The 121,747-nt window shown below is 34.0% G+C and overlaps 14 protein-coding genes and 6 non-coding genes across 33 annotated transcripts; 4 read left to right on the forward strand and 16 right to left on the reverse strand.

Annotated features, from left to right (window-relative positions):
* Positions 1-1,087: 1,087 nt before the first annotated feature.
* LOC148213310 (putative glutathione S-transferase) lies at positions 1,088-2,237 on the reverse strand. The gene is made up of 2 exons (XM_088121188.1): positions 1,923-2,237; positions 1,088-1,594 (listed from the first exon to the last, which is right to left on the reverse strand). The coding sequence occupies exons 1-2, from the start codon at positions 2,235-2,237 to the stop codon at positions 1,256-1,258; spliced, it is 654 nt and encodes a 217-aa protein (XP_087977314.1). The 3' UTR covers positions 1,088-1,255.
* Positions 2,117-3,805, reverse strand: LOC111019458 (putative glutathione S-transferase). Its single transcript, XM_088121197.1, is given in 4 exon segments — positions 2,117-2,256; positions 3,088-3,369; positions 3,466-3,668; positions 3,671-3,805. Coding segments are annotated over 4 exon segments (600 nt in total). The 5' UTR covers positions 3,777-3,805; the 3' UTR covers positions 2,117-2,247.
* Positions 3,806-4,573: 768 nt separating this feature from the next.
* Positions 4,574-5,662, reverse strand: LOC111019459 (putative glutathione S-transferase). The gene is made up of 2 exons (XM_022295853.2): positions 5,188-5,662; positions 4,574-5,112 (listed from the first exon to the last, which is right to left on the reverse strand). The coding sequence occupies exons 1-2, from the start codon at positions 5,497-5,499 to the stop codon at positions 4,771-4,773; spliced, it is 654 nt and encodes a 217-aa protein (XP_022151545.2). The 5' UTR covers positions 5,500-5,662; the 3' UTR covers positions 4,574-4,770.
* A 7,509-nt stretch (positions 5,663-13,171) lies between these two features.
* Positions 13,172-14,163, reverse strand: LOC148213311 (putative glutathione S-transferase). The gene is made up of 2 exons (XM_088122788.1): positions 13,789-14,163; positions 13,172-13,713 (listed from the first exon to the last, which is right to left on the reverse strand). Exons 1-2 carry the CDS (start codon positions 14,098-14,100, stop codon positions 13,372-13,374), a joined length of 654 nt encoding a protein of 217 aa, XP_087978914.1. The 5' UTR covers positions 14,101-14,163; the 3' UTR covers positions 13,172-13,371.
* A 952-nt stretch (positions 14,164-15,115) lies between these two features.
* LOC111019471 (glutathione S-transferase U8) lies at positions 15,116-16,356 on the reverse strand. The gene is given in 2 exon segments (XM_088126494.1): positions 15,116-15,642; positions 15,828-16,356. Coding segments are annotated over 2 exon segments (675 nt in total). The 5' UTR covers positions 16,140-16,356; the 3' UTR covers positions 15,116-15,279.
* An 85-nt stretch (positions 16,357-16,441) lies between these two features.
* On the reverse strand, positions 16,442-18,267 carry LOC111019456 (putative glutathione S-transferase). Its single transcript, XM_022295849.2, has 2 exons — positions 17,933-18,267; positions 16,442-16,996 (listed from the first exon to the last, which is right to left on the reverse strand). The coding sequence occupies exons 1-2, from the start codon at positions 18,245-18,247 to the stop codon at positions 16,637-16,639; spliced, it is 675 nt and encodes a 224-aa protein (XP_022151541.1). The 5' UTR covers positions 18,248-18,267; the 3' UTR covers positions 16,442-16,636.
* A 4,521-nt stretch (positions 18,268-22,788) lies between these two features.
* Positions 22,789-26,412, forward strand: LOC111019452 (rop guanine nucleotide exchange factor 7). The gene is made up of 7 exons (XM_022295846.2): positions 22,789-23,749; positions 23,828-23,944; positions 24,054-24,208; positions 24,646-24,720; positions 24,804-25,094; positions 25,171-25,527; positions 25,627-26,412. Exons 1-7 carry the CDS (start codon positions 23,446-23,448, stop codon positions 26,107-26,109), a joined length of 1,782 nt encoding a protein of 593 aa, XP_022151538.1. The 5' UTR covers positions 22,789-23,445; the 3' UTR covers positions 26,110-26,412.
* Positions 26,413-29,934: 3,522 nt separating this feature from the next.
* On the reverse strand, positions 29,935-32,646 carry SIS (E3 ubiquitin-protein ligase RLIM-like protein). The gene is made up of 6 exons (XM_022295875.2): positions 32,221-32,646; positions 31,743-31,833; positions 31,010-31,185; positions 30,659-30,719; positions 30,504-30,557; positions 29,935-30,211 (listed from the first exon to the last, which is right to left on the reverse strand). The coding sequence occupies exons 1-5, from the start codon at positions 32,341-32,343 to the stop codon at positions 30,541-30,543; spliced, it is 468 nt and encodes a 155-aa protein (XP_022151567.1). The 5' UTR covers positions 32,344-32,646; the 3' UTR covers positions 29,935-30,211; positions 30,504-30,540.
* Positions 32,647-49,709: 17,063 nt separating this feature from the next.
* TRNAS-AGA (transfer RNA serine (anticodon AGA)) lies at positions 49,710-49,791 on the reverse strand. The gene has a single exon. It is a non-coding gene; the product is annotated as a tRNA-Ser (tRNA).
* An 87-nt stretch (positions 49,792-49,878) lies between these two features.
* Positions 49,879-49,951, reverse strand: TRNAA-AGC (transfer RNA alanine (anticodon AGC)). Its single transcript has one exon. It is a non-coding gene; the product is annotated as a tRNA-Ala (tRNA).
* Positions 49,952-52,138: 2,187 nt separating this feature from the next.
* On the reverse strand, positions 52,139-52,220 carry TRNAS-AGA (transfer RNA serine (anticodon AGA)). Its single transcript has one exon. It is a non-coding gene; the product is annotated as a tRNA-Ser (tRNA).
* An 86-nt stretch (positions 52,221-52,306) lies between these two features.
* TRNAA-AGC (transfer RNA alanine (anticodon AGC)) lies at positions 52,307-52,379 on the reverse strand. Its single transcript has one exon. It is a non-coding gene; the product is annotated as a tRNA-Ala (tRNA).
* Positions 52,380-62,044: 9,665 nt separating this feature from the next.
* On the reverse strand, positions 62,045-62,126 carry TRNAS-AGA (transfer RNA serine (anticodon AGA)). The gene has a single exon. It is a non-coding gene; the product is annotated as a tRNA-Ser (tRNA).
* An 86-nt stretch (positions 62,127-62,212) lies between these two features.
* On the reverse strand, positions 62,213-62,285 carry TRNAA-AGC (transfer RNA alanine (anticodon AGC)). Its single transcript has one exon. It is a non-coding gene; the product is annotated as a tRNA-Ala (tRNA).
* Positions 62,286-62,751: 466 nt separating this feature from the next.
* Positions 62,752-66,437, reverse strand: LOC111019476 (proteasome inhibitor-like protein). The gene is made up of 9 exons (XM_022295871.2): positions 66,139-66,437; positions 65,884-66,061; positions 65,648-65,791; positions 65,084-65,215; positions 63,769-63,846; positions 63,639-63,673; positions 63,504-63,564; positions 63,349-63,426; positions 62,752-63,104 (listed from the first exon to the last, which is right to left on the reverse strand). The coding sequence occupies exons 1-9, from the start codon at positions 66,311-66,313 to the stop codon at positions 63,029-63,031; spliced, it is 957 nt and encodes a 318-aa protein (XP_022151563.2). The 5' UTR covers positions 66,314-66,437; the 3' UTR covers positions 62,752-63,028.
* Positions 66,438-71,612: 5,175 nt separating this feature from the next.
* LOC148213316 (uncharacterized) lies at positions 71,613-74,118 on the reverse strand. The gene is made up of 6 exons (XM_088125914.1): positions 73,511-74,118; positions 73,145-73,444; positions 72,900-73,067; positions 72,549-72,827; positions 72,382-72,477; positions 71,613-72,297 (listed from the first exon to the last, which is right to left on the reverse strand). Exons 1-4 carry the CDS (start codon positions 73,727-73,729, stop codon positions 72,792-72,794), a joined length of 723 nt encoding a protein of 240 aa, XP_087982040.1. The 5' UTR covers positions 73,730-74,118; the 3' UTR covers positions 71,613-72,297; positions 72,382-72,477; positions 72,549-72,791.
* A 187-nt stretch (positions 74,119-74,305) lies between these two features.
* On the reverse strand, positions 74,306-74,944 carry LOC148213317 (uncharacterized). Its single transcript, XM_088123945.1, has one exon. It carries the CDS (start codon positions 74,942-74,944, stop codon positions 74,306-74,308), a length of 639 nt encoding a protein of 212 aa, XP_087980071.1.
* A 5,925-nt stretch (positions 74,945-80,869) lies between these two features.
* Positions 80,870-90,459, forward strand: EMB1513 (copper ion transmembrane transporter). 14 transcript variants are annotated; one of them, XM_088120422.1, is made up of 5 exons: positions 80,870-82,231; positions 85,495-85,594; positions 87,622-87,718; positions 89,561-89,647; positions 89,730-90,459. In XM_088120422.1, the coding sequence occupies exon 1, from the start codon at positions 81,021-81,023 to the stop codon at positions 82,023-82,025; it is 1,005 nt and encodes a 334-aa protein (XP_087976548.1). In that variant the 5' UTR covers positions 80,870-81,020; the 3' UTR covers positions 82,026-82,231; positions 85,495-85,594; positions 87,622-87,718; positions 89,561-89,647; positions 89,730-90,459. The 14 variants fall into 14 exon arrangements, with proteins under 14 accessions (XP_087976548.1, XP_087976543.1, XP_087976535.1 ...); XM_088120417.1 differs by having other exon boundaries at positions 87,622-89,647; XM_088120409.1 differs by having other exon boundaries at positions 89,561-90,459.
* Positions 90,460-100,422: 9,963 nt separating this feature from the next.
* On the forward strand, positions 100,423-106,470 carry LOC111019416 (Major facilitator superfamily protein). The gene is made up of 5 exons (XM_022295793.2): positions 100,423-100,682; positions 101,738-101,955; positions 102,435-102,985; positions 103,953-104,382; positions 105,825-106,470. Exons 1-5 carry the CDS (start codon positions 100,520-100,522, stop codon positions 106,275-106,277), a joined length of 1,815 nt encoding a protein of 604 aa, XP_022151485.1. The 5' UTR covers positions 100,423-100,519; the 3' UTR covers positions 106,278-106,470.
* A 6,965-nt stretch (positions 106,471-113,435) lies between these two features.
* Positions 113,436-118,026, forward strand: LOC111019436 (BEL1-like homeodomain protein 9). The gene is made up of 4 exons (XM_022295819.2): positions 113,436-114,490; positions 116,207-116,535; positions 116,719-116,779; positions 117,342-118,026. Exons 1-4 carry the CDS (start codon positions 113,855-113,857, stop codon positions 117,786-117,788), a joined length of 1,473 nt encoding a protein of 490 aa, XP_022151511.2. The 5' UTR covers positions 113,436-113,854; the 3' UTR covers positions 117,789-118,026.
* The last annotated feature ends 3,721 nt before the right edge of the window (positions 118,027-121,747 follow it).

Below are 121,747 nucleotides of genomic sequence, written 5' to 3' on the forward strand. Positions count from 1 at the left end.
GGGAACATTATCACAATTGTATATAAATTTTGGAAATAACAAAAACAAGTTTTTCCTTCGTAGTTTTTATTTCCAATTAAACAAGTTTATATAAACATAAAGAAACACAAGTAATATTACCAAATGGGCCATAAATTCTCGCCCATTATTTCAAATGCAACCACTTGATCTTACGTAAAACTACCAATTGTTGTGTAGTGGTTTATTGAGTCGTAAAATACTTTATGTTGAGACTACCTCATGAGGACACATTAGATGACCTTCCCATTTTAGAGCATGTGGGCAGAACATGCAGGAATAGTGCTGAGCGCATTGAAAAAGAAAGATTAAATACACCATAAGGATGCCTCCAACACAGTTAGAGATATCGATAAACTCGTCCATCTTTCGGTGTACTATATGAACACTCCCAACACAGTTAAAGGTTTCTACAAACTCACCCAACAGACATCTGGCATAGTGTCAGGAGCGTACCTCTAGACGCCCGCTGCACCACTCTATGATAGCAGAAAAAAGCACAAAAATGTCTGAGCGAGTTCCCAAACCCCCATTAGCAATCTATCTTGCTTCACCAGCTCATTCATCTGTTCTTCATATATAAGGAAAAGATCAACTCTAACTAAGGTAAGTCGAACTTCCCTTACACAACTCCTTGTGAGAATTAGGTACACACTCAACTAGACTCATCCTCGAGATTACTGTCATTTCTACTCTATTTTACTCTATACTATTTGCTTCCAACTTAAGTTCTAACTTAAGCATCAGGGCCATTCGGTAAAGCACCACATCGCTATATTTTTGTGTACAAGTAGTCAAGAGCAATCAAGCGCCCAGAGACGAAGGTATTTGTGGCACCTACGTGAAACTTAGGTCAAACTTGTCCAAAAATCGACATCGACGCTATAATTTTATAAGTTTAATAAAAATACTGTCGGAAAGGTTTACCTGCCGACAACTTAAGTATACTTCTTCCCTTTCTTTGTGTGTCATATATCTTTGTAATATGAGTGAAGGTTACTGGTGTCTTAAGTCAAACGGTGAGCAAGCAGTTGTAGATCAAATATTAGTCTAATGATAGGATATAATGTGTCCGCGAATTCATAATACTTTTGGATAGAATAAGAAACTATTAGACATGAAATAAAAAATTTAACAGTCCATTAGAACACTTACCGAACATGACACAAAAATTGAAAGTTTAAGTACCTATTAAATTGTAAAGAAGCTATTAGACAGAAGAAGGCATGAACCTGTTCTAATTTGACCAAGCTGATTCCATGAAGGCAACAATTTCATGTTGTGGGGGCAGAACCTGCTTCACCAGGCTGTGGTTTGCAAGTTCTTCACTCCATTTGGTTAGATTTGGAAAGTTGTGAGCTTTGAGGACCTCAAACCCAAAACTTTGTTCAATGGCTGGAACCCAGTGGGCTACGATGGTGCCAACAATGTCCACAAACCCAATATTGTGTCCTCCAAAGAATTTCTTGCTTTTAAGCTCTTTCTCAAGTTCTTCCAACGCCTCCCTCGCTTCCTCTACTGCCTTCTCTCTCTCCTCTCCTTTGCTTACAGCAGCTTTCACCACCGCACCCACAACCTAAAAATTAATGATACAAACAAAAATGGAATCATTATCAAATGGGATATCAGACTTTTCAACTTTCTTTCCATTGTCCCTACACTTGGCATTCCTAATAGAATGATATCCATGTTTGTTGTTTTTGTTGCATGATCCTAACATCTATGAATTCAAGTATGATCAGAAAACAAATTGGAAATAGAAAAAAAAAAGAAAAAAAAACTTGTTTTTATTCTTTCCAAAACTTACGTACAATTTGAAAAGGTTTAGATTGCGTAGTAAATTTAAAAACAAGAAATGGAAACAATATCCAACGGAATCTTAAAAGACTCGTTCCTAGCGTTACCTTGTCATCGATGTACTTAGCCCAGAACCTGGCGAGAGCTCGTTGATGGGGGTGTTGAGGCAACATGGGGTTGGCCTTCCAAGTATCTTCGATGTATTGGAGGATGACAAGAGACTCTGCGATGGGTTTTCCATGGTGGAGGAGAACAGGGACTTTCTTGTAAATTGGGTTGTATCTGAGAAGCAAATCGCTCTTGTTGTGTGGCAAATCTTCCTCAATGTATTGGTACTCCACGGCTTTGAGTTTGAGAGCCAACTCCACTCTGCGACTGTACGCACTTTCCCAGAAACCAAACACCTGCACTTCTTCACCCATTTCTTTCAAATTAATTTCTCTGCAAAGAAGAAGAAAAAAAAAAAAAGCTTGGGACTTGGGAGTATTGGGCTGCTGGCTCCTTATGAGAGGAGAAAGGATTAGTATAATAATGCTTGAAATGTTCAATTTCTTGGAGTGGAGGTTATGGTTGTCGTAAGCCTCTGTGTAAGTGGTCAAACCTTTTTAATTAAAAGTTATTTAATCTGGCCATCATGTTTGACTACTCCATCCTCTAAACTTTTTTATAATTAAACTTCTCTCGACTAGGAGAGAATTATACTACCACGTGAAGAATAAAGGAACGAGTGGATTAGCAAAGTCCACCTTGGATAGGTCTAACGTTACATTCTTAATCACAGAGTGCAATGAAAAGGTATTCTGTTGGCACGATCTTTGACTAACTCCAAGCCATGACACCTGACATGTCCGACCTACGAACCACCGGAAATGACCTTCGGTCGGTTTTTCAACTAGAGAGCCTCACTTCAACATTAGTTATCGAACTCTCTATGAAGTTCAAACTTATAGACTTGTCTATCTTATGTAGGTCATTTCTTACTAAGTTACTCATCTATTTCACCTATCATACTTTAATCAGGTTTGACTCTATCTAGTTCTATGTATAAACAATATCTTTAACTATACATCGAAAAACGTTCTTTCTTAATTCAGTTCTCAATCCAAAGTACAAACTTAAAATTTTATACCTACACAAATTAGGAGGGAGAGAATTATTTGCTCTCCTCTTTCAAGCTCATCTTATTTCTAAGATATGAAAAGAAAACAATATCTAGTTGGGTGGGTGAACAGCTTGCATATAGGCAATTAGTTGAAGTTTTGGAGGCAGAACCTCCTTCACGAGGCTGTGGTTCACAAGCTCTTGAACCCATTTGCTTAGTTTTGGAAATTTGTCACTTCTTAGCAGCTCAATCCCAAAACTTTCTTCAATAGCAGGAACCCAGTAGCCTACAAAAATGCCCACAATGTCCACAAACCCAATTCTGTCTCCTCCAAAAAACCTCTTCCCATCAATCTCCTTCTCCAGTGGCTCCAAAGTCTCCCACACTTGTTCTACAGCCTTCTCCTTTCCCTCTCCTTTACTAAAAGCAGCTTTCAGTACTGCCGGCACAACCTGAAATTTGAAAAACGATGCAGCAAATCAACTACTTTTTCTAACTTTTGTACACTCTGAATGAGAAAAAGGAAGCCCAGAAAAGAGAAAACTTACCTTGTCATCTATGTACTTAGCCCAGAACCTGGCAAGAGCTGTTCCATGGGGATGTTGGGGGAACATGGGGTTGGATTTCCAGGTATCTTCGATGTATTCGAGGATTACAAGAGACTCTGCGATGGGTTTTCCATGGTGGAGGAGCACAGGCACTTTCTTGTAAATTGGGTTGTATTTTACAAGCAAATCGCTCTTGTTCCTTAATCTTCTTCAACATATTCATATTCCAAGGCTTTGAGCTTGAGAGCCAGCTCCACTCTGCGACTAAAAGGACTGGTCCAGAAACCAAACACTTGCAGTTCTTCAGCCATTTTTCATTTCTTACTCTGCTAAATGTTGAATTGATTGTGAGTTTTTCAATTTATGGCTCTGGTGGGTCCTTCTAATTTAATTTATATTGCGAATTCTAGTGTTGAAATTTCTGATGGCGTCGTAAGCGATGGCGACGGTCCACGAATACAATTCAATATTGGAAACCCAAATTATTCGAAAAACACCACAGTTTCTAAGTCAACTTCCAGCTAAAGACTTTGATTTTTTTTCTTCAAGATTTATAGCTTTTATAGATTGAAAAAAAAAAAAAAGCGAAATAGCTACTGTTGATAAATTCATAATTCGAAAAAATCAACCCAAACAATGAAACAACCAACTCAAACTCAAAGTCTAACGGTTGGCCGGTTGGGTCCATGTTTGCATAACCAAATTTTTTGTTTGATCTGAGTTTTGAAAAAATTGGGGTATGAATCAACTGTAATATGATAATAAAAATACCTTTTTATTAATATTAATAACGGTACAAAACCATCCATGCGCCAATTTAAAAATAATTTAATCGGTTAAAAGTATAAAGTAACAACAAATTACCGCGAACTTACTCACCATTTGCATTTCTGTGCACTATACCCTCAAATCATTTGGGATAGGAGTATCAACTAACTCCTACTCTTGAATTGATCCATAAATTACCGAATTATCCAAACCCATGTCTAATCCTAGCCACTATGATGTGGAAATTTTATATAATAAAAATTGAATTAGAGAATACCTAGAGGAGAAATCAAAGAATAAATCTTGAAAAAAAAAAAAAACAATGATGCATCTATCATACTGTAAAGAAATGCTAAAACTTTATTCCAGAGGACTTCCACTTTATTGAATCTACACATAATTAAAGTACATGGAAAAGAAAAAAAAAACTTCCAATAAAGTTAAACAATAAATCCAAACATGATAGATTAATAGCTAGTTTCAATAATCCAAGGGAAAAAGAAAAAGTAGAGAAAAACAAAAAACAAAACCATCTTTCTAGTTGGCTCCAAAAACAGCTTGCAAATAGGCAACAAGCTCTGCTCTTGGAGGCAAAGTCTCCTTCACCACGCTGTGGTTCAACAGCTCTTCACTCCATTTGGTTATGTTTGGAAACTTGTGGCTTGTCAGCAACTCAAACCCTACACCTTCTTCAATGGCAGGAACCCAGTAGGCTACCACAATGCCAACAATGTCCACCAACCCAATCCTGTCTCCTCCAAACAACTTCTTGCTTTCAAGCTCTTTCTCTAGGGCTTCACATGCCTCGCTCGCTTCCTCCACGGCCTTCTCTCTTTCTTCTACTTTGCTTCTAGCAACTTTTAGTATAGCAGGCACAATCTGTTACAAGTATTGATGAAAGATTAAATTTACCCTACTTATAAGTATAGATTAAATTGGACGGTAGGGTGTTACCTTGTCATCAATATACTTAGCCCAGAACCTGGCGAGAGCTCTTTGATGGGGATGGTGGGGGAAGATGGGGTTGGCCTTCCAATTTTCTTCAATGTATTCGAGGATCACAAGAGACTCTGCGATGGGCTTTCCATGGTGGACGAGCACAGGCACCTTCTTGTAAATTGGGTTGTATTTTACAAGCAAATCGCTCTTGTTCCATAAATCTTCCTCAACATATTCATATTCCAAGGCTTTGAGTTTGAGAGCCAGCTCCACTCTGCGACTAAAAGGACTTGTCCAGAAACCAAACACTTGCAGTTCTTCCGCCATTTATTATTTCTAATTTTCTCTGCAAATTTGTGAGTGTATTGTGTTTGTATGTGAATAATGGATTGGTGGTGATGTGTGGCGGTTATATAGGGAGCACAGTTATGTGTCATTTGTGAAGGAAAGGTCAAAACTTGAAGTGTTTTTTTTTTCTCCAATTTTTTTCCTAAGTTTCTTGAGGTGGAGGTGTTGGTGTCGTGAGCCCTCCCATAAATGAAATCAGATTTATGATTCCTTCTACGAATCCAAACCTTTTTTTGTGATCCCACCTATCCTTATTTTTTATCCCTTGAATTTCTTAATATTGTGAAAAGATGAATTTGTCCTCGTGGTAATAAATAAACCTTTTATGGTATAATAAATCTTTACCTAACTATTCATCCAACTCTAAATTTCAAACGGTTGCCAAGCGAGTATAACTTAGTGGTAATTGACATATGCATCCAACCAAGAAGTTGTGAGTTTGAATCCCCTCCTTAACATGTTGTACTAAGAAAAAGAAAAATTTCAAACCGTCAATTACTCATGTTTTAAAACTCCAAAACAGTACAGTTGATATTTTATTTTCAAACCGTCAATTATTCATGTTTTACATATGTTTTGCAACTCCAAAACATAGTTGATGTTTTTTATTTTCTCTCAACATGACACACTTGTACTATCTCACGTCGACATTCACACCATTCCATTTCTGTTTTTAATTTGTGCACTACAACATGACGCTCTAAACAACAGTTTCGAAATTTCAATCTAGACTCGACCCCCAACACTAGTAGAAACATGGGCTTCTATGATAGTTGTGAACAGTAAAAAAGTTGGGAGGAAAAAAAAACCTGTCATAAATGATTGAGGCGCATTTTTGGCCGGAAAAAATGGAACTTTTCAGATTTTTCAAGTTTTATGACAGTGAAAAAATGTCACGAAAAGATAAAGGCGTGTATTTGGTGGGAAACAATGGCTACTTACGAAAATTTTCTTTCTTCATGACATTTTATAATTGTCATGAAAAATAAAAAAAATTCAAGTATTCCATGACAATTACCTAGACAATCTTGAGAATCTATGACATACAAAAAGTGTCACAAATGATTTTGAGCGCGTTTCATTTCTGTCGGAAAAATTACCGCTTTGTTAATGATATTAATTATTTCGGGATTGTTTGGTCGCATCGAGTATATGTTTATGCTTAATGGTTTTCCCGAATACTCCATCAAACAAGTAGAAAATGTGTTTTTGGTATAGTGGTAAGCTTATCCTTCGTAATTGTGCCCTTCCTCTCTTCGGTCGAGTTTGAGCCCGATGGATTTAAATTATTTTATCAAACCTGTATTATTATATCTTTACAAAATTTTACCCTTTACCACCATTAATTAATTTAATTATAATTTCAATTTAAAATAAATAATATATATTTATTTCTTATCAACCCTCCCTTGCATAAATTTAAATTATAACTTGGATTTTTTTTATTGGAATGAAAGTCAACTTAATAGAATGCTTAGGAATTAATTTAGATTTAAATTGAAACTAGTTAAGTTCATAATCCTTTAAATTTTTTAATAACATAAAATCTTGAATTTTAGATAGAAATCTATTAATTAAATCTTAGTTTTGAATTTTTTTTTTCAGTAAATTCTTGCCTAAGTTTTCTGTAATATGTTAGCTACATTTTGTAGTTTGACCTTTCACGTTTACACGGTATGAATTCTAACAACATATAATAGTAATATGTTAGCTACATTTGTTGTAGTTTTGACCTTTCGCAGATACTATTGTGAAATATTTGAGGTTTTTTTCCATTACTTAGGTCCATTACTTAGGTCTTCCAAGAAGAGCCTGGAGAACTATGACGGGTAGGTACTTGGAATATTTAAAAAATGACTGTTGAGCCATGTATATATAAAACCTTTGTCGATGTATATATAATTTACTATATGTATACACTTTATATTTGCAAGTGGGTTGGTGTACTAATTTACTATATATATACACTTTATAGGTTTTGTGACGAAAAAAAAAACATTCAACTGTTTTGTGACAATTAAAAAATGTGATTGAAGGCCTTATATTGACATTTCTAAAACACGAAAGTTGACATTATTAAGTATATCATGATAGTTTTAAATTGTCGTGGTAAACTTTTCGTGACATATAATGAATGTCATTATTTAATGTTGCATGACATTTTTAAGTTGTCATTATAAAATTTTTTGTGATAGTTAAAATTGACAATATTGACTGTTAAAACTATCTATCACTATAAATAGTTGTTGTTAAGTTTTTCTTGACGTTTGTAATCAGTCGTTAAAAAAAATTCATGTCAATCTTGAACTGTCGTTAAATACTAGTTCATGACAATTATAAAACAGTCATCACAAAATAATTTGAGACATTTATAAATTGTCGTCTTTAGGTCTTTATTGACAGGAGAATAAAAATATTTGATTGTTTTAATGACACTTATAAATTGTAATTAAATGATTTTCCGTGACATTTATTAATTGTGATGGAAAATCTATTCATGACAAAGTATAACTGTAGTTGTAAATGCATTGATGATAATTTTTCACATTTGTCATCTCCTCATCTTTCTTGATGCCTTAATAGATGACAATTAGATAATTGTCATGAATTATGTTAATAACAGATTTTAACTGTCATTGAAGATCGACTTTCTACTAGTGACATCCCTCCATCAAAATTCACCACTCGAAGCCTCCCCTTGCCACTCCTCTACCGCCACTCCCGTCATTGGCGCCTGCCGTAAGTAGATGTTGCGGTTGACCTCTTCTAGGAGAGTGCTTATGTCGTCAGTTGGGCCATCCATTCATGAAATTTTGAATTTTTTATAATTAAATCTGGGTATTTATATCGAATTCGATTTTACGTATTAAACGATTAAATATTTAATATTCCAATTTTTTAATAGATTTTTCCCTTTTTCTTTCAATTTGTAATTGATTTTTAAATTTTAAAAGTTAGATTTTTTAGATTCATAATCGATTATTTAAATTAAAAAGTTTTTTTTTTCATATTACATTCAAATTTAAGAGAGGGTGAGGTTTAAGGTGAGAGATTGGTGGAGGGAATTGAGGAGGAGAGTAAAAAATCCCAATTTCCTCTTATTTTAATCCCTTTAATTTTTTAACATTGTGAAAAGACGAATTTGTCCTCGTAGTTAATAAATAAACATTTATGATATAATAAATTTTCACCTAACTATTCACCTAACTCTATGAACCCTCAATTACCCATGTTTTACATATGTTTTGCAACTCCAAAACACCATTGAAGTTTTTTAATTCCTCCCCAACAAATATTGTTCTCTATGTGTTTGATCATTGTCTCCACATTTTCACTTGTGAAAAGTTAGGTATGTGTTACAACTTACAACATTTTACTTTAAAATTGCTAAATTTATTTGAAACATTTCACATTTTTGACGTATTTGCATTTATTCCTATCTATCTTATATCAGAATGACCGTATTTATTTAAAAAAGAAACAATGTTCATTCATTGTTCTAGATCTATACAGGGTCCGGGATTGCATGAAAATTGCACCGAGATTGAACGTTCTTCAATCCCAGTGCAATTTTCATGCAATCCCGGACCCTGTTCTTCAATCCCAGTGCAATTTTGGTTTGGGACATGTCTCAGACTAATCCAGAACTAAGATTTGTCCAGGACATGTCCCGGACTAATCCCAAACCAAAATTGGTCCGAGTTTGTTAGAGATTTTTTTTAAACTTTTTTTTTAGTTTTATCCTTTTTTTTCTTTTTCTTTCTTCAATGTTCAAGGTTTCCAAACACCTCTCGTATTTTTTTTATTTGCTCTTATCTCACATAGTTTTATCATTATTCTATTTGCATGCATAGTGTTTTTATAACATTCGGTGGAGAATGAAATGATAGTGAAAAGGATTATGTCGGTGGTCGTACGAGATGATTGATAGTGGATACTACAACCACATACGAAGAATTTCTAGGTCACGTGTATAGATTGAGTAATATAAACCCTCTACGGTTTGATATTATAATTAAACGTGTATATCATTTTAAAACCAAAGTTTGTGTAATGGAGATAACTGATGACAATGACCTGAGTTTTTTTAAAACTGGTGAATATGTATCTGAGTCGTCGGTATACATATTTACCGTGCCAAAGTAGGTACATGGGAATAGAATGTACATGCGTTATTTTCCATATTATATATGCCAACACGGATCCTCTATTCCTGTGCCCACGACTTGTATTTCCCCATTTCAAAGACCCTCAGTTCCGAGACCCACATTTCCTATACCCTCATTTCCTTCCCATCATTGAACCCTTCTTCTTCCCAACCCCCACACCCCTCCTACAGGTATATAGGTCATGATATAACAATGCCAACACCATTAAGTTAAGATGTTGTTCCATGTAATCTGAGAGATGACAAAGTATCTGATTGGGATGCAGTGGGAGAATGGAATGATAACGAAAAGGTGGATGATGAAAGTGATGAATCATGTGATCCGTTGAGAGAGTTAGAAAGAAATAGACGATGAAGTAGAATATGGGAACGATGACGATGCCCTTGATGAAGAACCTGATATGTAACAAGTAAACACTGAGATTAGTAGAGATGAAGAAGCGGTGCGGCAAACGATATGTAATAGTCTCATCGGACAGCTTGAGGTTGAGAAATTGCGAGTCATTGTATGACCTTCTAGGACTAACGATGTTAAGGAGGACGAAATATTTGATACGGAGAAGAAGTTGATTTTGAAAATGCATTTACTTGCAATGCAGATGAATTTTTAGTTTTGAGTAAATGTATACTTCCTCTCTAAGTTTGAGTAAAAAAGTCGACGTCGAAACTATATATATTGTGGTGCATTGATATACTAGTTGCACGTGGAGACTTTGAGCTACAAAGTTGAAGGAATGCAATCTGTTCAAGATTAAAAAAATACTCTGTTGTCCATAAGTGCAATTGTGGAGTTTTGAAACAGGATCATAGATATGCCAAGAGTTGGGTAGTCAGACATCTTGTCCAATCAAAGTTCACATATGTTTTTCACATATATAGACCGAATGACATCATACAAGACACGCGGAAGGATTATGGTGTCAGTTTGAGTTATGACAAAGCATAGCGATTAATAAGCCTGGATTAAAGGCCAAAAAGTATATATGTTGGCATGCTTATTTGAGGGGTATTTAGGATGAAAAGTGTATGATCATGCATATAACTTAGCGGAAATGTGCGTATTTTGTGATTAAAGACTTGGGCACTTAGATATAGGCGTATGCAAGTTAATTGATGTAAATATGTTTGTTTTGTAGGAAAAATCGAATATTAGTGACCAAAATGTCGCCAGACGCATAACAACTCCCAAATTCCTAGTTTATTGTCAAAATGCGCCAGCCATATTTTTGTTGAAAGATCTTGCTCCAAAGTGTGCAAGACGCATACCTTGCCCAGATTGTCAAACGGTGCATAATAACTTATTTTGACCAAGCAATTGATCCAAAATTTGGTGTAACATTCTAAGATCTCTCCAACAAAATTAATTACCAACTTCCCATAAATTCCTGAACAAATGGTATCCCCGAGCCTATAAATTGAAGCCTCCAAGAGAGTTTAAGACACTTTCATCTTTTTTATTCTTCCTCTCTAAGTTTTTATCAACCTTTTGTTTTCTCTACAACATTGAATTTTTGTTTACTTTTTAAAGTATTTTTGTAATTGTTATTTGTTTATTTTAATGCAATTCAATTTGTTCTAATTTTGTATTTCTTTTCAAATTTTAATGAAAATGCATCCTTTTGTTAATTTTTCTTGTACTGTCATTTTTTTTTTTTTTACATGAGTAGCTAGATTACTTTTTCAACCCTCCTACGAATGATTTAGTTCATCTCGTTTTAAATTACGTCTATCAATAAGCACAACGTATTACGCTCTTTTTGCTTATCTTGATTGATATAATTTATCAAGTTGATTTTTCTGTTGGTCACTTGTTAAATCACATTAGTTTGAATTTAATTCTGAAAAGGTTTGAGTCAAACGGATTTCGTCAAAGTAAAACAAGAAGTTACTTAGAAATAATAATTAAAATAAGATCCTAGATATGACCTCTCTTACCCTTAAATGTAAGTTGGAGTTTGTTTAATTTATGATTCTAGTATTTCATAGACATATGTAAATACTAGCCTAAACTTCTAAACAAACCAAAAGCAGTATGGAATATGAGTTGAACCAGTTTGCATAAAATGAGTGATAATGCGACTGTTACATTTAGTAGATGTAATTCATCTTTTTAGAACTAAACAGTGGTAAGGGGGTTGGTTTTCTAAATTCAATTTTCCTTGTGTTTTTAAATCGTGTTCCCAACAATTTCACCTATTTTTATCCCAAACTTGATTGCTCATTGAGCGATCAAGTGAAGAAGTACTTCGAATTATAAGAGGGGACCCAACATCATCGTATGGGCTATTACTAGCTTATGGGGAAGCCTTGAAAATCATGAACCTATGTACTATTTTTTAATTGGAGCTGGAAGATGCAAAATATTTTAAATTTGTTTTTATGGCCTTTGGCCAATCGATTAGAGGTTTTCTGGGTTGCATTCGGCCAATGTTGGTCGTTGACGGGGCCACTGATGGGGAAGTTCAAAGGGGTATTATTACTTGCTGCTGCAGTGGATGCAAATAACTAGATTTACCCGGTTGCAATTGTGATTGTCGGCAGTGAGACTATAGCATCATGGATATGATTAATGACTCAAATAGGAAGTGGTCTCGACGAAGTCAATAATTTGGTTTTCGTTTCTTATCCACATGCAACCATTTGTAAGGCAGTTGAAAAGGTATTTCCTCTTTTTCATTGCTTCTGTACACATCATATTAATATGAACATGATGACAAAATTTAAAAACGAAGCGATTGAGCCACTATTTTATAAGGCCACGAAGGCATGTGGGGAGTCTTATTTCAACATCATATGGGCCGAACTTGGTGCATATATCCAGGTGTGAGGGAATATCTGGACGACATTGGCAAGGAACATTGGACTCGTTGTTTCCAAATTGACTTGAGATACACACAGATGACTACTAATATCGCTAAGTCCATGAGTGTCCTATTCAAGCACGCGCGTAAGTTGTCAATGACTGCTTTACTTGATCATATCATAGGTGTGTTACAGGAACGGTTCTACGAATGGTGGACGCTTTCCTGTTCGTGATCAACCATATTGTCTAACTATGCATAGGAGATTATTGCTGAATATTCGGATATTCAGCAAATTATTCGAAAATACCACAGCTACTGTCAGTAACTTCATAATTCGAAAAAATTAACCCAAACAATCAAACAACCCAACTCAAACTCAGTCTAGCGGTTGGGTTGGGTTCATGTTTGAACCAAATTTTTGGTTTGCTCCAAGGTTGGGGCTTAATAACTGTGATAGGATAATAAAAATACTTCTTTTTTATTAATATTAATAACTATACAAAACTATCAATGTGCCAATTTAAGAATAATTTAATTCGTTAAAGTATAAAGTAACATTCTTTCACGTCTCATTGTTGGCATGCATCTTATACTCAACTCTAGATCTTGCTCACCATTTGTATTTGTCCCCACTATACCCTCATATTATTCTCCTGAAAAAACAATGATGCATCTATCATATAGTAAAGAAATGCTAAAACTTTATTCCAGAGGACTTCCACTTTATTGAATCTACACATAATTAAAGTACATGGAAAAGAAAAAAAAAACTTCCAATAAAGTTAAACAATAAATCCAAACATGATAGATTAATAGCTAGTTTCAATAATCCAAGGGAAAAAGAAAAAGTAGAGAAAAACAAAAAACAAAACCATCTTTCTAGTTGGCTCCAAAAACAGCTTGCAAATAGGCAACAAGCTCTGCTCTTGGAGGCAAAGTCTCCTTCACCACGCTGTGGTTCAACAGCTCTTCACTCCATTTGGTTATGTTTGGAAACTTGTGGCTTGTCAGCAACTCAAACCCTACACCTTCTTCAATGGCAGGAACCCAGTAGGCTACCACAATGCCAACAATGTCCACCAACCCAATCCTGTCTCCTCCAAACAACTTCTTGCTTTCAAGCTCTTTCTCTAGGGCTTCACATGCCTCGCTCGCTTCCTCCACGGCCTTCTCTCTTTCTTCTACTTTGCTTCGAGCAACTTTTAGTATAGCAGGCACAATCTGTTACAAGTATTGATGAAAGATTAAATTTACCCTACTTATAAGTATAGATTAAATTGGACGGTAGGGTGTTACCTTGTCATCAATATACTTAGCCCAGAACCTGGCGAGAGCTCTTTGATGGGGATGGTGGGGGAAGATGGGGTTGGCCTTCCAATTTTCTTCAATGTATTCGAGGATGACAAGAGACTCTGCGATGGGCTTTCCATGGTGGACGAGCACAGGCACCTTCTTGTAAATTGGGTTGTATTTTACAAGCAAATCGCTCTTGTTCCATATATCTTCTTCAACATATTCATATTCCAAGGCTTTGAGTTTGAGAGCCAGCTCCACTCTGCGACTAAAAGGACTTGTCCAGAAACCAAACACTTGCAGTTCTTCCGCCATTTATTATTTCTAATTTTGCTCTGCAAATTTGTGAGTGTGTGTTTGTATGTGAATGGAATGGTGTGATGTGTGGTGGTAATTATATAGGGAGCAGAATTATGTGTGATTTGTGAAGGAAAGGTCAAAACTTGGAGTTTTTTTTTTTTTTTCCAAGTTTCTTGAGGTGGAGGTTTTGGTGTCGTAAGCCGATATGTAAGCCGTGGGCATTGTCAAATTGGCCGTCGTGAATATTTTTTTAAAGACCAATATTTCTAGCAGTACATGTGGTGTTCCAATAGGAAATTGACATCATGGGCTTGGTTAGTAATACTACTTTTAGACTTTTTAAGATTTTCTTTTGAGAAAATATATTAGATGTCAATTTTTTATCGAACTAGGCCCATGAGTTTGAAATATACCCCCAAATCACACCTAGTTTTCGCTTGGAAATGAATAGACAGTCCATCCATCCCGATTATTTTGCAGTGCAATAAATATGGACGAGAAATTCACCAAGAAATAAAATATTTTTAAGGTTCAATTTCATATCGATAGTCACTTGATTTCGAATAAAAACTTTTTAATAGAAACTTTAATGAGTTGATATTGCTGACTTGACTTATATATCTTCTATCATCGATCACACTATAGATATATTTATGATTAATTTCCAAGACTTTATAACTTTCTTTTCCTTCAATTTTTTGTTTTTGTTTTCATTGATAAGCTACAACTAAGTCTAGAGATTAAGGTAACATTTCTTTTTTCATATTTCCACGATAAAATGATACTATTGTCCACCTAAGGCATAAATCTATCAATAACGGAAAGTTTATGATTATAATAGGCCTTTGCCATGATTTCGTTGGTTTATTGCTTACACCACCAAAATGTCTATAAACTTGGTGGAAATCATCCCACGATATTGTTGGAGTTGCAATAATGAATGAAAATAAGACACACATTAGGCAAAGAAGGAAAATGATTCATGATATTTTGGTGAAATCAAAAATAAAGTCATTGAGAGTTGATTGGAAAAGTCTAATAATAAATAAATAACCGATAATTTTTAAAATTATAAACACCAAATAAACTTACTCTTGCAAGTTGAAAAGTTTATTAAAATCTTTTTAAATCAGAAGGGACAACATATACAAGATTTCATATCCATAGATCTGTTTCACAACCATGTAACCATCTTCATTTGGAAGCAACATTGGTTCCAAACTGAGATGAGAAGAAGGCAAGGAGGTCAGGTTTGGGAGGCAGAGTCTGTTTGACAAGGCTGTGTTCCACAAACTCGTGGCACCATCGGCGTAGATTTGGAAGCTTCTGCAGCTCACTGGTTAACACATCAAAACCCAAAGCTTCTTCCATGGCTGGACTCCAATACGCTATGAAGTTTGCAACAATGTCCACAAATCCCAGCCTCTCTCCCCCAAAGAACCTCTTCCCTTTCAGCTCATCATCAAGCGCTTTTAAGGCCTCGCGTGCCTCTGCTTCCACCTCTTCTCTCGCCTTCCCCTCGCTTCTCCGGCCTCTTACCAATGCAGCGAAAACTTTTTGAGTGTGTTTGAGAGTGACAATAGAATGAATGATTTAAAAAAAAAGATTTAAGTATGATTAATTTTTCAAAATCACCAATACTGTAAAAATCAATTTAAAGTGATTTTAACTCCCCACGTGAAAAAAGTAAACCTAAAATGCGAAATTAACGGAGTGATAGAATATATATATATATATACCTTGTCATCTATGAACTTGGCCCAGAAGAGCGCGAGAGCTTTATGATAAGGATGGTGAGGCAGAAGGGGGTTTTGGGTCCAAGTCTCTTCAATGTACTAAAGAATAACAATGGACTCTGCAATGGATTTTCCGCCATGGACGAAGGCAGGGACCTTCTTGTAAACAGGGTTGAATTTGAGGATCAGATCGCTCTTCTTCTTGTATATATCTTCTTCAACGTAATCATATTGAATGCCCTTCAGTTTCAGAGCCAATTCCACTCGGCTGCTGAAAGGGCTGAACCATGCACCAAAAACTACCACTTTTTCACCCATTCCACAGCTCTCTCAGTCTCTGCCGATCTGGGTCTTGCTTGTTCATTCTTTTTATAGCAGAAGGATTAATTATTTTATATATAATTTGTAACTTTTGTGGAGCTGATCTGTGTCGTAAGCCAATACGACATCAAATTACTAGTGTAATAATTTAAAATGTGCTCGTCTTTGGAAGCCATTGACTATTTTATGTGGAAAATTGTCTTTCAGGTGGGGTTATATATAAAGAATTTCTTCCATTCATATATACTCAATCATTTGGGATTTGGACATCACATATTAGAGATGGTAAAACTTATACATCAATACAAATACATCTTTATTAAATTCGAATTTCCCTTCGCCAGAAATGTCTTGCGAAACAGCTTTTACTTTTAAACATTTCTAATTACTGAAATATGACAGTTCCAATTAAATTTATTCCTTATCCAAGCATAATAGACCCAAACAAGTTTGATTGAGAAAGCATACATATTTACCATATTTACCTTAATTACTCACAGCTTGGAAGCCAGATTATTGGTTCCAAAACGAGTTTGGAGATAAGCAGCAAGCTGATGTTTTGGAGGCAGAATCTGCTTCACCACACTGTGATTGGTAAGCTCTTCAGTCCATTTGATCAGTTTTGGAAACTTTTGGGTGCTCAGAATCTGAAACCCAAGTCCTTGTTCAAAGGCAGGAAGCCAGCAAGCTACATAGATGCCAGCAATGTCCACCAACCCAATTTTGTGTCCTCCGAAGAACCTCTTGCTTTTGAGCTCCTTCTCCAGTGCTCCCAAAGCCTCCTGCACTGTTTCTACAGCCTTCTCTCTCTCTTCTCCTCCACTCCGAGCAGCTCTCACTGACGCAACACCAACCTGAAAATCTAAAATATTCAGTTGCTTTTGGATAGGTGAATTGAATGTCGTGGAAATTGTTTATGATGAGCTTATAATTTTATGTCACTCCGCGAGTTGGTAAAAATTTAGAGAAAAAATTAGACTATTTTTATGGAAGAATTATTCTTCCTTCAAATTTGGACAAAAATTTTGACCTTTTGTTTTTCTTTTTCCATTTGCAGTGGTCTAGTAACTTTTGTTTTTCATTTATCCAATTTGAACTATTGGTGGGGTCAAAAACCTCAATTTCCCCTAGTTTTTCCTACTAGTACAACGTCTATTGAAAGAGGTATAAAAATTAATGTTTTCTTGACACTACAAAATGTCGAAAAAACCTTAAAAATAGTCCGGAGTGATCTTTCCCGACTCCATCAAGAAAAATTGACTTTTCACGACATTTTTCATAACAATCGAGAAGGTCGAGGAAAATATGCTTTATTTTTCCCGACTATTTAGAAAAAGACGGGAAAACTCCGTTGGTATGATAAGATTTTTTGAGTAAAATCACAGACGATTTATACCCAAAATAGACAATATCATACCAAAATATGTATACCATCAGCCTATTTAGCCTATTTTAACATTTATCAACAAGGTATCATTCACAAAATTGAAGGCTGAGTAACCTATTATTTGGAAACTTTTTAAAATTTAACACAAGATTTAAGGTGTATTCGAGGGTGATTTTGACATGTCATTTTTTTTAGATATCACTTGTATGGTTATTTTTGAAAACTAAATTATACTTAAATCTCTTTTCTAGAATCGCTAATTCTACCGTGACCCCAAAGACACCCTTATAATTTAACTTGAGAATTATCTTTCTAATTTGTGTATCAAATTCAATAATCAAAAGCGAAAGTGATTGTATGTACATAACAAGCAAATGGTTTTAAAAATTTAAGATTGTGTTACCTTGTGATCGATATACTTAACCCAGAACCTGGCAAGAGCTCTTTCATGGCGATCTTTGGGGAAGATGGGATAATTGGGTTTCCAGTTTTCTTCAATGTATTCGAGAATGACAAGAGAATCTGCGATGGGCTTTCCATGGTGGACGAGCACAGGTACCTTCTTCTGAAGTGGGTTGTATTTCAGTAGCAAATCACTCTTTTTGGTTAAATCTTCCTCAATGTATTGGTATTCCACCGCTTTGAGTTTCAGAGCCAGCTCCACTCTGCGACTGAACGGACTAGCCCATGCGCCAAACACCTGTATTTCTTCCGCCATTTCTCTCTCACCAAAATTTCTTTTCTGGTTTTTTTTTGGAGTAACGGTGAGGTGAGTTGTTTATATAGGAAATAATTCTATACAATTATCCGAGTGAACTCAAAACTTCTTGATTAGAGGTATATGTCAATTATTGTTGAGCTATATTAACTACTCGTCGAGAGACATGCTTAATTAGAATCTCACATTTTTCAACGATTTGATCTTCATCTCTACATTTGTCAAATTAAAAAAAAAAAAACAGTGTGGTACCATCAATAACTTTTTTTTTTGACATAAACCATCAATAACCTAATTAATACAATTTTTAACAACTAATTAGAACTACAATAAATTCTTACCCATTATCAAAGTATTAAAAGAATGTCTTACTCAATGATTATTCTAGAGATTAATATGCAAAAAAATATGTTTACCAACCAAATTCATAACAATTAATTAAAATAATTAATGTGGGATAGGAGCATAAATTAAGACTAATGCATCAGTAGAAATTCGGTCTTCAATGACGGTTAAAAATTGTCATTAACATAATTGATACAGTTATCTAATTGTCATCTATTAAGACATCAAGAAAGAGGAGAACATGACAATTTTAAAAAATTGTGATTAATGTATTTACAACTACAGTTATAATTTGTACCAATCTTCAAGAATAAAAAATATTCGACAAACTTGCAAAACAGAAAGGTTACACACCGGTGTGGTGTTAGTTACACACTTCGATGCTTAAGTTAGAAAAATCGAGGTTTTATGTGAATTTAAGCTTAGCAATAGGTAGGGTTTTTGTCGAGTACCTTGATTTTGAGGTTTCTTTCTCTATTTGTAAATGTCGGAACCCTAGGGTTGACAGGATATCTTCTCTTTTCAAATAGATTGAGCCTGGGTGACAGCACAATCACGGGTTGGATGATACAAAGAAAATAGGAGTTGGGTCATCATTCGGCTTATCGGTGGAGCACAAAAATCAAGCACGGGCACGGGCTGGATGGTACAAGAGAATAGGAGTTGTCCCATCATTGGGCTTATCAATGCAGTACAAAAATCAGGCACGAGTGCTAGCCTGCCGACCTCCAATACTCAATCGGTCGGGATCTGGTTGGGCCTTGGACTTGCGATGTTGTTTGCCTATCGGGTCTAGCTTCGTCTTCCCATAATAGTAGGCCACACTCTCAAAATAGAATATAACAAGCTTAGATAAAATGCTAGACTTCTATATTGGGAGTACTTATTGTTTGGTTTTCGAAGACTCGATTGTTCATGAGCCGTTCATTTTTATGGAGCATCCCTAGCTAGATTTGATATCATTTGCTTTTAATCAAGTCTCTTAGTATCCACTAACCAGATAATTTTATACTCTTTGGTTTCATATTGGAAGCATGTCTGTTTGCTTTCAATTTTAACTGGTTGGGCTTGCTCGCTTGCTTTTTCAGTACCTTTGGATTTTGACCTATTTGGGCTCATTTGCCATTGGTTATCCATACCACTAGTTTCACTGTCTGATTTAGCTTGTTTACCTACTTTCAATTTTATACTCTTTCGAGTTTCTTAATTAATTTTATCGTTAATTAATCTTGTCGATTTGTCGAATAGTTTCCTCTTACTTAGCGACCACTTGAGGAGTTTTTTTTTTATTAATAAAAAGATAACTGCTAAACTATTGTAGAAACGAGTACTCAATTATCAAAAGTTGAAATCTAACCTAACTAGAAACGAGATAAAAAACGGCAATACCGAACCAGTGTATGTAGTAAAAGCACCACAGGGAACATTCTATATGTGCTTGGAAGTAGAGATGTAACGGCCTTCGGGGTGAGGTGATAAGTGCTAGTGCCAATTTCTCAACTTGTGGGTATCTGGTCTCTGCATCTACCACGTCCGTTGCTTGTGAACTTAATAGGAGATTGATGGTCGTTCTCTTTGTTCACTAATTCTAAACTCACGGTAGTTTCAAACATAGCAAGCTAATTAAGGTAGAGATAGTGTTTGTTGCCAAGGACAAGCTTTGAGAGAAGTGGCGTTGAACTGAGGTTATTCTTTAGTTGTTTGAAGGCGAGTTTACACTCTTCGATCCATTCAAATTTTCTCTTCTTTCTCAAGGTTTTAAAAAAAGGGAGACATTTATCAGTCGCACGACTTACAAATCTGTCAAGTGTAGTTATTCTTCCTTTGTAGTTGTTTTAAGTTTTTAGGCAAATCCATCTCTACACGACTCGAATTTTTATTATAGGATTCGCTTTGATCCTCGTTGATGCACCATGAATCTAAGAAACTTTATTGAGGTGGCCCAAACGGACACTTGCTTTAATTTAGCTTGATTTTGTATTTTCTTTAAAACTTTGACAGTTCGACCAATACTACCTCATGTTGATTGGTTTGTCGACTCTTGACCAGTATGTCGTCTACGTAAACTTCTATATTTCGATTAGTCAGTGTTGCGAACATTTCGATTGATTTTCATTTTGATTCTTTTTCATTCTGATTCCTTTAAGTAAAGGAGATTTTATTTTATTATCCCGTCTCATTTATGGCTATTTTGATACAAAGTGTTGGGCTATGAAAAATGATATTTAATGAAAACTATCTGATAACTGATTATTATTTAAACTGGGGAATGAAAAAATACTTATTATTATTTGAAAAACTATCTTAAATATACAGCAAAATAAATCAACACTGTCGTCTCAAAAAAAAAAATAATAATAAATCAACACTGTATACAGCAAAATATATTTGTCTCAGAAAAAAAAAAGAAAAAAAAATCAACACTCTATAGTCTATACATAGAAATGGTGCATTTTAAGATTATAATTGCTTAATAGCAGTTGTTTTTATTTTTATAAATATATACATTTTAATGATTGCTGAATCTCATACAATTAAATATTAAGTTACAAAAAATAAAATATGACACCAAAAGTATCTTATTTTGTTGGTGTAGTTATAAATTACTAATTAAATAATTAAATCTATGAGATATGATAATAATTAGACAAACTTAATCATTTACTTTGTATTGAAAGCATGCTATTGAACAGAATTTAATAATTATTAATTGCTATAAAATTTTTGTTCTTAAAATCAATAATGTGCAATATCACTCTAAATAGACCAATAAACTCACAAACTTTTTAATAGAAATTATGAATGACCTAATTCAAAATTTTTTAAGGATTTTTTACATCGACTAATCTTTGTGAGTTGAATTGTCCCAACAGAACGTTGTACTGCACATATGAATTTCGAATTTGATGAAGGATGGAGAGAAGAACATAATGAAGAAATCAAAAGCAAAGAATTAATAAAAGCAAAAGCAAGTAGGAAGTTTGAAGAGAGCATATTAAATAAAGAGGGGAAGTAGCTTGAGGAAGAAGATAAGGCATTGTTTGGTTTTTCCCTCTTGTGGAGCTTTGAATTTGGAGTAAAAAATCAACCAAACAAAACAACACAAAAACAAGTGATAGCCGTTGGAGAAGAAAAGGCTGTGAAAGTTACGCCTTTCAGTTGGAACAACCGGCAAAATGATCCAAATGAGAGATTGAAATCAAATCTGGTTATGGGGACTTCATTTTTTTTCTAGCCAAACAAGCCTTCCAAGGAAAGTTACCACCAAAAATAAATAAATAAATAAATAACAAGTGTACCAAACTAATGTTAGAAGGAAAAAAAAGTTTGAAAACTTATTTTGGTTTTCGTTTTGACTTTGTCCATTTTAGTTCTGATACTTTCAAAGCATTCAATTTTTGTTCACTTAGTTTTTCTATTTTTAAAACGTCTGTTTTTATCTATGTATAATGTACTTTTAAAAATGGACTAATTCAGTTGTTATTTACCATGACTACATTTCAATTAATTTAGTGAGTGAGATGTGGCTCTAAAATTATAATTGAAATAAATGAGATGAAAATGAAAATGAAAGAATTAAAATGAACAAAATTTGAAAATAGTCCCTCCTTTGTTTTTAAAATAACTAGGCTTCAATATTCCAACTCCAACAACAACAGCAACAACCTTTTTTTATTTCCATTTCTTTTCTCTTTTTGGGTTTTGCTTGATATCTAGAACACTCACCAAATGATTGTGTTGCTTTGTATTTAAGATTTTAACTTAATTCTTTTCTTGATTTTCAGGCTTTTTTTTCTTTATTTTTTTTTTTTTGTAATATGGTTATGGTTTTCAAACTTTATCTGTCTTTAATTTTTAAAATTTTAAAATTTTAAACTTGTTGATGTTATCAAGTTTTTTTTTTATTTAGAAATAATTGATGTTATCAAGTTTAATGTAACACTAACCATGTTTAATATTCATATGTTAGGCCTAGATTATTATTTTATTAGAAAGACTCCAATCTTGAAAGAAAAAATATATATATATATAATTTTGAAATACTACACATCAAACATAAATTTTCAGATGATCTGTAAGTAAAATTTTCCCTTTTAAAATCAATAATTAAAAAAATAATAATAAAAATAAAAATACCTTAAAGAGGATCCAAAGCTCATGTTTTTTTGCAGTGATAAAATGGTATCTCCTTCCCTCCTCTTTCACGATTTCCATGGCACTTATTTTATTATAATTTTCAAACCCCAAAAGTTTTTTTAATCACTGCATTACATCTATCGTTCAAGAACCCTCGTTTAAGGAAAGCAAAGCCACAGTGTTAAGAGACACACACAGCGTCACCGCCATCTTAGTGTCTGCTTAAAGTTTGGGGACCATGGATGCTGTGGCGAGCTCTCATAAATATTAATGGCGGAGAGCGCCTCTCCTTGTCTCTCTCCCTTCATGCGTTTCATCGAGTCAGTAATCATGACCACCACCTCCATTTAAATTCATCCACTTCTTTATTTCTTTCTTTCTTTCTTTCTTTCTTTCATTTAACCGTTTATTCATACCCTTTTCACTATTACGCATGGTTGATTTTAGATGAAACTTTTTGGATAAAGCGTTTATGTTACGAGGAGAAAGAGAAGCCACCCCAGTTCGATTCGAAATCGACCCTTCAGAGAGTGGCTCCAAATCATTTCGACCCCGCATTTTCTCCGTTTTAGCTTTCTGGGTGTTGGAATCTCCTTTGGAATTTGTGTTTTGAGCTTAATTTGCAGAGGGGTTTCGCTTGAGAAGGCTTCTTGTGGGTGGAATCGAAGTGGGTTTGCTTTGATTTGTGCTATGGTTGTGATTGAGGAGGGGAAATTATGATGGAGGAGAGTGTGGCTGATAAGAGCGAGGGCATTGGCCACATTGTGCCTGAGAATGAGACGCTTGGCCATTTGATTGAGGAACATGGGCGTGAGAGCAGCTCGAGCTCTGATTTTCTTACATCAGAAACCACAGGGCTTGAGGAGCACAGCCACAGTGGCTCTGATGACTCATCTTCCCCATCTTCAATGAGTTGGCCCACTCGAAAACCTGAGGTACCCAATTCCAATGGTGCTGATAAAGGAGGAAAAAACCATGTTGACAATAGGAAGCTGGAGAAGAAAGTATCCTCATCATCAGGTAATTCAGACCCTCTTTCCTTTTGTGGGGATTCTCCCTAAAAACTGTATTAATTTGTTTGCAATGTCTGGGGTATAGAGATTGAGATGATGAAGGAAAGGTTTTCCAAACTGCTGCTTGGAGAAGATATGTCAGGCTGTGGAAATGGGGTTTGTACAGCATTGGCTATATCTAATGCCATTACAAATCTTTGTGGTATGATGCTTTGTCTCTTTTTCATTCATTATTTGAATTCTATCTAGGATTGGCTTTGCTTCCGCTTTAATTGTCTAATATTTATTCCTTTCCCATTGTTTTGGTATAGCCACTCTGTTTGGGCAGCTGTGGAGATTAGAACCCCTTCCACGAGAGAAGAAAGTAATGTGGCGAAGGGAGATGGATTGGCTTCTTTGTGTTAGTGATCAGATCGTCGAGCTGACGCCTACTTGGCAAACGTTTCCTGATGGAAGCAAGCTCGAGGTACCGAATGAATTTTGAACTTGCACTCTATGGCGTTTGTTCTGTACATATGCAGCTTGTGCCTGCCTACCTGGTTTGAATTACCTGTTTCCTTGATCTTGGCTTTCATCATCTTTTGTCGTAGGATGAAGTTTGGATACTGTGAAGAATATTATGTAAATATATACATATATAGACATTTTAGTGTTGTATAGTGTATATATGTGTGCGTGTAAGTAACAATTGAAACTTTAATTTGTTTGATATTGTGAGCAAAATCTGTATAGACACGGCCCAAAAGCTTCAGTAATCAATCCTCTCTTTGGTCTCTGTTAGAGTTGGATTTTTGCTTCTCTTGTAGGAAGAGACCTTCATCCAGAATGTGAAATGGGAGAATTTTTATGGTTATGCATTTGTAAAAGCATCAATTTTCTGATGGGGTTTCTATGATCTTTCAGGTTATGACGTGCAGACCGCGCTCTGATCTTTATGTAAATCTTCCCGCCCTACGTAAACTGGACAACATGCTTCTTGTATGAATCACCAACATTCATTTTCTCTGTGTTACAACAGCTTTTAGATGTGTTCTGAATTTGGTCAAATTAACTTTTTGCAGGAAATATTAGATAGTTTTGAAGATTGTGAGTTCTGGTATGTTGATCAAGGGATACTGGCCCATGAGACTGATGGGTCTTCCTCCTTCCGTGGAGCACTACAACGGCAAGAAGAAAAATGGTGGCTTCCCGTGCCTCGAGTTCCTCCTGGTGGTCTCCATGAAGATTCAAGAAGGCAATTGCAACACAAGCGCGAGAGCACAAACCAAATACTGAAAGCTGCAATGGCAATTAACAATACTACTCTGGCTGATCTGGATATTCCCGAACCATATCTCGAAGCCTTACCAAAGGTACAAGACACATAAATTGTTGTGATTCTGATATCTAAAGCAATGTGATTTTCTTATCTCTGATCCTGCGTGTCAGAATGGAAGAGCCTGTTTGGGAGATCTTATATATCGATATATTTCCTCGGATCAGTTTTCTCCTGAATGTCTACTTGACTGCCTTGAAATGTCCTCTGAACATCAAGCTACAGAGATCGTTAACCGGGTCGAGGCTTCAATCTACGTATGGCAGAAAAGAATAAACTCAAAACCTGCCACTAACTCCACCAAACACAGTTCAAAATCATCGTGGGAAATGGTCAAGGAGCTGATGGTCGACTCGGAGAAAAGGGAGTTGCTTGCAGAGAGAGCAGAGACTCTATTACTTTGCTTAAAGCAACGATTTCCTGGTCTTCCACAGACAACCCTTGACATGAGCAAAATCCAATATAATAAGGTTCGCCCCTACTCAAGAACTCTTTCAGCCATTAGAATTTCCACTCAATTAACCAACAATAACTCAAGTAGATAACATAACACTTGTTTTCTGGTTTAGGACGTTGGAAAATCCATCTTAGAGAGCTACTCCCGAGTTCTGGAGAGTCTAGCATTCAATGTCGTGGCACGTATCGATGATCTGCTTTACGTGGATGATCTCACAAAGCATTCTGATCAACTCTCGTCAATTTCCAAACTTGGTGTGATTTCTCACAAGAACAGCCCATTGCATTTCTCAGTGCCCATCTCTGGCACTCCTTATAAAACACCCTTTGCCACTCCAAGCTTTTCACCTGGAGCCAGCCCGGCCAAGGGAGAAAGGTCACCATTCTTTTCCGGCACCAAGATTCCCCAACGCGGATTCGGTGTCAAAAAGGTTTTGACTGACTATCTCAGCGTTGAAACAAGAGGAGGAAAAGAATTCAGCAACAAAACTGAGAAACCCGAACCAGTCACAAACCCAAACTTTGAGAAGCAAGGCGCTCGGTACAGGGAAGGATCAGCGAGCGCGCCCAAACAAGGATTGGTCGTGGAAGAGTGAAATCCAAGCTTGGTTTTGGGGAAGTTGGGACTCATGGCTGTATGTATGGTTTTCCACTTGAATTGTCACTTTTCTGCATTTCTTTTTGTAGGCATAGGATGTATATTTGAAATTGGGGAAAGTTGTCATTAGATGTGCTTGTACTTGTATTGATGAGGTGTGAATTGACAGTCAATATGAGGAATCAAATGCTTCCATGTCTTTCCTGACTAACCCATGTGTTGACTCTGAATGTGTAAAGAAACTATATTGGAATTTATAAATTAGAAATCGAAATCTTCAGCTGAGCTCAGTTATCAGCTATTTTCTGATGTTTTATTAAATTTTCGATGAATCCATGGATGATTGAGTCGAGATTTTTTTTTCTTTCGGTAATTATTCTCTTCCTTTTTAAGGGAGAAAGATCATTGTTTTTGTAGTGCGGAAAAAAAAAACAGTAAAGGGAAATAAATTATAGGAAGAGTGCATTTTGGTGACGGCACTATCGACCCAACAGTAGGTGGTTTTCTCACCTGATTTGCAAACATCTGTTTCTCCGAACGTGACATGCAAGTTTATAGCCTATAGGCAATAATGCATGGAGTCAAGAGAAAGCTCTCGTCGAAACTTCGCCTTTATTGATCTTCGAGTTCATTGATAAATATTTGAAATTCATTTATAACCTATTCCTCACGAACTAAAAGTTTTCATAAGATCGAAAGATTCAACCTCCACCCATTACGGATGGAGACCAGCTTTGCATGGAGGTTAGAAAAGATCATTATTGTTAAACCAACCAAAATTTACTAGTTGACTTGTCACTAATGAATCAATCTTCATTGATAATTTAATAGTTTGGCACACCTAATTATGGTACATAGCTACATCTATGTAATAATAAATTAAGAGGACCACGTTTTCTTAATTACACTAATAAATGTAAACTTTTAAAACTATTTTTTTAGTATAACAAATGTGAGATGGGTGGGAGATTAAATTTTTCTCAACCTCAAAAAAAGTAGCAAGATGTTTTATCTGTTGAGTTAAACTTATGTTTGCAAATTTTTATAACTATGTTTAGTCATTTCTACCAAATTTTCATTTATAATTTTTAATAAAAAGGACCCAAATTTGTGGAGTAGCGATGTAATCATCCACCTTTTACATCACAATATGTGTTTATCCGCTATACTAAAATTCGCTTCTCAAATACTACACAGTTATTTTCATTAGATATATAAACAAGATACATGTCACATCCATTTTTAAAATTATAGAACATTTAATAATAATAACTGCGTTAGATTAAAAAATACATTCCGTCCATATAAATAACGATTTAGTCCAATATAATTTAGTCTAGATAATTTAAAGTTTATAACAATTAAGTTCAGGAGAATTTTAGTATATAAGATTAGTGTTTAAAATTTGTAACAATTTAGTTTGTACCACAAATTTTTTTATCAAAGTGTAATAATATTAAATAAAAATTAAAAGTTTAGATCGAGAAGGATTTTTCACGATAAAAATAAATGGTTGATCCGTTGCACGCCAACCAACCTTAGGACTGGTTACTATATATTTAAAGCCTTCATTCTGAAGTTGAAGTATAAAGTTTTTAGAGAATTGCAAATTTAGGGAGAGAAAAAAATGAAAGGTGGGATTGGGATGAAGGTGAAGGTGGTGATGGTGGTGGGGCTTCTGTTGGCCACAGACATTTCAATTTCAAGGCTGAAAGTGGCGGCGGGGTCGAGTCCATGTGGGAAATCCGATCCAGATAGCGTCGCCGTGAAGCTTTTTCCCTGCATCACCGCCGCGCGAAACGCCGGAGCCAATGTCCCCAGAAATTGCTGCCGGCGGTTGGCCCAAATTGGGCGACGACCAGCCTGCCTCTGCGCCGCCTTTCTTTCTCCGACCGCCAGAAGCGCCGGCGTCGACCCCAGAATTGCCGTCACCATCCCCACACGCTGCAACATTGCTCGCCGCCCCGTCGGCTTCAAGTGTGGCCGTGAGTTGTTCTTAAACACAATATCAGTTCCATTGCCATTAGTCATATTTCTCAAATTAAACAAATTGATTTTAAAATTAATTTTTAAGGTATTATTTGGGTGCGTTGATTTTAGAAAATTAATTATTCTTGAACCTTTTTTTTTTTCAAAATCACTCTTTCTACCTTATACTTTGATTCAACATCTTAATCTTTTTGTTGGGTTATATATATTATTGAGTTTACTGCTTTAAATACGTGACCAACTTTAAAATGTGTCTAATTGATTTATAAAAATAGGTCCTATGAGTCTATGACTATCTCATTGATTATTAAGTTATTGTTTAATAATCACTTCGTTTTAATTCTCCTTGTTTTTCTCACAATTTTCTTAATACGTTTTTGTCTTTCTTAAAAATATATTTGAAGGCCAAAATCCAAAACAAAAAAACAAGTTTTTTAAAACTACCCGTTTTATTTTTCAAATTTTGGCTTGTGTTGAGAAAATGAAAGTGTTAAAAATAATGAGAAATCAACTTCAAATTAAAGTGATTCGAAATTGTGAATAAACAAATGAAATAGTACAAATGTTGGTGATACAAGAAATGTGGTACAAAATGTGTTAGTACCAAATATGTGTTACAAATCTCAACAGCTTAGATTTTGAAAACGTCTTCAAAAGGTAGGTAGCTATACAAAGAAATACACGGATGAAAATAGTGTTTATAAGTTTAATTTTAAAAGTATAGAACCAAAAACAAAATAGTTATCAAGTGGACCTAAATTTTTCTCCATTTAATAAATTCCTAAATCAATAAATTTTAAAAAATATATGATAGATTAAGCCCAATGACTCATTAGACACGACCCTACGAATTCAAGAATTTGAAATTAAATTATAAGTTCAGTTCAACTTTTAGAGTTATGTCTATCTAATCCAACTAATCATCAGTTTCCAGAGTTACGTCTATTTAATCTTAATTAATTATCAGTTTAACTTATTAGATACAAAATACATCAACTAAAATAGACACGATTTTGAAAGTCGTAAAAGTTGTAAGTGCAAGTTATTGGGTTGTTTTTCTGTAATTGCAGCTTACAGACTGCCTTGAGGAAATGAAGTAGTGGTGAAATTTACAACGAGCCCGCCGGTGGGTTTGGCAATATGTCAAAGTTGCTTCTGGAACAATAAAAGGCCACCAAATATTTCCCTTCCCATTTAAATATATTTATGCATATTAAATAAATTTGATGAAACCTTATTTTAAAGAGAAAATTAACAAACACAAGTTTAATATTTGAATTGAAACCAACAAAACAAAAACAAAAAAAACTTGATCAAATAATGTGTTTATCAATAATTAATAAAAGATCCATTTTCGACTGACGTTGTGGATGGACAAGATAGAGCAGAATCAAAAGTAACATAAAAAAAAATATAATAATAAATAAAAAGAGAAAGGGTTAAAATCAGATCAAACGTTGCCAAGAATTGTGGCTGCAGAATCTGTGTCCTCATCCCACTGTCTTTTCAAACTTTATTTCTTTTTCAACGGCCAAACTTAACGACCATGGAAAAGCAAGAACATAACCAAACCATAAAGCCTTTCACAGAAAATGACTGGTTTGGCAAATGCCACCGTGTCAACATATCCTTAAACTCGGATAAGGAACAAGGACATGGGAAAATGACACTTCCAGCATTGACTTTTCACAAAACTTGGGCCTTGTTTGGCTTTCCAAGGAAACCATGGCAGGTGGCATGGTGAAAAATGGGAGATTTTAATGACTACCAAACAGAAACATGTATTAATCACGATTTTGATTCAGGTTCTAATGTGAGAACTGAGATACCATAATGCAAAGCAAACACAAACCAATATTTTCTTTATGCTAAGGACACCAAGGTTTAAACAGCAGCAGCAGCAAGCAGTAGAAGGAAGCATTCTTTACAGTAAAATTGAGAAAGATGCTTATAAGTATTAATTAACTTAAAACAGATTCGGTTGTGTTGGCTGGAAAATGTATCCACCAGCTTTTCCCACAACGATCTCGCTGTTGACTATCGTCTAGCTTCGTACATTAAGAGGTGAAGTAGTATTAGTAGTAGTACTGCAGCTCTATGATACTATGTACCTGCACGTTAAATGGTCGCAGTATAAGTGCAACTGAATCTCGGCATCTTTGGCAATAGTTGACATCAAGAAAAATAATGGAACTCTGAAATTTTAAGGAAAGCTCGTGGAGTTTGGTGGTGATCAGGATCTACAGTTTTTAACTCTATAGAAAGATAAAAGGTAGGGAGTTTCTGGGTTATAAATGCATTGAAGGGAAGCAACTGATCGTCTACAACTGGTCGGGAGATTTCGAAATGTAGAAGCAAGAATAATCAGCCAAATGCTTCAAACAAATTATGGCAGATGAGTACCTTAATAAGTATATAAACCTTGGCAGGTGATTTAGTACTAATAATAGAGAGACCCTGCAAATAACAAAGATTTAGTAATACAATATGAGTAATTGAAATTGAAAGAAGGACAATTTTCAATATTTTTTCTCATAAGCAGCACATCCCTTTTATACCTTGCCACCAATTTCCTCTTGAAGCACTCCCAGAATCATCTTCTCCCCCATCCTTCTTGAACTGAGAGATATCACCAAAACAAGTCAAAGCAGATCATTAGGGGGCGATAAAGAATCTCAATTATATTTCAATGTCTATTCTTTTACATGTTACCATTGTTTGAACAGATGCAAGAGTTCCAATTACTTCTCAAATAGAATAGTACTACCATGTTTAGTGCTTTAAACCGTGAACTTACCCTAAGAAAATGATGTGATGAATAAAAAGGAAAAGAAAAAAGAAATGAAATCGGTTGAATCTGCAATTAGACAAAGATATAAAACTATAAATGATGTGTTGAATATACGTACCACCGAGTTCACCCCGGAATTATGGGAATTCTGAGACTGAGAATAAACATCTTGGCCACCATAATAGATTGATGAGCTAAGATGACATGGTTGTGCTCTTTGTTCCTGATAAATGGAACTCAGATCTTTATTCTTCATCTCCTGACTCTCCTTTTGTCTATGATTAGCAGCATCATCTGCAGAGATAGAAAGATATCAATAAGGACGATTTCGTACAACAGTATTTAGATCTCAAGGTCTTGCTTAATGAGATGGATATTTTTAGAAGAGAACATGTTCGAGAAATTTTTAGAACAAAGCTCATGTGTAAGCGATTGTAAACGAGTTCACCGTCACCGGATATTGCAAGCATCAAGCCTTGGTTGTGGATTGTATCCTGAAATTGTTCTTTAAGATGATTTCACTGAAAACCTATTTATATATTTTCTTTGAAGTGCGAGGTAACAAAAAACACTTTCCAAAATTCTCAAGATTTTTTGTTACAAATCCAAATTTTTGAATAAAAAAACACTTGAAACATATTATACAATAGAATTAACTTCAAAACCATAACCCTTCAGTGTTCTCGGCTGTTTTTTCTTCCTTTAAGAAATCAAACCATTGTCTGAGTTCATGTTCAACACATCAGTTTCAACACCTTATGAAATCAAGAGTTAGAACATCCAATTTTCAGGTGGGAACCTCAAAGTGGAGATGATCAAAACTATCAAAGGAACTAAAATGATATGCAAACCTTTAGCTTCAGTGTTGGGGATCCATGGCTCATTTACAGAATCCCTCTCTCCCTCTTTGATCTGAGAGAGCAGAGACTCTCCCCCTAACACCTGAAAAAGTATCACAGATATAAATTCCAGAGATTCATAATAATTAATTCAATGAACACAAAATCTGACGTGTTCTATTGCTTCAACTTTTCACTTAATGGGGCAGATGGAGAAGCAATGCATTTCAGCAGGACTCAATACACGATCCCAATTGAGAAACATCACCGATTTGCTTCAATCCATAAGTTATTTATTACTAAATCGCAACCCATTTAAAGAAAAGAGTAAAAGAACAAGAAGAATCGCAATCCATGGAGGGGCACCGAAACAGAAAAACGAACAATAACAATACAAACGAAACAAAAGGTGAAAGAATCAACGATCAAAGTGAAGTGAAGAAATCAGATAGCAATCGACAATGAATACGGCAATAATATACATACATACCTTGGAAGAAGGTGCAAATATAGAGCCGAAAATTCCAGTGGTTGAGGAGTAGGAAGTTTCTTTGGAGCCAAACAGGTCAATGGTGAGAGAAGAAGAGGAACCCAGTTGCTTTTTTCCTTCCATTTTGATCCTAATCAGTGAAAGAACACAGATTGCCCTCTAATGGCGGAAATTGGATGTGGGTTTCTCCGGAAACAAAGAGAAAAACAAAAAACAGGGGAACAGAAAAAGAGGTAGAGAGGAAGAACACGTGAATGGTGAGATGCAGAGTTGAAATGATGATGAAACTGCCACTCCCCACCAAATTTATAAGGCAGAGAAGAAAGGTGGGAAGGGAAGAACCACACTAAAACTGAAACCTCTTTCGAAATCTATTTGAATTTCTCCATCTTTTTTTTTTCTTTTTTTTTTCCTCTCTCTCTCTCTTTTTTTTTTTTTGAAAAAATTTGTTCTTTAAATTTCCATTTCTTTCAACCTGTCAAGCGAATTGATTGGCTCAATGACACGTGGAGTAGTGAGTTCTTTAGGTGGGACATACACTGACAACCAATCATTTCCTGCCACGATTTATCCTAGAGTGGATAACGACAATTTTTAGCTTCCTTCCAAATGAATTGTTTTTTACACTTTTTTTTTTTTCATTTAAGCCATTTTTTGACTTCCCCACAACATGCTTTTGCCTTCTTTTTTTTATTATTTTTCTTTTCCCACCCCTTTGTTTTTTTTCCTTTTCTTTTAAATTACATTTACAAAATAGAATTATAATAATAGTGGTTGAAAATGAAAAAGGTGTTGTTAGGTGTGTGTTTTCTTTTTGAAACAAGTCTTCACTAGTATTTTATTCAACTATAATTGAAATCTAATTTCTACCCAAAAAATCAAGTCATGGGTCAAGGCTCTCTATTTTGAAAAAAGTCAAAAGAGCTTTTTTTTTTTTTAATTTTTTTACCATCTTGAAACCAACCCATTTAAATGGAAATTTCTTGATCTTGTTTAACAACAATTTATTCTCTATCTCTATCTTCCTTCTCAACCTAAAAATAACCTAGAGAGAATTGTTCTCTTATCTTCAACCCTAACCACATTTTCCTGAACTTTTAAGATAGATTTAATTAGGTTAATGTAAAATTTATTCTCTTTCTCTATATATTTATTCTCATCCCTTCAACAGAATAAGGAGAAATGTTTTCTACCATCCTCAACTTAGAACCCTACAAATTTATTATCCTAACAAAAATTTTACAATAATAGTTTTACGTTCTTAATTCATGAATCCTTTGTTGTTGTATAATTTTTTCTTTCACTCGAATAAATTAAATGTGTTTTTTTAAGTAAAAGTTAAGGCAGACAGAGAAAATTATAGTGAAAACTAGAATTTAACTTATGCTTTCGTCATTATCTACAAGCTTTTTAAGTTCTACAGCATCATTAACAGAAAAAAAAAAGACATAATTAATAGAGTTTTTTTTTAATTGAAAAGACATGATTAATGTATTGGTTTTTAATGACTCATCAAAATTGTAGTTATCTCATTGTTGAAACATGTAATTCTAATCACATATCATTTATGACAATTTATTATGTTACTTGTAAAGTTGATATTTTATTTCGACCACAATTAATGTCGAAATTTAACAATTTCCATTTATGTTTTAATAATTTTTATAGTTCTTTTGGTTGTCTTTTGAGATTTTTTTCCTCCAAACTATCTTGTATGTTTTTGTTCCATTTTTTTTCAGTAAAACAAGTTGGGGCGGGAATTCGAACTCAATTACGTTGAGCTATGCTTGCTTTGGCTATGTTTTGCTCCATTATTATATTATTACCTTTTTTTATATAATTATCTTTTATTTAAGATTTTACTTGTCACACATGTCCAATGAATCCTTGACCTTATGAGCAAACTTTACTATGTCTTTTTTTAATAAAACTTTTAATTGGCTGGCATCGTTTTAAATAACACCTATAAATATGTATTTTTATAAAAATAATTACAAACATAGTTTAAGAAAAAGTTTTTAATTATTTATGTCTTCACTTTACGTGTAATAGCTTTTATTTACTAAATTTATTTTAAATAAAAAAAAAGATAAAGAATGAATGATGATCACAATCACCATGAAGATTTATATTTGTATGTATGGTTAAAATCAACACAAAATATCCCAGAAAGATCTTTATTTTGTGTTTTGCAACTTTTAAAAAATCGAGGTTTACTAAAATTTCAAGCAAATTCTATTCACACACAAAAAAGAAAAAAAAAAGTTTCTCATTCACTTACCAATTCCTTTTCACAAAATGACAAAATAAATAAATACGTAAATAAATAAATAAATATATATATTATATCCTTTTTTTCATTTTACCACTGTTATCTCTTTTTTTTTTTTCAAATTGATTCTCATCTACTTTTGTATATTTTGTGTTGGAATAACGTATTGAGTATACCATTGAAATAAATAAAATCCCATGCACAAATTTTATACTTCTCTGTATTATTAAGCTCTCTTCTTTTTTTTTTCATGTTATCAAAGCCTACATGAAAATGAGATTAAAAAAATGATTACTAAAAATAAAACTATTTTAAAAATATATTAGATACCCAAACTAATTTTTAAAAAATAACGTTTTTTTTTAAATTCACGTTCATCTCTTGAAGAGACAAACATACATCACTCGAGTGATAGGTGGGCCAGTCTTTTTTCTTAATATGTAGCCCTAAGAGACCATCTGTGTTAGTTTTACTTAGATCCAATGCATTGATGACATGTGGTAGAGGATTTCCAACCCAATTTATATTAATTATATGGACGAATTTGAGATATGCACTATGGAGGGTGTGGACTTGCAGGAAACAATAGCAACCTCCTTTTTCTAAAACAAATTTATCGGAACCATAGATTTGAGGGAGGATTTACAATAAATCTACAAATTATTTAAATATAATTATTTTTAAAATACATTTATTAATTATCTAAGTCAATATAATGAACTATTATTCTAGATTAAATAATAAATTTATTTCACATGCACTTTAAATGTCGTATTTAATAATTTCTTAAATTTTAAAAAGTATATTCAAATAGGTTTTTAAAATATAAATCTATCCAATAAATTTTTACTTTTATTTTGTGTCGCTTTCAATTTCCAATACTATTTAACGAGATTGAATTTCTATTAAAAAAAGAAATTGAAAGTTCATCAATGTAACACTTCTTTTAAATCTTTTTAGGACACAAATAAAAATAAAAATAAAAATCTACAAGAAAAAAGAATTAAATTACAATTGTGTATAAGTGGAATCATTAATAACCATGAGAACTCTCCCTGGTAAGTTACTTTTATCTCTTCTAGTACTTCTTTTAAGTCAAAACCTCTCGACACATCAAAATTAGTTGTCAACTCCATCGTTGCATGGGCTAATTGATTATTCGATCTTCTATACCAATTGAAGGAACATCTCTCAAAGTTGAATCTAAGGTGTTTAATCTCCTCTTCAACCTAAGTCTTCGACTCATCACATTTGTTTGAAGTTATCATATTATAAACTAGCGGAATCAGTTTCTACATAATATAATTGAAATTCAAATTTGTTGTCGCAACAACATTGTTTATGCAAGGAAATGCACAAGACCAAACTTTGGTCGAACTCCAACTTCAAGCTTGAAGAGAACACTTGCACAAGAGGGTAAAATCTCTTACGTTCAAGTCAGTAAGTAGCTCAGACTCAATATTAAGTTCGAGAAGCAATTCGATACTTGGGGTAAGAATGAGGCCCTCTATTTATATGTGTAGACTCCGATAGGCCTTGCGACAGGCAATTACCTTGGTTGGAGTTGAGGTCGAACCTGTCGGGTCTTCCAGATCGAACCCGGATGGCTTGACTAAGATATTGCCTATTTAATGAAGGAAATAACGGCTAAGTCTCCCACCTCGGAAGGTTTGAGGTAGAACTACCTGAAAGTTTGTGTATAATATATCTTGACCAATCACGTCCTACACGTGGCACTCCAATTTCCTTCCCCAAACAAATACTTTCTTAGATTACCTTTTTTTTTTAATTTAAAGATTTATTAAACTCGTTATTGAAAACTTATAGACTTATTAGACAATTTTAAAGTTTTAAAATCCATTACATCTAAGATTGGGATAAAACTTATAATTTAACTTAAATAAATTTAAGAGGGTAAAAAAAAAAAAAGGAATAGTAAACTCATCAAAATTGTGATTTCTATATTATACTAGTTGCATCTCACATATTTGATTCCTATTTCAATTCTTAATAAACAATATCAATGAAACCCTTCATTTCGATTCTGAAAAATTTATATTAAACAACATCCATTAAAAATATAACATTTTTATTGGAAATGATTTCTATTTCAATTGATCTGGCCAAGTAAACCAATCCCACTAATTCACGAGTGATTGGCTTATCTTTTTCATCTTGTCGGGCCCATAAAAGTTAGTCATTTTCACCCTCTTGTCCAGCCCCCCCATCAATGATCAATGAAACTTCTCTCTCTCTCTCTCTCTCTCTCTCTCTCTCTCTCTCTCTCTCTCATGTGAGAGGCAGTAAAGTTGCAGTTGCAGTTGCAGAGACTACAAGTTAAAGATTTTCAAGAGTTCTAATCGGAAACGCCACTTTTAATATTTCTGCCAAACCCATTCACCAAAATTTTATGTTTTTGACCATTTCCAATGCATCCAAATTCTAAAATCCTCCAGTTACATAAAACCTTTTTTCCATTTTTTTTTATAATTTGTTTAATACCCAAGTGTTCGGGTCAAAAATGATGTTGAGAATGGAGCCAAATTAAAAGAAAGAATGAAGGTGGCTTAATGAGCTTAAATATAAAAAAAAAAAGGCCCATTACATTATTTCTTCTTCTTTTAAGTTGGCAATTTTTTTTTGGTTAAAAAGTAAGTGTCTGCCGCCCACGATTTCAACCCCTAGAGAGAGAGAATCAAGTGAGAGAAATTTACAGAGAGAGGGTTTGGCGAGAGTTTCTTCGTGAGGCTTCACAGAAAAGAAAAACGTGAGCTCTGTAAGTTTTTGTTTCCATTGAAGAATTTTTAGAAGCTTATAAGAGTGATTCGTGAGCATTTTTCTTTGAGAGAAAAGTGAGAGAAATCATTATAGAGCGTTGTAAACTCTTGAAGATTCTCCTGACATTTAGTGGAACCTGCAACGGTAGCAGAGAACTGGACGTAGCCCACATTGGGTGAACCAGTATAAATCCGGTGTCGATTTCTCTTCCCTATATTTTATTGTTCTTGTTGCTTGAAGTTTAGGTTGATTTATCTACTGTTTGAACATAGTTCTGATTTGATTTATTTCCGTTATAATTGGAACCGGAACCTGATCTGGGATTAGTTAGCATATATTGTCTGGAATTGTGATCGAGATAATATTTGTTAGTTTGTTTTATTCCTATCAAATGACTTCTTCTTCGTCCAGCTAGATCATGGCCGGAATATTATTGGGTTCTTCTCAATGTAGCATTTTTTTTTCAACAGTGTATAGACATTATCAACAAAATATACCATTTTTTAACTTGTCCATATGTTTTGAATTAAAGCTAGTTAATTATACAATTTTGTATAGTGAAGCTTTAATTAGAAACAAAATATATTATATATGTTTGGTCCTATTTTTATTTCAAGTCGATTGTTCAAGAAGGGCCTGGTAGCAAAAAGAAGAAAAAAAAAACAATTTTTTTAAAAATTATAATGCTGTGGATAAGAAGCTCTAAAAGGGAGCAAATGGATTCAACCCATGTGAGTTTGATGAAATCTTGGTGAGAGATGGACAATACGATAAATAAGACCAAACATATCTTCAGCGTATGTCCTTTAATTTCTTTTTAGATGGTATAAATAACTACTCAGACTCCGGTAAATATAATGACTAAATTTTTTATATTAATTTTTTTACCATTTTAGAGTAGATGATGACTTAATTGAGTCATGGATGTTTGAAATTGTATTAAGATACTTTATCCATTTGAGTTATGTTCAAATTTAAATCTTATTATGAAGTAATCTAAACGTTAAATCGATCCAAAAAAATGAAATGGATATAAATTATTCATTATCCATTCAATCACAAACTCATTCCTACAGTTTTAACAAATACAAATTTTGAAGTACATTTATGAAAGACGATGTATAGTTGAAATCTTAAACTTCCAAGTTTATTTTATTTTATTTTGTTGCTTTCAAAAGGTCTACTTTTAATTTATTTGAAGGTATAGATATCGGCATGTATCAAACCTACCTGGTTGAGGTGAATATTGAATGGGTAAAAAATTGACCTAAACATAACAAAAAATGTTGTTGTCTTTTTTTTTTTAACTTCAAGAACTAAAATCAACATTTAGAAAAAGAAAACAAAATAAATCTAAACGAATGAAATAAAATGTAAACTAATGCACAGACTTTTTTTAGTAAAAAAAAAAAAAATATATATATATATATATATAGATGGGGATTAACTTTCGACCTAAAAAGAAGTAATTAGTATCTCATATATAGACTGCCATTGACAAAACCGTACGAAAAGGAAAAGGAAAGGAGGGAGGAAAAAGAGTGAAGGCATAATTAGATTAAAGTGGATGAGAAAATCAAAATGAAAAGGTTAATTAGAAATGAAGGATATTCATATCACTTTGTGTGAAGGAGATTAAAAGAAGATAAGATAAAGTTAAAAGAGTATTAAAATGAGAGGAGAAGAAACGTAGGAACGAATTCATTTTTAGCTTCCTCTTTTTAAAATTATACTCGTTTAATCATATTTTTTATTTGAATTATTAGTCAAATTTTGAAAATAAGAACGAGGTTTCTGAAACCTTTCAAAATTTGACTTCAATTTTAAAAACGCATTTAGAAAATTGATAATAAAATAATATGATTATCAAACAGACTAATAACTAATAGATAATGAAATGCGGCGGCCGTCTCGAATGGCTTACCGACAGGTGAGATGTGGGGCGCGTGGGCGTTGGCTTAGCCACTGAGGATCGCCGCATGGCTTTGTGTGTGAACCATATTGAGCCACATCCCTCGCCGCCTTTCCACATAAATAAATTCTCATCAACCCACTTCCACTTCAAAACTACCTTTTCCACATCTCTACTCAATCAAATCATTGATTAATTAAATTTGTGTTACAAAACACATTATCAGACATTAAATCATTTGTAATCCAAAAAATTCTTACTATATGTTATAATGAGATTTTTTTGTATCAAATCATTATAGGTCAAAGATTGATACTTCACCTTCTCAAAAAATACCTATCCCAATGATTAAACTGTCACAAAATTTAGACTATAATCACTACAAACTTTAAAAATGTAGAGACTAGATTATTGCATGTTCAAGTTTAGGGACAAAATAATTTATTTATAAATGGACGATATTTTTTATTTATTTTAAATATGCAAATCTCAGGTTGGGAATTTTCAATGTCCATCTTTCAAAATCTAGTTATATATATTTATTTGATTTTGGTCCAAGATTTTTTTATTTTGGTTCATAAACTTTCATAATGTCTATTTTTGTTTTGAGAGAGGTATGAATTAAGAGACTAAAACATATCTTTAAGAAAGTTAGAGACAAAAATCTAATCGAAACCTACGCTTTACAAATGTATAAACATACAAATTTTCAACTTTAGGCTGCACACAATCAAAACAATGTGCTAAAGATTCTCTTTCTTCTTGTTCCAACTTTCTTTCGTTATCCAAATTATCAAGGTAACTTGTAAAGGTGGGACTCTTGGCTTTCTTCCAAATTTTCCTGTCATATATTTGATATCACAATTCACAGTCATAAATAATATGTAATTATCAGATTTTATTGAAAGCTAATTAAGTGACAAAGACATTATAAGATTATAGAAATAGATTTGAATCCACTTGACATGACTTTGGAAGAGAATTGGCAAATTTCTCATTAGGAGAAAAAAAACGATCATGAGTTAATTTGTAATAAATGTTATACTTTTTGCCTTTATAATTAAACTATTTATAAACATCTAAGAAGAGTTATAGTAAATAAATCATAAAACTTTCCAATTAATATTTAATTGTACATATAAAATAATTATATAAGGCTGCAAAATAATAATAATTAACGGCATCTTATTAAATGCGAGAATAATCTAAATATAAAAGTGATAAAAGGTTTGGTCCTAAATGTATGACTTTTAGTGCTAAGAGTCTAAATAAGTCGATCATAAGTATGTAAGTTTGTTAATTTCTAAGGTGAATTTTGGAATACACCTCTCAAATTATATATATAAATATATTTGTTAAAATCACAAATCTACATATATAAGGGACTAAGTTACATACAAATTTAGCTCTTTCTTACTCATTTTTTCTCTTACCAGATATAAATTTTGGCTTTCTAAAGTTTTTAAGGCTACAATTTAGAAAGAGTGAGCTTAAAAGATCCCTTCCTTTTTCTTCCTTCTTGCCTATCCAATTTAACTTGTAAATGTGGGATTCTTTATTATTTATTAATTTTTTTTCAGTCAATCATCCACTTTGTAATGATAAATAGGTGTTTTTTCTACGCGTAGAATTCTTTACTTTCTTTTCAACTTTTCCTTACCTTCTTAATTTGATATTACAACATATTCCTAAACAAATAATCATTCTCAATATTTTTTTTTTTTATTGAAGAGTCCTTATAAAATTAATGTCAAAGTGCTTTTAGTATGAATTTGTGTTGTCTTTTATCCTGTAATCTTTATTTTGATCTTAAATTCATGTGAAAATCTCCTGTCAAAAGAGCCTATGCTCAAAATTTCTTTTTTCACTTCTAACCAATATAGACACTGTATTTGATTCGACTTATTTTTAATTTTAATTTATATTATTGAATGTTACTTTATTAAGTTTTATTTTAATTAAAAATAACATAAGTTTACTTTATAATTAGTTTTAATATAAAGTTTAAATTAACTTAAATTATAATAGTTAGATTTATTTAAATGTTTAATTTTATTAATAAGAAAATAAAAAATGGTTTTGTTTAGATTTTTTTTATTATTAAAATAAAAAATAGATAAATAAAAATGATTTGTTTTTAAGTAAATAATTTTATTTTAGAAAGATTTTGTTTTAATTAAATAAATATTTTATTTTAACAAAATGTTTGATTTTTAATAATAGTTTTTTCCTCTTGTATTTTTTCCACGTCAAAGTCATGTAACGTGACATCTTCTCCTTCTTTTTCTTTCCCTCCTTTCTCTAACCATCTAATAAAACTCCAAATAGAGAGTTATTTGAGTATAACGTTGATATAAATTAGCTAAAGTTAGCCTCACTTGCACCCTTATTCACTGGTTTTGTGCTTAAAAGACTATAAACACTAGCCTTCTACATTTTAGTATTGTCAATCTGCAACGAAACTAATTTTGGTGCATTTTGCTACAGCTTTGACGATGTTGCAGCATCAAGATCCAGATTCAGAGAGCAGCAGAAAACGACAAGCTGATAGTAAAAGAACTGCACAACGAAATTACCACAGTAATTGGAGGTTTTACCCAAAAGTAAGAGCTGAGTCCCTCAAGGTCCGAGTTATTGCCCTAATATCTGAAAGGGGTATAAATACAACCAAGAGGAGAAGTCTCCAAAGACACACCTCAAGAAACATTCCCCTTCACTCACTTTTGGAAGAAGTCCACCCTCACTCGAAGGAACCCTTTCGTAGAACCGCAGAGCAAGCAAGGAGTAGAAGAAGACTCTTCAGTGGCAGTTTGGAGCTGATCTTCAGCTCCTTTTTCTTCATTTTCTCATCTTTGTTCTATTTTCATTCTCACATTTTGCTTAACTCTCCTTATGGCTTTGCATAGCTAACAACTTGTGTAAGGGGGAGATGTTCTAGACTTGTTTTCTGGGCTGTAAACGTGCTGTTTGTTTTAATGGAAGTGTGCTTTGAGTTGAAGTTGTTTATCATTCTAGTTTCAATGTGCTTGATCACTATGTTGGAATACCTTCTTGTTAGCTTTTGGAAAATCGTAATAGGAAGCTAAGTACTTCATCTCGAGCTAGAATCTACTTAAGTTTAGCGTGTGGTGACTTAGGGATAAGCATCACCTAACTTGGTCATAAAAACTGCATATATATGCTACTGATGTTTGTCGATGAATGTTAGTAGTAGAAAATCTGGGGTGTTTGTAAAAGCATCTTGTCTGTTTGACCACTGCACTTACTTCATTAATGCTACAACATCGTTAGGGTGGCCCAGAAGAGTCGACTCACTCTCCCCCTTGTGCCTTTATTTTACAAGATATTACTGAGTGATTGTAGATGTTTGGTACTTTTAACGAACTTATACCGTGTGTTTGCATTAAGATACTTATTTTGAAGTTTTCATCTCATCACTGTTTAGTATTAAGTGGAAGAAAACCTCATTGCTTGTTATAATATTTTCTTGAGTGAATATCGAGTGTTTAAGCATTTAGTCTATGTGGATTCGAACTTTCAACCACTTGCAATAGAAGAATTGGTAGCACAATTAGTAGACAACACCATCCCATTATTATCGTCGGAGCACGGCACACACACAGAGACAGTACATACAGTGCAGAGAGTTAGAAATTCACACCCTCACCTTTTCTTCTTCTCTCCGTCTATAAAACTCGTCTTTTTCCTCCATAACCACCACTCCATCTCTTCTTCTTTCTTATCCCACCACCACCACCTTTTCTTCTTCATACCCACGACCTCCGACGACACAAGCGAATGACAGGACCTCCAATCACCAACTCCAACGACCTCTGGCGACGTACGTACCCCGGTGACCTCCCTCCCGATAATACGCTTTGAGTGAGTAAATAGGTTGGAAAGAACCTTTTTTTTTAATAAGAAACCCAATTTTATTTTTAAAGTTAAACGAAATTTTAAATAAATTTTGAAAAGAAAATAAAGATTTTGATATTTAAAAAATAAAAAGGTTTTTCTTTCTCTAATTTTGTTTAAATAAGAGATTTTATTTTAAAATTTTAGTTAAATAAGTTGAAATAGTTTTTATGAAATAAACCTTGTTTGAAAAATAAATAAAGGAAAACTTTTTTTTGTTAGCTTTGTTTTATTTATTTTTTATATTAAAAAATAAGAGTCTTCTCGGGAGTTTTTTTTATTTTTTTTTTCCTTTTAAATTTTGTTTTTTAAAGAGTCTTTTTAATTTTTTTTAAGTGAGTTTTGTTTTTGTTTTTTTTTTTTTTTTTTTTATTTTTATATATGGAAGATTAATTTTTTTTGTCAGATCTGTAGGTTTTTTTAAAAAAACTGATTTTTAAAAAGAGAGCATTTAAAGAAAATCTTTTGGAAAGTTGTTTTAGAATATATTTTTTTTAATTTCTTTTAAACCGTCATTGTTTGGAAAGAATCTTAACAAAAAAGCAGTTTTCTAGCAAATAAATTTTGTTTAAAGTAAATTTTACTTTATTTTTAAATAAAAGTTTTTTCTTTTAAATAATCTCGTTAATGTTGAAATAAATAAAAAAGTTATTTATTTTTTTGTTTTAATTTAACAAAATTCGTAGGTTTTTTTTTAGTTTAAAAAAAATAAATTAAAACTTTTATTTGTGTAAAAGAATTCAATGTTTACATCTTAGGTGTTGGGATAATCGAGCCAAAACAGATATCCGTGTCCTACAAGGAAAATGATTTTCAAACCCTACTACCAATTCCTACAAGGAGTAGGATATTATTGTCTTATAAGGATTACAATATTGTTATTGGGATATTTGACCTCTTATAAATAGAACCCTTTTGTTAAGGTTTCATTTGTACAGAATTGAAATAAGGGAGACTTGAGTGATTGTGAGCAGTGTGTGAAAAAAGGATTTTGTATCCCGTGGGTTTTAGTGAGGGTATTTTCAAGTGTGTAATCCTAGGTAGTCGTTGTTAGGCTACTTAGAAGCAAGATAATAATATCTTGAGTGAGATCTCCATTGTAATATTCCCAACTATAGTTGAACTTGTTTTTTTTGCAGAAGACTAGACGTAGTCTCAAGATAGGGGCGAACCAGTATAATCTCTGTGGTGTTAAGCTTTTCTATCCCTATCTCTTATTCCTTTGTTATTGTTACTTACTCATCTGTTGTTAGCCTGTGGAAGGGGAAAATCAAATAGTTCATGTTTGAAGAACTTACAGGAGGATCGATTGATCTATATTATTTTTTCCCAACATTAGGATGTTGGTATAGTAGTAAGATTTTTGGTTTTTAATGTACATGACTCAAGTTCGAGTCTTTACATGCCTAATTTTATTGTTTTTACTAAATAATTATTTTAAATCTCATTTGATTTTAAAAAATGATTTTAAAGCAAAGTAAAAGAAAAATTAGTTAAAAATTTATTGCAATTTTTATTTCTTGCTTCCAAGAATGTACTGTTCGTAGAACCCTCAACCAACATATGCTATTAAACAAATGATTTAAGTGAACAATAATGTGTTTTATGAGAAATTTGATAAACTCTTTTTTTTTCTGTTCTTTTTTTAACATTTGGTATAGTTTTACATAATTCTTCATGTATAATAGTTTTCAAACACCTAATATCTCATCAATTTTTTCCTTTGGGTTGAATAAAGGATGAGGATTTAATCTCAATTGGCTTCGATAGAGTAAAGATGTTTTAACCACTTAATTGTATTTATGTTGACAAACATCTCTCATCATGCTACTATAAATATTATCGAATCAAATAATAATAATGTCCACAAGCTAAGTAAAAAAAAAAAAATGCTGGACAGTGGACCTAAATATATCTTGATGGGAAGAATATTCTTGAATTTGATATATTAAAAAGATAATCAATTTGGAAGGTCCAAAACCTCGCTCAACCCAATCAATTTTTTATGACAATTTTCTTTATTCTATTTTATCTTTTTTAACTGTCAATTTTCATGTCTTGAAATTAGATATGAATAATTTAGCCCAAGCACAACAACGGCGTAATTATTAGGGACGCACCGTAAAAGATATTTAGGCTCATGGTACTTTTATAAGTCTTAAGACTCCAATCTTTTCTTTAACCAGAAGAAAAAATAGATGAATGAAAACATTTATTAGTTAGTTATAAACGATCACATAATAATAATTATGAATAGAACAAAACAATAATAATGGCAACTCAATAAATTTGACATAATAATGTTCATTTTGACATAATATTCTTTAGGATAAAGTTTGGCCCCAAGTGTAAAAGGATGTGTTTTGGGTCACTAACCTTATCAAGTCATGCTTATCAAAATCAACAAATTTATGAATTTCCTAAAAATCTTAGAATATTGGGGTAAAATTTATTGAGAAAACCAAAATTATACATTTTTAGTCACTGAATTAATGGCTATTAATAACTCCAATGTCTTTTTTAATTATAAAAAATAATAATAATAACCCTCCAATGTCTTTGATTTGTCTAAAATATGCTTTCCATAAAAGAAAAGGGGAAAGGGATCCCATTTCTTATTTTGGCCTAAAACAGATGGGATGCCCTCTCTAATATTGGGGATGCCAAAAGGGTCACAAATTAAAGAACATAACATCCGATATCTTATCTTCAACTTATATATAGGAATATAAGATAAAGTTTATTTTTAGCCTATTCTTTTCTTCTCTAATTTTTGTCTCAATCCTAGTAAAGTTAATTAGTATTTTGAAACTATTATGGGAATTAGGGAAATATTAAATTGTATTATTTGTCTCTATATTTTAAATTGTCTCTATATCAGTAAACTATTGTTGATAGGGTGCTAATGATCTAATGGAGTATTCTAGTCAACATTTTTTTTTAGTTAAATTAGCTGTCAATTTTTTTGAAGTATGAATTATTGGAATTAAGAAAGTACAAAACTGAAACTACATATAAGTATGGTTGGAGGCGAATTTGGACCCGTCACGTGTCTGAATTGACGTGTAGATGAAATTAAAATTTTTCCTAAGATTGTTTAGGTCGGCGGTCACTGATCGAGCTGAAAGGACGAGCCGACCTTCAACGGAGTGCGTAAACGTGTTTCTTCCGAACCCGACAACACGCCGTATTTTTAGGGTGTGTAGAGTTCCTGTCGGGCCTAGTTTCTATAAATAGAAACCTTAGCCTTAAATGCAAGGTACGTAATCTTAGATAGACTCGGCAAGTTAGCTCGGACTAGAACTGACTTGATCGTCGGAGTGCTAATTTTGTTTTGCAGGTCTCGAGAGTGTTCTGGGAAGGTATTGGACCATTGACCGTAGTTCATCATTCCGTTCTACGTTACATCCGAACTCGGCAATTTCGAGCTCCAACACACATAAACTTGATACAAAAGTTGACCAATAAAATATTGCAACCAAATTTTATTTTTTATAATAATAATGGGCATTTGATTAATTATCTAAAACCACATGCCAAGATTAAGTGGAAAATGCAATTCTCATCAAATAGAAAAATGGAAAATAAATATTTCATCCATGTTACTGACTGTGTTCATGGGTTCAATTTTATCTTTTATTTGTCGGGAACTTGATGGGTTCTTTTATTGTGAATTTCTCATTTTACATGGGTAGGATAAATATAGCAAAATAAAGAATGGAAGAAAATTTATACAAATCTACCATTTGAATTAGTTCACACTATATGACTATGCTCAGGTTAGCATTTCAAAATGAAATTAAAAATATGATGGTATAAAATATTCGTTGCGGCCAACCTTTTTATAATGGTAATATGGAAATGTCACCATATTGACATTTCTCATCAACATGTTCATAGGTTCGATATCAACAAGAGAGATAAATTGACATTTCCATATAGTATCACAAAAAATTGGCAAAATATATATATAAAAAATCATTAATATGGACTTGATAATGATGTTAATAATTTTTAGGTTAAAAAACATATTTGGTCCATGTACTTCTGCTAAAATAACGATTTAATCTCTAAACTTTAATTTTTAACGATTTTAGTCCTTGTACTTATAAATTGATAACAATTTAGTCCATAAACTTTAGTATGTAACAATTTAGTACCTGTAGTTTAAAATTAGTAACAATTTAGCTCCCTATTGTAAAAAATCTCGTCAGAATTAAATGTCAATTTTTATCATATAAAAATTTAGTCTCTATAATTTATAAACACATTTGATCTCTCATTTGATTATCAATCTACAAATACAATAAACTTAACAACAACAAAAAATCACCAATAGGACTAAATTGTTACGTACTAAAGTACATGAACAAATTATTACCAATTTGAAAGTATAGGGACTAAATTGTCATAAACTAAAGTTCAGGGACTAAATTAAGTATATAGACCAAAATATTTTTTTAACCCTAGTTTTTAATTTATTTCAAAATAGTGAAGGGTTTATTTGTTAATTTAAATATTTGTTATGAATTTTTTTTTTCAAAAATATCCAATGTCATCGATATATTATAACGATATTTTTGTCAATTTTGAGATTCAAAATTTCCATTATTTTTATAAATCCCCAACTTGTTGCATTGGGTTTGAATCACTAAGGCCCATATCCACTTTCCAGCCCAAATCTCGTGTTACTTGGGCAAAAATAATAATAATAAATATATACAATTTTTAATGTATGAATTACCCTTACATATTTGGATCAAAAGTCAATTATCAACGATAATGGATTATTGTTCTATCTACAACTAAATTTGACTAATTATGTATCAAATTATTATCAATCATCAATGTATATCTTTAATATTTGACTATTTTAACTCTTTTATTTGTTGAATGTAAATCAATAATCAAAGACAGCCATTTTAATATATTAAAATCTCGAAATCTTAAAAAAAAATATTTTTACAAAAACAAAATGCATTTTAATCTACAAGAAATTTAGACGCGAGCATTTTGCATATATATTAAACTTCACGATTTAGTGATTAATTTAGTGAAAGTTTTCATCCAAGTATAGGACATATAGAAAAGAAGGAAAATGATTGAATCTATTATCAAATCTATAGTAATAGATTTTTAGTTCTTAATAGTAGTAAAGTTGTATATAAAATTTATGTCAATTTCATCCATTTATCACATAACACTTTTCATCAAAATTTCAATATAATAATTTATCCTAGTTTGCCACTTCATCAATCTAAATATCAAAAAAAATTGTGTATATATCATTCTATTTTATCCTTAAACACTCTCTCTAATTATATATATATGCTATACGTCACCAAAATAGCACATTCATTATGAACGAGAAAATTATAAACTCATAAATAAAATTATGTCGAATATGACACAAAATAGAAACAACTTTTAAACTACTTATTATTAAATAAACATAAAATTAAAAGTCTAGAAATTTAAGTAGACAATTTTCAAGTTGAAGAATCTAATGAGAGGCACCAAAGCTTGGAGATCCATTAAACCACATTATACATAGCTTAGTAAAATTATAATCAATTAAAACGAAAACCCCAAAACAAAAATAGCACAAAATTAGAAGTACCCTACTCAGGCAAAGATTAAGAAACTGAAAACTATTGCTCTAATGGATAGTCATGGCCCATTTGATTTCCCATTAGTTATATGTTCCCAATCTCGTTCTATATATATATATATATATATATATATATATTATTACAACCCAATTGACATATATTTAAAGAACAAGTGCCATTTTATATATAGAGAGAGAGAGTGACTTTAATATTGTTTCCAAGGAGAACAATGGAGATTAGAGCAAGAAGAAGTGAACTCAGTAGAGCATTTACCTCCAATCCCATCACAACACTTGCATTCAATTCCCAAGCTACTCAAAATCTTTGCGTTCAATCCCTCAAAATTACCTTTCATAAAGAAAAACCCCATAATCAAATGAAGAATAAGATTTATAGAAGTAATAAAAACAATAATAATACCTTGTTCTTGTTCATGTTGCAGATGGGAGATCGGAAACGGCCTCGTAGCTTCAGAAACAGTCACTAGAAGTAGTAGAAGAAGCAAACCCAGAAACAAACATTTCTTCATCGAATGAATGAATTAATGATGAGGAATAAAGGATTCAGAAATTAAAGCTGGGCTTTTTGTTCTCTTTTCTTCACACGAATGGTAGGAGGTGGGAATATGCAACACGTTTCTTTCTTTACAACGTTTAAGTTTTTCATTGGCTTTTCGAGGGGAAATGGTGTGGGAATTTCCTCTCTTGTCTTTTTTTTTTTTTTCTTTTTTGTTTTGTGTGGAAAATTTAGAGACGGAACCAAAATAATTTGATTGGGAATGTTTTTCTCGAAGACTTTATTATGTGGGTCGTCTCTGTTGGTTTCGTCATTTTTTAATGCTTTCACTTTGATTTTCGTTTCTTTGTTTTTGTCCTGTTTCCCGATTGTAATTTTGATTAAGTATGACTCGTAGGCTTCGAACCATTAATCGGTTTGTTCATTATATTTTGGAACTTTGTAAACTATTATTATACTGTAATAATAATTTCAAAAAAAAAAACGTGAGCGGCAGGATTCGAACCTGCGCGGGCAGAGCCCACATGATTTCTAGTCATGCCCGATAACCACTCCGGCACGCCCACTTGATTGGCCAAAGTTGGGTTTTTAACGGATATAACAAATATAGTTGTACTTTTTGATTAAAGAAATATAAAATAAACAGAAGATTTTGGAGATGCGGGGTATCGATCCCCGTACCTCTCGCATGCTAAGCGAGCGCTCTACCATCTGAGCTACATCCCCACTGATGAATAATATTTAATTTAATTTATATTTTAAAACAAAAACTAATAGAGCCAAAACATAGTTTTCTTATTTATATCTATAATTCTTTTTGTTGGACTACAATCATCTGTACTTGTTGAAAAGTAATAATGAGTTGAAGAAATTATCGAATTAAATGTGTTTATCCAATAATTAAAGGTCATGAGAATAAGATTTAGCCATGGGGAGAGAATTCTCTCTTGCCTTTTCTTTTTGTCTTTTTTTTTTTTTTTTTTTCTCTTTTGTGTGTATTATTGAATATTACTATGGTGCTTTTAAATTCAATTGAAATTCTCAAAATTTTAAGAGTTTTCAGAGTACCAAATAATCATCTAACAGAATAGTCACATGGCTAATACTAAAAGATCCCAAATTAACAAATCCACAGTTTTACCAACAAGTCTGTTAAAGAAATAATCTAGAAGATGGCTGAGGTGTTTCCTTTCTTCAAAATCTTTATTTTTAATATTTTTGGAAAGCTCAAAACGGTAAACTTTCATCTATTGCTTTTTTTTCCTAAGAGTACAACATATGTGGAGATATATGTCAATTACCGTTAAGCTATATTTGCTTAACACATGAACGGTTGATTTAATGTATTTGTCATTTAACAATAGTTGGTAATCATCCTTTTATAAAGAGGATGAAGCGGGCATCTCGACTATAATTAAAAATATGGGGTTGGGTGGATCAACTTAATTTGTTAGTTTCGAGTTGTTACAACTAATTAACAGCAAGCATTTTGTCTCAAATAGGTATTATTCAATTGATTAATTGTCCATTACATTACAAGTAATGTATTAGTGAAACAAGTGATTTTGCCCATTAAAGTTTCAAAGCAATATATCCATGTTTAGTGGTCATAAGTAATTAATAAAGAGAGATTCTTCATGGTATTTGGTACAAGTAGAATAATGATTTCTTTAACAAGACAAATTGAGGCTCATATATAGTTATGCAAAGAAATTTGTAAATACAAATTCATGGTTGAAGTGGACTTGCTACAAACTCCGATCCAATTTCTGAAGGGAGTGTAGAGAGAAGTAGAACATATGTGTTTATGAACCTAACTTAGATTCAAGTGATTGGCAATATAAAATTAGATATCTTCTTAAGAGATAGACGCAACAAAATACACAGCAACGAGTAAAAGAGTTTGAATTTGAAATTTTCACTTAAATTTTTTTTAGTTCAATATATGAGAGTGAGGTTCGAACTCACAACTTTTTGGTTGGAGATACATGTCAATTATCACTGACTCATGGCAAATTTTCACTTGAATGGATGACCAAAAGATGGGTAAAAAATAATTATGAAAGAGGAAGAAATCGTTCCTAAACTTAACTTCGTGCTAGAGAAAATACACGTAGCCTTGTCCTCAAAGGTATTTGTATTTTTATGTTGTTCATATTAACAAATTTAGTAATTGTAATGTTCCCCTAATTTGAACTCATTTGAACTAATTGAACCGGTAAGGCCGCAATTTTTTACTATAAAGTTGTGACTCCTTTTATTTCATGGGTTTCCATGATTAATTAGTTATTAAAAAAAACTTCATTAGTACAAAGAGGTCGAGGTAAATCTTAAAAAATTTAGAGAGATTGAGTTAAATCATGGTGGATGATATATTGTACTAGTTTTCTTGACTATCAAATTTAGGGGAGGTTACAAGTTATATTCTCTATTTTAAAAATAGTTCAAATATATATTCACGTCAAATATAGAAGTCATACCTTTAAAAAAATTACTTATATCTTTTACCAATTGATACTTATATCTTTCATAAGATTGAAATTTTGATCATTTACCTCACATTTTGTTGAATTGGAAATAAATACTTTTTTTTGGTAATTCCTAAAACGAAACCCAAATTGTCGAACTATATAATTACTTGATTGATTTAATGTCTCATTGGCCAATACAAATTAGACAAACAATAATTGCAATTTGCATTGTACTAATAAAAATTACAATTTGCAGTTAATAAATAGAATAATAGAATAATCAGAGAAGGGAAAAAAAAATCAGAAGCAATAAAAATATAAAATAAAAAACCCGGGAGCGACAGGACATTGCAATTTGCATTGTACTAATAGATTAATAGAATATCAGAAGGAAAAAAAAAAAAGAATAATTCAGAAGCAATAAAATATAAATTAAAACACTCGTGAGCGGCAGGATTCGAACCTGCGCGGGCAGAGCCCACATGATTTCTAGTCATGCCCGATAACCACTCCGGCACGCCCACCTTATTGGCCAAAGGCGGCTTTTTAAATAAATAATTACTATAATTTTACTTTTTTATCAAAGAAATATAAAATGAACAGAAATTTTTGGAGATGCGGGGTATCGATCCCCGTACCTCTCGCATGCTAAGCGAGCGCTCTACCATCTGAGCTACATCCCCTTTTGGATAAATAGCTGTGCTTTAATACAATTAATACAATTAATGTAATGTATAACTTTTCTTTCTCATGGAGTAAACTCCTCTCTGAATCTGGGGGTGGAAGGGAAGATGGATCTAACATCGCTCTAAGGTTGTCTTTCTTTTCTTTTGATTCTTAACCTATCTACTAAATAAATCTGATTTGGGTATCTCTCTTGTTCGATCTCTTGATAAAATCTAACTATCCATTCTCAGGAATCATGATAAAGGCGTGGTTAACCTTCATGATTGAGAATTTATAGTTAGGAGATATGAAGATGATTGAATATAGATCGATTGATCGAAGAATTCGATTTAATTAAAAGATAGATTATTATCAAAATAAAAAGATTGAGCCTAGAAAGATCTTATTTCCATCTCCTAGATATCTCCAGATTCCCTTTTTCTCCTATGATATCTAAACTCCTCTCAAAAATCTCTCCCCATTCTCAACCCATCGTCGACACAGCTTCCTCTTCCTCTTCTTCTTCTTCAAGCAAGCAAAAATCAGAAAATGATTTTTCAAAGATTTTAGCCGAACACAATTCAGCTGAAGCCCATCTAGCTAAGGTTGAAGATCGACTAAAAAATTGGTCTATCCCCAAGATAGATCCAAACCAGGTATACAAAATAAATACCTTCAATTTCTCCCAGCAAGACGTCATCGTCATCACCGAGGAGAACGTGGCTATGAAGGATGAATTCACGGAGATCACTCTTCTCCCTGAAGAAACCCTCTTCAAAGTCAGGAACAAATTCAAATACCTCCATATTGGATGTGTTCAAGTAGTCTTGAAACCTCTCTTTAGAGAAGGCTTAGATGTCCCAGTTTATCTCGCTCTTCGAGATAAAAGACATCTCAACTTCACTCCCTCTCTTGTAGGGATCGTAGAATCAAATCTGGTTCAAGGACCAGTTTACTTCAACTGCAAACCAGGACTTACCGTCTCCCTTCAAGACAAGAACATTATGGACGTGCTATGTCTAGATGTTCATTCCGAAGGCCTTGAGCTAAAAGACGGATCTCTTCCGTTTGCTGTTTCATATCGCATCTATTACAAATTGATGCATACCAACCTTTCTCCAAAAGCACTCGGTGTTTCTCCAAAAGGGTACACCATGCTAATGGAAGTCAATCTCGAAAAATCTTCAATGACTATTCCGAAGACACTTCGTTGGGATGAAATCTCTAGAAACACCATCTGGAGACTTCAAGGAGTTTCAGCCCCCGCCAGAAGAATTAACACGGAGGCATCAATTACCGAATTTCCAGACGGAAATGTCGAAGTACAATTCAATACTGAAGCAAAATACCCCAGAATTAGAGAGGTTATGAGCAGCCGCCGAAGCGTATCTTCAGATGCAAGATCGGTGAGCACTATTAATAGATCTTTTAAAAGATCTGAATCCATGCGAGCATCAGTAGATTTCACTCATCAAATCCCTGACGTTCACTACGAAGAAGGATCACTCTCTCCAACCCAATCCGATATGGAAAGGAGAACTGAATATGCCTTCAATCAAATAAACGTTATCTCAAAAACAGAGGAACGTTATAAAGAATTATACAGCAAGTACATCGACATGTGGATTGCTGCTCCCAAAGAAACTAGAAAACCCGTCATGACCCTTGGCGATTTCACCTCAAAGATACAAAACCAAGAGCTAGTAAAGAACGAAGCTCTAGTCAAAAGACTCCAAGCTGATGGACAGGTAGCGGTCATCAGAAATGGCACTGTTTGGGTAACTGCCAGAGGCAAAGAAATAGCTTCTACCTTCCCCCCAGAAGAAGAAGCGACCTTCTCTCATCCGGTGATACCTGCCATAAAGATGGTGTCTTCACCCTATAAAACAATAGATGAAGACAAAGTCCAGAAAGTTGGTGTTCGAGAAATCAAAAATATCCAGCATCAACTCAACTACTCAAAAAAGATCCTCTCTGAGGTATCTAAAGTTGTAGAAAGAATTGAGAATCCAGTTCTTCCTACCGTCTCAAAGATTCCAGGGATCCCTCCAGTAGACCCCTGCCAGCCAATCTTTCAACCAAATAGTTTTAAGATTGGACCTCTCAAAGAAGACCCCTCAGATCTTTTTGCTGAGATCAACAGAAGATTTTCTTCTTTGTCCCTTAATAAAGGAGAATCTCCTCAAAAACCCGAGGCAGCCAAAAGTATAAATGTAGTGACCACCATGCCCACTACTTCACATGCTACATCCTCAACGATACTTCCGGTTACCATGCACACGGAAGTAAAAAATCATTATCCAAGACCATCTCCTCCAGATATGGGATGGGACGATCTCCGCCATGACCAACGAACTTATGACGGATCTTCAATAATTACTTGGAATATTGATGGGTATTCTGAAGCTCAAATGATGAATACTTTTCAAGAAATGATGATGGCAGCCACTGCCTTCAGCACCAAGAAGTCGGTTTTACAGACAACCCACATCCTTATCTCTGGCCTTTCTGGAAACCTAAGAAGCTGGTGGCAAACCAGCTAACCGACGAAGATAGAACGAAAATCCTGACGGCGACTAAATCGGTAGTCAAGCAGGAAGGTTCTAATGCTATGCAGATTGATGAGCCAGACATGGTAAATCAATTAATCTATGCTATGACCAAGAATTTTATTGGTAGCACTCAAGTATACTCAGATCTCAACGCCAAAGCTCTTTTAAGCCTTCGATGCCGAAATATGAGTAACTACAAATGGTATAAAGACACCTTCCTGGCGCGTCTTTACTCCATCACGACATGCGGAGCAGATATCTGGAAGCAAAAGTTCGTTGAAGGACTTCCATATTATATTGCTCAAAAATACTACCAGACTGCGGTAGTAAACTCTGGAACTAATCGTATCGATTGGGCGGAGTTAACATTCGGAGACATTAACGCCACGATTCAACAGATATGTGTTAATCTCTGTCTCGAGAATAGGCATACAACTAAAGTCATCAAAGATCCTGACTACCGAAAGGAATTGAGAACTTTTTGCAAACAATATGGTATTGATAATAGACCTGAAGAAGAACGGAAGAAGAAGAAGAAATCTTCCAACAAGCGACTCTTCAACAAGAGCAAATCAAAAGATTCCGAATTACCAAGGCGTAAACGGAAATATTACAACAGGAACAAAGGAAAGAAGGACTATTCTAAGAATCGTCCTTATAAGTCCTCTGTTGTCTGCTACAAATGCAACCGCAAAGGACACTACTCCAGTAAGTGCCCTTTGAAGGACAAAATCAACTCTCTGACTATAGATGAAGAAACAAGACAATCTCTTCTCTATGCCATCAGAAGCGAAGAAGAAAGCTCTTTGAGTTCCGAATCTTCTACCGATAATGATGAGATCAACCTCATAAACGAAAAAGGTTCTAAGGAAGAGACGTTCTATTCTCAAAGTGATTCCTCTGAAGAAGATGAAATTATTCCTTGCACTGGCCATTGCGCTGGAAGAAGCCATGGCCATATCAACGTCATCAGTAGAGATCAAGAGGCTCTCTTTGATCTAATTGATAGACTACCCGATGAAGAATCCAAGAGAATGTGCCTTGTGAAACTTCGGGAAAGCCTTGAAGCAGAAGCTCTTCAAAGGAAACCTGATTATAACCTAATAGAATACTCTTTTCAAGATATTCTAAAAAGGGTCAAAGGAGAAGCCAAGAAGCCGATCCAAATTGAAGATCTCCACACTGAAGTGAAGAATCTCAAAAGAGAAGTTGCTAGTAACAAGCAACGACTTTCTACTCTTTGAATTCGCCTTTGGAAAATTCCAAGAGTCAGAATCAACAGAAGGAGAAACCTCCTCTTCAAGACCTGAACAGACCTTACAGATTGGTTCACCAAGCGGGATCAATTACATCAGTAAAGTTCAGAATCAGAAGTGGATGTCCAAGATTATGTTCAAAATCCGAGACTTCCAACTAGAGACGTTCGCACTTATCGACTCTGGAGCCGATCAGAACGTTATTCAAGAGGGATTGGTCCCTTCAAAATACTTTGAAAAAACCAAAGAAAGTCTCAGCGGAGCCGGTGGAAATCCGTTGAATATCAAATACAAATTATCAAAGGTCCACATCTGCAAAGACAACGTGTGCCTTATCAATACCTTCATCCTGGTCAAAAACCTCAATGAAGGAGTAATTCTAGGTACCCCTTTCTTGACTCAATTATATCCTTTTTCAGTCACTGATAAGGGAATTGTCTCAAAGAAGTTCAACAAAGAAATTATCTTCGAATTCAGTAAGCCAATAATTCCAAGGTATATTTCGTCCATTGAAGAAGATAATGAATGATATCTTCAACAAATACCAAGAATTCACAATAGTATACATTGATGACATTCTGGTATTCTCAAACACTGTAGATCAGCACTTCAAGCATCTCCAGTTGTTTCTCAATATCATCCGAGCAAATGGTCCTGTGGTATCCCAACCAAAGATTAAATTGTTCCAAACGAAGATTAGGTTCCTCGGTTATGATATTAATCAAGGGATCATCAAACCCATCCAAAGGTCTCTGGAATTTGTGGATAAATTTCCAGACGTTATACAAGACAAAACACAACTACAGCGGTTTTTGGGTTGTGTGAATTATATTGGAGACTTTATCAAAAATCTTCGTACAATCTGTCGGCCACTCTATGACAGATTGAAAAAGAATCCAAAGCCTTGGACTGTAGAACATACACGCGCAGTCCAATCAATCAAATCACTGGCGAAAAGCATCAAATGCTTATCCTTAGTGGATGAACAGGCGCACCTGATTATTGACACCGACGCCTCAGAAATCGGTTACGGCGGTGTTCTCAAACAGGAAGTTAACGGAAGAATCTCCATAATCCATTATCATTCAGGAATATGGAATAGTGCCCAGAAAAACTATTCCACAGTAAAGAAAGAAGTATTAGCAATAGTACTTTGCGTTCAAAAGTTCCAGGGAGATCTTATCAACAAGGATTTCACTGTACGAACAGACTCAAAAGCAAGCAAATACATCTTCGAAAAAGATGTAAAAAATCTTGTCTCAAAGCAAATCTTCGCAAGATGGCAGGCAATATTATCTTGCTTTGATTTCAAAATCGAGCCTATAAAAGGAAGTGAAAACTCCCTTGCTGATTACCTCTCAAGAGAACATCTCTTGAAGACACCAAAATCAGCTCTGACCTCCCTTCCTCAAGATGGAACCTCCTCCCGGTCGGAGACGGCCAAACTCCCAGCGGCCTCCGCCGCAAAACAATTAGCGACCCCTGTCGCCGAGAAATGAATCAAGCATTTCTCCTCAAGCAGCAGCATCCTCTTCTAGGGCTGCCACCTCAAAGGGCAAAAGGCCCGTCACTCAAACATCTGTACCATCTCCAATGAGTGCAGAAAATTATGCTATGGATATCCAGTTTGAAACGGTATCCAGGCGTCAGCAAGGTTCTTCCCAAAGAGCCTTGACTATTCAAACAGGCCCTCCAAGCCTTCCAACCCCTTCAAGTACGTTGTTACGCCCTCGCGGCAATACAACGAGGAATAGGCGCCCTGCTACGGCAGCCGTCACTTCCAGACCAACGATTCCGAGGAACCCTTCCTCGTTTTCTCAAATAGTTAGGCCGAAGGTTTTTCAGCCAAGGCCTCCAATCACTGGGTATTTCACCAAAACTACCCTAGTAGATTCAATTATTGAACCAGAGTTCGACGGACCTTCAGTCCAAGAAGTCTGCAAGCAAATATTTCCTCAAGGCTTCAACTACCTGCCAGAGGATCTTCAAAAAACCCGAACTTATTATGAGTTTATTCTAGTAGATTCAAAGTTTGCAGAAATAACTCATGTTCCAGACAGAAATGATCCTTCTAGGACCATTTACTCAAAGCTCAGGATCTTCCGCATCCTTACCCCTTCCTCTTGGAAACAGGGCATGTTTGTAGGGAAGAGACTGTCAGTAACCTTCCAACCGCAAACTTACAATTACCGCGACTACATGAAAGCGTGGTATATTGTCTTCTGGTTGCAAGGCTATAACCATTCCTGGTTTGTGACATTCTGTAAGCAAGCTTACAAGTCTCACTTTCCAATTTGGTTTCAAACATGGTGGACTTACTTTGGACTCTCCGAAGAGATCTTTCCGGTAGAAGTTCAGAAATCTTACCACCTATTTCAACAAAGTATCTATTCGTCTCCTCTCTCCAAGACGTTTAGATTCGCTTTGTATTTTCAAATACCATGGATCCTTTGCTGGAATTTCCAGCTAGGACCCAGTGGAAATTTTAAAGCGTTGAGCAAAGCTCTCCGCGTCAAATGGTGGGAAAAATTCGATTATTCCTACCTAGAATCAGACAAGATGAAGGATTGGTTGAAAACCAATGTTCATCTCCAAGACGTCACAAGGCAAGAAGATGAAAGCTTCCTTCTGGCGAAAAATACCATCATGAGTTCACTTGCTGGAGCCGGATCTCAAGCCGACTTCAACTCGGTCCTCAATACCGTCGCAGTTCAGATTTCTGATCCCGACGATGTCCAGACGGATGTTGACTCATCCGCCTCTGTCAACGATGATGCCGTAGACGACGAAGAAGACTTCGATCCCTTCGATAGATACGACATCAACGACCCATATCTAGATTCACAGCCCAGCTGAGACTAGATATTTCAATTGTTTAATTTTAATTTCTTATTATGTAAATTAATTTGTTTAAATTTCATTTTGAATTTTCGATAAGATCATTGTATTCCGATCTTATCATCACTATCCCAGTTTGTTTTTGTGAAGGACTTGCAGAAGAAATCACGATGCAGTAGATGGCATGCTTCTGATGTAGAATAACCAACCACAAGGCAACGCAGGTAGCGTACATGATTGACTCAGATGAGAGGATTCCATATCTCACAAGGCAACTCTAGTCGAAAATCTATGGTGTTCCTTGGGCAGTGAAAGGCGGGAAGCCGAGAGTAAGACCCTGGATGGAACGGCCTAATTGGAAACCAGAGGAGCCTTTACGATTGATATACAGAATCCGCAATCCTCGCTAAATCAGAAGAAGCCGGGTGACTTCATCAGATTTCTAAAGCAAGGCATCCAGTCCAAAAACAGTCATATCAGCCTTTATTTTCTTATTTTGTCAAGTTGTAATTATTTCCGCTTACTTTATTTCTTTTCCTGCTTTTTCAAAGATAAGATGCCTCTTGTCGGCCACGCTTATCTTTACTTTTTAAAAGTAGATTCCAAAGAGATAAGATGCCAGTCAAGGACGTGTCTTGTCGGCCATACTCTATCTCTTTAGGTTGTATCAAATTATGTTGAGACAAGTGTCAAGACAATAGTAAGAAATCAATAATTGTACCCTGGTGCAATTATCGGTTCTCTTCTATATATAGCACTTGGCCTCGACCCTCAATGAAAATAAAGCAACAAAATGCTCTCACTCTTTACATGATGAAGGAGCACTTTCTCAAACAACATTAATTTATTGTTTGAACGTGTTCTTCAATCGAACGGTGTGACGATAGGATGTGTGATTCTCTTTTATGTGTATAATAAGAACTCGTGGGTGACACTATTATCCATTAGCAACGTAAGGTGAAAGCCATATAAATTTTTAGAATAGTAAGAATATATATATACACTTAACCAAACATCTCCTTTGAAATTCTCAATTGTAACGATGATGGCCTCATCCAAGCTCTGATCCAATGCCTAGGAGATTGTCCTCATTAAAACATCAGTATTAATATATCTTGTAAGTATTAAACTAGGAATAGGTCGTCTCTTCCATTTTTGGTTGATTGGGGTCTAATTTTCTAATGGTAATATGATTCTGACTGCGATGAACTCTAGTTTTTAATTTTGCTTTCATAGTTTTGAATTCCTCTAATTTTAGGGCTCATTCTATACAATATTCGATTAAGTTGTTCTTCTGATGGTACATTGGGTTGTTTCTTCTGTGTCATACTCACTGCCCACCTAATAAGCACAAATACACAAAGCTTTTTCTTATTCAGTAGTTTTTAAGCCTTACAAGAAAGCCATTGAACTTTTTTTTTTTTTTTTGTAGTATACTAAACTTAGAATTGAAGTGGACAGGTGATTTTCTATTATATATGAGCATGTGAGATTATACAATATTTTTTGGAATTGAGTTGTGTGATTGAACTTTTCTTTTTTCTTCCTCTAGGGGAAGTTATTCATGAACTTATTAGTTGACATATTTTTCTGTTGTTATAATTAATTAACAAGACCAGCAAAAAAAGTATCCCTATAAAACTAACCTATTAATTAACAAAATAAACTTGTGTAACTTGGTGTGAAGAATATATTATTCTTCACTATATAAAGGAATATATAGAAAACATGGCAATTAAAAATATATACACACATATAAACCATAATAATTCATACTAATAATTGTTTGAGGTATGATTTTAGAATAAGTATACTTTATTGATGTCAGATTTAGGGTTAGAGGGCTGAAGTGACTTAGCCAAGGTGATGAGACCTACACTAAGAACTCACACTAGTAGATTACTCTGCCCAACCCAGAGTGCTTAAATTAGTATTTAAGATCTAGATGAAGTCGAGTTAAGAAAAGGTCATCTCATGTACCTTTTTCTTCGAGAGGGATTTTGCTATTTATAGAAAATCTGATGGATGTGACTTGTGTATCCCAGAAGACTGTATACTGACACGATCCAAGGTCGAAGGTTATGAGATGTTCTCCACCTCATATGTGGTCAAGATGGGCTCTATCTCACACGTGGTCAAAAGTGTGTGGTCCACTTCTCAAGGTCTTTTGTTGCTAAAATGGCCTACACCTTTCATGTGGCCGAGGTGGGCTTCACTCTCATGTGCCCAAAGATGTGCCTCACCTCTTAGATTCTAGACGTATGCTCCACCTCTCAAATGGCTGAGCACCTCACTTTTGGCTCAAGTGTGTTCTACCTCACTTGGGACAAAGGTATGCTCTATCTCATTGCCATATAATTTGATGAATGATGGACAATAGATGTAATATTTATACCCCTTTCTTTTATTTTTAGAAATGATATCATGTGACTTACGTTAATAGATTATTATAATCAAATTTAGTTGTCTGGATTGAACAACAATCAACGTAAGACTCAAACTTGAAACTTTAAAATAAGTGATAGCTCTCGACCAGATAAGCTATAGGAATACATTAGTGTAAACAAATATATACCCATAACAGTAACGTATTCCTATATTCCTATAGCTTGTCTTTTAAAGTTTCTAATTAATATAGAAAAACATTAAAAAATTATAAGTTGAAGTTGACACGGTTTTAAGACAATACACCATCCAATTTCATCCTTGAATTAAAATTGAAAAATAATATTAAATAAGAAGAAATTTGCATCTCACTAGCCAATAGTAATAGAACGAATTTTCCTTTTTAATTTCGTGTTCTTACAATAATTTATTAGAGACAACAAGATTGGGATTGTAAGTAATTTGGTCCAACTCGATTTAACCAAAATATTAAATAAAATCAAGTAAAATAAATTAATCAAATCAATGAGGCGTTCAAAGTGGAGTTGCTACAAGTTTGAAGGTAAAAACGTAGGGCAAAGGAAGAGGAGGGTAAGTCTAATTTAAAAAAAATAATCAGAAGCAATAAAATAATATAAAAAATAAAACACCCGTGAGCGGCAGGATTCGAACCTGCGCGGGCAGAGCCCACATGATTTCTAATCATGCCCGATAACCACTCCGGCACGCCCACTTGGTTGGTCAAAGTTTGTTTTTTACCACAGATAATAAATATAATTTTACTTTTTAATCAAAAATATCAAATGAACGAATAATGTTTGGAGATGCGGGGTATCGATCCCCGAACCTCTAGCATGCTAAGCGAACGCTCTACCATCTGAGCTACATCCCCACTTAAAAAAGCTATTCACAATACACAATTATCTATGAATATAATGATTCCACCTTCACCACCATGCATCTTTAGATTAGGCACATTAATCAAACATAATTTTTAATTTAGAATCCATTCGATAACATAGATTCAAGAATGTTGAGTCTATTTGGTAACAAAAATTCAATAATGATTAACATGATTTTTATTTATGGAGGGACGAATTGAAAACGGAAACAATAAAAAAAAATTTTAATCCAAAATTCCAAAATTTTTATATAACTTTGAGAACGTTTCTAAAGAATAAAAAAGAGAGAGATAAATAGTCGTTGAATGGCAAACAGGCCCTTAACGGAAAACAAATTGAGCTATAAGTACCAACAAAACAACACCCGAAAGAGGAAGATGGAATATTGCAAGGAAAAACAAACTCGAAATTACAACGGCTGGGTCAAGGGAGTTGGCAGTAGAAGATGAAGGGAAATTAAGTAAACTGAGTAATTCTATTTCAGCCCAACATATAGTCATATAGCGTCAAGACAAGTAACAATCAAAAAGCATTCTTAGATAGATTCAGCACATAACCATTCCCATATTCACAGACACTACTACGCTATACAGTCATTCTAGGTGAACAAAAACACAAAAAAACTTCAGGAGAGGAGCCCCATATAAACTATCTCCAAGATGGCTACACCATCAGTCTCTGAAATTTATTGTTTTTCCCTATAACTTTTAACTTCCAGGAGCTTCATGGCCGACTAGATGAAATCTGAACCGCCCCTGAAATGCTCCAGGTCTGGATGAGTCCCACCTCCTCCTGGTCTACGAGGATTTCTGCAAGAAATGGAAGAAGAAACGTCCAAGTTATGCTGCATATGAACATAAGACCTATCTGTTTTCCATGGATCGCTGTTTCAGAATGTGAGATACACGTTCAACTTTGCTCATCATCAGCAGCATTCAGCAAATCATTAAAGCTATTAGAGAATTCTTAATCCAACATCTATGTTTAGACTCAGGAACGCCAAAGACGGCGCCCATCATATTAAATCACAATGTCAGGAAAATTTTGATGTACCTAACAAACCGGTTTGGCTCAAACCCAGGAATACCAGGTGGACCATATGGATCAAAACGAGCACCTGGAGGGACACCCCTGTTTCAAAATATTTAGAATTAGCAGCAATCGTAATGCAGGGGTGAGTGTGGAAGAAAGAGAGCTAGTCAACTCACGGCTGCCCGCCATCAAAACCAGGTCCTCTGCCGATCCCAAACCATCGAGGGTCATTAGGCCCTACATAAAAAAAGAGTGGAATCACGCTTGCTTTCAATCAAATGTTACAGAAGAGAGAATAGTGATTCACAAACCTAAAAGCATGCTCCCATCGCCGCCCATACCACCTCTGAAATCATTAATAAAAGAAACAAAATTAGCCTGATATTTTACTGCCACCACAGCCTCATATATACCAATGATGAGTGAACTGAAATAAATTACCTAGTGGGGTACATTCCAGCACCAGGTCCAGGGAAAAGATCACCACCACCCAGGGGATTAATAGGAGGAATTACAACTCTAAGGGAATAACAAAATTAGCCATGTTCAGACTACTATGACAATTCACTCATGTGATGCAAACTCATAGTTAAATTATTTGTGAACATAGAATCTTAGGTAAGTTTCTAAATTGGTAGCTAAAATGTCATCAGTTAGGAAGGATTGGTCAAAAGACACAAAATGATAGTTATTAAATATCACCAAATATTCGACCATCACAATAATTGAGCAAAAATAACTCTTGTACATTAAGTGAGATTACCACAATCTGTCTCAAAGGAGACCACCATTTTCTTATGTAAAATTAATCACAGCATATACCCCACTAAGAGAAACTGATTTCTGTTTTGAAGTAGCAAAGCAAGAAAATAGGAATAACGTCAATGAAATACAAAATTAACATAGTTTTTTTTTCCTTATTTGGGTCTAATAGTGGGAGGGGCAGTATCATACTAACAGAAAAGATAGATTTAATCTGTTAGTCTCTCTCGAAGAAGTAAGAAAGCTATGGAATGCAATGAAAACATGATCAGCTGACAACTGTCATATTTAACACTAGCACGGTGCCTAAGAAGCTCAAATCTCACACAGATATTTCCTCTGCCTGGCACTACCTATCCATGAAGAGGAGAAAACATGGTACTACCGAGAAAAGGTTATAAAGCCAAATGACATACAAACTACGGTTAGAAACTTCAAAACTAGCAAATCTGAATACTTGACACTGTCATTCTTGACCCAACCAGCACAAACCTAAGTCAATAGAATTAAGCTTACAACTTCAAAGCTACAGAATTTTCAATATCACAAGATCCTCAAACGATAAGGTTTGTTTGAGAAGTTTCAAAACGATTTTCTATTTCTTTTAAGAGCAAAAGTTTACTAAAATTATGCTTGAATAATTGCTTTTCTTCTTTGCTTTTAATTTGTTCCCACGTATGATCCATGTCTTAAAACAAATGAAGTCGCACTCCTTTAAAACTGCAAGTTTATGTATTGTGATCTTTATTCGCACAATATCATTAATATTTACACATCATTCAATTATGAATTGCCCTCTTAAAAATAGTTTTGAGAACAAAAGTCAAAAACAATTTTGAAAACAGTTCTCAAAACAAGCCCATGGTATACAATTGTTAGAAACTTCAAGTCAAGTCCCGACATTTTTCTAAAATCTTGTATAGATCTTTTGTGAGCATGTGCACACTGTGTGTGTGTGTGTGAGAGAGAGAGAGAGAGAGAGAGAGAGAGAGACCCTGAAGGATCGATTTGTGGGCCAAGACGGTCAGGAATTCCATAAATAGGCTCGGTCGGTGGGGTAGGCCGCTCAGGAATTCCAAAAGTAGGGTCATTTACGTCTGCAGATGATCTTTCACTTCTCCCAGCTCTGCAAACCACACAAGCATGTAAACCACAAATAATCAAACTAAAGAATGATTGCCAAAGGCATAGTTTTATCTACATTAGGTTACACAGATTCAAGAAAAGGGACCAACAAACTGTCATTTGAGTCCCATAACCATGATAGAAGCTAAAAAAACCTGACTCCTTATAAGTTGTTACAAATTCTTGACACAACCGCTTGGTGACTAGGATAAAACTTAAGACGCTCAGGATATTGCAACGTCCTAAGCAAGTTTAATTAATCAACCCATGAACGTCAAATCGAAAATTAGCAGCATGAGAATGACATCAGGCGCCAAAAAATGAGAATGACAAAAAGAGTTGTCCTAATCAATTCCACTAAAATACCTCTAAATAACATCAGGAAAAATGAATAGTTAAAATAAAAGTACTGATTATCTGAAATAAACATTACCTAGTAGGATTACTTGTCGTAGCTTTTGAAGAACCGCCCAGTTTAGACAATATTTCCAAGTCCAAGCGTTTCACCAGTTTGTCCAAATTTTGGTACTGTGATGCATAATTACTTCCCCCATTCGGATTGACGATTTCCTCAACGCTAAAAAGGGGACAGAGAAATGACACTCATTATATAAATCTTAACAAGAAAAAGTACCAATTTATCAATACGCATAGATCCGAGAGGCGTACTCAATTTCAAGATGCAGCGGATCAGAAATTTTATCAGTCAGGGCATCAATTAGCAGTTTCCCGTTCATCACCAGGCACTTCACTATCACTTTCTTCCAGTTAGAATCCTTCTCAGGGTTCGCGTAAATGTATGCGTACTCATCCTCTAATTCGTTCCAGCCCTCGATACTGACTTCATCTAAACCGCAATACAAGACTCGTAAATACTAAGCTTCGGAAGAAAATTGAAATCGTTAAAGCACGAAGAACTCATACCGACAGAGGAAGAAGAAAAGGCGGTGTCAGTAAAAGCCGAAGGTCCAGTGGCAGTGAGAACGTAGCCGGAGGCGAGAAATGTGGCGTGAACTGCAAAGGCGACCTTGTCGTAGTCGTTGCGAAAGCTAGCCCTGGCTGCCCTGATGACGGCCATAACCGATTGCTCGCTCGCCATTGATGTATTGGTTTGCAGATTCTTTGTTCTTCAGAAATCAGAACCGAGTTGCGTTTGTGTTCGCTGGCTTCTGAAGGGAACCCGTCTAATGGAGCGAATCAGCGAAGTCAGCAAAGTGGCTTCGGTACCAAGAAAAGATGAGTTTTTAAGTAATTTTTTTTAATTTTATTTTGTGCGTTGGACTTTTAGTTTTTATTCAAATAAGTTAGCTTTGGATATATTTTTTTTTCTTTTATTTATTTTTTTTTGTTAAAATGAGTGAATGAATTTAACACAAATTTGTTAAAATTACCATACTTGTATGAGTCAGTGGTTTAATTTGATGATATTAAAATTTATTTTTTTATTAAATTGTAAGTAAAATTAATATTTGAGTTGTGTAGTACTATTAAAATTTTCATTATATTCTTATAATTTTGCTTAATTATCTCAAAATATTTATATTAGTACTAAATATTAATCCGACGTACTTTTCTTTTTACCCTATTGAAAAGGATGGGTGATAAGCTAACATTCAAATTATATATATAGATATATATAAACATAATAAAACTTTTTAAATAATAAAGACCATATTAAGATTACATTGGATTAAAATGACAATTTTAATTTTTATGTATGAATTTGTATTTTCAAAATCTTAATATAGTTTGTATATCTATGATATAATATATGCACTAACTTTCCTCTAATTTTAAATTTAAATTTAGATTATGTGTTAATGACCTTGTGTTTATTTAAATACTATGTTTTTAATTTTAAATTATGCGATCTAAATACAAATGTTAATATGTCTCCATCCCTATCTTCACCTGGTTTATATATATATATATATATATATATATATATAATACTAATGAAACTCTTAATTGAACGAAATTCGTTTATCTATAAAAAAAATCCCTTTATGGTTTCGTTCCTCACATATTCTTCCTTCCCTCATTCTCTAGGCTCATTTTTTCTCGCTCTCAAATTCTGACTTCTGACTTCTTAAGAATTTTAACAAATTTCCTTTCAAAAGAAATTTTCTTGTGAGAATTTAACGGTCTAGATAAGATTTATTACGAAGAATTAACTCTTAATTTAGAATTTCTTAATAGAAAATCAATGGAGAACCATTTTAAAAAACAAACCTCCATCTCTATTCTCGCAAAATTTCACGGAGAATTTCACATGGAATGAAATGGAGGACGAGGATGGAAAGATATTCCTTTCTCACCCCGATAACACTCTCCATGTTAACATGATGTGTCGAATAATTGGATAATTCTTTTAACCCTAATTTAACCCACCAACACATTTAGCCAATTTTTTTTTTTTTAGAAACAAATCTATTCGGATGAACTTTAATCCTAGTTTGCCAAGCTATTTAATACGTTACATTAACGACAATGAAAATTTTTAAAGGTGAAGATTAAATTGACATGATATTCAAATTAGAACGACTATATAAAACTTATTAAAAAGAAATTTATTAACCACAGGAAAAAATACATTTTTATCCCTGAGGTTTAAGTTAGCTGTCTATTTAATCTCTAAATTTTGAAAAGGAACATTTTTATTGCCCCTAAATTAATTTGATATCGTTAGTTGACTAACGGAAGGATGATGTGGCAAGATGAAGCGACAAATTTTAAATGAGATGTCAATTTTTATTAATTTTATATTTATTTTTAGATTAAGTGGCTTTTATTTTTATTTTTACATTATTTTTCTCTCTCCTTCCTCTCTTCCCTTTCCTCTTGGGAAATTGGGATTTTTGACCCCTTTCAATAACCACCCTGGATTTTTGACCACCTTTTAATTTTTACTTATTCATGACCCCTTCATCTCAGATTTCTGACCCTCCCCTTATTTTATCATGTAAATTGACTAAATTGCCCTCATTTCATAATAAATGCATTTATGATATAATAAATTTCCAACCAACCCACCAACCACCAACTTAACAATTCTCACTTTGTTTTTTCAACTCCAAATCACCACACACACGCAAGTCACGTTTTTTTTTCCCAATACTCAAGATTTTCTCCACGTGATTGTTGGCCCACATTATCCAATCGATCGGTCCCCACATAATCCGTTATCTCGAATCCATTGTTTGCACAATATAGGTATGTCCATTTCATCATTTTAGAATATTGTACTTCTTCAAACTTGTAATGATACGAAATTTTATCATTTTTGTAGAAAAAAACGTTATTTTACGGAAAACAGAAATGAAGTCTAGAATTTATCTTGGACCGGGATTGTTACCTGGATGAAATTTAGAACCGGGTTTGAGACTGAGATAGAAGGTAAACTCAAGCCCTGTCCTTCATGTCCAGACCGGGACCGGGACCGAGATGGGGATAAACTGGGGTAGACCGGGATAGGGATTGGGACCGGGATAGGGACTGGGACCGGGATAGGGACTGGGACCGGGATAGGGACTGGGACCGGGATAGGGACTGGGACCGGGACCGGGATAGGGACCGAGACCATGCAATATAAATCTTGAATTTTTCTTGTTTGTTTGTAAATTTATTGATTTGTATTTAATTATAGTGTTTTGGTCTATTTGCAGGATGCCTCGTGTTTTTATATCATTCGGTGGAGAATGGAAAGATATTGAAAAGGATTACATGGGTGGTCGTACAAGAGGATTGACTGTGGATAGTAAAATCACCTATGCTGAATTTCTAGGACATGTATGTAGGCTAAGTAGTATAAATCCATTACAGGAAGATATCATAATTAGACGTGTATATAATTTTAAGGCGAAGGTTTGTGTAGTGGAAATAACTGACGACGATGACTTGACTTTCTTCTTCACTAGTGAAGATATCTCTGAATTGCCGCTATACATATCTACCGTGCCAAAGAAGGTACATCAGAATGAACCGTACATGCCTTCTTTCCCATATTATTTAGGCCAACACGTGTCCAATGTTCCTATTCCCTCAGCTTGTGCCCCCCCATTTGCAAAACCCTTATTTCCGAGACCCTCATTTTCAAGTCCGTCAGTTCCGTCCTCGTCGTCGAACCCCTCTTCTTCTCGCCCACCACCCCCCTACTTTGGTCATATTGGTCATGATATAACATCTCTCACACCGTTAGGGTCAAATGTTGTTCCTTGTAATTTGGGAGATGATAGGGCATATGATTGGGATGTGTCTGGCTTGTGGAATGGAAGTGAAAATGTGGATGAAGATAGTGATGAATCATATTGTCTAATGACCGACACGGAAGAAGGAGACGACGAAAGGGAATATGGAAATGAGCACGCTAGTGATCGACTTGATGTGCAACATGAGCATGAAGAGGTAACAATTCATAATACAATGGCTGAATATCCTGTAGATTCCGTCCATGAAACGGCAAACAATAGACTCACCGGTCAGTCAGAAGCTGATAGATTGCAAGCCATGGTCCAATCGGCTGGGACCAATGATGTTAAGGAGGGTGATGTATTCGACTCGAAGAAGGAACTAGTTATGAAAATGCATTTACTTGCATTGCGGAAGAACTTTCAGTTTCGAGTGAAGAAGTCTACGCCGGAACTATACTTGCTGCGATGCATCGATCCTACTTGCACGTGGCGACTTAGAGCCACTAAGATTAGAGATTGCAACCTGTTTAAGATAAAGAAATATATCGCAGTCCACTCTAAGTGCAATGATGCCATTATGAAACAGGATCATCTTCAGGCGAAAAGTTGGGTGGTCGGTCATCTAGTACGATCAAAGTTTACTGATGTTTCTCGCACGTACAGGCTGAAGGACATCATGCAAGATATTCGTGAGGAGTACGGTGTAAATATGAGTTACGACAAGACCTGGTGTTCGAGCGAAGAAGCACTCCGACTTATCAGAGGGGATCCAGCTTCATCGTACGGGCTACTACTCGCTTATGGGGAAGCCATGAAAATCATGAATCCAGGTACTATATTTGAATTGGAGTTGGATGATAGCAAGTACTTCAAATATGTCTTCATGGCCATGGGTCAATCAATTAGAGGTTTTATGTGTTGCATTCAACCAGTTTTGGTTATTGACGGGGCACACCTTAAAGGGAAGTACAGAGGTGTATTACTAACTGCTTCTACTGTTGATGCGAATAACCAAATATACCCAGTTGCTTTTGCAATAGTCGGGAGTGAGAGCGTCGCATCATGGGTATGGTTTATGACTCAATTGAAGAGTGTTGTCGACACCGTTCAGAATTTGGTCTTCATTTCTGATCGACATGCCGCCATTTGTAAAGCGATTGATGAGGTATTTCCTACTGCATTTCATTGCTTTTGTATACATCATCTAAATATTAACTTGCTGGCCAAATTTAAGACGCCCGCGATGGAGGAATTATTTTTTAAGGCTGCTAAGGCATTTCGCGAGTCATATTTCAATGAGAACTGGGTCCAACTGTGCGCACACCCAGGAGTGAGGGAATATCTGGAAGCTATAGGAAAGGAACGATGGGCTCGCTGCTTTCAGACGAAACTAAGATACTCACAAATGACCACCAATATTGCAGAGTCTGTTAATGCCCTTTTCAGGCATGCACGTAAGTTGCCAGTCACCGCATTACTTGATCATATCAGAGGTGTGTTGCAGAGGTGGTTCTACGAACGTCGGACGCTTGCTTCTTCACGTCAGAGTACGTTGTCTGACTACGCAGAGAAAATGATTGCCAAAGCTTCGGATAATGCACGGAGACACATTGTTATGAACATCAACCAGTTTAATTTTGAGGTACGCGACGGGAACCTCAATGGGGACGTTGACTTGCAATCGCAGACGTGTACTTGTCGGGAATTCGATTATTTTAAAGTCCCGTGCTCTCATGCTATTGCTGCAGCCAGTTCTCGTAGCATAAATCCGTACACACTATGCGATGAGGCGTACACGGTCAACAGCTGGATGTTGGCATATGCATAACCAATATTTCCAGTGGGTTCGTCCTCAACATGGAAGAGTTCTCCGGGGTTTGTGAATATCGATGTTCAACCACAGAAGAAGGTCGTTAGGGTTGGACGGCGACAGACGATGAGGATTCCTTCCACAGGCGAGGTCCGTCCACCGCGCAAGTGCAGTCGATGTGGTACGTCGGGGCACAATCGTTAAACTTGTCGCGAACCACTAAATACTGTGTAGCAATATTATGGCTATTTACGTTGTAATATGTAGACATTTATGTACCTCAAACAAAAATTTATTAGAAGGACTAATACATTATATTTTGGTAGATATGAATAGGTTGCTTGTACCGCAAGTAAGAATCCATGCACATGCATGAACAATAGGTTGCTATTCTTTCATATATGATTACAAACGTGTTTTATGTTATGTTACTGTTCATCAGTGACTACAGCTAAAAATAAGTGTGCTAAAACAAATTATGATAGGTCATATTTAGGTCGGTGGAAAAAAAATCGATACAAAGAATAATTAGAACTAAAAAAAGGGTCTGCGAGCCCACATTTGTACAGCATATTGACGACGAAATAAAGAAACGTTACTTTGAGTCAAAGTGTCCATCTTTGACCCAGTTACATCGTACTCGAAAAATCTAACACAAAATATGTCGCAATCTGTGAACCCGGCTTGCTGAGGTACAATACGTCTTCGGACCCTCCACGACACCGTGGGCAGGTTAGGCCGAATTGCGAGCATCCCGCTCCAATGAAGAATCGCCGGGATTATCGTGCACATTGGCTTGAGCGCCTTCTCGAGATCATCCAACGGGGTGATCGACTGCAGTGAGTCCCATACGGTTAAATCACCCTCCACAAGATCAATCCCGATCATGACCTAGTGATTGCCGCCAATATTCATCGGCGTGTACACGATATCGGCCTCGCTCCATGGGGTGTCGTAGTCCGATTGTCGACCAAGCACGTACCGAAAGATGGTACGTTATTGCCTCCAATCATACGTACATTTCGACGGTAGGACACCCGGCTTCATAGCTGCATATGGCCCGTCTGTACGTCGTAGCAAGGTCTGCAAAAAAAAACCCCCACAAACGTCATTCACGTATCGAAGTAATATCGTTCGTTACATGGGTGAAAGGTAAGCCGAACTTACGGATAGAAGTACGTCGCCTATTGCGAATCGCACGCGCAATAGATGTTTACACTTCTCAACCTTCCTCGCCGTTAACATCATGAGCGAGTCGATATACTGCATGTGACATTATATAAAGTATAAGTCTATAATTAAAAACAACTTTGCTGCTTCTAAACTTCACTAACCTCGTCGTTGAGTTGAAACTCAGGATCCAGGAGCAGGCCAAACCAACTCTTGTATTTGATCCCGACGGACGTTGAACGGGAATTGCCGTCGGTTGATGGGTCGTCCATCCATTTCTGGAACCCCTCGTCCAGGAGCGGTGGGATGGGGCATGTAGGGTCGTACGCTTGAACTTTGATACCACGTTGGCCGGTGGGCGTGTATATGGCCCGCAACTTCCACGGATATTTCCTCTTCCGAAGACCCTAGCCAAGTGGGTCTTCAATAAACTCAGGTTCAACCTGTAACAAGTATAAAAGAAGTTCAATACAAGACTTAATGACGTTGGAGTTGGAGTTGGACGTTGGAGTTACCTTAACAACGGTTAGGTGTGGAGTTCCTCCATGTGATAAGGGTAGGGGTCGACTTTCTGTCCTATCAGTTTGCTTTCTCGGTGGCCCTGCGGGTTGCGGTGTCGGTACGTTAACCAGCTGCCCCTTACTTGCCTCCCCGTCACTGGCGCACTTACCTAGAGTAAGATCCTAAAAATGGACGAACATTTGCTTTAAGTAAATAAAGTTAGGTTAATGTAAAAAAGTTAGTATCGTTACAGAAATACCTCAATTACGTCGACCGGACTAGGGTGGCCACTTGGGACCTCCTGGGTAGCTCCAACAATGGTAGGAGCGTGATCCATCTCCACGTCACTCTCGGTGACGTCGGCGGGTTCTTCACAATTCTTCGGATCCTCGTCCATCCTCGGCTCGTCCCCTGTCTTCGGCTCTTCCCCTGTCTTCGGATCCTCATCCATGTCCATATCCTCCTCGTTACGCCCACTCGGATCACGTCCGCCCGAAGAACCATCTTGATCCGGCCCACCGCCCCTTCTATCATATTTATTCTGGCCCTTTGACATAACCTACGTAATAAAAATTATAAATATACGGATGTGAACAAAAAATTCAGATAATACAATAACCCTTACCTTTGTTAGCCTCTTCATAAACTTCTTTATGTCCTTTATGTCAGTCGTCATGCCCGTCAGAGTTGTCTCAATGGCCATCACTCTGTCGCCGAGCCTCCGCAGCTCCCGACTCCACTTATGCTTCGACCTCTTCTTCTTCTTCTCCGTCCCTTTCTGTGGCAACAATTGATCTTGTCCTCCATCGGTCCCAATAATATCTTCTGTTACATGATCAACCATTGGGGAAGCATCCTTTGCTACATCATCGAGCTCAACTGGATCCCCAACCTCACCAGTAACGGGAGACTTCTGAGCGGTGGAAGTAGTAGCCAGTGGTTCTGTAGCAAGTTCTGTGGTGCAGGAGGTCCGACAGGGGCCACTGGTGGATGCATAACGCGAGCCATGTGCTGTCGTTCGACATCAGTCGCCTCCAAACGAACTACAACCTTCGACTTTATAACACAAATAGTTAGGTCAATTTTAATATTAAATACTAAAAACAATAAGAACATGTTGTACTCACCTTGACGTTCTCGAAGACCTCTCGCTCCAAAACATTAAAAACACGTGAATAGGTGCAGGACCATCTAAGTAAACGAGGAATAGCATCGTCATTCACCCTCAATGCTACTCGAGTCGACAAGGTTGATATTGTCTCGTATGCCCAAACCTGCAGTCACGTCAAGTTAGACTCTACGGTATTTCACAGGTACATAAATATATAATAAATTACATTTAAATTTCACTAACCTGAAAAGCGTATGGAAACCCATACAAGCTATACATCTCAACATGGCTCGAGTCCATAACAACCTTCTATTTGTACGCCTCGACCTTGTCCTTCAGAGCGTTCTTCAAGCTCCAGAGAGTCCTTTCAAAAATCATTGAACTCCAGTCATAATTACAGAAAACTTCCCACCGATCCACAATCCCAAGGAGGCTCGTGTCCATTTTCTGCTTCCTTTCCTTGCTCATCATGGCAAGCTCTATGAAGTACACTATAGCAATCTTCACAGCGTCCTCGTCATTTTCGAATGTGTGTTCTAAAAAAATTTTCTCCAACTCCGAACACTTCACACTCGCCTTGTCTTGAAAATACAGAATTCTAAGTCTCCGGTTACGAACATCCTCATCTACCCTATTCATGGTGTGTCTAAGACCGGTTATTAGGTCGAACTCCCGCTTCCCAAAAGAGACCCTATTCCCGAATAGGTTAAAGCTAATGAGGTCGTCTCTAGGTTCCTCCACCTCTTTAAGCAACAGGTGATGGAGCAACGGACCGTTAAATACAACGTTCATCCCTAAAATCGGACCAAAACATGTTTGACTGAACATGTCTAACTGAGAGGGAGTTAACCTAGTCTTAAGACGAGAACAGGTTTTCCCTACGTGAGCGAGATTTGACAGCGCGGTCGGGAACCAGTCGTCTTGGTTGATCTTAAGTGTCATATTCATGTCTCCTATAATAAAACAAAACAATATTGCTTAAAAACGGACCGGGTTGAAGCTTGGGATGAAATCCAGAAAGTCGAAGTACAAGATATAGTCTTTCTGGATTCCATCTCGGGCCTCGTCCCGGTCCATTTCGAACCGGGATGAGTCCCAAGATGGATTCCAGAAAGTCCATCCTTCTTTCTGGATTTCATCTTAGGACTCATCCCGGTTCGAAATGGACCGGGACGAGGCCCGAGATGGAATCCAGAAAGAAGGATGGACCTTCTGGAATCCATCTTGGGGCTCATCCCGGTTCGAAATGGACCGGGACGAGGCCCGAGATGGAATCCAGAAAGACTTTCTGGATTCTATCTCGGGCCTCGTGCCGGTCCATTTCGAACCGGAATGAGTCCCAAGATGGATTCCAGAAGGATGGTCTTTCTGGATACCATCTCGGTCTTCATCCCGGTCCATTTCGAACCGGGATGAGGCCCGAGATGGAATCCAGAAAGTCCATCCTTCTGGAATGGACTTTCAGGGTTTCATCCCGATCCTAAATCAACCGGGCTTAAAGCCGAGATGGAACCCTGAAAGTCAAAAATAAAAACAAAACAATGGAAGCAACAATAAATCAAACTTCATAATAACCTTGGCTACTTCAGATAGAGCCGAAGGTTGAAATCATTCACACACACGCAAAGAACGAAGAAAAAAAAGGAAGAAAATCATTCACAATAAGATCGCGAGTTCGAAAGAAAAATTACCTCAATTAGGGAAGGGGGAAAGCTCTGATAGAGACGAAGTGAGGGAGACGAAGAAGAAACGACGGAGATGAACTTTCTGGTTGTGAGGGAGAGACCGGGATGAAGACTGGGTTGGACAACGAGATAGTGAATGAGGGAAGGGAAGGACCGAGACAGGGAGGGAAAGGAGGGGAGGGCTGTGTTTGATTTCTTTTTTTAAATTGAGGGTAACTTGGTAATTTTACCAAGTAAAATAAGGGGAGTTGTCAGAAATCTGAGGTGGAAGGGTCATAAATAGGTAAAAATCAAAAAGGGGTTATTGAAAGGGGTCAAAAATCTCAATTTCCCTTTCCTCTTCCTATTCTTCTTCGTCTTCTCCGGCTAGGTGTTGCCGGCTGTCTCTAAATCTCATTTTTGCAAAATTTTCTATCCCACCCACCGAACGGAAAATTCACTAGGTCTATTTTCTTCCCTCTGGCTTTTATTAATTAAGCAAAATTGGTCAAATGTCATGAAGCTTTTCTTAATTAATGGTGAGATTAAGAATCACAACATTTTATATAATAATCATATAAATAATACTTGTCCACTGTTTGGTAGGCGAGAAAGCGTAAGAAGACGGAAAAATTGAAAACAAAAGACAGAAAGGTTCCATCCATCCCCGAGCTTTTCCCAGAGATGAAAAACACAAATCAACGGTGAACAGATTTCTCAAATATCTTCCAAGAATTCGCATAGAACCAAGACGCGATTCTTGGATCGAAGAATTCGCAAAATGTACCTGGTTTCGAACTGGTTCATGTAAATTCCAGAACACATAAGTCTCGATTACATCCAAACCTCCCTCCTTCGATTTCTGAATAAGGTCCGGCCACATCTGAAGATTCCAGAGGTATAAACTCAAGACTGATTCAAACAGAAACATTGAAGTGTGGAGAATGAAGAAAACAAACCTCGGGGTACTGCGAGGATAGTGTATAGATCCAGAAACCAAGACTCTCCGCTTGCCGTTGATCACCAACGCCCGGTGATCATACGTCACATTGGCGGCATTGGCAAGCGAGAAGGAGGCTAAAACGCCGAGAACCAACAAAACAACACCACCGCAAATTGAACTCCCCTCATTGCTCGAATCTGATCCAAAACTAATAAAAATTTACAACTCATTAAAAATTTGTCACCTCATCTCCGTTAATCAACTAACAACTTAGAGACCTATTTTGAATTATTTTCTAAACTTCAGACTAAAAATGTCTATTTTCAAACCTCATAGCTAAATAGATACTCAACTCAAACGTCAGAGATAAGAGTGTATTTTTCCTTATTATATAAAATCAAAAAATGTATATCATATCAAATCACTTTTGTATTTTAACAATTAAATCACATTTAATGGTAAGTGTATTCACATAATCAAATTTTTATGGGGTGGGTGGTGTAAAGGGGACCATAAGTTATCCTTAAAAAAAACGACCATAAGTTATGTTTTATTAGTAGTTAATTGGAAAATTTGAATGATAATTTACCTTTTTTTAATTTAGATCATCAAAAGTAAATAATTTACATTCCACGTGCACTAGAAGATATAATATTATTTTAGTATTTTCAGCTTCACGTTTATGATAATTACAATTACAAGTTACAACCAAACCAACCAACGACGCGTCGAAGTGAAAGACCAAGACCGACATGTCGTCTCAAACCCTCACTTCACTTCTGAGTTCGATCTCCGCGTTGCCCTAATGTAGCAGATAATCGCCACCAGAAACGTGGTGGCGAGTCCACCCAAAATCACGCCGCCGCCGGCGATTGACTTATCGCTCGCCTTGTGATTGTGATGCTGATGATCTCCTCCGTTCGTCGCCGCCGCCGAGGTCGCCTGAACTTTCATTTCGCTCCGCGGCGCTTCAGACGGACTCGAGCCGGAAGAAACAGCCGCCGCACTCCGGTGCTTCCCGAGCTTTCTAGCGGAAGGCGTTTCGGCTCCGGTCGAGATCGGCGACGGAGCGGCTCCGAACTCGGCACCGACGACGACGACGGAATTCAGAAATGCATTGGCGAAGATGAAGAGAATGAATAGAAATCGAGCCATTTTTTTGAGCTGCGATTACAGAGTTGTGGCGACGGGGAATAAATAGGAAGAGATCCGATATCGGAGTGGGGAGCGGAGGAAAGTTCCGCGGAGAAGGAGGGGCCGATTTTTAATTAATAAAATTAATTGGCACTGTTTGGGGAATGCAGGAAAATTAGGGAGATACACGTGTGGGGTGATGTTGGAAATATAAGAAATACAACTAAGATTGCAATTCAGGGAACAAGATCATTTATGTGTTTATATGTAAGCTGTAATGAATTGATAGCTATATTTAGCTTTTTAATTATTGAAAAGTACATTATTTTTGGTTAAATTTCATTTTTAATTTCCATATTTTAGTGTTAACTTTCGTAATTACATGGGGAGGTAGTATTAGAGATGGGTGTCTTTTCCATGGATGGGCTCAACTCGAAACTTTTGATCTTTCTTTTGCAGTATTTCTTATTATGTGTATGGTTTTTACTTTTATCTTGGCGGCAAGATCTATGATTTTCTCTTGTAGTATACGTTTTTATCGAAAAAGTTCGATTAAACTAATAAGATCTCCAAAAGTATTCGAAGATAAAATCTTGCAAAATAAAGGAGTTAGCACTCGAAGGTATTCACATGTTTTTTTCTTTTAATTTATGGATATTTATAGAAAGTTCAGATAACAACATATTCACAATCACGGTTATCTTCGACATTTAAGAATGCGAAACATGCATTAAGGATGAGATATGGTTGCATAGTTATTTATTTGAATGTTGGAACCAAGTTTGAATATTCATGTAACGTAAATAATTAAGTTCGGCAATTCTATTACATAAGTTGTCTGAATTGGCTTCTGAACTCTTGTCTTGCAAGGTCCATATGCGTGGCTTCCTACCGAACTATCGATGACGTGTTCTCTAGGCGAAATTTTACCTTTATCAATATACATAAATTTTTTTGAAAATTTTTATTTTATGGAATGATGAAGCTAATAAGTGGTAGATTCAAATCTACTCTCTTTTATAGAGGTTGATGCCTTAATTACTCTGTTTCGTTGGATGAAAAACTTGATTTAGGTTAGGCTTTGAGCATTAATTTAGTTGAAAAATAAAAATTCAAAGGGTAGTTATGTTTTTTTACTGCATCCTAATGATATTTGTTGGGCTAATTTTGTTAGATTTTAAGTATGATGCATATATACTAACAGGGGATGCTAATGAAAATTTTAAAGCCGTAAGAACTAAACAAAAGCTTAAGGTTAAGGTAATTATAACCTAAGAAGCTGCCAAAGTGAACACAGTTTCATAATTTTATGTTAAAGACATTATTAACTAATTTAGTTATTGTTTAAAGAAACCAATAAGAAGAGTTAGGAACTAAGAATGATCTAAAAAATACGACCAATATCATTGAAATTTGAAATGTATACATCGGGAATAATGTAACGAATGTCTCATATTAGTTAGATAAAAACAAAATCATTGGTATATAAATGAACGACAACATCTCTATTGGTACAATACTTTTTGGTAAAACTAAAAGCAAAGCCACTTAGACTTAAAATGGACAATATCATATAATTGTGATATAGATGGTTCATTGTTCATTTTCTTAGCAACCCTTTCAACGTATGTTTACGTAAGTTTGACAATTAAAATTTTCATTTAAAAGCTTCATGAAATATAAATAACTGTATACCTACTTTAGGAATTAATTTCCATGTGTTTCCAGCATCAAATAATCTTGTAGGGTTAGGTAGTGAGATTAGTCAAGGTGTCTGCAACTTGGTTCACACGTACGAATATAGATTTTTGCAATTTGCCTTACAAATCACAATAAAGGAAGAACCAATGTGAGTATATCTAAAATGAATAAGTCATTTATTATTATCTTGATGTAATTGGGTTCGATCCACTACTCTTATTCCCGCGACAGTCCAGTTGAAAAAGAAAAAAGAAAATAAAAATAAACGAAGACACAGTGTTCTCAACTTCAAAGAGGGTCAACCTGGAATCTACAGCCTGCATATCAGATCATGTTCTGTAAATTGAAAACATGTTGCCGTTGTTCATAATTATTTAGCAACCAAGCTCCATTATTCTATAATTAACAAACCACCATTGCTCATAGATTGTCCATTATATTGGAAGCAACATGTTCTCTTTTTCCTTTTTCTATTTTTTAAATTAACATTTGAATATTGTTTTTTCTACTGCCACAATTTGATATTTTAGCAGAAACTTTTCTATCAATATTCATTGTTGAAATTATGAACTGTACAGTACTGGACTGCAGATTTTCAACAATTTAGGCAAAGAGACAACGCGGATCCGTATAAAATATCCAATTTAATTGAGAGATTGTTTTCAATATGATTTTTTTCCTTTTTTTTTTCCTTAAAATTGTGTTTTAGAAGCTACGATGAAGTCACATTTGGGAATTAATGTTACGACTTATACATATTTCGTGATGTGTTTACAATGAAGAAACAAAAAAGTAGTCCATCTGAAACATAATTTAGTATACAATAAAGAAACGAAAAAATAATCCATGCATAATTTAGTAGGTAAGACATTATTATTATCTCAAAAGTCCGATTAATTGATTTCCATTCCACAAATTTTTAAAGGGGATACCTTCTAACGTTTTCTACCTTTATAATTTTTCAATTATGAAAATTTTGAAGGGGAAAGTTTTCTAAATTTTTTTAAATATATAGTCTTCAAATGATAAAAGCGTAGAAGACAATAAAATTTTAAAATCATTTTAATTTTTACATATTTTCTTAAATTTAAGACTTTGAAGGCAATGCCTCTCCTCTATCTTTCTTTAAAATCAAACTAGTAATAAATCTGTTTCTAGTTTAATTTTTAAAAAATAAATTACAAAAAAAAGAAAATTTTAAATAAACAAGTTAGTCCTTTTTTTTTTGAGAGGAAAATAAATTAGTCCTTTAAAAATATAAAACTACACATAAATGGGTTATTAAATGAGTTTTTAATAAATATACATTTCTTTTTAGAAAAATCTATTAATTTAAAAAACATTCTCAAAATACTACAAGCCCATTGGCCCTTTTCAGTAATGGGCTACTCAGTATTCGGCCCAAAATCCTGAAGACGTCCCTCTGGCCCACCATATCCTACCCGCCACCCGGTACCGCCATCTCTGCAACAGTGAATATCTCGCCGCCTCCTCCTCCACAGTTTTGCTGCTCTCTGCAATCTGCAATTAGGGCTTTCCCGTGCCGCTTAATTTCTTCGATTTCCGTAGGATCGACGAAGAAATGCCAATTTTTTCAATCTCACTCGCAATTCCGAACCCTCCTCGGCCGCTCTTATTCTCTTTCTCTCAATCTCTTAATGGTCCAAATCACCTCTCTTACTTACCAAATCGGATACCGATCGCTACGAGGATCACAACGCTTATTCGAATGGGTGGAGGTCCTCGAACTTTTCCGGGCGGAGTGTCGAAGTGGCAGTGGAAGCGGATGCAGGCCAAGAAAGCCAAGCAGCTGCTTAAGGCCCGACTGTGCCGCGAACGCCAGATATATGAGATGCGTAAGCGGGCTGAGCTTAAGGCCGCTGTCTCCGAGCTGGAGCGGCCGTGGGAGGTTGTGGAGAAGGCTCCCAACTTGTTCTCCGTAAGCGCCGATGAGCAGGTGAAGGTCTTGGCGGATAGGTTTCAGAGGCCTGGTGGATTCGATTTGTGGACGGAAAGAGATGGCCCTCAATTGTTTGAGACGGTTGACGAACTACCTTCGGCTAGGTTTTTCCCGAAAGGGGTGGTTCACAGTGTAAAGCCGTATAGAAGTATTACTGGATCGGAGGATTCTTTGAGTTTGGATTCAGAAGCTGGAAATGAAATTGCGACTGGTTTTCGAGAAGGTGATTATGAGACTTACCGAAGGTCTTCTAACCGGATATTGAGAAGTGGGTCAGTGAGTGAAGGGGAAGATGACTCAGAAACAGAGGATTCTTATCCCACGAATGCCTTGGCTCCATCAAGTAGTAATGGGGGAAAAGGAAAAACATACGACGGTAGATTCAGGAATCGGGGGAATGGAAGAAACCTCGAGTCTTCTAAGGCGTTTGGATCCACAAAGTCGAATCCAGGACAAATTGGGTTGGATAGAAGAAAAAGAATTCCTGGTCCTCAGGTGCACAATGGAAGTAGACAGTATGGAAGAGGCAAGGGTTCGAGGCGATCCGGGAGTTCACATTCTGAAGTTTATGATATGAATTTGGAGCAGGACGGGAGTTACAGATTCCAACCGATGAAAAGTCGGTAGCTCAGTCAACCTGAATGATACGGCCCAAGTTAAATTTCAAGTGGAGTCATCTAATGTTGCAAACTTGCGTCATATTGGCTGAAGAAGAAGTTTTCAAATTGACTGTGTAATAGAATTGCTGCAGTTGAACTGGAAAGGCCACTTAGATGATGCTTTTGGCTTATAATGTCTCATAGGCTGGCTAGCTGAGGTCGATGACTTTCAAAGTATGTATATAATAAATTTATCGCTTCAGCATATCTATTGTACATGTTTAATCTTTAAGATGACTGAGAAGTACTTTATTGCATATTCCCTTTAAATGCCTTGTATAGTGCACTAACTTCTTAAGTCTTCTAGTTCTATCAATTTACTCTACGCATAAAAAGTGGGAGAGATTAGTAAGAAGGGGTGCTACGACGATGGCACACCACACAGACATCTTTTTTTTTTTTTTTTTTTGATAAGAAACCAAGATTTCATTGAGAATAATGAAAAGAATAACAAAACAAGGGCATACAAAAAAAAAAAAAGAAAAAAAAAGCCCGAAAAGAGGACTCCCATTAAAGAAACGGGCTCTAATCCAAAAGAACTACACAGACATCCAAATTTTTGTCGAAGTCATGATTGACAAGAGAATGAGAAACCCCATACTGTTGGAAACAATAAGTGAGAAGTTCCCAGTGTAAAATTGTCACAACGGTTTTGATGATTCTCTATTAGACCTATACCTGATGATGGAACCAAACTTACTGTCTATTGATAAGGCAAAACCAAACCTTTTTGCAAGTGCTCTCTCTGAACTTTATCCCTAAGTTATCAATCAAATATGTTGTATGTTCTTTAAAAAATAGAAAAAAAAAATTATGTTGCCACTAATTACTATCACAACAACCGCAACTATCACAAACTTAGATATGTGCTCCATAAATTTTCTCCTTCCAGAATTTGCAAATCTGTGCTCGGTGAAAGCTTTATCCTCACGCATGGATCAATATCTATTTAGTTAGCAACCATCATGGTGTGGCCTAGTGGTTAATAAGGGTCAATGTAAATAGCAAAGGCTTAGAGGGAATGGGTTGAAACCATGGTGGCCACCTACTTAGGATTTAATATCCTACGAGTTACCTAGGCAACTAATGTAGTAGGGTCCAGCGGTTGTCCCGTGAGATTAGTCGAGGTGCGTGCAAGCTGGCTCGGACACTTACGGATATAAAAAAAAAAAAATCTATTTAGCTAGCGGTTATCACAGTAACCTAAAACTTTGGCTTAATAAAAATGTTGTCTTTTAAGCACCCATGCAGCATCTCCATTGACTATCCAAAATCTCACCATATAGAATCATCTGTCACAACCAATGATTCACATCTAGACTTAACAATCTCCTTGTTTTCACTTTACATTGCACAAGTTTACTAAAAATGATACGGAGCTCCTATACTTGGCTTTTGTTGGGACTTCAACCATCCAACCATGTTTCATCAGAAACTGTTTATCTTGTATATTTGTTTATTAGTAACAAGTCCTATTTAAATAGCATCTTGGAAATTAGCAGCATGCCTTTTATCTATCTTTCTCAAAGTTTGTCGACACTGTCTTGTGAGAAGGGAGACATGTCAGATTTAGAGCCACTAGCCAAATTTGCCTCTGTTACGCAATTTTTCTTGAGGTGCATGGGTTGTCCACACCTCTAACTGGCTATTTTCTTCTTCATAAAATTTTTCTTCTTCCATTGATCAACAAATTTTGAAATCTCAAAAGATACCTCCACCACTTCTTCTTCTTCCACCGCCCCCACCCCCCTCCTGAATCCAATATACTGCTGACCTCTATAAATCTCAAAAGATGGCTCCCCCCATGTGGCAGGAGTCAGCATCCATGAAGTGGAAGAGTTGGGATGGACTCCTAAATTTAACACTAATTGCTCCATCCATAACCCTTGGAAGTCTATCTCAACTCTCAAGTCTTAAGGACTTCATGAAGAAAATTACAACTGTTACTATTGTGACTGGTAAAGAGGGTGAGTTTGGACTTTGGCCTGACCTCTGGATTTCAGATAACAGTCTTAGCAAAATTTACCAGGCTATTGAATATCACTACTACGAACAATGCCACAACTCATCATCAGTGTTAGAATGCTTAAAACAATGATTGGTTACCAGATCTAAGAAGGAACGGGACAATCAAGATTTGGAGGAGTGGATTAGCCTTATGGCAGCATTACAAGATAATAATTGAACTTCCAATGAAGAGAAGAGGCTTTGGTGTTTGATTCATCTGGCATTTTCTCCTGCAAGACAACGTTAATATCTATTTCGAAGAAGACTACCATCTGCCCAAGATTTTCTTTGATGGTATTTGGATACTAAAATTGTAAAAAATGCTCGAATTTTTTCGTTGTATTTTATCTCTCACGCATTAACAGTAGAACGCTAATCCAAGCATGCTCTACTTCAACCAAATTGGTGTATTCTGTGTAAAGGCCATGTGGGGAAATGCTAATTATATTTTTCTAGGATGTTCTTATACCCCACAAAATTTCTGGAGATTCTCCAGACCTTTAATTCGTCCTTTGTCCTCCCTTTAATGGTAAAGGAGATTGTGTAGTACTCTGCCCTTCATTGCCAACCTTTCAGAGGAAAAGCTAATGCTATTAGGATACCTTCTGTTGTTGTGGTTTGGAAAGAATAAAAGAATAGATCCACTTCCCCCATTAATTTCTTCCATCAGAATGCTGTTGTTTTTCAAAAATACATTTGTTGTTTTTTGAAAATTTGTTAGTGGTTTTTGAAATTCATTTTTAATTATTTTATGAAAATTGTTTTGAATGCTCTTTTGTAAAATTCCTGGGAAGATTTCAACATTTCATTTTACCTAATGAAGGTTCACTTTTTTACCTTTTACTTCTTTCTTTCTTTTTCATTTTTAATTGAGAAAAGATCTTCTCTTTCGCCGTGAATGCAAATAAATTGTCTAATATTGAATTATTTTTTGGATAAGATTGAATTCTTTTTGGTGATTTCAATTTAAGAGACACTATGCTGCACAGCGACATGGAACATTATTGGCAGAGCCCTTCAGCCATCCATTCTAGTTGCACTTATTAGATGATGGTAGCTATCCCGTCTTTTCATTCTTTTCTGTTAGTTATTTTCCCCAAGAAAGTTATCTGCAATGTTTATGAAATTGGTACTTTACGCGGCTCTCCGTCACAACTCATGGGTATATCCAATGATGACCAGTGCTAACTTTATGGTTTTCTTTTCATTCAACAGGGGTGCTAACTTTATGATTGATTTCTTCCAATGTAAAATTCAACTGTCATATAGTCAATCTGTACAATTGAGTGCTATGGAATGGGTTGGTAATTGAGTCAGACATTGTAGCAAGTCCTTTTATCGTTTAGCAAGTTGGCATTCTTTGGTTGCCTTCTAGAGATAATATTAATGGTGCACATGTCTCATGCACTTTATGTCAAATACTCGTACAGGTAATTAAATATCCTTAGCCAGATGAATTGGAGATAGCATTATCGACAGGAATGAGAATAGCTTTGGCTGAAGGTAACCACTGTAGAATCAAACCCAGAGGTATCGTTATTATTAAACATTTATCTTGCTTCTGTAGGTTCTTCTAGCTTCGTTAGAATTGTCTTTCCTATTATGTATATGCAGATAAGACAAAGAAATATGCGATCTGGAAGGAGAGGTTGTTTTTTTCCCTTTTTCAAAAGGAATGTTCTTTGGCAGTCTTCTTTTCTTTTTATTTCTTTCTTTCTTTTTTTCCCTTTTCCTCGCTGTTTTATGGGGTGTTTGGGCAAGAGAAAAATAATAGACTATTTAGAGGGGCTGAGCGTCTTGGGAGGAGGTTTGAATATTATTATATTTATAACTCTCTTTGGGCATTGGTTTCTAAGGTCTTTTGTAATTATTAGTTAGGTGTGATTCTTTTGGATTAGAGCTTTTTTCTGTGGGCTTGGGTTCCTCTGAGTGGGTGGTTTTTGTATGCTTTTTTTGTTTGCCCTCGTGTATTCTTTCATTTGTTGAATGAAAGTTTGGTTTTTTATTAAAAAAATAGACAAATATATGTGATCTTATCTCCTAGTTGACTCATTGGTTGCAATACGCTTTCTGATATTGAATAGATAAGGGTTGAGACAGTTTTTGTCCCTCTGAAATTTTGTATTGGAAAAAATAAATTCTAATGATTTGTTTCTGGAGTGTCATTTTACTTGGAAAATTTGGTGGTAGTTCTTTTATACTCTTGGTGTTAGCCTATCTCTTTCTCCTTTGGTGCAATTAAGCTTTTGAAATCTCTCTCTCTCTCTTTTTTTAATAACTCGAAGTCGAAGTCCTATACTCAGGGGCACCTGCACCCGCTCCAAGATCCATACCTGAGTGATATCAAAAGTTTTTGGTATTAAGCTCATCGGAAGGTTCGAATTTGAAGCCTCTAAGCCAATAGGATCCAAGAGATCCCAAACTTTTGCCAATTGGGCTGCCTCTTGGAGGCAAAGCTTTTGAATTCTCTTATAGCTTTCATTTGAAAGGAAAGGCCAATTTTATTTGGTGCAACTGCCTCTTAGGGGCAAAGCTTTTGAATTCTCTTATAGCTTTCATTTTAAAGGAAGGGCCAATTTTATTTGGTGCAACGCTATTAGAGCTATTTTTTGTATAAGTGGTTGGAAGAAATTGAAGGATCTTTATGATAGGCAAAGGCTTGAGGTCTCTTGTAGCTTTCATTTTAAAGGAAGGGCCAAGTTTATTTGGTGCAGTGCTATTAGAGCTACTTTTCGTAAACGTGGTTGGAAAAAGTTGAAGGATCTTTATGATGGAGCTAGGGGTATGGGAGATGTGTGGGATTCTTTCTTTTGAGAACCTCTTTGTGGAATTTTTTTTTTCCAAAAAATAAGAAAAAAAGGAATGCGTTCTTGTAATTCCTTGAAAACTTAGTATATTTAATTATTATTAATGAAACTCTATGTTTCTTATCATGCACAAAAAGAAAAAATAGAAAAACAAAAAGAAACACCGAAACAGTATCATTTGAGCGTTTAGGGGGCTTATCCTTTAGGCCACCTTCAGCTTGATTTAGAGCATGGTAATTTCTAGTTTCAACCACGTGCTTTAAGAAAATCCTCTTTTCCCCCCTTCAGTAAATACTGACAAAGCGTTAGATATTGCATTATGTGTGGTGATTTTAATTTAGGGAACACTGAGTTACACAGCAACATAAAATGTTACTCACAGAGAGCTTCAGCCATCCATTCTATTCTAGTTGTAGTAGTCAGATGATAGTTGCATCCCATCCCTTCATTCTTTTATGTCAACTTTTTCCCCAAGAATTGTCCGTAATTATGCAATTGCCACTTGCCTCAATCACAATTCACGATTACATCTGTCTACTGCTGAACCCGATTGTCTTATAGTCAGACTTTATAATTGAACGCCGAGTAATGGATTGGTAGCATAGTCACATATTGTAGCTACCAAGTTCCTTAATACCTTTACTCATTTAAGGATTTCACATCTATTGATTGACTTGCATTTATTAATACATTTAATATTAATGGCGCACACATATTTTGCACTTCATGTCAAATACTATACTCCTATAGGTGCTTAAACATGCTTAGTCTGCTAAGTCGGAGAAGGCATTATCCACAGGGATGGAATTGCTTTGGCTGGAAATAATCACTTTATTTTCAAACTCAGGTACCGGTATTATTAAACATTTTTGTAGTTTCTTTACGGTCTTAGCTTTGTTAGAATCGTTCAGTTGCTGTAGATTTGCTGATAAGACAAAGTGACAACCCTTTTCCATGGTTTACTTGAGTTTCAATTGATACTGATGCTTTGTTCTTGCTGTCTTCTCGGCCTGAAGAGAGATACTTTACCCACTTAGAATGAATTGTTTCTCACTAATTAGTCCAATAAGATCAAGTCACAATGCCTTTATTTAGTTTATGAACATAGTCAAACATCATAATCGCTCCAATCCTCTGGTTTCCACATCTTTTACACAAGTATATTTGGATTAGTGGGTTCTTGTGTATCTCTTCTTTAACCCACTTGAATATATCTTAGTGGATTTTAGGTTCTGTCACAAAATGCGACTAGTGCTACAGTTATAAATTTATAATAGTGCTATGGTTAGATAAGAAATTCATGTTGCAAATTAGTTTTTTGTTATTGCCTTCTAGATAAGAAGTTGACTTCCGTGTAGGTGGGCCGCTATTGCAACTTTCCTTCTTGTTTTTACCTTCTTACAGAAAGCTTTTCTAATATTTTATTCCCCTTTAAAAACTTGTGGTAAGAACACATCCATTTCTCCATAAAGAAGAAAAATGGAAACTTCTATTTTTGTAGAGCGACAGCATTACGTGGAGTTAGGATCAGTAAGACTAAATGAAGTTGTTTTAGCCCTTTCCAAAGAAATAAAAAAGGAGTTGAAAAAAAGTTAATACTTTTCTATGCTTGCTCAAAACCATTAGCAAAGTTTTCCCCTGAATTATAAACAATTCTGTTTTTCTTTTTAAGAATGAAAGTGTGTAAATATAACTGATTATTTTTTTCCCACTGAGATGTATTTTTTAAGTTTGCGTCGCCCGAAGGCCCAGGCTAAAAGATGTTAAGCATTTAAAAAAATGTTAATTTGTTTCTAGTCCTTTGCTAAAAGGTACTGCATCATTTTGGGTATGTTTTTAATATCATCTTGAAGTATTACATATTGTATATATTGTCTTCTAAATATAAATATTATAAACTAAAACATACTTCTAGTGTGAATTTCATGAAAATTTTGAAATATTCAAATATAAATAAAATATGTGTCTTTCCCTTGTCCGTGGGTTGAGTTTTTAGAAAGTGATGCGTCATTGTGCCTATGCGTTGTGTGTCTGGCTGTGCTTCTTATGGTAAATATGGGATCTTATGCCTGATGATAAAATGAGTTGGAAAAATCTCATGGATCTCTTGGACAAAGGATTGGAATATTCAGCTTGTTATGTACCCCCATGTAAATGGGCACTAATGTATATCCCATCCTCTGTAAGATATATGTAGACTAGTTTGGCCCTTTTTCTTTGTATCTGATAGTTAAATACAACCAATTATGCAATAGCTCTGCCCTTAATCACATGATGCAGGTGATTTTAGGGGAGGTGCATGCAAGTAAAATTGTTTTAGCTAATTAAAAAACATTTTTCAAAATTTTCATATTTTTTTGTTACAAAAGAAAGTAATTTTGAAAATTCTAGAAATACTTAGAAACACTTTAGTGTTTTTTTAAGTTTTATTATTGATTATTTCCCGTGAGCACAGAAAGTGTTTCATTTAGAAGTTAAAGCACTACCCTCAAAAGTCATTTTGGACTCCATCTTAGTGTTAGATTTTTCAAAAGCATTTTTCACTATAGCCAAACCTTGAAAATTTTGAAAAGTGCTTCCAAGTTTCAATTAGCTAAAAACATTATTCACTGTTCCAAAAGTCAGGTTAAACTTACCCTCAATCATTTATTATGATCAAATCTAAAAAAAATAGAAAATCATTTTTCAGGAGGTGTCGAGAGCATCACCACCAGCGGATGGTGGCATAGTGGGTTCGTGGTTGAGGTTTATCATTTATGATCTGTCTGAAGATATAGTACTTATCTGCTTCCAGCATCTGTTATTGGTTTAATATATTTAAACAGATGTAAAGCGGTGCTCTCTCTTTTGTTTGACAGAGATAGATTGTCCAGCACCACTGTAATTACTTCTATCCAATGGATTGCTCTGTTTCTTACACCATCAGGCTCTGGAAGATTCAGAATCAAGAGAAACATTTCTTACCTTTCATTCATGCTCAAGGGAACAGCAGTCAAGAGAAGACCAATCCACATTCCACAGAGACCGCATTGGACTCACCAATCTTGTTTGAGATTACTTGGGATAACCATGGAGAAAATTATGATGGTTTTGAACTTTTTTCTTGTTCAACTACCAGAATGATTCAGACCCAAAAGGTTTTATTCTTTTCTGTTGGAGATAGAATAGAATTCTGATACTGGATCATTGCATATTGTGTGTTTTGGGATTGGATAATTCCCATCCCTCCACTTAATGGAATTGCAATCTTATGCTGACTGAGGGGACAGCACAGGCACACCCCCATAGTAGCAGTTGATACGATATGGCTAAACCATGAACATCTCACGTTCTTTGAGCTCTAAAGGTGATTCTGACTCAGCTACCAATACATCTTGCCCTGTCGGTTTGTGTGGTGTTAATCCAAACAATGCTTTTTTGGGGATAACTTGTAGCCGTACCTTTATGCCATTTTGTAGTGGTTGTTTGGCTTGCTTTGAATGTTTTTATTGGAAGAAATACATGTACAGGTGTACAAAATCGAACAAATCAATTGTTTGAATCATTGCTAGTAGTGAGAAAAGGGATCTTTTTCTCTCTTTCCTCCCATTGGTATGTTTTAGAATTACCCATTTTTTTTCTATCAAATTTAGCGTCATTTCAAGTTTTGTTGATAATAGAGCAAACCATCATGTGTTGATTTAGTGATTAATAAAGGTCCAATCTATATATTAGAGTTAAGGGATTAGTATATTAATAGGCTATTTAGACACTGTAATTACATAAAAGGATTGAATGATATTAAATTTTACACTTTTGTCATGAAATAATTTCATTTAAGATGGTACCTATCACTCAATTTATTAATATATCATTTTGTATCTCACCTCAATATTAATTAATTTTTAAAATCCAAAGTTGGTTATTTGGAGATTATTTTGCTTAATTAGACTTGAGATAATGTCTTCGTAGGACTGTTTTAGAAATTTATTTACGTTTAAAATTTTCTAATTTTACATTTTTAGATTTCTGTATGTATGATTTTATTTTAATTTCGATTTTACCCTTATTTATTGCATTTACAATTATTATAGTTATTTGTTTTTTTAAATATAAAAGATTTAATTCCATAAATTATTAATAATAATTCTTTAATTATTGTGGATCCTATACTAATTTTCAACACAAATCCATTAATTCACATATTCAAAACCTTAATTTACTCCTTTAAAAATATTGATTTTCACTTAATTCACTCCCACATTATGCTCAATCTTCAAAGACAATTCAAAATCACATAAACATCTTTTGAAGTCTCAATAAACATATATCCGCATATTGAAAATCACAGTATATATCCACTTTTATATCCGCATATACACATTCAAAATCACTATAGTATATATCCACATATCCGCATATATATAAGTTGAGTTATAAGATGTATCCACTTATATATCTGCATATATACATTCAAAATCACTATAGTATATTTCTGCATTTCCGCATATATACAAGTTGAGTTATAAGATATATCATAATCAAACACCATAATATATATCATCATATATACAATTTTGACACGAAATCAGAAATTGAAAACAACTGTTGGAATGCAAACCTTTAAATCGGGAGATGAACTGCTCTGGCGACTGGGAAAAATGGAGGCGGCCGGAGATGAAGGCAGGCAGACGTCAGCCAGGGACGAAGGCAGGCAGAAACGACTGAAGAAGAAGAACCGACAGAAATCTCCTTTCGAAGAGGATAAACGCAGACGAAATGCTCTTGCAACAGAGAAAAACGGAGCCGACCGAAGAGGAAGGCAGACATCGATGGACGATCGGAGAAGAAGAACGGAGGGTCGGAGGAAGAAAAAGACGGTCGGAGGAAGAAGAAATGGGTGGGTTTCGAAAATGGATGGTTTTTTGAGTTTTTGAGTTTTTTATTTTGGAAAGTATCATTGGCATAGGGTTTTGACCTCCCAATTTACCAATTCTAGATTTTAATAATTATTTAATATTGAGATGGATTCTTAATCCTCTATTTAGGGTCAAGAAAGTTGATGACATGATTTAAAATTCGAGAAATGATTTAAAATTCTTTATCTGGTTTGGAATAAGAATGATTAATTAAATTAGATTTTTTTGTTTGGATGTTCACTGGAAATGGAAAGGAAATATAAATTTTACTGATTTAGGCTTTTATTTTAAATTTATTAATTAGAAATTAAAATATGACGAGGTTAAATAGGTAATTTACTTCGAAAGTCTATTTAAATCCTGTAAAATCCGACCATTTTGATCTGGAAAATTTTTCAAGTAAAAATAGGATTTGAAATAGATTTCAAATCATTCAAAATCATGTGCTACGAAACAGTGGAATTCATTTGAAATCCGTCATGATTTTGAATTCCTCTAAAAATTCGAGGTACCAAATAGAGCATAAAAGGATATATTAGTAATTTGTGTGATAGATATCATCTAATTAGGATTGTTTCATGACAAAAGTGTAAATTCTATATTTTTTAATCTTTTTTACGTAATTATGATTTCTAAATAGACCATATATATAATCCCATTAGACTTTTCAAAAGTAAAAAATACCAAATCCCCAAAATCCTCCATTATTGAAAAAATTCGAAAATCTCCTCCCTCCGACTTTTCTTCTTCCTCTGTTGTTTTGTTTCCATTCATTCCTTCATCTCCAGTCGCCGTCTGCATTCCTTTGTTTCCGGCCGCCGCCTCCATTCTTCTTCGTTGTCGGAATAGTCCGTCTAGTTTCTCCTTCGTCTCCGGCCGCTCGTCCATTGTTTTGGTCCATTTATGTCGAGGTTTCTTTTTTGTCGCCGGCCGTCCATTGACCATTCGAGCCTTCCGTTTATCCCGACCATTGTCTAATCTCCGACTGAAAGGTTTGTAGGTTATTTTCTTTGTTTGTTAATTGTAGAGGGATATAATCGTATATACTTTATAGCCAGATATAGATTATATCTCCATATAAATGTATGTTACAATGGCTGTAGTTTATATCACCATTGTTAAGTATATGTTGCTTAAGTTTATAGTCCGATGTAATTTATATTTTCATATAAATGAAAAGGTAGGATATAGTATATATATATATATATATATAAGTGTATGTTATAATGACTATATTATTGAAATTTGGCCAAAAATTGTAATGAAATGAAAAAATTTTGTATTAAATTTCATTATTTAGTAGAATATATTAAGGAGTAAATTTGAGAATTATGAGAATAAACTTAAAGTAGAATATATTAAGGAGTAAAATGGGGAATTACGAGAATGATTGATTTAGATCCACAAAAATTTAATGTTTACAAAATCAAATTTGGAATATTAATCTTTTGCATTTAAATAAAAGATTAATTATAATAAATATAAATGCCATAAATAATGGCAAATTTGATATTTGGAAGAAGTTTTAAATCCAAAAATCTAAAACTGTAAAATTTATAAACATTAGACATTTATAAAAATAAGTTTCCAAAATAACTGATCCAAAACATTATCTCTAGAGTTAAAGGAATAAGTCCAAATCATGGTAACAGGCTATCCAAAATTCAATATCAGTCCATTTGAGGACCAATAAATAAATATGAAGAAAGATATACATTATAGCATTTAAGATTTTTTAAGCCTAATGGTTCATTTTGGTTGTGCTTCTTCAAGAGATTGATTGGACTCATATGAATGATTTGATTGGACATGAAATAAATTAAAATTGATCTATACCCCTAATTGCCGCATTATAAGTTTGAATTAAGAAATTATTACCAAAATCAAACAGGATATGGGAAATTCTTACACAAATGTAACGTCAAGAGGAAAATTGAGTATTAACTTTATATGATGAATTAAAATAAAAAAATTATAAAAAAAAGGAAAAAGAAAATCAAAAGTACTGATTGATAATATATATATTTTCTAGTAAAGAACTTTTCTGTCTACCTTTAGTTTTGTAATTTGTAAAGGTTATTAAATGTAAAAAAAATCAAAATATGTTTCTGATTCTGATTTTTTCTTTTTTCTTTTTTTTTTTTTAATTTTCAAAATCTAGCTAAGGTTATAAGGGGAAAAATTAGTATGAAACTAGTTTATTTTTAACCTTTATAAAATAAAAGAAATATGTAGCAGTAGCACTGCCAATGAAAGCAGATAATTACAAATTGTTGTAGTGATGGAATTTGCACATCAAAGAACATTTTCAAAAGTGAAGTGAATGTAAAGAAATGATGCACCAAACTTGGTCGTTTAATTTAACACTCTTCTCTCTCGCTTTTGTTTGAAAAGACAAAAAACCAATGATGCCCACTTGGGTTTAACTGTAAAACACCAGAAATACCGACCATAACTTTCTTTAAATCTTCTCTTAAAATTTTGTTACTATTTTGTTAACATGATAAACATGCTACTTAAACATGTCATTTGATAGGAAATTCGAATTTTATGTATCAAGTTATATCTAAATATGTTAATAAAGTATCGATTAGATGATACATCAACATTTTGTTAACAAATGCGTTATTGAATGATCCAATCGAGACTTTTTTACACATTAAAATAAAGTATTTTCGGATGTTTAATTTGATAATAAAAAGTAAATTCTAAAAACACTATAAAATGTTTAAAACCAATCTTAGATAACCACTTAATTAACTAGTATTTCATTGAAAAATACTTAGAAGGGAGTATGCTTTTACTGAAAACCATTTTTTGAAAAAATCATTCGAAAGTATTCTCTTTCTTCCCGTTATTATTTTTTTTTATTAAATTATAAGTTTAGTCCATCAATTTTCAATCCGATATGTTTTTTCAATTAAACAGAATGCAATTTCAAGAGTTATGTTAGTTTAATAGATATTTGAAATTTAAAAAATGTTTAGTAAATCATTTAACCTCAAATTTTGTGTCCAACAAATTGATGAATTTTATACCATGTTAAATATGACAGAACACCCATTAGACATAAAATTGAAAATTGGTCTATCAGACACAAAATTCAGAAATTGAGAACGTATTAGTCAAAATTTCAATTTTAGTTCCCAAATTAACCTACAATTAATATTTGAAGAAGACAAGACACTACGATGTTCAAATTCATTAGTTAACTGAGCTATGCCAACAATAAATAATATTTAACTATTTATTTTTTTGAAGTTGAAGATTCAAATCATCCCGAAGAAAATTAAAACTCTCTTTCCTCAACAAACGACAAAACCCAAAAGAGAATCATCATCTTAGCCATTGGCCGGTTTTGAAGTTTGAAGTGAATGGGTTTAGTGTATATCACGTAGGCATGTCGATTGAAGATAACGTTCTCTCCTGATCTCCTTCTCTTTGTCTTAATATTTGGAATATATTCCTGAAAAAAGTAAAACAGTTTTTGGAGCAAAAAGAGAGAGAGAATTATTGTAAAATATATATATATATATATATATATATATATATATAGTGTAATTTTGGTTATGCAGATAGCAGAGAGAATAATATATATAGATTGCAAAAAATTATTCAAAGTGTAGAGAGAATCTGATTGAGAATGATGGATTTGACCTCCATGAAATCTCACACGCATTGCCAAACCAAAGCTGCTGCCTCTTGAGATGCTCCTTTGTCTCTCTCTTTTTTTACCTTTCACTGCAACTTATTAATTATATAACTATGCCCTTTGCCTTTGTTTTGAACACATGGAATTTGCTTTTGTCTAACTCAAAGATATTTGGATAAACACGAGATACACAGCTGCATGCCAAATTACTTTTGGGTGTCTCTCATCTTCTTTTATCTCATTTGTGAAAACTTCAAGAGGGACAAATTGGATAGTTTTCTAAAAAGGGTAAGTTTCATCTTGATATGTTTTGTTGAATCCCCATTTAGATTTAAAGGTAAGAAATGAATTATGACTCCATAGAAAGAAAATTTTTAAAAGCTCAATTATGTTCGATTATTGCGTTAGAGAGATTCTTGAGATTATTAAGTCTTCTTTTATTTTTATTTTTTTACGTTCGAGTAGAGATGAAAGGTATATGGATGAACTGGTACCATATTCGAATGAGAGAGATCTTGAGACTGTGGAAGCGTGATTAAGAAAGACTTAAAAAGAATTGATTGTTACTGCTTATACTAAGGTGCATTTTCTTTTTTGGTGACTTAATCATAATAACTCCAAAATTGAGCGTGCTTAGCTTGGTGAATTCTTAAAAGAATTTTCTTAAAAAGCATGTGGGTGAGGACAAAACATGCTGAAAGAACTCGTGTTGATGTATAGGGATAGCCTTTACTCTTCTAGGTAAGATAAAGAAGGTGGTGCAGCCAAGTGGCAGGGATTTGAAATCCTAGGCCTACGGGGTTAATTTAGAGGTTGAGTAATCATTCCATTAAAGATAAATTTGCTTGGTATGTTCTACTTTTAAAGGGTAATCAATTTTGGCAGAAATTAAGGGCTCGTTTAATAACGTTTCCGTTTCTTGTTTCTCGTTTTCAATTTTCTTAAAAAATCTAAGTATTTTGCAACTAATTTTGTTTTTTTTTTGTTCTTTTTTCTTTGGAACATTCTCACAATTGTATAGAAATTTTGGTAATAACCAAAACAAGTTTCTTCTTTCTTGTTCCCATTTCCAATTTGTTCCAAAACATAAATGAAAAGATTGTTTTATCATACTTGAATTCATGAATGTTGGAGCTATGCAATTCCTTTTTCTTCATTAAAAATTAAGAAAAATAAACAAGAAACAGGAACGTTACCAGACTAGCCCTGAATTACTTAATGAGAAACAAAAAAAAGTCAACATTATATTATTATATATGTTTAGTTTATTTAATTCCTCAAAAATTTGACATTTTATCTATCATTATTACTCACCTTCAATAGAACAATCAAAGTCAACACATAATGCCCCACTAAAGGCTGCCATAGAAGAGCTCACATACTGCTGAAAATTGATCATATGACCAAAGCCATTAGGTGGGTGAGAGAATGGACTTAAAAATGAATAATTAAAACTTTATAAGAGAAATTGGCTATTTAAAAGTGGTTTTATTGGGATTTTGATTATGTTCTTTAAAGGGAGTGGTATGACCACAATGGAAAGTAAATATCCACCTAATAATTTCAACTTTACCCACTTTATAAACACACCAAATTTTTTTCTTTTAATAATTTATCATGTTGTATTAATATTGTTAAGGAAACACTATTTTCTTTCAGATAAAGTACCACCGAACCTCTTCTCATATAGGTCATCTACCCAACTCTTATTCATGTCAATGTCAACTTTTCTTCTTCTAATGCACGACACACACTAGAGAAATTTTCCAACATGGTTAAGTTTGGGGTATGACTCTAGCATACAATAATATAATATTGACTTTTTTTGTTTCCCATAGAAAGTAAAAATAAAATAGTAAAATAAATAATTTATGATTAGTTTGATAACATCCATTTTTCTTGTTTATTATTTAACTTAGATCAAACTTACTTTTCCTTGAAAAGTTTGAAACATCACACGGGATAATATTGGATAGTTGCAGCTCACTCAATATTATTGGAGGGAGAGAATTAAAAAAATCACACCCCAATTTCTTCTGAATTTAATTTAATAAAGAAAATCTGATCTGGGGTCGATATAAATTCTTACTCATTTCAAAATTTTTAAAGACATTTTTATACTCTAACATATATTTTCTTCTTCATTCTTCTAACATTGGATGGTATGGTAGAAAGCCACTAAACTTTCGATGATGGTTTAAAATAATCGTAAAGGTGCCATCAAAATTTATATAAAAGATTTTGACCATGAAATATTGAAGATGTATTTTTTTAATTGGGTTGATTTTGGTTCTTGTCCTTTTGAATGTCAATTTTAGTATTTATTTCTAACATTTATTTATTTTTATCCCTGTAATTTCAAACCATCAATCTTGATACAGGTACTTTTTAAAAGTGACCAATTTAATTTTTCTTTGTAAAATTTTATACACAATACTTTTGAAATACAAATTTATAGTCACATTTCAAAAAACTTAATGAGTGAAAACTGTCATGCTAACTGTGATAAAAAAAATTAGATACAAATAAAATTGACAAAGAGATCAAAATAATTACTTTGTAAAAGATTTTAAAAGTATATAAATTAAAATGAATAAAGATTAAAAATTCAAAGATCAAAATAGCGTTTTAAAAATAAAGAATAAAAAAGAATTGTATAAAAAACAAAATAGTATTTAAAGCTGAATTTTATTAATAACCACTTAATAAATGTGATAGAAAGTTATTAAACGTGCCGATGATAATGAGAAAATTAAGGGTCAAAAGTTGGTATTTGGTTGGTCAATTAGATGGGGGACAGCTCTTAATTAATTAAATATATTGGGTGGGGAAAATGGGTGATCAATCATGTTTAATTTAAAATATTTTAAGTTTCAGAATTAGTGATACGTTTGCTTTTCTCTGGACCAAATCTAATGGCTTCAATTATAGATTCCAAAGACTCGAGATCTTATTGCCAATAGCACATTAATATTAAATTAATTATAATTAGAATGTGACATTTAATTTAAAATATATATATATATGATAATGTTATTCAATCTATATAGATTTCATCAATATTTTGACACATATCTCTAATAAAAAAATTATGGATTTGAATTCCCTTTTATACTAAAAATAGATAGATCTAATAAAATTTATCTATAAAGTTCCTTATTAGGCTACTTGTGTATTATATTTAATTTGAAAATATTCAATTATGTTAAAATTTAATGCGATTTGGGAGCAGGGACAGGGACGTGCTTTAGTGTCATATATTTGTGTCTTTTTCAAATTTCCTTTTCTTCTGTACTATATTATTTTTAAAGAAATTAATAATTTTTAGTTTTTTTTTTCTTTTTCAAGCAATAATTTTAAAAAATATATATGGTACATTTATTAATTATTTCTTTAATTATCTTCTAATTTAGGTCACTTCGAAAATTGAGTAAAAAAAAGTAATTATGTTTGAAAATTAGAAACTCAAAATAAAATATAGAAAATAAAAATGTCATCAAATAATTAATCTTTACAAATGAATACGTCAAAACTATTAGAAAAATATAAGATATATATTATGTAATAAAATGAGAATTTAAATTTTTTTAACTTGACTCGAGTATAATTTAAAAGGGGACTTGTATCTGGTAAGTTCTATTATCCTTTCTTTATAATGTAATATTAAAAAAAAAAATTAAAGCTAATTTTGTTATCCAAATTATTAATTAGATTAACGAAAATCATGTTTGTTCTAATTATTGGTTTGTCTCACTTCTTTTCAATTTAGTTTTGAACAGATTATCCATTTCAAATTGATTTATCAACTATCTAATGGTCCTGATATACTATGACCATAATTTTGTCTTCATGCCAAAATTTATTATGGGCCATGTGAGTAATTTCCATCAAACCCATTCTCAAAAGAATAAAACTTTTTTTCTTCTTATATTTGTTATTTAAAAAATAACTTCATTTTAAGATTAAAGAAAAACAAATAAGGTAGCCAACATCTATTATGGGTCATGAGAGTAATTTCCATCAAACCCATTCTCAAAAGAATAAAACCTTTTTTACCTTATATTTGATATTAACATTTGTTGTCTAAAAAATAAGTTTCTTTTTAGATTAAAGAAAAACAAATAAGTTTGTCTTGAAACTTTTCTTCAATTCTTAGAAATTGTTCGTCAACTTTTAACTAAATTAAAAGATTAATTAATAGAGTTAAAATATGAACCAGAAGTTTTACTATAAAAATTTAACTCTTTCCAATTTTTTAGGTTAAACCATCCAGATACGTCTAACAATATATTTAGTTTCAATTTAACTCCTATGATCTTAGACATATTAAATTAGATCCATATAAATTTAGTTTTGATTTGGTTCAACTCGCAATTTTTTTGTTAGAGATATATGTCAATTATTGTTAAGTTATGCTCGCTCTAGTCTTCTCTTCGTTTTCATTTATAGAGAAAAAAATGTTATAAAAGTTTTAAATTGATAAACTACAATTTTAGAATACTTTAACCAAGTTCACCATAGAGATCAAATAAAAATTTTGAAGTACAAAATAGAAGGAAAAAAAAACACCTAATTTTCTTGAAGTAGATATGTAGTATACTAATCTCTTTCTCTAATCTCAATATAATTCAATTGATTAAGATATATAAATCATCCAACATATCCTACTCACAACATTTTTTTTAGTTCCCTAATCAAATCGTGCCCACCAAGTCTAGTAAAAGAATAATTTAAACGAGGGGTTAGATAATTCTCTTTTTTTTTTTTTTTAATTACAGTCAATTGTATGGTGGAAAATAATTGGAATATAAACACACTTCACTTTGACAGTAATTTGTTTGTTTGTAAGCCTTCTCCCAAATCTCCCACCACAGAAATTGACATGGAAATCTATTCCCTCTCTAACCAGCTACACCCAGAACCAAAAAAGGTAAAAAAAAAATTCCTGTTTTTGAAGCTTTTCTTTTTACCCTTTAAATTAACCCTTCTAGAGAGATGGAAAGCAAAAGGGAGAAAATCTTTGGCCTATATAAGGGAGTGGAAAGTGAAGCAGTGAGATCCAAAAGAAAAGTAGCTAATTCTAATTAATTAAGTTGTGATGAAAATTATGATGGACGGTGGAGATGAGTTGCAGAGATCGGAGATTAATGGCGGCGGTGAAACTGATGAGAAATGGGTTCGTGATTCTTCTGTTGATTACAGAGGCAGAATTCCTCTCAGAGCCTCCACTGGTGCTTGGAAAGCCTCTCTCTTCATCATCGGTAACGGAATATTTCATCTTTTTCCCTTTAAAAACTTTACTTTTCCCAGAGCTTCAACTATGGTGAATTGGGGTTTTTCGTTGGGGGATTGCTTGAAAATTTTCGAACACAATTCTCTGTTTTCTTTTAGCAAAAAGTTCTGTGAGTAACTATTGTTTTTTAAGAAATAAATTTGTTGTTGCTTTTTTTCAGGAAAAAAAGTCCTAATTGAAATTAAAACAGAAACAAAAAGGATTGAAATAATTAAGCATCGAAGATGTATATGAAGGGGTGTTTAGTTTATGCTTTATGGTGAGTGATTTTAACATTTAATTTATAGAAATTAGAAAAAAATCCAACGTCAAAACTCTCATTCCAAAGGTGGAAAAATTCTTCTACGAGTAGATGGTTTGATTTCCAGTTGAATTAGCGAAAAGTAAGTATGTGTGAGAAATAGTTTATTAAAATAAATATGTATTTTTTAAATAGAGTAGAAAAGTTTAAAATTTTACCAGATAGTATAATCTAAATTTAAGTCAAATTACATTATAAAAAGTCAAACTTATACTATATTTTAAAAAATAAAAAAGGGTGACATTTTTTAAATGTAAATTAAATTTATGCAAAACTTTCTTTTATTTTTCATTATTGATAAAAGAAAATATCCCTTTTACAATAATATTATATTTTTCTTAAATTGGACTAAAATAAATATTGAAAAAAAAATTCCGGTAGAAAATCACAAAACAACAAGAATGACAAAATTGCAATAAAACAAAGTCTCCACTGTTCAAGCAAAACTCAAAAAGAGAAAAAAAAAAGGCCAAAGAAAAAAGAAAAAGCAAAAAGCAGAGCATATATAATGGTCAACAAAAAGCGGATGATGCCAAGTCCATGGTAATTCACACCTGTCTTTTATGAAAATTTCGAGTTCAAATCTTCCATCGTGCTGTCGGTATAATAATTATAGAAGTGTCGAAAAATTTAGTACTTTGTTGTAAATTGGATTGTTATTATTACATAAAGAGAAAGAGGGATGTAATTTGTAATTTTGAGCTAATTATGGGAATGTGCAGCGATCGAGTTCGGTGAGAGGCTGAGCTACTTTGGGATCGCGACGAGTTTAATAATTTACCTCACCAGAGTGCTTCATCAAGAGCTGAAGACGGCGGCGAGGAGCGTTAATTACTGGACCGGCGTCACCACCCTCATGCCCCTCCTCGGCGGCTTCCTCGCCGATGCTTACTTCGGCCGCTACGCCACCGTTCTTCTCTCTTCCATTCTCTACCTCTTGGTGAGACTTCATTGAGTTTAGTATTACGTGCGGAAACATAAACTTCTAATTAATACAGCACCAAAATTTTAATTAGAAGTCAAACATGTATCTTAATCATCCGCTTCAACTTTTAGAGAAAACCTTTTTGCTAATGCTTCCTGCTAAAAGATTACTCCATTTATATTCATTTCCACAAGCTGGATTGAGAAGAAAATGCTTGGCTTTAAAACTAACCGTTAAAAAAATTGACCACTCATAAATTTTTATAAAAAACATTTCCTTCTCCTAATTAAATGGTGAAGACAACATTGCTTCTTATGACTGTTAAGTAACTAAGTATTTTTTAGGAGAGTATTGAGATATTCAATAAGTGATTAAATTTATCATAATTCGTCAGCTTATTAATTTGATACGGAAAAAGCTGGTGGTACGTAGGACAAATTATATAGTTAATTAATGTGATGATGTGATGATGGTTAATTTGTGTTTGAGTGCAGGGTTTGATTCTGTTAACAATGTCTGCTTTGGTTCCAAGTTTGAAAGCCTGTGGGGGTGATGAGCAGGTGTGTTTGGAACCCAGGAAGAGGCATGAGCTCATCTTCTTCCTGGCCATTTACTTGATCTCCATAGGCACCGGCGGCCACAAGCCGTCTCTGGAGAGCTTCGGCGCCGACCAATTCGACGACGACCACTCCCAAGAGAGGAAGAAGAAGATGTCTTACTTCAACTGGTGGAACTTCGGCCTCTGTTCTGGCCTCTTGTTTGGCGTCACCTTCATTGTTTATATACAGGATCACGTCAGCTGGGGAGCTGCAGATCTTATTCTCACCGCCGTCATGGCGGTGTCCGTCCTCATTTTCGTCGCCGGTCGCCCATTTTATCGCTACCGCCGGCCGTCTGGGAGCCCCCTGACGCCGTTGTTGCAGGTGCTTGTGGCCGCCATTCGGAACAGGAGGCTTCCTCACCCTTCGAGTCCTTCTCTGTTGCATGAATTTCCCAAGACTGCGAATGGCCATGGCAGGTTCTTGTGCCACACCCCCAACCTCAAGTAAGCAATAAAACCAATCATTATATTTATTTGGGTGAATATATTTTTAGTTAGTTTTGTACTTAGTTTTACCACCGCTTTTAATCCCTCCTATTTAAAAGTTATTTTCAAATTTAGTTATCGAAGTTTCTAGAAAAAATGACATAAGTTTGAATTTAATTTTTAATTGATCTCTAGAGTTTGAATTCAATAATCTCTTTTCCATAAATAACAAAGTCTAGTCAAGGTGTGTTAATTGTGACATCATTTTGGTTAAGTCAATTAATGGTTGACACAATCCAAGAATCAATTAGAAACCAAATTAAAACCTTAGGGATCAATTTGAAACTAATCTTAAATCTCATGGACCAATTAAAAACTAAATTCAAACTTTATGGATTAAATATGTCATTTTTTAAATGTAAGAACCAAATAGAAACCAAGTTACCGTCTTAGGGACCAAAAGTGATGGTTTTTTAAATACTGGACCAAATAGAAATCAAGTCCAAATGTTAGATACCAAAAATATATTTTACCCTATTTGTTTTCTATACTTCCAAAATAGTTGTGGTGCGGTTCTTCTATGAATTGTCAATGAGTGCAAATAAAATTTAATATTAGTTAAGGAAACGAGTGATTCATGCTCCAATTTTTTTTCTTTTTTTTTTTGAGTAAAATCAAAAGAAGGGTCTACTATGTTCAAAGCAAACAATATATAATACCGATGTGAAAGTCATACTTTTGAATAAAAAAAATAAAAGTAAAAAAATCAATACTTATAAATTCTAGAGATTTTAATTTAAAAACGGACCAAATTCATAATTTATCCCAACTTTAATTTATTTAGCTCTTGCACATTCTAATTTTTTATCCAATTTTTTTGGTTTCAAATAAGTCTTTACTACACTATTAATGACATATGGATTACATTATTTAAGTATGATCTTTTCACACAATTCTTAAATTTAAACTTTTGGTTGGGTTTTAGATTTCTTGACAAGGCGGCCGTTTGTGAGGGCACCGGAGGTCCGGCGGAGAAGCAAAATCCATGGCGGCTAGCGACGGTGACGAAGGTGGAGGAAATGAAGCTAATTTTGAACATGATACCCATTTGGTTGGCGACTCTGCCCTTCGGAATGACCATAGCCCAAACCTCGACCTTCTTCATCAAACAAGCCGCCAACCTTAACCGGAAGATCGGCGACGGCTTTCTCCTCCCGCCGACCACCATCTTCTGCCTGGCCGCCGTCGCAATGCTCGTCTCTCTCACCATTTATGATAAGCTGCTGGTGCCCATGCTCCGGCGAACCACCGGCAACGAGAGAGGCATTAACATTCTCCAAAGAATTGGCATTGGAATGCTCTTCGTCGTAGCCACCATGATAATTGCAGCTTTAGTGGAGAAAAAGAGACTCCAGGTACGTTTAAAATTTAAACTTCCTTTTTAGAGAGAGACAAAAAAAAAATCCCTACTTTCAAGTTATAATTTTTGTTGGTTAAATTTTGAAGTTGTTCTCTATGCTTTTTGGAAAGTTTTTAGGTAAGAAATATAGAGTTGTATCTAATGAGCACTTAAAATTACTTTTACAACTTGTTTTATAAATCTTGAACTTTTAATATGTGTAAGATATTTTCAACTTTCAATATTCTATTTAGTAGGTATTTAGTTAACCTTTAATTTTGCACCGTACCTAGTAAATATAGAGTTGTGTCTAGTATTGAGGACTTATTAGGTACTTTTAAAATGTGTTCATAAATCTTTTAACTTTGTTCATGAACTTTAGAAAGATGTCTTACACACCTTTAACTTTAAATTTTTCTATTTGGTAGGTATCTCTCTAATTTTGCGCACTACACTAGAAAAACATAAATATACACATAAAAAATTTAGTAGAAAGTAGAGTTGTCTTCTAGAAACTTTGGTTGTAGATTAAGTAACAATAAATATTGTTTTCAAAATTTTCATTCTTGAGAGTCTAAGTCACACCATTCAAATTCTGTTTTCAAAAATAAAACTACCAAAGTAGAGATATTATCTCCCTTTCTTATAAATGGATTTTAATAGGTTAAAAAACATTTTTAATCCTCGTACTTTCGCTAAAGTAAAATGAACCTTAATTTGTAACGATTTAGTCCTTGTACTTTGAAATTGGTAACAATTTAGTCCTTGAACTTTACAAATTGGTAACGATTTAGTCCTTATCATAAAGTTTTTTTTGTTAAATTTCTTGTATGTATAGATTGATAAACTAAAGAGGGACCAAATGTGTTTATGAATTAGAAAAATTAAGTTGTTATATGATAAAATTTGAAACTTAATTTTAATAAAAAAAATTTACGATAAGGATAAAATAATTACCAATTTTAAACCACAGGACTAAATCTTTACAAATTAAAGTTCAGAGACAAAATTGTTACTTTAGAGAAAGTACAAAACCTAAATCGTTACAAACTGAAGTTGAGGGACTAAATTGTTACTTTAGTGAAAGTACATTGAACAAATGTGGTTTTTAACCATTTTAATAAAAATCTTCAACAACTTTCAATCTTATATTTAATAAATATTTATCCATTGATCTTAGTTTGACAACAAATGACTATATCTAATCAACCCGCGCCATAATTTTTAAATTCTTAAATATTAGATAAATTTTGAACAATTAGAGATCTCCTAACAAAACTAATAGTTTGAAGAGCTCTTATAAACTTTTTACAAACCAATTCTTAAGAATCAGATCAAATTGACTCATAATCGGGAGGTTTGTGTTAAACCTCCCATATATAAACTAAATTTATCCCCGTCATCAACCTAAAGCCAGCTTTTGGCATCATTAACATTTTGGAACAACTTTCCAACCAGGTGGCGGCGGACAATCCAAAAACAGGCTCCCTAACAATGTCAGTATTCTGGCTAGCTCCGCAGTTCGTGATCGTCGGATTCGGTGACGGCTTCGCCATCGTGGGTCTACAAGAGTACTTCTACGACCAAGTTCCGGACTCCATGCGAAGCCTCGGCATCGCGTTTTACCTGAGCGTAATAGGCGCCGGCAGTTTTCTGAGCAGCCTTCTCATCACGGTGGTCGACGACATCACCGGCCGGACCGGCAACAGCTGGTTCGGCAAGGATCTCAACAGCAGCCGCCTCGACAAATTCTACTGCCTCTTGGCCGCCGTGTCCGCCGCCAATCTGTGCGTCTACGTCCTCATCGCCCGCCGCTACTCCTACAAGAATGTGCAGCGCCATGTCGCCGTCGCCGATTGCTACCATGATGAAGCTCGTGAAACTGAAACTACTGGAGCGGCCATGGCTTGAGAGTTGAGGCATTTTAATTAACTTCTACTCCCTCGTGTTATGTTTAGTGATTAATGGAGATTTTAGTGTCTTTGGTTTATGTTATTGAGGGGTAAAAGGGTAATTTTATATACAATATAAAACATTTCTATCCAAGTATATATGTGTACCAAATTTTATTAGTAATAAGAGTCTATGTAGGTTTTCAGAATAATTTTGTTTTTGTGTTTTATAAATAGTGTGATTTGGTCGCTTTTAAAAAGTTAGCGATACTGCAAACATGACATGAGCGCAGCAGTAAAAGTCTATAACTCATCCCTTCAAATTAGTGATATTGTGCACAGAAATTGTATGATTGTGAAATTGAACAATGATTTTGTTTCAAACGGGTTTGTAAACATATCAAATGATGATTTAAATGTGTTTTTATTTAATGTTTGTGGTAAAATATAGAAAATAACTTTAAAGATAGTTATTTAAAAGATTATAAAAATATAAGTTTAGTTTACAAATTTTGATGATAGGTGCTTTAATATGCCTTTAATTTGTCTTCCCTTTATTTATATATATATATATATATATATATATATATATATATATATATATATGACTTTAATTTAAACTTTAAAGATTTTAAATTGTCTTTTGAGTTATAAATTTTGTTAACTATAAGTGATGACGCGAAATGTGTTATTAGTCCAATTTTGGTTCATTTGACATCATGTTGTAGTAGATAAGTTATTGTCGAAGAAATTAAGTAGATGTTTATACAAAATAGAGGGTAAAATTTATGAACAAAAATTTCAAAATTTAATTCAAAAGGATAGCTTATTTTAATATATAGCTGCCTAACTTTCTATTTCCTTATGCTATTTGTTTGCTACATTGTGTTAAATTTGTCCCACAAACATGTTATAGTTAATGATGTGTTATCTACAACTAAATAAATAGAAACACAATTCGAAGTTCGGAAATAAATAGATATATAAATGAACTCAATTTATTAATAAAACTATATGTAAGATATATACTTTAGTCCCTTTATTCTTTTTTCAATTTGATTTCAGATATTTTAAAATTTCAATTTCATTCATTGTTTTTTTAATAAACTCCTTGATATCACAAAATGTTAATAATAATTGATATATTGATAATGTGATATTGAAATTCACTTTATATTAAATACTATCTCAGTCATTCTACTCTCAATTTTGATTTATTTTGATCTCTAGATTTTCAACTTTAATTTATTTTTTAGTGCCTGTGCTCTTTTAATGTTTGTTTTCTCTCTTGTTTTCTTAAAAAGTTATCATTTTAGTCTCTATTTACAAAAATTTTAACACAAATAAATTACACACATAATAGAAGCCATTTATTATAAAGTCATGGTTACATTTCAACATAATATATTGGAGTAGGAATTCGAACTCACAATCTTTTTATTGAAGATAAGTACTTTAACCAGTTGAATTATGTCCGGATGTGCAAGCATAAGGTAACTTACCTAACCTAAAAATGGAAAAAAGAAAACCTGAAAATTGTTATAAAAGTTTGGCCTATTAAAAAGTTGATAAACTAATAACTATCGTAAAATTGACTAATTTTTAGTCCAAATATCATCACACTCTTCTAACATTTCGTGAATACAGTTTCTTTTCAAATAATAATAATAATAATAATAGTAAATTGTGAATACAAAGACAAACCGAAAATAAGTTAAAAGTACCTAGCGAATAAAATGGAAAATAGACTAAATTTTAAAATTTTAAAAATCCAAAGATTAAAGTATGAATATAGCCCTTAATCTATTTAAATTGGTAAGATAGAAAGAAAGAAAGAATATACCCATCCATTCATTGCAAATTCCAAAAAATAATAAAGAAATAAAGTAGCAGAGCAGTCAGCAATTAGTCCTTTCACACATTTACCAAATTGTCCCACGCAAAAACGAGAATTTACCAGAGCCATTTACCCAAAAGATGGGCAAAGCGACGTCGGATTAGCGTAGATTTAGGAGCCGCCAACAGTGAGTGTGACATTAACTACGTGCAATCCCACGGTCTGAATCCGCGATTCGAGGAACATCGGACGGTTAAGGATGATTATTAACCACGCTGCCCTCCCCTTGGCTTATTAATTGGGTAAAGTTGTCAAACTTTCCCATGCTGATTCACCTACAGTTACTCCCCATCTTTTCACCAAGCATGACGTCGCCCCAGTACTTTCCTTTTTCACCTCACAGTAATTTCCTTTTTTCTATTCCATTTTCCCATGTTCTCCCCATCATTACTTATTCCATTTCTATTCTATTATTATTTTAAAAATGAATAATAATAAATGTGAGAAAATGTACATGTGATAAAAATAATTTCTTTTATTAGGGTTCATAATTTACAAAGACCCTCCATTCTCCAATGTGCTGTGTCTTGGGATTAGAATGAGCAATTCGTTCTGCATGTGTGACTATACTTTTAGTAATCTCACTTATTTGTTATTTTATAAGAGGGAGTTGTGTTATGATTAAAGTTTGAATAAGAGAATAAAGATGTGACAAGATGATCTTTTTAAGTCTTTAATGTTGGGTGACCAATATATGTGAGATCTTATTTCGAGTACAATACGGTGGGTGGGGATTCAAATTCATGACCTTTTGATTAGAAAGAGATGCTTTAACCACTTGATCTATGCTTGGTTTTGCTTTATTTCGAATGTTGTTAATTGTAAATTATGTTAAAGCAATAAAGAAGTTAAAAATAGAGTGGTTTGGTCTTTCTAAAAAAATTAAAATAAAAAATAAAAAATAGAGTGATTTGGTTGAACAACAGGAAATTTGGAGTGGTGAAGAAAGACTTAGTCCTTATGTTTTGTGGTTATTTTATTTTGGAATTTATTATTATTATTTTAATGTTCATGCTCAAACCATTGAAGCTTTTGATTTAATTCCTAAAATTTTTGCATAAAAGTATTTTAGTCTATTAGGATACTATTTTTAATTAATCATCTAACAAAGTTCTAAGTTAGTTTAGAAAATCAATACTGACCACCCTACTGGATATAATATAACTTCAAGCATTTTATACGCATGAACATCTTTTTATCAAATAAATAGACAAAAATCATGTATATAAATTATTTAAAAAAAAAGTGTAGAACTAAAATGAATTTTTTCAAATACGAAATTCATTAATTAAAATAGAATATTTCAAAATTTCAAAATATTAGGAAAAAAATCATGTTTTTACCCCTAAACTTGGTTGATTGTATAAATTTTTACCATAAACTTCAAATTTCATCAAATTGAAACATAAATTTATACCAGTGTTGCAATTTTTATCATCTATTCAATTCCCACTAATCCACCTACTTATTTTAATAATAAAAAAAATGAACTCAAAAAATTCACTAATTGAATGAAAATCAAGTATGACCAATATTATAACTCCGCTAAAAAATTCGACAAAAAAATCAGTTATAATATCGTTTTTGTAGGAATACTGTTAATTTCATAACAATATTATGTTTTATAATTCATTTGACACATATAAAAATAATTTTTTTTTCAACACTTTTTCAACTGGAAACCTATGAAACGGTAAAAAAAAATGCAACGCATTTTAAATTTAAAGTTAAAGATTGCAGAAAAGGTTTAATGTACAATTTGTTGACATTAAAAATTTAGAGTAAAAATCAATACACTTTTTTTTATACGACATGTGGGGATGGAAATTCGAATACAAGACATTTTAATTGAAAATAAGTGTCTTATCTTAACTAGTTAAATATAATTATGCTCAAGTTGCAAATACACCTCATTAAGTTTTGGTTAAAATTGATATTTTCCCATAAAATAAAATAAACATCAAAATATAAATATAAATATTAATCCCAAACTTGTAAGGGCTGTGCTTATTAATTAAATACCTATATTTTTAAAAATTTCTATCAATTTAAAAATAATTTAATAGGTCTCAAAATTTTTAATTTTATATTCAATATTAACTCCATTGATTTCAAATTTACTTGTCATGAGCTAAATTTGAATAAGTTATGAGTATTTAGAAGCGCAACTAAAAACTTTTGGGAAGCACATGAATACAGAAATGGATATAATTTCAAAAGTTTGGACACCAAATTTAATTTATCCAAAATTAATTAATCTTCTGAGGGAGGAAAAGGCAAAAGGTTCATAAAATTAGGGGTTGGGAAAAAGCAGAAGGGGTAGGGAGTAGGGGATAAATGATGAGTGGTGACAAAACAAAAAGGCTGTAAAAACTGAAAACAGCGTTCCGTCAAAACAAAAGACGCCAATTTCGAGCACTCGCATCTCAAGCAAAAGATTTGTGTTTTACACAAACAGATGACGACGTCACCTGAGACACCGCCAGCTCCCTCAACAGTACCCAAAACCTAATTTCAAACTTCATCTATATCACCTTCGTTCGTATAATCCTCGAACCGACGGAGATAATTGTCTATGATCATTCTCTTTCCTAATCAATATGAGACTTTGTTTGTAACTATTTTACAAACTCAACACTCGAAAACTGAAACTAATAGATGTCTATATTTATAGAGTTTCATCTTAAATCAATTAGAAATGAAAGAGTAGTCCACTTATATTATAAACCATCTTAAGATCGTGACTCTTTTGAATCATCGATCTTGGTCGAATTCGATTTTTTGACCGAATGTTCGTTTTAGTATTTTGAGACTTCGATACTATATTAATATTCAAGATGTTTCATTTAAAAAATAATTGACAAAAAGAGAATTAACTCAATTATATTATGAACTTTTATTAGGTTTCCTATCTTTTCCACGTGGATTGATTCGTAGAATAAGGCAGGACCTTTTCCCTGTACTATTGTTGAATTCTTCCATTGATGGAATTATTGATGAAAATTTGGATGTGTGGACACAAAATTTAATGGGGGGTTACACGAGAAATTAATGGATTTGGATGTGTGGTGCAAGTGGAAATGGGAGGGAGGGGGAATCTTGTTGTTCAATTTGGAGTCTTTCGAAATGGTATTTGAAAAGTAAAATTTCTTTCTATTTGTTCTCTAACGAAAAGGTTAACAATTCTCTGAGTAGACAAAGCTATCGTGTAATGTCTACTTCACCCATTAAAAGTTATGGTACGAAGGTTGTTTGTTTTTTGTTTTCTGTGGGTAATAGCAAATTGTATATTTTTTATTTTTTTATTTATTTTTTCATTTTTTTGAGGGGGGAGAATATGGATCACATTCTTGGATAAAATTGACAAAAAAAGGAAAAAATTTTAAAGAAAAAAGGACCAGCTGAAATCCATCAAATCTAATCTTCAAACTTTGGAAAAAAGGACTGACATTTTTGGAAAATTGTTGATATTTTGTCTAACTTACCACTCTGGGATCTTTTAAAAGCAGTCAGTTTTGGACATTGACTATACAATCCCTTTCACTTCAACCAAATCTCTCTTCTCCTCAAAATATCATATTACAATCATTTAATTATGTGTTATAATGGAGCCTTTAAATCTTATATCTTAATCTCAACTTTTAAAATTTATTTAAGCTTTACACAAGTTTCTAAGATTTCTAAAATTATAAAAAGGTTTAGGATTGGTTTAGCTATGAAAGAATCAATCTGCCACAATTTTTACCTTTATTTATGCAATATTTAAATTTGTACATTAAGATTTTAATGTTGTTAAGTTAGAAGATTTGGGAAGTTTGAAACAATCAAACTTTACCAATTAAGTTCTAAGTAATACAAAATTGTGAATTGGTGCACTTATTATATTGTTTAAATGATTTTGGGAGGATAATTTTGACAGCATGGGTCCAAAAAAGAGAAAAGGGAAACTAATGGGATAAAAAATAATAACAGTGTGGTACGATGCTCTGTTGTTGCAAGGATGGCATAGACAACATGGGGCCAAAATTTTTTTTAATGTGTCTCAAATTAGTACGACGTTGAGAGGTCTTTTTATTTATTTATTTTTTTTTGTAAAGGAGAGAGAGAGGTCATTTTTGAATCATGGGTTTTGATCAATGAAATTTAAATCCCCTTTTAATTCAATAAATTAATTAAAAGACTAATTGAAACTTTGAAAATCTTAGATATATGCTGTCACCCACCTATCTTTCTCTTTTAATAATAAAAAAAATGTTGTTTTATTCTTTGTACCAAGTATATGCTTGGGCTTATCCAACTATATATATATTAAAGTTAAAATATGTATGATTTTATATGAAAATAATTAAACAGGTCAAAATGAGTAGTTTAAACACTAAACTTCTTGGGAGTCTTTTACAATTGTCAAAATGCAAATTAGAAATTTGATTTTAAAAAAATTAATTCTACTCAAATTTCTTTTTTCAAAATTACTCATTTTGCCATCACGTCTAGTACCATTTTAAATCACTAATCAACCCAAAAATTGGACACACTCCTAGTACCATTTTAAATCACCAATCAATCCAAAAATTGGAGTTGATAAGTTGGGTAAATTTAATCATCTGTATAATATTTTAACATCAAATACGAAATTCTGACCGTTCAAGAAGGTAATTTCATAAAACCACACAATAAATAAATACAACGTAGATTTTTTATGGGAAGGAGGCCAAATATCATAGTAAAGAAAAACAACCCACGTCGTAAGAAAAGCATACTAAAAAAAATGTATGATAAAATTAAATTCCTTCTCTTCTAGTATCAAATCAGAAATATATGAATCTAAAGAGTTAAAACAAGACTCAAAAAATCAGAGAAACCTAGAAGACAAGCACAACAAATCTCAAGGCACAACTAAACATGACCTACCATTGTCTTCAAGAAGACCCAATTTCAAAATCTAAAAGGGAAGAAAAAAGAGTCAAATGGAAAAAAACACATCATCCTAATTCAAAGATAATTTAAACAAAAAAAAAAAAGAAGAGGAAATATAAATAGAAAGGTTGTGAAGTTTCGAAGTGAATTAGATTCTCTCAGTACGGGAAAACAAAAGGATGATAGGAGGAATCGTTTTGAGGTAGAGGAAAATTTCAGGCACGCCCTCCTCACGTGCGTCATCACAAATTTCAAACCCCCAAAATTAATAATTAATAATACGACACAAATCCAACCCAAAAAAAAAAAAAGCTGACACAAAATATCTGCTGTCCTCTTCCCTGGCTCACACTCTGAGTCAGTCACAGTTCAATGTTTACCGGATACAGCCGGTGGCGTCGCTCTCCCTCACCCCAAACCCTACGCCTCCGCTCCCCAGCCCCGGCCCAGACCACACGACAGCAGATCCACCAGAAAAACCAAAAAGATGTAATTTTTATTTTATATTTTGTTGTGAAAGTCCGTGTGTAAGTTTAACAACTGAGTCCTGAGTCTGAGAGAGAGAATCCCATGCCTCCAATCCCCAATCACTTCCTTCTCCTGCCATAGAAAAAATAAAAAAATAAAAAAATTATACAATTAAAAATATTCCTCCTACTCCTCTCACTCCTCTCTAATAATAATAACTAACAATCCCAATCCCAATTCCAATTCCATCTCCAATTTCTCTGATCTATCTTGATTCAAAATTTCTGTTTTCTTTTCTTTTGTTTTTGTTGGCTATGGCGGAGGGTTTTGAGGTCTACCATGTCCCACAGCAAAGCAGGAGAGATAAGCTCAGAGTGGGAGGCGCCACTGCTCATCCTCATGCTCATAATAACACCAATAATTTCCACATCGCCGCCACTGCCACTGGAAATTTACTTCCTTTATATCATCATGATCCCTCTTCTTTCTCCGATTTGCTTCCCCAAGATTTCCACAACAACAGCAACCCACTTCTTCCTCCTTTTCCGTCCTCTTACCCGGCGGCGGCGGCGCTCCTTCCCGACCACCACCAGCCCTTGTCCCTCGAGCTCAACCTCCAGCAGCAGCGCTACGGCGCCGCGGTGCCTCCGATTTTCTCTCCTACTCCCATTCATGATTCTTCTATTCCTCTTGCTGGGTACGCCTCCATTTTGAAGGCCTCTAGATTCTTGAGGCCCGCCCAGCAGCTTCTCGAGGACCTCTTCGACTACGCCGCCGGGGCTAACGTTAACGCTAAGTTGCCGCCGGATTCCGCCATCCTCGTCGACCCTCTTCTCGAAACCCTCGGCGGAGATGTTGCCGCCACCGCCGCCGATCATGATCCCATCAGCTGTGATGATGCCACGGAAGGCCGGAGGAAGAAATCGCGCCTTATTTCCATGCTCGACGAGGTAACATTAATTACCCCACAACATTTTTTTTTCTTTTAATTTCTCTTTCGTTAGCTAATTCAAGTTTTAGTTTTTCGATGTGGGGTTTTTTTAAAAAAAAAAGAAAATTTGTTTCTTTGTTATGATGGTGGATCTTTCATCCGGATTAATTGTTCTTCTGCAACCCCCCACAAAAGAAACTCTTGATTATGTTCATTATCAGTTTCTTTATTTATTTATTTTTGTTAATCATTTCCATGACAAACAGAAGATTTTACTTATTACAAAGAACTTTCACCGATTGACGTGACGGATTTTGATTGGACTAACAAATTAGATTAAAATAATCCCAACAATTCTGTCAAAGCGTCAATGTGTGTTCAATTACATTTTTTAAAATAAAAGAATTGTAAATGGGATCCATGATTGACTGATCTTAACTAGTCAAAAGTTTTAGTTTTTTATAATCACAGTATAGTTTTTGATGTTGGCCATTGGTTAAACCGACATGAAGTATGTTATATATTCTCATGGCTTTGTGCTTTGTTTGGCTATTAATTTAATGGGGGATTTTTTTATTATTATTATTATAATAATAATCTCTCCTTATTTTATGTGCATTAGATTCTTTGTACTGAGGGAGCTGAGAAATGGGTGGTCTTTGGTGACAAACAAAATCTGTCTTTCTTGAAAAAGTTAACAAAAGGGAATATATGCACAAACATCCATTGTTTCTTGTTTAAGGTGTCTGATCCACCACCCAATAGGGTTGAATAATTCTTAAAACAAGTTTTAAGTGTTAATTCTATTTGTTGCTTAAAGTGGTTGAAAAGGGTACCAATTTGAAAGCGATTATCAATGTTTTTGTGATGATAGTTCTACGGAGAGAGATATAAGAAAAGCCCTACAATTGATCATAAGTTATACAAAATATATATCTGCATGCCTTTGGTAAATGACTCGTTCGCGGTTGTTTTTGTTTAAATTTTTATGGGAAATTTTAAATTCAGCAGAATTTTGTTTTTCCTTATTGGGATTTGTGCAAATTGGAAATTGGTGTCTTTCTTGTTATTACCCTTTTGGATCGATAAGGCCATGCTTGGTTTAGAGAAGCTATATAGGAGTAGATCAAACAGAAGTTTAAGAATTATATATGGAAAACTAGTTAAGTTCTTTCTCTCTGCTTTGTTTTGATTTCCCTTTTTGGAATGGATGGAACTTGTAAGAAGGTCATATTAAAGAAATTTGTTGGCCATTTGTTTGCATTCTGGATGAAATGTTGTCCATTTGAAAAGAATTAAAATTAGCAATAATGGATTAATTTGAGTAGATGATTTTTTTTCTTTTTTTTAAGTGGAAGTATTCCTTTGAAGAAGTAAGTTATGATAAGTTATTGGTGATTTCTAACTTTGATGATGAACATGAATTTCAATATAAAAACATTATTTTTCACTCTTTTCTAAGTACTGAAATTTTAGTCGATAGAAGTATCAGTCAAAGCTAATACTTGCAAGTCGCAGATGTCATTTTTAAAATAAAATTCGGCTAAAAATTTAAATAGACAGAAATTTGGATCAAACAAGTCTTATAACTCCAAAAAATTTTACAACATCAATATTTCCATCTACATAGTTCCAAAATTGACTCATCCTAGGGATTTGAAACTCCATAAAAAAGAGCCCTAGATTCTAAAGCCTAGCAAGCTTATTATTATTATTTTTTTAATTTCTTCCTCAGGTTTACAGAAGATATAAGCAATACTACCAGCAGATGCAAGCCGTGGTTACAACATTTGAATACGTTGCAGGGCTTGGGAACGCAGCTCCCTACGTGAACTTAGCCGTAAAATCCATGTTCAAGCACTTCAGGTTCTTAAAGAACGCCATTGCCGACCAGCTCCAGTTCAACAAGCAGCAGCAGCAGCCGTACAGCCCATATTGCCAAAGATCCATTCACAACAATGCCGCATTCCTCGACCACCAACCCGTGTGGCGGCCGCAGCGGGGCCTCCCCGAGAGCGCTGTCACCGTCCTCCGGGCGTGGCTCTTCGAACACTTCCTCCATCCGTAAGAACACTCAAACCCAACTCAACTCTTAAACTCGAAACAACATACAACATACAACGTGTGTTAATTAAGAATATGAATAAAATTATCAGATTTATTATAATCTACTAGCTTAAATTTTTGGAGTTGAGCGACAATCTAATACAATGATTGATTAATTGTTCAGTTGTTTCTGTGTAACAGTTATCCTACGGACACCGACAAGCTCATGCTAGCCAATCAGACAGGTTTGTCGCGGAGTCAGGTGTGTTTGAAGTAGGGTATTAAATTTCTACTGCCATATCCATATTTAATATATTTTTCATATGTTCGTGGGAGGTTTTTGATATCAACTTAAGAAAAAACTGTTGAAGGAGGCAACTAATTACCATAACTGTTGAATGCATATTATAAAATTTGCATGTGCTCTTGGTTGACAACGGGATACAAATTTGAAATGTAAAACTCAACCACATCGTTGCAATGAACTCGCATAATTTATCCAATCTAGGAGAGAAATCGACCCCAAACATTATGATGATATATATAAAAAATATGATAACAAAATATCACATGTGGACCTAAATGCTAAGAGTGTGATTAGGAATGATGGTAGAATAAGTGATTTTGAAACAAATAATTTGACTTCCGATATATATTATTTTGACAAGCTAACATAGAGGTAAAAATCAAAATGATTATTTTTTAGAGTTGTGAACTAAAATTAGACATTTCGAAAGACTTTCAATTAAACTAGTTATTTCTTTAAAATTAATTTAAAATTTAATTTGTGGGTTGATTAAATTATGATTGAAGTTTTTGTCCAGGTATCGAACTGGTTTATCAATGCAAGAGTGAGGCTTTGGAAGCCAATGGTGGAAGAAATCCACATGCTTGAAACAAGGCAAGCTCAGAAATCTCAGCAGAGAGAACCCAATGGCAATGCCTTAAACAACGATACCACAAACGAATCCTTGAAACAAGACCACAACAACAATAATGCTAATGCATCTTCTTCAAACCACGACGACGACCACCACCCAGTACTGGACTTGTCCAACCCAAATATCTTTCCATCCCACCACCCCCACGCGGCTGCCGGAGCTGCCACCCTTGGTGGTGGCGGCGGCACCGTTTCCTTAACTCTCGGCCTCCACCAGAATCATGGCCACAGCGGCATCGCCCTCTCGGAGCCGTTCCCGATCAATACAGCTCAGCATTTTAACCTTGGGTTAGAGGCCAACGGTGAAGGGTTTGTAAACGAGTGGTTTTGAATTTATGTTGGCTGAAGATGTTCGTTTTGGATCATTGGACAGCTAGCTGTTAATTCCCAGACAGTATACTGACAAATTTTGAGCTACATGTAAGAATTTTATAATCCAGCTGATATTGGATTGGAGGGTTAGCCAAATTTGTTGTCCCTGACCTGTAATATTATTGTTGAATTACTCTTTCTGACAAGGCTGCGCCTACAAGCAATATATATATAGCATAAAGTATTCAATATGTAAACTTTCTGAAGTTGCAAACTTTGTACCTTGGGGGAAAAATTTACACAAGAAATTAGTGTTATTGGCATTCAAGGAGTGATAGATAATCAGTTTGATGATGAGTGTGATCACTGCTGGGTTTGTTCTTTGTCTTGTTCGCTCAAGAGACATCTCCTATCTTCGAACTCGGGCTCGAGGAGAAGATGACGGTTGTTTAAGCCTTGCCTTATGTTCACTATGATAGTCTATAGCTGTAGTCTAAAGTTAAATATGTTAGATAGACTTCTGAATTTGTGATCATTTGGTTGCGTATTTTGTGATGTTGAATTTGAAAGCTTTTATATAGCGAAGTAAAGAGGGTTTGGAGATTGGTGCCTTGTGTTTTCTTTTGTTGCTGTAAAGCTTTGTTCAGGGGTATGTTATCAATATATAATGTCAACGTGGTTGAGTGATTGTAGGAGAATGAATTCAAATGGTAGGGTGAGCACCTAATTAAGATTTAATGTCTTATATTTTCTTTTTCTTTTTAGATAAATAATCAAATTTTCGATATTAAATTCTTCTTATTTTATAATTTTTTATTCGAATTTTGTAAAGTTTAAAAGCTTCAACGATTTGGAGATTAAGTATCTAATAATTAATATATAATATTATAATCTTTGTCACTAATTGAAGTTATTATGTAGTGATTTCATAATATGAAAACTTGTAGATGACAATTATGAATTTTGAGATTGTTATCCTATTAAATTTTAAGTGAAGTTCCTTTAAACGAAAAGTCTAGATCCATCATTACTTTGACCTTGAAAAAATGAGCAGATAACATTTACCATTAAATTATGCTCATGTGGACATATATTTGATAGCTAGCGAGAGAGTTAACTACAATCTAATGACCACCTTTGGTCAAGATTTAAACTCCCACCCATATTTATTTGAACTAAAAGAAATATCAGACATAATTCAAATATATAATGGCTACAGTAGCTACAAAAATTTGTTTTCAAATATGTATAGCACTTAATGATTATTAATTGGGACAAAAATTTAATAAATTATCGAGTTATTAAAAAAAATCTGACATTTAATATTTTATTTTGTTGTTAACTAATTATTGTAAAGAAAATCTTTAAAGAACATTAGGTTTTATTGTAAGTAAATTTACGTGTCCTTGTCGCATTAGGTAAAGCATTTGACTTTATACACGTAATATTTCTGAATAACATCAATAAGGAGAAAATGTAGATTTGACTAAATTTTAAAACCTATCTTTTAATTAATTGTTCTAAAGCTTGGAAATGACAGTTTTGGCCTGCCCTTTTTTATATTTATAAAAAGAAGGCACATGTAACATGTGGTTCTTCTAAACTATTGAGGAGAATTAAATTGTTCATTCAATCTCGTCAAAGTGTGCATAAGTCAACGGTAATTGTCATATATTTCTAAATTATTATAAAATCATTTTGAAACAGACCCTAATGATAATTAATTTTGTGAAAGTAGTTTTCGTATACTTATTTTAACGTTTGGTTACACACTTTTTAAAGTGGTTTTTATATAATTAAAAATGATTTTGAATGGTTAATATTTAAAGTTTAAAGAGAGAATTTGACAGAAAAATTTAGAGAGAGAAAATTTAGAGTGTGAGAGATAAAAATTTGAGATGGAAAAATAAATTTTGAAAAAAATGTGAACTACAAATTTAGAGAGACTACAAACATTTTAAAGAAAAAATTAGAGACAAATAAAGTTAGAGTGAAAAATAAGGTGCATAGAAAACAATAACCATTTTAAAAAACTAATTTTCTATTAATTTTTTGTCAAAAAATCACTTTAGGAATCACACTCCAAGTGATTGATCCGGAATCACTTATCAAAAATCACAATCTTTGATAAATATTTTATTTTAAAATGGAAGTGATTATGATTAAAAGTGATTATAGCCATGTCAGAATTACCCTAAACATATCTTAAGTAAATGCATGAAAAATGCATAGGTAAAATGTTATCCTTTAAATTTTCCAACAAAAGAAATTTAGAAAAAGATATTACCCTGATAATGTCGATCTTGATCAACCCCAATGCCTCTGCTAATACCCTGAGCCTCCCCCTTGAAACTACCATGAAAACCATCTGAAAATTGACTGAAACGGCTCCAATTTCAACCTAGAAAACCCTAAACTCCGAAACTGTACCATGGTGCTACGGACCCTAAAGAGTCCGGGAGCACAGAATAGGACGGCGCCGCGGTGCTGCCTCCTTGGCCCTTGTGGCCTGCAGCACTCCGCTTTCTCTTGTTTTCATCCCGCTTTGATCCCGACTCATCTCTTGCTCGTTCCGACGTCGTTTTGGCTCCACCAATCCCAACAAGAAATGAGAATCAATTTTTTTTCATTACTTTGATAATGTTTACCAAATTGTATGAATGAAATCAAACAGTGGAACCTGTAATTTTAACGTTGGTTAATTTTGATTTATTTACTTTCAAAATGTTCATTTTAGTCAATATATTTTCAACTTTAGTCCCTACGTCTTCATACTCCTACTTTAAAAAAGAAATTCTTGTCGCATTAAGAATAAGTTTCTTATGAACTTTTGAACTTGAATTTAGCTTATTTGATGATTAAGCTCAACAACCTAAAAATACAACCGAGTAATTAACCAAATTATGAGCACATAAACAATAACAAATATTTGAAAACTATTTTTTAGTTGGAAAAAAAAAGAAAAAGGAAAAGAAACTTCTTTTAAAATGTAAAATATTAATTAAAATAAAATGATTATAAAAAAATCCTAATTAGTCAACTTACTTTAAAATTTAATAAATTATAAATCAAAACCTTCCATGTCCAAAGCAATCAATTAATTCAATAAGTCCCATTGCACCCTTTCAATTAACGAAAAAACAAAGTAACAAAAAGAACCGAATTGCAAAGAAATAAGCATTTATAAAAGAAGAGGCATGATTCATGTAGGAAAATAAAAAGATATTAAAAAATCATTGTCAAATAAATATTTGGTTTATTTAAGATACAACTAATAATGAGGTGGAATTCAATTTGGGACTCATTCAAATGGGAAATCAATTCTCATCCAAACTTCCAAAGTTTCCCTGGGAAATTTAAATATCACTCCACATTCATATCCATATTTTGGAAAGAAGAGTTGACTCCATATTTCTAAGTCAAAATTACTTTTTTACTGAGAGAATATATATATATATATTTTTAAATTTATTAAATTTGTTTTGAATTTGAATTAATAATCAACTTTTAATTTTTTTAAAATATAATTAACTTTTAATTAATCTATTATGATTCAAATTCCATTTGAGTTCTAAAGATATGTTTGGTAACGTTATTTTTTCTAGTTTCTCTTTTTAATAAATAGTACTAATCATTAGTTTTTGTTTATGTCATTTCCAATTAAAAAGTACATAAAAATATGTATGGTAACTATTTTTCGTTTCTCATTTTCTACCATTCTAAATAAAAAGTAATTTTATATAAAAATTAATTTTTAAAATTAACTAATTAGAAATTTTATCTTATATTTATTTTGTATTTTATATGTCAAAAATGATAAAATAATGTTTTTATTTATATTTTGAACAAAATAAAAGAATAAGAACAATAAATAAAAAACAAGAAAAAGTTTATTGTTTACAATTTTTTTATACAACCTTAAAAACGTTTCTTAAAAGTATAAAAAGACGAGATAGTAGAATAGTTATGAATTGATGA

Source organism: Momordica charantia (assembly GCF_013281855.1).
Source record: "Momordica charantia cultivar OHB3-1 chromosome 1 unlocalized genomic scaffold, Mcharantia_2.0 BLBB01000001.1, whole genome shotgun sequence".
NCBI lineage: Eukaryota > Viridiplantae > Streptophyta > Magnoliopsida > Cucurbitales > Cucurbitaceae > Momordica > Momordica charantia.

Bases quoted from the DNA above. Each gene is read 5' to 3' on its own strand.
- LOC111019459 (XM_022295853.2), bottom strand. From the start codon at position 5,499: ATGGCGGAAGAACTGCAAGTGTTTGGTTTCTGGACAAGTCCTTTTAGT. The intron at 5,113-5,187 runs GTAACACCCTAC...TACTTGTAACAG, and splicing joins CTAAGTATATTGATGACAAG to ATTGTGCCTGCTATACTAAA.
- LOC111019436 (XM_022295819.2), top strand. From the start codon at position 113,855: ATGGCGGAGGGTTTTGAGGTCTACCATGTCCCACAGCAAAGCAGGAGA. The intron at 116,536-116,718 runs GTAAGAACACTC...TCTGTGTAACAG, and splicing joins TTCGAACACTTCCTCCATCC to TTATCCTACGGACACCGACA. The intron at 116,780-117,341 runs GTGTGTTTGAAG...GTTTTTGTCCAG, and splicing joins CAGGTTTGTCGCGGAGTCAG to GTATCGAACTGGTTTATCAA.
- SIS (XM_022295875.2), bottom strand. From the start codon at position 32,343: ATGGAAGGAAAAAAGCAACTGGGTTCCTCTTCTTCTCTCACCATTGAC. The intron at 31,834-32,220 runs GTATGTATGTAT...ATACTTTTTCAG, and splicing joins TATTTGCACCTTCTTCCAAG to GTGTTAGGGGGAGAGTCTCT. The intron at 30,720-31,009 runs GTACGTATATTC...GATATCTCTCAG, and splicing joins ATTCCGGGGTGAACTCGGTG to TTCAAGAAGGATGGGGGAGA.
- EMB1513 (XM_022295879.2), top strand. From the start codon at position 81,021: ATGCCAATTTTTTCAATCTCACTCGCAATTCCGAACCCTCCTCGGCCG.
- LOC148213310 (XM_088121188.1), bottom strand. From the start codon at position 2,237: ATGGGTGAAGAAGTGCAGGTGTTTGGTTTCTGGGAAAGTGCGTACAGT. The intron at 1,595-1,922 runs GTAACGCTAGGA...ATTAATTTTTAG, and splicing joins CTAAGTACATCGATGACAAG to GTTGTGGGTGCGGTGGTGAA.
- LOC148213316 (XM_088125914.1), bottom strand. From the start codon at position 73,729: ATGGTTGATCATGTAACAGAAGATATTATTGGGACCGATGGAGGACAA. The intron at 73,445-73,510 runs GTAAGGGTTATT...TTTATTACGTAG, and splicing joins TTATGAAGAGGCTAACAAAG to GTTATGTCAAAGGGCCAGAA. The intron at 72,828-72,899 runs GTAACTCCAACG...TACTTGTTACAG, and splicing joins CACACCTAACCGTTGTTAAG to GTTGAACCTGAGTTTATTGA.
- LOC111019456 (XM_022295849.2), bottom strand. From the start codon at position 18,247: ATGGCGGAAGAAATACAGGTGTTTGGCGCATGGGCTAGTCCGTTCAGT. The intron at 16,997-17,932 runs GTAACACAATCT...TTAGATTTTCAG, and splicing joins TTAAGTATATCGATCACAAG to GTTGGTGTTGCGTCAGTGAG.
- LOC148213317 (XM_088123945.1), bottom strand. From the start codon at position 74,944: ATGAATATGACACTTAAGATCAACCAAGACGACTGGTTCCCGACCGCG.
- LOC148213311 (XM_088122788.1), bottom strand. From the start codon at position 14,100: ATGGCGGAAGAACTGCAAGTGTTTGGTTTCTGGACAAGTCCTTTTAGT. The intron at 13,714-13,788 runs GTAACACCCTAC...TACTTGTAACAG, and splicing joins CTAAGTATATTGATGACAAG to ATTGTGCCTGCTATACTAAA.
- LOC111019452 (XM_022295846.2), top strand. From the start codon at position 23,446: ATGATGGAGGAGAGTGTGGCTGATAAGAGCGAGGGCATTGGCCACATT. The intron at 24,721-24,803 runs GTATGAATCACC...AACTTTTTGCAG, and splicing joins AACTGGACAACATGCTTCTT to GAAATATTAGATAGTTTTGA. The intron at 25,095-25,170 runs GTACAAGACACA...CCTGCGTGTCAG, and splicing joins ATCTCGAAGCCTTACCAAAG to AATGGAAGAGCCTGTTTGGG.
- LOC111019416 (XM_022295793.2), top strand. From the start codon at position 100,520: ATGAAAATTATGATGGACGGTGGAGATGAGTTGCAGAGATCGGAGATT. The intron at 100,683-101,737 runs GTAACGGAATAT...GGGAATGTGCAG, and splicing joins AGCCTCTCTCTTCATCATCG to CGATCGAGTTCGGTGAGAGG. The intron at 102,986-103,952 runs GTAAGCAATAAA...GTTGGGTTTTAG, and splicing joins TGCCACACCCCCAACCTCAA to ATTTCTTGACAAGGCGGCCG.
- LOC111019476 (XM_022295871.2), bottom strand. From the start codon at position 66,313: ATGGCGAGCGAGCAATCGGTTATGGCCGTCATCAGGGCAGCCAGGGCT. The intron at 65,216-65,647 runs GTAATGTTTATT...TGTGGTTTGCAG, and splicing joins ACGACAAGTAATCCTACTAG to AGCTGGGAGAAGTGAAAGAT. The intron at 63,674-63,768 runs GTAATTTATTTC...TAATGATTTCAG, and splicing joins GCTGGAATGTACCCCACTAG to AGGTGGTATGGGCGGCGATG.